Source organism: Rhinolophus hipposideros, assembly GCF_964194185.1.
Source record: "Rhinolophus hipposideros genome assembly, chromosome: 7".
NCBI classification, from domain to species: Eukaryota; Metazoa; Chordata; class Mammalia; order Chiroptera; family Rhinolophidae; genus Rhinolophus; species Rhinolophus hipposideros.
The window spans coordinates 78377573-78521751 of record NC_138053.1 but is presented as its reverse complement, the minus strand read 5'-3'; the positions used below and the strand labels follow the sequence as shown (position 1 = coordinate 78521751).

The following is a 144179-nucleotide window of genomic DNA, read 5'->3' as shown; positions in this document are numbered from 1 at the left end:
TGAAGGGGGAAGTCGATAACATCAAATGGGACTATTAGTTTGCCATTTTGTAACTGAGAAATCTGTTTCTTGGAATAGCTGACTGTCCTCCCAGCCGATTTCACTGCAGAAACACAAAGGGATGTGTAAGTGGGTATGTGCGGTCTTAGAGAAACTGGGTCTGATAGGAAGCACTAGTGCACGAAAGTCACTGTTTTTAAATAAATGTCTGAAATATCTCAAGGAGGGAAATAAGCAAATCCAACAACATACACCTTTGGGAAATCTCAGAAGGTCATGGTTTTCTGAGCTGTTTAGAGGAACACTTTCCATGTTTGACTATTTGAAAAGCCTTAAAAGCAAATAACCAGGTATAGTCAGTGAAGAAGGCGATCAAGACAACTGTAGGTTGGACAAATGGTTTATGGAGAAATGGAAAGAGAAACATATGCATACCTTCTCTAAATCCCCAGTGCCTTTAATCAAGGACACAGAACTCAGTGGAAGAAAGGTGGCGCCAGCCCAGGAGCAGGGGCCACGTCTCCTGTCCCTGTGGCCATGGGCTGCACTGCCGTAACCTCTCTGCATGGACGCTCTGCATGGACTGTCTCCAAGAGCAGAGAAGGCAGCCTTATTCTTGCTTTGCCATTGCCCTTTTATACCTCAACTTTCATTAACATCCTGGAAAATGTCACACTTGCAGTGTCTTAAGGGAATATTTATAAACAAGGTCTCTGCATTCTTAACTCAAACTTAGCTTCACCCCCTTGGAGGTGGGAATGGAAGTCTAAACAGTGTCAGTTATTATCTGTCACAGCCTTCCGGAGGCCCAGAAAGTCTCTCTCTTCTCAACAGTTTAGATGAAGACACTGAAACAGCTTAGCACACTCACCAGAGAGATGAGAATGAAAGAACCTGAGAACAACAGGAGGTTTTCCTGACAAAATCAGTGCATGCCAAGGACATGATTTGAAACTTAACAAAACACTGCAGAGGACAGGAGAGCAGCCAAGGATGACAATGTGTACACCTGGCCACTATAACCCCTTTTATCTGCTCACAAGGTCCATGGATCTTTTCAGCCTTTTTCTGAATGACATTATCTAAGATTCCTCTTCCACCCTTTCACCCATCAACACTGATTAGAGCAGCAGCATTCCCCACTCCATCACCAGCACCGCCACTGTTTCTAAGTAACATTAGGCATTCAGGTGTTTGCCAAAAGGAGGCAATACTTAAAAGGATGAACTCAAATAGAGTTGCTGTCTCTGGATGTGATGGGCCAAAGCTTGTCAAATTTTAATGCATGTACAAATCACCTGGGGATCTTGTTAAAATGTAGGTTCTGATTCAGCGAACCAGGGGAGGATCTGAGAATCTGCATTTCTAACAAGCTCCCAGGTAATTTCAGGCTGCTGGTCCAAGGGCCACATATTTGGTAGCAAGGGCCCAGTCCATTCACATCACAGACCAAGGAGGCAAAGGACCTCATCTCAGACAAAACTAAATCAGTCACATCACACTGAAAGATCATGTCCAACAACTAAGTAAAACATTTTTTCAGTCACCAAACCTAAAATCCAGGTCTCTTGTTTTCTCATTCCTCAAAGTCATTATTAGTATCTGTCAGTCAATGGAGACATTTTTAAAAGGAACTAGATCTTTCTGAAAGCTAACATTTAGGTTCCCTGGACCTACGATTCATTCTACATCCAAAATAAAAGAGAAATATTAATATACAGACATCTAATGGGAAGTGCTGGACACCGAACCTTCAGTGTCTAAAATGAAAACAGAAATGAGATTAAAGGTAAAGTTTCCAGGGAAGAGAAATTCAGAAGGAAGTAACATCTCTATGCTGCATTGGTGTGAACCTGTGCGGGGAAGAGCCAGGAGTGCAGTTTCCAGGCTCTCAGCCTCACGTGGAAAGGTGCTCACTCAGGTAGTAAAACTGTGATTGGATGGCCATCAGCTGTGGCTAGTTGGCTGTCAGCTGTAACCAGTGAGCCACTGACCACTAATATAACTGCCATGGCTCCGCTAGCAGCAAATGGGGGCTAGAAAGAAGATGGTGGCTGGCAAGTGCGGATTGCAGTTCACAAGCGAGGTTGGTTGGCAGAGAGGCCAACGGTGAGTTGCGGATTGTGTGGCTCCTGCCTCCTGTGTCTCCAACCCAGTCGCCAGAGAGACTATAGTGGTATGGCTCCCCTATCTATGGCTCCGTGGCTGTTTCTTTTTGGCCGCACCATATCCTGCACTCTTGTGTGGAGAGCGGGACCATGGACCATTAGGGACCATGACAACCTGTAAGCCAAGTAATTACCCCAATAGTAAACAGGGCGTCTGGCTTCTTGTCTCCCCATAACTGCTGAGGGTCATTGCTTCTCCTTCACCATCCCAGGACCATAGGGATGGTCCCTAATTCAAGATCCAGCAAAAGGAAGAAAACAAGACTGCTTCTTGAAGTACAGATTCTTCAGCTCTCTCTCCCACTTCCAATCCATCACACTGGGAACTCACAAAACGAACCCAATGAATTGAAAAGTAAGCAGAAAGATGAAAAGAGAAGGAGGGTGAAAAAAAAACCACTCTCATGTTTATGAGTTTGTAACACAAAGCACTAATACTGAGGAGAGGAATCTCCCCCCAGCCAGGGGCCCTGTTCCAGGCTAATGTCTGAGTAAGCATGGGTTTTACCAGGCAACCCCCAAAGGTCAGGGGTCAGGAAGAATTCTTCGGCTTGGGAACAGAGTTAGGGGATACACAGAACATTTTTCCCCCACCCCCTGTTGAGGAACAACAAACCCTGACTCATAGGCCTCCCACAACTCAAATGAGTGTTTCCTGCCAACGAGCCACGAAGTTCCAAATCAGGAAGCAAGGCGAGAAGCCATGCTGGGAAAGTTTTCCCACACAGCTCTGCCAGCGGATTTCATTCCTCAGCCACTTCACCCCAGGCTGCAGCTGGAGTTTAAGAACAAGAGAGCAGAAATGGTTACATTCTTTGACTGTATGGAATAGGCCCCAGCAGGACTTTCCACCTGAGCCAAGAACTGCACTGCACTGAAGGGAATCATGTGGTATACAGCACATGCTCTCAATAGAGGTGCCATCTTAAAACATCACTCATTTCATTTGTAGCATTTACACAGCAAAATACAGAGAAAACTTAATTCTTGCATTTTTGAAAACTAGAACCTAACATGGTTTGAAGAATTAAATTCATATGTATGAAAGTATATCCTAGCAAAAACTCATACCTTGCAGGTTAGAACCTGGAAAGCTATTCCAAAGCTTCATATTCTCTTGCACCTAAGAGAGGGGAGATTAAAGTTCTTTGTGGAGCATACCTTCCATTTGTCCTGGTGACAAAAATTAAAATTTTCACCTCAATGTAAAGACAGCTATACAAGAAAACAAAGGATTGCCTTCAAATATGGCTATCGGGTATATGTTTCAGCAGAACATTTCACTATGATTTTGGTTGTTTGTATGGGAGAAACGTTTTTCCTCTATACATGTTTCCTCTATACATACTGATAGGATCTCAGCCTTTATGTAATTGTGTCTTCTGGAGCAGGCCTTCTCCTTTGTTTTCCAGTTCAAACAGTTGTTCACTGGAGATCTGCAGCAAAGACCCCAGTGGTTTCAGGAAATAGACACAGACTTGTTCTTGAACTTGAATCAAAGGAGACATTGGGAGAGGGAACTCATCACGTCTTGCTGCAACTCAGTGGGAAAGGACCTGTTATTAATGCACACATATCCCAACTCTCCACACTGTTACTTGAAACTGAATACTTCAGGCTTTGGGAAACATGCTGCCAATGGACTTTTGTGTTCTTATGTAACCGTCATCTAGAGGCCACGGAGCCAGGCCAAATCCTGTGAGTAGGGGCCTCCGTGGCTATTATAGTAGCACCCATTTATGCAAATTGCAAGAAAGCATGCAGGGGAAACAGTGGCCCCCTCCAAACAGATGAATTTTAAAAGGCACCCCATCTAGGCAGACAAATTGCAAAAAGGATGCCCACTTTTTGTGACAGTGTTCTGGGCTAAGGGATTATAAAAAGGCCCCTTTTCCTCCTGGAGCCAGGACTTGGTTCGCCTGGCTGAGCCTGAGCGGGATTCAATCTTCCACTGGTCCCCTGGATGGGGTACCTCTGCAGGGTCTGCAATGCACACACTGCCCATTGGGACCCAACAGCTTTTAGGTGGGGTTGCCCTGAAGCAAGTAGCTACTCCTTGAAAGAAATGCCTGGAAAGAAAAACCGGAAATAAAGATGGGCCTAAGAGTGGGGTAAGGAAAACTTCCTTCTTTCTCAGAGGCTTCATGATTGGGCCCAAGATTCAGGAGAGAAATGTTTCAGTACATCCCTTAGAGGGGCGATTTCTGGTAAGAGTCATCCTTGCTCTTTACCAGAAGGCCAGGTGATTACTTAGAGACTCTCTTGAAGCTCAGCCTAGACTCTGAGCATAGCCAAGGTGAGCAGAAGTTTTAGGCTATTATTTTGTTGTATGTCTCTTCCTTTTCTCTGCATATCCTTTAAAAAAAGGTCTCACTGAAAAGTATAGTTTGGATTCTATGTGCCTTGCAGAACGAAGGAAAGGCCTGAACCATGTTTAGAAGAGGATAGCAGAGTCGATAGCCCTGTGCTCTTCCCCAAGTCAACAGGGTCGTGGCGGTGACCGTGTCCTGTGAGAGCCGTGCAGCAGAAGCAGCCATCATGGGGAGCCAGCATGCAGGGAAACCATCAAAAGTCATTCGGGGACATTTAAGCAGCAGTCAGTAAGGTGGCATGCAAGCCATTGTTGGGGTAGTTAAGGAAATATAATCTCACTGAGAAGCCAGAGGCTGGGGGCATCTGCAGGAACATGGAACAGTCTGAAGACTAAATACAGAAATAAACACATTCATCCATTCAACTGGTATTGACTGAGTGCTTATTATGGAACATCCACATACGTGAACAAGACAGGATAAAGGGGAGAACAGTTAAGCGAGAAAAAAAAACTATCAGGTACTGTGGGTTCGTTTTTAAAAATAAACTAGGTGGTGTGATAGCATGCTGGAGGAGGCTACTTTAGATGGAGTGCTCAGCAAGGACCACAAGCTGGGATCTGGGAGATGAGAAGGAAGAGCATGAAAAGGTGACAAGGCCAGAGTGCTTGGTACGTATGAAAACCAGAGAGGTCAGTGTGGCTGGAGTACTGAGCAGGAGGGCAGTGCGGTGGGATAGGAGGGAAGGTGGCTAGTGATCAGATCGGATGGAGCCCTGGAAGCAGGGCAAGGCATTCGGATTTTACTCGACTGTGATGGGAAACCAGCAGAAGACTGCAAGCAGAAGAATGGGCTGCTCTACAAAGGTGTTTAGAAGTCTAGTCTGGGCACTATGTGAGAAGCAGCTTACAGGGAATGCGAGAAGCAGCACAGGACCACTTGGGAGGCCCATGCCAATGGTAGGCATTGCCTTGGTACAGGAGACCACGAGGAGGGCAGGGTTTCTCCACCTCGAAACCACGGACATTTCGGACCAGATGTCGTGGAGGGCTGGTGTGCGCACTGCAGTTTCACAGCATCCTTGGCTTCTACTTATACTAGATGCCAGAAGCAATCTGGGGAAGCCAAAACTGTCTTCAGACATTGCCCAGTGTCCCCAGAGGGCAAAACTACCCCTGCTGCGAATGACTAGACTGGGCTGTTAGCTCGGAGGGGACAAGACTGGTAGATTCTGAACTATTTTCAATGAAGAGATGACAGGATTTGCTGATATGAATAGATACAGAGTGCGAGAGAAGACATGCATCACTGCTAACCTAATTCCATGGGTTTGAACCCGGGTAACTGGAAGAATGGGGATGATGTGTACAGCAGGGGGGAAGGCTACAGGAGGAGGGAATCAATAGCGCTTCTTTTGGACATCTTAAATTTGAGACTTTTGCTAGGCACACATGTGGAAAGGGCACAGACAGCTGAAGTTCCAAGGAAATACTGGAGTTAGATATATAAATGTAGTAGTTATTCACATACATATACAGATATAGGTGATATAGATAATAGGTGCTGGAAAAATGAGTGCATATTTATATAATCAGATAGCAGACTGGCAGATAGGCAGACAGCATTTGCGACTGGTTAAGATCACCTTAAAAGAGCATGAAGTTAGAGGAGAGGGGTCCACAGACCAAGTCCAAGGACATTTTGGCAGTTAAAGATATGGAAAGGAACAAAGGATATTCATTGAGTCAGACTTGCCACCGTGGTAGGTAGGAGTAAAATCATAACAATCGAGTGTGATTTAAGCCAAGAGGGAAAATGACTTAAAAATAAGAATCATTGCCCGTAGCAAATGGTGCTAAGACATCAAGTACAACGACAACAGAGAGGTCGCCACCGTCAACAAAAAGTTCACTGTTGACTTGACAAAAGCAGATTTAATGAAGTGTCCCCACAATGTGGGTGAGGGGATGCAGCTACTGTTACTAAGCCAACAAGAGAACTGGAGTACTTTCTAAACTGTTTTGAAGCTTTTATCTGCAACAACAATGTGAGGGAAGCAGGGCTGACATATTTTCCATGTAGGCATAGTTTGCAAGGGGCACATCAGGGTTAAGAATCACTAAATAGAAGGTTCTTGCTAAAATTTTTCCAGACAGGTTGCCCATAAAAGCCTTTAAGAAGGGATTCTAATGAAAGGGTCACTGAAGTTCTTCAGACTGAAAAGGAAATCATAGCTCATACTAATGAGGCATAGAAACTTAGGTTACACTGGAGCAGACTCTTCTCCAAACATGCCCTGGATTGATGACCCAAATCTCCCCTGTAAATAAAACGTACTCATCCCACCAGGCCCCATCTTTCAGCAACGGGGGAGACAGTGAGATTCAGCACAGAAGAAATTGCTATCATTCTACCAGACTAATTTAGAATCAGAACACTCTCCCTAGGTGTTGGGGACAGTGGTGAGGATTAGCATAGCCTAAACCTGCCATCCTGGGAATCTAAGTGTGGGGTCATCCCTGGGTGGAAAGCAAAATAATATCCTGGAGATCAGACCCCAGACAACTGATCAGGAAAAATCAGACACAAGTCCAACCACTCTCCTTTGGACTAGGGCCACTCTAGGTGAGCTTTGACAAATCATGACACATGAACAAGTGAACTTGAAGCCAGCCAGCTTGTGAGCTCACAGAAAGAAATTCATTTGGCTTTTGGTGCCTTTTTTATAACCATCCATTAGTTGTCCAATTATATGTGAAAGGCTCCAAAATAATCCCTGTGGATTGGTTCTTCTGGCAAAATCATTCAACGATTTGGATCTAAAACTGTTTCATCATCTTGGCCACTACCGCAGAATTCCATTAGCTAATAGTTGCTTCTTTGTGCTCTGATACTTAGTATGAATCTGAAAATGTCCACACGGTGGTTCTCACTGCTTGCTGGGGCCATTTGAAATTGAAAAGACCCCATTAATTCTATTCCCAAGTCTGGCATGATGCTAAACAGTGCACCATTTCCCTTAGAAAACACAACATAAAAGTAGAGAGCAATTGAGAGCAGCAGCGCTTCTCAATCCTGGCTGCAGGCTAGAATCACCTGGGCAGAGAGGCTACTTTAGAGTCCTTACTCCTGGTACCTCCCAGATTGACCTACTTTTAATTTTATACGCTTTCTTCCCAACCAGTTTGCAGGCCAGGACCATGTACATCTTAAGTGATCAACAGGCACGCGTTGAATGCATCTGTGAACCCACTGGCAGTGGGTGTGCAGGTCAAGATGCTAGGAAGCTGGGGGCAGAGGAGAGAGGTGATGGACCCAGGCACTCACCAGTCCGTGGCAGGAACTGAGGGCTGCAGTGCCGATTCTGGCGCCCTGCTGCAGAACCGTGCCCCTGAGATGGCAGGGGGGGCCCGAGGAAGCCACCATCTTAACATGGGAGAGGTTCCCGTATCTCCTCTCCACGAAGTAGCTTTTGGAAAGAAATCCCCGATTGACCGTCAAGTTAAAAAACAGGTCCTCCTCCTCGTGTGAAATTCTGTAGTACACTCGGTCCTCTGAGCCATCCAAGTCTCTCTTCCTCCTGCTGCTGGTGAAGGGGTGGTGCAAGCCATAGGACAGAAAGTGACCGCTGGCATCTACTTGAACAGGGGCCACCACGTGGTATTCGGGCAGGGCCTTGAGGACATGCTCTGAAAGAAAAGGAGACACAGAATGAAACTGAGCGAGATCCCTGCTGAGTCTGGAGCAAGGCAAGGCATTCCTGTTTGGAACTTAGATGTTAGCTTCCAAAATTTTGACTGCGAAACCCCACTGTTGACGTGACGTTTCAATGTCCCTTCCACCACACCAATGCTGTCAACGTGAAACTGCCTGAACTGACACTGGCAGCCCTCCTCCATGACTTGTGATCTTTTGAGCTGACACCAACGCATAGCTCTGCATGTCAGATGTTTTCCCAAAGACAAATGAAGGCATGAATTAATTCATAAGGAATGCTGTTCGGAAGAAGGCAGAAAATTTCAAATTAAGAGTTCATTAATACAAATCACAGCACTTCAGTGTTTATTATAAGGAGTGTAAATGCCTCAGGAATGTTCTGTTAAGTCAGGCTGAAGGAAAAATGCAAAAAAACCAGTAAACCTATCACCAATTACAGCCTAAATGTTTCGTAATGTAGCAAAGAGTACTTAAAAAAACTTGAGTATTTCTTTTCTATTTTTACAAAATATATGCAAAGAGGTAAACAATTATATTAGAATCCAAAACATGGGTTCAAAATTGCCACTTTCACAATGCAAAACAGGAACACCTATTCCTTCCACACACAAGAACACATACATCTTTTGATTTAAATTTAGATCCCCACCACTGCCTCATTTTGGTGTCTGAGAATAACGAGAAATCTCAGTATCAGGGAATCATTACCACTCTGGATTACAGACTACTTAAAGCAAACCATTAACCAACTTACTAAAATAAACTTATCTTTTGCTTGAGGTGAAAAAAAATTAGAGAGAGAGAAAAAACAAAACCAGGAAAGGAGAGAGAGGGAGGGAAGAAAAGAGGAAGGGGGGAAAAGAGGAAAAGAGAAAGAGAGGAAGGGAGGAAGGAGAACGGGAAAAAAATTCTACTTGCCACCTCACAGCTATATTTGCACTTGCTAACTTGTATTACTCTCCTTGTGTTACTTTACCAACTCCGACCCTGTTCACACGAAAATAAGACCTAGCCGGACCATCAGCTCTAATGCATCTTTTGAAGCTAAACATTAATATAAGACCCAGTATATATTATATTTATTATATTATATTATATTAACATTATATTATACCCGGTCTTATAGTAAAATAAGACCAGGTCTTATATTAATTTTTGCGCCAAAAGACACATTAGAGCTGATGGTCCAGCTAGGTCTTATTTTCAGGGAAAAATGGTATGTTGTTTGCACTCTCTATCAATAGAGAGAGTTTATTCCTGTTTATGCTTTAAAGTCCAATTCCAATGTTCCCTCTTCTCTCTCCTACTGTCCCTGGTTGAAGTTCTCACTCCCTCCTCTGAACCTCCATGTCCTTTCTTTCTGTAGCTCCCAGAATAGCCTTTTTTTACAATACCTTTCATAATACTATTTATCCCCCAACCTTTTGGAGGCCAGAATCCTGTCCATCACAGGTGCCCGATTCATCTGTGGGATACAGCAGTGAACACATTTGTGGCTGGTTAATTAAAAGAACTGAACCTGATGGGGTACAATTATAAAAGACCTTTTTTTTCCCAAGACAATCACCTTCAAACACACTTTGTGGAGTTTTTCATCTCTGCCTTGGATGAAATATGGGACAGAGCACAGTTTTCACTCTTACATACCAATAAACTGTCTCAATTTTTAGGTGTAAAACATCCAGACCCACTGCTTGTAACTGCAGCCGTTAGGAGCAAGAGACCACAGAGCAACATGGACAGACCTTACAAACAATGCTCAGTGAAAATGAGAAACAAAACAAATTAATACAGAGCCATTTACATTCGTGGAAAATACAAGCACATAAAAACAATACTACAAAGTTTGCCAGGACATATGCAAACAAAAACTACACATGGAACCCATTAAAATGGTTTTCTGTGAGGAAGCATGGAAGTGGGGAATGGGGACAAAAAAATGCATAAAGCAATAAAACAAGAAAGGGGGTTTGCACAAATTGACGATGCTCCTATGTCATGAGTCAAAATGACTCAGTCCTCTGTGTCGCCCGCTCCCCAAGGACTATCTGGACCTCTTTAGTATCAGAGCTTCACTGCCCTTCCAAGGTCAGACCTCAGGAGAGGAATGGCTGGGTTAGGTGAGGCAGATGTCGTCGGCTTCTGTTAGTATTTCTCCCATGTTTCTCTTCTCTTCTACTTGCAATGCTGCATGGCTCCTCCAGAATTAGAGGAGTAGAGGAATGTCAGGGGCAGGAAAAGTCTTATTCAACTGAGTGTAGCCGTCATCTTGCACTTGTCCCCCTTGCGTGGGGTCAGTGTCCGGATGCTGACTCCCTCTCTCAAGGGAAGCTCCTATGTTCCTTACAGCGCCGGTCTCTGAAGACAGCTCTCAAAGAGTTAAACATGATTTTTAAAAATGAAAGCACCTCCAATATATGGTGATGGAAAGAGAACTGACTCTGGGTGGTGAACACACAATGTGATTTATAGATGATATGTTACAGAATTGTACACCTGAAATCTATGTAACTTTACTAACAATTGTCACCCCAATAAACTTTAATTAAAAAAAATGAAAGCACCTATTGCCCAAAGAATAAAAGAGCAAACAAATTTACAGTTTTTTACCAAGTTGCTTTTCATCTAATGGATTTTTAAGAGAGCCAGCATAAAGTGGATGTACCATAGATACGATAACAATAATTATAACCACTTAATGAGCATTCGCTATGATCCAGGTACCATAAATCTCTCCTCATTCAATATTCACAATAACCCTGTGATATAGATTATTATCCCCATTTCATAGATAAAGAAACTGAGTCTAAGTGGGGGACACAGAGCCAATCTGCAGCATTACGTGGATTAGAATCTTGTGCTTCCTGTTTCAATATCATATTCTTACCACCGTACTTCCTGTACGTAAGCAGGTGCACTTGCCAGAGAGTATAACAGACTAGAGGTAACAGTCATTGCTCCGGCAATGAAGATCTGACAAAAAAAATAACTGCTTGGTTTCATTAAGAGGCCTCAATGTGCTCAGCAATAAATGGAGATAATAACTGCCTCTTTATCAGCAGAGTAATGGGAGATAAGGCCGGTTCTGCCTCTCGAATTTATTGCAAAGGAGGCAGCTAAGCCCTGTCAACCCATAGGTGTGGATGGAAATAGGAGGCCAAGTACGGAGTATGGTTTATGTTGGTGGCTCAACTATAGTCGCCTCGTCTACACCTTGGGCATAACAATAACAGTATCCACCTCCCAGGGTGGTGTGAAGACCCAATGTATTCATCTGTGTAATAGATTCAGAACTGCGCTTGACAAATAGCACTCGCTAGCTATTCCTGGTTGTAAAGACAGAAACCTGGCCGCCAGGGATCAGTGTGGCCATACATACATGGGACCTCCAAGCAGAGTAGGGAAGAAACCTGAACTCACCTTGGCTTCCTCTCAGTTGGCATTTAGTTTGGAAGATTAGGTAGCTATACCCTTGGCCAACAGGAAGCAGAGTTCACAGGGGCTATGACAGGCATGGAGAAATACGATGTCAGGAAACAGTAACAGCTCCTAATTTTTACCATTTCTAGGTCAAGCACAGCAGTAAGACTACACCATCTCGGTCTCATCTAATGCTGACAGTTCTCAGGGGTAGGTATTAATGAAGCGTAGCCCTCATCTTAGCCTCCACTCCCACCTCTGTAAAAGAACAAAAAACAATAAAGAGGGGTGAGGATTCATGCTGGGGCAACTGGTCCCCAGACTCCACATTTCTAAGCTCCATCCTCACGGCTTCTCAAGGGTCCACCCCTGAGCACCAGATACAAGGCTGAGGAGAGGCGGAGACACACGGGAATGACATCAGAGTCTGCCCTGGGGTTTATGGAAATAAATTACAAGCCCTGAATACTTTGATTTGCCTCGTTTAAAATTCGATTTGAAACCCTTGACCACAAATTCTGATATTTCATAAGAAACTTGAAGCCTGTTAGCGCGAGCACTTTTAAAAATACAAAAGACCAAGTGATCTTTTGCCGTCTGCTTAGAAAGAAAGGAGAGAGGTGAGAGAATATGTACCTGCCAGTTTTTATAAATTGTAGGATAAATCTATATTTATTCTTCACATTTATTTCTGTCTTAGAGAGCAACTGAATTTCTAAGACTCCTTGCTGAAAAAGGGCAAATGAAACTCCTACAATGAAAGTTTATTTTCATAACTGTCTTCTATGGCTGTTGTAACCTTTCAAACTGTATTTTTATTACAGAAAACTGCAAATGTGGAAAGGTTGTGGAGAATTGTTGGTCCCCTCAAAGTGGTAAAAAAAAAAATACCACAGGAGGTTGGATTTGCTCCCTTACCCCACGAAAACGTATCTACAGACCATAATTGCTCATCATTTCTGACACAAATAAAATATCAAAACTGTGAAGCCTCTTCTCACATTAAGAAAATACCTGAAATCATTTTCTACTGGCAGAATTTATTGGTTTTGAAAATGGCAGAAATACATGATCATAACATTTGTGTTGAAACACACTGCAACACTCCCAGCACTCTTGCACCAGTCTAAAAGATGGCAGCCCAAAGCCATCTCTCAGAGGGGATCAGTGCCTGTCTTGTTCATTGCATGGAGTGGTCGGGAGCGAAAGAGATCACAGAAGTGACCCATGACTTGTACACAGTACAAGGAATAACAAGCCTACGGGGATATCATTGGCTGTAGAAAAGAGGCGCATGTTGTATGCAAGAGTAATATTTCCCATTGTTCTGCTAATTGGTTGGGAACCTGTCATTCCACAAGTGAACAATACGGAAAGAACACTGAGCAGAGTTTGTCAAATCTGCCTGTTTCTAGTCCCAGAAAGGGCTGGGTTTATCTCCTTATCCTTCCTTGGTCTAAAATCCAGACTGGGCCCAACCAAACCTTTGAATTAGAAGGAACCTTAATGGTTGTCTGGGTTCTGAACATGTTTCCAACTGTGGGGCCCTGTGCAATTCCCTTCACCCCTCTGGTGAAGTAGCAAGTGGTAGGTGCTCCATGAATATATGTTGATTAACAGACTGACCACCTAGGACTTCCATGCCTCATCTGTAAAAATAAGATGGATGGGAGAAGTGATATCTAAAGTAATTTACAAGTTTAAGAGCTCTGCATTTGGGTGCAATTCAAAAATGCTGTCAGAGTACAAATGGCAGTCTAGGGAGATTGACTAATCTTGAAGCAGCAAGCAGGTCATTTGGAAGCAAAACCCAGGTCATCCTATTCCCAGGAAACCTTACAATTTCCTTCTCTCAACTTAGTCCTAAATGGAACTCTGCTCAGAAATTTCTCCTTTGCATAAAATGTGGATTACTCGCAAATCCACTGGTGAGTTGATTAAAAACAAATATTTGGGGTAAACAGGCTTTTAAAATCTGAAATTGTTTTTAAATCCAAAAATGTCTACATATCACTAAAAAGCTCGGAGCGCTTTACAGCTATTTTTCAATATTAAATACTTTCAGTTCATACCCCTAAACGTGACCAGGGAAAACAACCATCTCCCACTTTCCAGAGAAGAGAAAGCAAGACTCAGTGATGTCAGCTCCATACTAAGCTGAACTCGCTTACAAATAAGATGCGGAGCAGGCAGGACTGGAAACCAACACAGAAGAATATGTGTCTGCACCAGACCATCTCCAAACGCCCTGGGAAGTGCTCACAGGCTTTGTTTGTGCTGCCGCAGAAGAGAGACTTTTCACAAAGGGGCTGTTTTTCAAAGAACAACAAACGCTGCTATTTTAAACTTGGGGATGGAAGACTGTATCTGGATGGTTTACACAAGCAAGTGCTGGCTGATTGACATCGAATCCCAGTGTTTGTGGGCTCCAGTTTCCAAGGAAAGCAAAGGGACTTGCTTCTGATGGCTCTTGAAGTCTCAGCAGATGAGTTCTCTAGCGGTTTTAAACTTTGCAACACAAGCAGAAATCCCTGGGTGGAAATCCTAAACAAGGACAGGCTGGTGACGGTTGCCACCTAAGTGGTCTTGGGGAGTATAAGGGGGTCAGAAAGCTATGGCAGCTACCCAAGACTTGAGCACAGTCAGCAGACACAGGACTTACGGGATGTTAATGCAGGAGTCTGTGTGTGTGCATGTGTGGGGGTGTGGGGGTGTGCACTGTCCCCCCCATTGCTCTATTATTGCTATAGAGTAATGCTGCTTGACTTTAAGAGGCCAGCCTCTGAAGTCAGGCTACCTGGGTTCAAAACCTCACTCCACCACTAGCTTGGACCCTAAACTCTCCATACTTCAGCGGCCTCATCTGTCAAAGAGGAATAGTAACAAAGATACCTGCACGGCAAAGCTGTAGTGGGTGGTCAGTGGACTGACACACACAGAGAGCCTTAGCAGTCTTGGCATATGGAACATTCTCCAGCCAGGCAGGCCATCACCACTGCCTTCACCACTGTTTTCTCCCGGAGGTACAATGAACTCCCCCAAAACAGGGCAGCGTCTCTGACCCTTCCAAGTGCAATAAAATACCAGAGGCAACACCACCACCCTGCCAGGATGTAAGCTTAAAAATAATAAATAATAATAACAAATTGTCTATCACAATTCCTCCAGTGCTTTCTATGCCATTATGAGTTTCCCATAACTCAGAAAGCGTCGCAGCTGGCTGTAATCAGGAAGGCAGAACAGGGAAAGGTGAGCCCCTAAGGTAGTAAATTTTCCCCCAAAGGACGGTATTTTTAAAACACAGCCCTAAATCTTTCCAGGAAACCAAAACACAGCCAAGATCACTCAGCAGGAGGGCAGAATCACATTTCCTCTTCCTTGACCAGAAGTTTAAAAGTAACTAGAAACACTGCAATGCCTGCCAGGAGCCAGTTGGAACATTTTTCAAAAAAATCATTTTCCATATTCAGAATCTGAAAAATAGGGGGACTGACACAGTGCAGCCTTCAGAGGAGACAAAAGAGAAAGGTGGGGGTGGTTACCCGCTACCTCTGGAGTCTTGACTGCAGCAGCTTCAGTGTAAAAGAGATCACCATCCTCACCTTTCAGTAAGAATTAAGGAATCATCACTGAAACACCGAATTCTGAGAAACCCTCTGTCACTGAGCTCCCAGCTCCGATTTCCTTACAACTCAGCTCAAAGGCTCTGCAAAGTTCAGCTGAGTGGGGGAAGGGAAAAGGGAGCCACCAATTTCCCACACATTTTTACCACTAAGATTTCCGAAGGAAATGAAGCGAAGTCACCAACCTTGCCTGCTGTCCCGGAAGCGGAAGCGCACCTGGTCTGGCTGAGAGTATCTCCCATTGCATAGGCCCCCCAAGTTCAGAAGCTGAGCCACCACCGAGAAGGTTGCAAGCCAGCTCCTCTGGGCACATGGCATGATTCAGTTGTCGGGGAGAAGAAAAGTCACCAAGTTTTAGCTCTCAGCTCAAGAAATTGAGTCCTTGCCTGTGGCCGAGCAGGGAGACGCTGGGGTGCATGGTCCAGGAGTGGGACTGGAGCGGCTGCAAAGCTGCCCAGATCTCCTTTCCCTTTTTTAAGCAGCAAGGGGCTAGTTACCTTGATTTCCCCTCCCTCCTCCTGAAAGGGGAGTGATTTGAGCTGACAGCGTCTGCTTTGCGCGGGGTGTGGAATGGGTTGGAGAGTGAGGGCGCAGCCCACCCCAGGTCCCCACCCCTCTGCCTCCTGTGCCGGCCTCGCAGCCAGCTAGCTCCACGCATCTTCCTCGGGGACTCCCACCCCCGCGCTCCTCCGGCCCCGCCCAGAGCCTGGGCGAGCCGGCCAAATAGGGGAGCCCCGCGAGAGCCACCCTGGGCGGGACTCCCAGTGAGAGGCCCCCTGGCCAGCCCCCCACCAGGCCGAAACAGCGGAAAATGTTGCGCACAGAAACGGGGCAGGGGGAACCCTCTCCCCCACCCTCCCCAGCTCCGCGCTGCCCCCTTTCCTGCCTTCCTCCTCCCAGTTCCCGAACTTTTCCTAACATTGCTCTCTCTCTACGGAGACTCCTCAGCTAGTCAGACTTCTCTGGGATTCTCTTCCAGGGCAAGCTAGGACTCCCATTTGAAAAAGTAATGGACAGTTTCTTCCTATTTGCCAAGTCATACAGAGGGAAACGGTCCGAGCCAATCTGCTGGATTGACCCTGGACAAGTCCCTTCCTCTGTACAAAAGGTGCTGGGACCAAATGATTACAAACCACTCTGAGTCTGCAGCTCTCTCTGGGGCGTTCCTGCTTTTACAACCCCACCCTTCCTAGCCCACCTCCGCTCACCCAAAAGGAAACCAGGAGAGTGCAGGAAGTCAGTCAGTCCAAGAAGGTGTGGAGGTCTTTCTCCAGTTCATCGGAACTGACTGCCCCCCCAGCCCAGCGAGCGGGTGTCCATTCAGAGGCCCAAGCTTTACATCACTGAGGGAATGCCACAAAACAGGGAGCTTGCCAGGCTTCCTCAGAATTTACTGAGATAATCCAGCCAAGATTTTTCACCTCTGGACTGAAACGGGCCTCCTTCCTCCTTTCAGGAAGAATTTGACCCTGTATTGGTTCTCCATGGCTTCCAGCCAACCATGTGTTCAGCAAGAGGTTCCAGATACCAGCCCATCCAACCTTGCCCAGAGCTGGGGCAGCTCCGTGAAAGCAGTGACTCAAGTGCAAGCTGGTCCTCATAGGCCTGGGTGGAGAGTCTGCAGAACTTCAGCCTGGGTATATACATACACACCACGACATTTCAGGGGATATGTATTAGTTTCCTTTATTGCCATTACAAATTCCCACATACTTGGCAACTTAAAACAACACAAATTTATAATCTTACAGAGCTCACTGGGCTAAAACCAAGGAGGTGTTAGCACAGCTGCATTCCTTTCTGGAGACTCTCGGGGGAAATCCATTTTGTTGCTTTTTCCAGCTTTTAGAGGCTGCCCACATTCCTTGGCTCATGGCCCTCTTCCCCCATTTTCAAAGCCAGCAATGGCCAATTGAGTCTTTCATGTCATACCACCACACCACTATTTCTTTTTCCTCCCATTCCACTTTTAAGGACCCTTGTGATTACATTGGGCCCACCAGGATCACCCAGGGTAATCTCCTCATCTAAAAATCAGCTCATTAGCAACCTTAATTCCATCTGCAACATTTATGCCCCTGGCCATGTAGCATAACGTTACGTTATGTCATCTTGGGCCAGTCATAGAACCGCTAGAAAAGGCAAGAAAAATCAGCAATGTAAAAAATCAGAACTGTGTACTACCCAGTAGGCTTACTGACAAGAACAACATCAGGTCTGTGAAATATCTGCCAACGATACACAGCCTGATTCTAGTAATAAGGAAATCAGACACACCGAAATTGAGGGCAGATATTACAAAATAACTGGCTTTTTCTCTTCAAAAGGCTGTGAAAGTCAAAGGAAAACTGCAAAACTCCTCAAGCTTGAAAGAGACCAAAGAGATGGGACAACTAAATGCAACACCCGATTCTGAATACGATCCTTTTGTTACAAAGGACATTGTTGGAACAATTAGTGAAACTTGAAAGCGGAGAGCGGATTGCATGGTAGTATGATATGAGTCTTAATTCCCTGGTACTGATGGTTGTGGTTATGTAGAAGAATATCCTTCTCTGTTAGAGATACCCATTATAGTATTTGGAGGGCATGGGGCATCCACTTGACCACTTACTCTCAAATGATTCAGAACACAAACTTTTTTTTTTAACTTTACTTCCAATCTTTCTGTAAATTAGATTATTTCTAAACAAAAATAAACCCATCCAATGTAACAATCTGGTCTCATTCTTTAAAATAACTTACACGTAGTGGAGACGGCATAGAATTGGAAACTAGAGAAGCCTAACAATGAGAAGTTAGTGATCAATTAAGTGCTCTTGTGTGGTGGTCTCTGAACACCCAGGCTGGCAGCTGTGGATTTTACCATTATCAGACTGGTCCTATGTTGGTCCTCAACCACATGGACACCAGCCCCTTTATTTCATTCTGCCTTCAAGATTAAGTCTGAATTAAAGAAGAGTGGATCTAGTGTTCCCAAGCCGAGGAAGAAATGAGGGATGGTGTGACTCAGGGAACCTTTGAGTGCTACTCCTTTAGCAAAAAGAAAATACTTCATTTATTCATTCAACAATACTTATTGACTGCCTACTATGTCCAGGCATTGGGAATATAGCAATGAATAAAATAGTGAGAGACTCTTTCCTCAGGCTTGCATATGCTCTAGTTTGGGTTGTGAGAGGCAGAGGGATAGAGAGAAATAAGCAAGTAAATATGTAATACGTAAGATAATGATAAGAACAATGGAGAACAGTAAGCAGGCTAAGGGAGTAATTGAGAGGATGGGTTCCTGTTTGACATAGGGGGTTATTTTTTAAGGAGTGATTCACTAGTTTAAACTGGAGATAAGGACAGGAAAGGAGTCCTGGCTCTACATACTTGCTTGCACAGAAGTAAAAAATGGAAGAGAGACCAAACATTGAGTAACAATAACTCCGAGTCCACTCACTAGTCAATGCAGCTCAATTCATGCCCTTGAAATCTGACCAGATTAGAAATTCTCTCATGGAAAACGGTGTCAGGAAGGGATGGAAGTACCAAGGAATGTCCACAACCCTAGTTTATCCCACTCTTTATATTCTCTTAACCCACTGAGCTCAACCACAGCCTGTGAGAAGCTCGGGCTCAGGTTCTCCTCCTTAAAAGAGGAGAGCAGCTGAGCGTCAGGGATCCTACTCTGGTCCCAAAGGGCCACTCCCCTATATTTGTCACCGCTTTTGGTATCCTCCTGGAATCACTGAGAGCTGAACATCAGCTGTGCCCCCAAGAAACTTTGGAGTTAAGGAGTTCAGTTCAGGTAGCAACAAGGACTATACCACAATAGTGTGCACTCTTTTTCCCCAGCTTTATTGAGGTATAATTGACATACAATAAACTGCATATGTTTAAAATTTAAGTGTTGACATACAATTACACCTGTGAAACCATCACAAGTTTTGACGTGTGTGTGTGTGTGTGTGTGTAACCAGAAGTTTTCTCTCAGCCCTTTGTAATCCCTTCCTCCTGTTCTTAACTTGCATCCCCCCCAACCACAGTAGCTGCTATCCTTTCTGTCTCTGGAGATTGGTTAGCATTTCTAGAATTTTATATAAATTGAGTCATGTAGTATGTACTCACTTTTATCTGCCTTCTTTCAGTCAGCATAATTATTTGAGATTCATTGATGTTTTGTTTGTCAACACTTTGCTCCATTTTATTATTTCTGCATAGTATTCCATTGTATGGATCTACCACAATTAGTCTGTTCATTCACCTTGTCACTGACTTATTTGCTGACCATTGGAAAACTGATGGAGAGAAAACTTGGTCACGGACATTTAGCCTACAATCAGGCAGATGTATGCATACCACTAATTCACGTTAAAGATCTTTCTTTGCAGCCGAGGAAGCAAGTGCTCCAACAATTGCATTTCAATGGGCAGTGTGTGTTTCTCTTCAGGATAAAGTAAGTAACTTTAAGACATACACATCAAAATAATAAGAAATCGGCTTTGAAGTTAACACTGGATTAAGATAAAAGTTGTCTTTATGGTTTTGTAGAGTCTCCACAGAGCTTGCCCACACAGCCAGACAGAGGTTAGCTTATCTCCACAGCCACCAGATGAATATGTGCGGCACTTGAATTCTTCAGAGCACAGAAAGCCAGACTGTCCTCTCAAAGACCCTTTCCTGAGGCCCAGGGGACAGCCAACTGAGGGCTACACCTAACACCTTTACCGACCTCAGCCCTGCTCTCCCAAGGGTGTCACCAGGATTTCCTCCGTGGCCAGGAGGCCTCCTTTGATGCTTTATAGTGCCTCTGAATGTTGCAGATAACACCACCTCACACTATTATTAACAGTTACTTGTTTTGCTGTCTTGTTAAATCTGCACCAAGTCTCCTGAGAGGCCTTGGGGAGCAGAGGGTTGTACTGATTCAGTCACTGCTTCCTGCAGTAAAGGGGTGGCTGTGATCAGATTAAGGTGTGGTGCTGCATCTTTTGAAGGTAAGAGGGGTGATGTGTGTGTGGATAGACTGATGAAGTCTTTGAAAGCTGGTGTGAGAAAATTAGGGGCACAGGATAAGTTTATTGAATACCTGGAATAGTGTTAGGCAGAGAGGGGTGTGTGAAGGACTCGCAGAAAGAAGTGATGTTACCAAGTGGTGAATAGAAAGTGGGCAACTGACATGCATGTCAGACAGTAAGTAAGATTCAAGTTAATGAACCTCATAATTCACTATGATTGATTTTCTACTTGATTATAACCTGTAGGTACAGGGACTATGCTTTATTCATTTGTGCATTTCTCTCAAAGATAAAAATGGTAAATGAATATTTGATCAGAGGATAGGTGTGCTTGGGCAAATTAGTGGGGAATGATCTGGGGGAATAATCTGTTTTGAGGTCCAAGGAGATGTCCCTCTATTAAAGAGTTGACTTCCTCTCCTAACTCCCACCTGACCTTGGGAAATAGATTCTGGTTTTACTGTTAGACTTTTCCTTCCTCTCATTGACCTCAAGGACAAACATTCTCCTTTGTGGATTTGCTTAAAGCAAACATAACTATTTAAATCACCAGTCGCTGCAGCAAAAAGAGGTTTGCTCATATTGACCTAAGGAACACTTGTTACAACAGAAATGCTGTATGTACCTCAGTAGAAGGTGGGGTGTTGGCCGGTGCTCATGGCAGTGTTGAGTACCCTCTCTTTGCACATGGTTTTGGCTCCAGAATCTAACCTTGGAATATAGACTATAGACAAGAAAGAGGAACAAATGGCAGCCCTCTGCTGGTGAGCATTTTGGTAAGTGGGACCCAGATCTATACGCAGTTTTATTCAGGGGGAGGGGATGCGATATTTATGATTTACTTCAAAATATTTTATTGTCAATAATATTAGTATAGAAATGGAGATCCAAGATGGTGGAATAGATAAACACTGTGCCTGCTTCCTTCCATAAACACATTAAAATTACAACTAAATAATAAAACAATTGTCAGGCAGAGTGTCATGTGGGGTCTCTGGTCCCACTCCCCACATAAGAACGCAGGACATGGTGAGGCCAAAAAGGAACACCCACGGAGCCATAGGTAGGGGAGTCATACCACTATATTCTCGCTGGCAGCTGGGTTGGAGACACAGGGAGCAAATATCTACCAGTACCCCAATAAGGTGTCTTCCTGTACCCCAGTCTCGCTGGCGGCCGGGCAAGACACAGGAAATAGTAGCCACACGATGTGTAATCCACCATCCACTTTTCTGCCTGCCAACCAACCAACCCACCAACGCAGTCATGGCAGTTATATCAGTGGCTAATTGGCTAACTGGTTACAGCTGTGGCCATCTATTACCCACGCCAGCACCTTTCCACGTGAGGCGGAGAGCCTGGAAACTGCTCTCTGGGACTCTGTCCCCACACTATCAACCTGGAGAACTATCTGAAATCTGGCTGAACAGAAGTTTTATAACTAAGCATGTAAAGAAGAAGCCATGTCAAGATTGGTAGCAGGAACAGAGACGCTAACCAGGCTGGTCCCAAACCTCCATGTGGCAGTTGAAAATAAGGGGGGGGGGGATACCTTGGCTGTGGAGGTTCCCCCTGGAGGAGAGAAGGACCCCAGTCCCACTCCAGTCTCCCCAGGCCAGAGTACTAATGCTGGGAAGAGGAGCCCCCACAACACCTACCTGTGAAAAACAGTGGGGTTCCAACCATCCCAGTGGGATGGAAAGCAATGGGAAATCCAGATGTCCTCTTAAACTGCCCATGCACAGACTCACTCACCCAAAGGCACTCACCTTGGGAGGGATGGTGACTCAGAGAGCGTCAGAAGTATACGGGGAGCCGACTGAGGTGTGTGGCTTCAACTCCAGTGCTGGAGGACAGCCCCATTTTTTCTGTGAGGGATCCTTCTCCTGTGCAGCCAGGCAGGCAGCCGCCATCTTTAGGGTGTTGAGCCTGCCCCCTCTGCTTACGGCCAAATCTGAATCTGATTGGTCTGGTGAGCTCCAGGGCTCCATCCTGCTGACTCACTGGGACCCCACTCCACCTAACTCCCCCAACCTTGAGAATGGTTAGATAATTTTTCACCAAAAGTTCACACTACCAGTCAGCAACTAAAAATACTTCAACTATCTTTATCTCTGATAAACACCAGATGTTTCTTAACTACAGTATTGAAGCTATGTGGCTTGATGAAGATATTTTAGAGACACTCCCCAACCTTGTACAAACAGGATATAAATATCCAGCAAAAGAGATTTTCATTCTCAACCTTGATGGAATAACGGGAATGCAATCGGCCCTTTCAACTTAAACAACTGGAAAAATAATGGGTAACATATGTGAAATAATGGTTTTCATACATTGGACAACAAGCAGCACAGGACAACAATCCTGAGAGAAAGCAAACAAGTGATGTGAGCCCTATAGTTATTTAGCTTACGGTAGAGAGGGTTTCCAGGCTGTAGTGCAGGGAGAGGGACCCCACACAGCTCAGTGGTCTCTCTGAACTCAGGAGATGGTTAAGAAATTAAAGGAAGCCAAAGTAGCTAGGAGTTTGCAGGACAAACTATGAAAAAGGGGAGACCTAGGCTCTCAGACAGGAGAGAGCTGCATAGAGAGAGTTTCAGAAATGTGGAAGGGATCGCCTCCCGTCTTTAACTGAGTACTGTTAAGCGCAGGCATGTGAATAAACTTTCTGCAGCAGGAGAAAAAGAGAAAACATTGGAAGGCTTCAGGTGGAACAGTTCCAGTAATTATATAGGGACAGAAATAGTTTGTTGGGAAAAGCCTGGTAGTACACAGGGCGTCAGAAGGATGTTGCCTTGTTAGTGGGGCAAAATTAGACCTGGAATAGAGGTTGGCCTGGCCTCACCTAACACAACTTAAATGCAAGCCTCCAAAGGACCAAACTGTGTACAGTAACTTAAAGATGACCCCAAACAAAATGCAAGACTATTTAGAGAATAAATATCATAAACCTAACAAGGTAAAATTCACCATGTGTGTCATCCAATTAAAAATTAAAAAAAAAAAAGGACAGGCATACAAAGAAGAGGGAAATGCAGTCCAAAATGAGGAGAAAAAGCAGTTAAGTCAATAGGAACAGACCCAGAAATGACACTGATGATAGAATTAGTAGATAAGGCTATTTTTTAAGTTATAATAATTACATTTTATAGGTTTAAGAAGGTAGAAGGAAGCATGAGCATATTAAGGAAAGATGCAAAAAAAACCCCAAATCAAACTTCTAGGAATTAAAAAAAAAACAACAATGTGTCAGACGTAAACTACACGACGTGATATTACTAGCTGATTAGGCAGTGCAGAAAATTTGAAAATTTGAAAATTTGAAAAATCTGATTTTTCAAATCAGAAATTTTTCAAATTTGATGAAGACCATAAACTGTTATATCCAAGAAGTTTAATAAATCCCAGACACAAAAACGCTTCATGCAAGATGCTACCTCGATTCACTGAGCCTACAGAACGCTTTGCATGATTCTTTTGTTTAATGCTCACAAAGAGATGTGTGTGGCAGAATTTGGTATGGGATATGCTTCTTTGACACCTGGTAAAGAGGTGGAGAGGGGGCACCAAGATCATCTCTTAACCCACCTCCAACTAGGGCGACTATTGATTTTTAAGAAACAGACCTAAAAGCTGTACAAGAAAAGTCAATCTAAGTTAGGTTGCAATGATGGAAGTGGGAGGAGTCTAGGGGCTGATACTCAAACATTCCTCATTGACTTTGTAATTGTTTGACCTATGTGTAAATGCTACCATGGCTTCTCTGATCGTGAGTAAGTGAGCAAGGAAAAGAATGAAAACGTCAGCTTCATGCTGAATATGAAGCAACTAGGAGAATTTATGAAAGGATGCCCCCATTTTGTTCCTGATTGTCACAAGCAAGCCTAGAAGTTAATAGCGAGTCAATGTAATCTGTGCCATTCTTAAAAGCAAACAAACAAACAAACAAAAAACAAACAAAAAAACCCCCCAGGTTTTTAGCCTTGGCCACACATGAGAATAACCTGGGGAAATAACATTTGAATCTCACTCCAGACCTATTCAATCAGAATTCCTAGGGAAAGGCACCCAGGGATTGGAATGTTTTTAAGCTCCTCAAGAGATTCTAAGACAACGAAAGAAGGTTATTCTGCCACAGAAATTTTGCTCTGTTTCATTTTTTTCTCAGACAGGCATTCATAACCTTAGAAGGGAAAAGGAGTCAATCCCCATACCTTCATTCCCTCCCTCCTGTCCCGTCGTCCGTGTTATCGGTACTTCCTTCCGTTAAGGAGAAGCACAGCTAACAGATTTTGCTTTAATGCATTTCAGAGTAAAAATTGGAGGAAAGCTACTTCTTTGTTTTAGAATAGTCATTCTCAAACTTTAGTTCATCAAAATCACCTGGAGGGCTTGCTCCCCGCTGGATTGCTAGGCCTGCCCCCAGAGTGCCTGACTGAGTAGGTATTGGGCCTGAGAACTTGCACATCTAACAATTCCCATGTGACGCTGCAGCTGGCTGGGACCAATTTTGAGAACCACTATTTTAGAGGGCATGAGGTGATTAGGTTGAGTTTTTTTTTTCCTCAACAGTGAAAGAAACAGAGTTTCAATAATTAATAAAGTGCTCAACCCCAGAAGATTGTGAACTTTAGGAAATGGGATAGGAGGAAGGTTGGAGATTTCAGAAAGGGTTCAGAGCCTGCCTGAATGCAGCCTCCCAGAGCCAAGATGACTATATGGGTGTCTTGTGACGTCAGGACCATAACATTAGGACACTCAACAGAAGACTCCAGAATGTAGCATGAAAAATGAAGCTGGCAGTGGAACGGTCCAATTTGTTAAGCCACTCAGCCCTGGACAAGCAGCGCGAGCAGCAGTGTGGCACCACGACGAAAGGGTCAGGGCCCTCCCTCTCTGCTGCAGACGGATGGCACGGGCCTAGGGTGCAGCCCCAGTGAAGGGCAGAAAGTCACCAACCTTGACTGATTTCTCTCCAACTTAGTCAAGGGAGCCTTAAGCCAGGTTTAATTTGATTTAGAAAAATAATTCAACGGGACATTTTTTTTTGCTCTCAGAATGTTGTAAAATAATCCAGACTTTGTTTTAATATCTTCTGATGAATCAAGTTTCCATTAACTCTTTAATTGCCAAGCTGTGTGGAACATAGGGAGGAAGACTGGAGAAGCATTTGAGATGGATTACTGCAGGGCATCCAACTGGGACTTGCTTCTTATTGTTGAATGCATGTTAGTGGTCAGTAAAGAAATGGAACTAATGACTCATGCATGGATTCAAGCTGCATATAATTTTCCAGGCACGGTGTCAGGAACTGAGGATACAAAGATGGATTAAATATGGAATCTAGTTCTCAGAGGTATTCAGTTTAGAGAAGGGCTAGTTGTTTATTATTTTCTGTCTGAGACAGTAATAAGCACGATAATAAATGTTCATACAAAGTCCTACAGGAGCACAGAAAGAGTGACTAATTCTGTCTAGAAAATATTAGGAAAAAGAAAATCTTTCAAAAAGGAAATAATGTGTGGGTTGAACCTTGAAGAATAAGTAGTAGTTCAGCAGTCAGGCAATAGGGATAGAAAAGAAATGTCCGTTTAGGTAAATAGGACACAGTGGACAAAGAGGTGAGGAAGACTGTTTATCAAAATGTGGGGGGGTGACTAGTAGGGCAGTGTCAGTGCAGTTCAGTGTTAGGGTGTTGTAGTTGGTGGAAAGAAGTTGACCAGTGATGCAGTAGAAGGTGGGACCATATTGAGAAGACCCCATATTCATATTTGACTGGTATGAGCAAGTATAACAGTAGAGAATTTTTTAAAAAAGTTTATATATCTCCATACCTACTGGTTAACTCTACCCCAAGCGCCCTGAGTAGCCTTGGGGGTAGCCTTTAACATTCTGGTCCTCTCTTGAGACTCTTTCCATTATTTCTCTATGATCCAGCAACTAAAAGATTAATCCCTGACAAAGCAGGGGCCCTGCACGTATTTCTGTTCTTATGTTTAATATTCTCAATAATTTAGAATTAACTTATTTGTCTTTCTCTAGTATATTGAGTTCACAGCTTAGATCATTGATGTTTAACCTTTTTTCTTTTAAAAAATACGCACTTATGGCTATAAATTTCCCTCTAAGCACTGTATTAATTGTATCCCACAAAATCTGATCTGTCATATTTTTATTATGGTTTACTTTAAACTATTTTACAACTTTTTAAAATAATAAGTTATTTTATAATTTATTTTATAACGTTTTATAAATGTTAGTTCTTCTTTAATCATGGGTTGTTTAAAATGTGTTGCTGAATTTTGAAACATTTATGAACTTCTAGTTATCAATTTTTTATTGATTTCTAGTTGAATCCCACTCTGCTCAAAATACATGTTCTATATTATTTCAATCCTTTGAAATTTGTTGAAACTTGATTTTGGGCCAGCGTGTGGACTCTTTTTGTGAATGTTCTATGTATACTCAAAGAAAGCGTGCATTTTCTGATTGTTGAGAATAGAGTGTAGAACTTACCCTTAGCATGTGCCTCTTCTCAGGTTTTGACTGAAAGCCTGGACTATTTCCTGTTCCCCTCCACTTTACTAGGCTTGAACTTCAATCTCTGTTTCCCTAGCACTATGTAGCTTTGGAAATATCTGCTTAGCTGAGCAGCCCTTCAACTCCTGTTTTCTGCTGGATATCATGACAACCTGCCATCTTGCTCTGGTAGTCAGCCTTTAATATGGTGCCAACGATCCCTGTCTCCTAGTAGACATACTCTTGTATAACTCCCCTCTCCTTTAGTGTAGACTTTACTTACTGACTCACCTCTAAAGAATAAAACATGGCAGAAGTGGTGAGAGTGTCATTTTTTATATTACATTATGAAAACTATAGCTCTCATGCTTAGTTTTCTCTCCCTCCCTCCTCCCTTCCTCTCTCCCTCCCTCTTTCCCTCTTTCTGTCTCCCTCTTCTTCTCTTCTCTTTTCTCCTCTCCTCTCCTCTCTTTTCCTCTCCTCTCCTCTCCCCCTCCTGCCATATTGTGAAACAGCCCTGTGGAGAATTCCACATGGTGAAAGATCAAGGTCTGCCAACAACCATGTGAGGGAACCTCAGGGCAGCTTCCTCACACTACCACTAAAGCCTTCACATAAGACCTCAGCCTCAGCTGATAGGTTGACTGCAACCTCATGAGAGACCTGGAGCCAATGACATCACACCACACTTGGATCTTGACCTACAGAAACTGTGAGACAATAAATGCTTGTGGCTTCAAGCCATAAGTTTTAGCATAAATTGTTATTTGGCCAGAGATAACTAACACAGAGAGAAATGGAGAAATAGATGAATTCAGGGATTTTTTGGTTTCGGTTTAGCTTGAACACTGAGTGAACAGCAATGCCATTTACTAAGCTTGAGAAATTTGAAGGAAAATCAGCAGCCATGTACAACTGTCAAATAGCAGTTAGATATTCCACTCTGGAGTTCTGAGGATAAAGGGCTGGAAATGAGATTTGGGATAATAATAGTATATCAGCCTCACTGGTATGAGTATTAGGTGAAGTAACGCAGATAAAACTCTTTGCACAGTGCACACAATGGTTACCTGTAATAGGTAGAATTGTGTCCTCCAAAAAGATACGTTCAAGTTCTGGACTCTGGTACCTGTGAGAGTGACCTTGTTTGGAAAGAGGGTCTTTTTAGGTGTTATTAGTTAAGAGGAAGTCACACTGGATTAAAGTAGACCCTAATTCAATGACTGGTGCACTTGTCAGGAGATAAAACAGACACAGGGATAATATCCAGAAAGGAGAATGTCATCTGAAGACAAAGACAGAGATGGGAGTGACGCAGCTACAAACTAAGGATTTAACTTAGAATCATCAGAAGCTATGAGAGACCTTTGGATGCTTCTTCCTCAGAGCCTTCAGAAGGAACCAACTCTGTCAACACCTTGATTTCTGACTTGAAGCCTCTGGAATGTTTGAAAGAATAAATTTCTATTGTTTTAAATTATCCAGTTTGTGGTAACTTGTCACAGCAACCCTGGGAAAATAATACCATGTCCAAATAAGTGTGTAATATGAATGGTTATCATTGTTTCTATTATTCATATTTTGTCATTGTTGTTGTTTTTATGTCTCCTAACACCTAGCATTTTGCTTTGCGCATAGTAGGAACTCCGTTTATAATCATGGTAGAGTAAAAGACCTGTGATGTCTGCATTCTGCAGCACTCTCTAGGAGCCATGCTTGGGAACAGCATCTCCTGAGGGCTCAGTCTGAGTGGTGCTGGCTAGTACTGAAGACCTGGCATACCTCAGGAGCAAATGCTCCTAGTCCAACAATGAAGAAAATATCACCTGTTGGGCTTAAGTGTGATTTTAGGGAAACTCAGCAAGACCCCTTCTCTTCCCTTGCTTCCAATCCCAGCATGTGATAAATCATCACTGGATATTAATTCTTCTTTGGCACTTAAATATTTTTACACAGAGAGTTAGAAAAGGAATAAAAATTCAGATGTTCCCAAACTTGGGATAAAATTAGTGTCACCTGGAAGAATATGTTTAAAACCCGCATTCTCTGCCCCCTTTCTAACTCCACTGAGAATCAGAATCTCTGGGGCTGATGTGGGGCGGGAGGAGGCTGCAAGCGCCCCAGCTCACTCTGATGTCAGCTGCTCAGCACCTATTCTCAGAATATTTGAAAACCACAATTCCTTCCATGTACAGATGAGAAAACTGAGGTGAAAGGCTTTCAGGGTATGCCCTAGACTTCCTTGTTTTTCAACAGAACTTGAAATAATTTTTAAAAAGAGAGAGACATTTGATGGAGGAAGAACTAGTAAAAAAAAATGAAGTGAGAAGAGAGCTTAAAGGTGAGGCTACTACAGCAGGGATAAGCGGTGTCCACAGAAGCAGCCAAAAGCAGACCTCAGCTTCTTTTCTCTAGGTTACAGCTGTTGAAAGGTGGTTTGGTTTGGTTTGGTTTTTACCAAAGCTCTGGCACCCCCTAGCGGGTAAGATGAGCAGTCCAGAATCTATAGAAAAGCGTGTTCTCTATGCAACTGTGTTCTCTTGCTTTAAAATCAAAGATTGCTTTGGTTTCCCTTCATGTTTTGGGTAACATTGCTTCTTTTTTACTAAGCTTTTTTTCTATCCTCTCTGCTTTAAAGTTATACCCTTTTTATCTCTGTCAGTAAAGTCACAAGCCCTGCAGGACTAAAGACAATTATGCTTAAGATACTTTTGTTTCAGTTTAGTTCCACACAGTGAAGAAAGCATTTCAAATTTCGGAAGTCGATCCAAAAAAGTGTAAATTACACTAGAGCCGTTGACCTGGCGCTTAAGTAAATCTCTATTTTAGAATTAAAATGGTTTACGCTAGTTCCCTTCGCCCAAAGAAACTTAGAATGATTCCTTAGGATTTACTTCTAAGTAAATTCTAACACCTGGTAAAGAGATTTGATCATGATAGTAGTGGGAATAGGGAGCTGGTGGTCCAAAACAGCCCTGTGGAATCTTCTATTCCAATTGCATCGAGGTAAAGAGAGTGAGGGTGCATGTGAGTGAACCATTTATTGAAGAGTGTTGGGCTGAGACGGGTGGAATCTAATGTCTGTGAAATCAGCTCACCGATCATATGCTCTGCTTAGCTCCAGTTCTCAGAATATACCAAAGCAGAGCGCAACACTTGAACCCAGAGTTCTACTATGTGAAAATCTTTTGAAAATCTTGACAATCACAGACACCAATTGAAGTAGTGAGCTAATTAAAGAAGGGGAAGCTTGCATTTGTATATTCAATAAGAGCCCATCATTTGATTTAGTGTCTGGGCATGAAAAAAAGGCCACTATCATTGCTTTTAAAACAAAAAATGGACAGGAGATCATGCATTTTTAGAACCACACTTAATCAAATGGGATAATTTCAAAGATAAAGTGGAAATGAGGGAGAAAAACATCCAATAGTCCACGTTTATGAACCTAAAAAAGGGACCACAAATCAAAGCAGACTTTCTCCAGCAACATGGGAAAATGAAGGGTGACGACCATTTCCTTCTGGAACTGGAAGGACGCAGAGGGGAGTTGGCCAGTGGGCGCTGCGTGCTGCCCACCTTTCCCTCCTCCCGGCCCCGGGCGCGGCGAAGTTCAGCACCTCGGAAAGCGCCCCCTCTCGCTCCCAAGGGTCACGCATGCTCCTCGGGAGCCCGCACGCAGGCTGGGCTTGGCGGGTGGGGACAGGACTCCGGTGAGTGCCGCCGACAACTCCCTGGGAGTTGACAACAGCGGAGAAACAGAGACGCGAGGCAACGAGGCGACCTCGACAAACCTCTAGAGAGTCACAGCCAGGTAGACGGAACTCTCTTCTCTCTCCTTTTCTCTTCAAGGACAGAAACCTCGTCCCAGCTGCAGCAGGAGAAACCAACAAAGGTATTTGAAAGAGAAGGAGCGGGCCCTCAGGCAGTCCCGAGCGCGCGGGTGGCTTGTGTGGTAGTGCCCCGGTGACCGCAGGCAGTGCAGGGAGGAACGTCTGCCTCGCACAGTAGGGACGCGGAGACTCCCACCTCGGCCCGCAAACCCTCGGTCGCCGACCGCTTGCCTTAGGAGCTGCGTTCCTCTGCTCTCTAACTCCCCTCCCGAGCGGACTGCGAGCGCAGCTCCTGCGCCCAGGCCCGCCCTCCCCGCGCCCGGGATGCGCACGGCACCCGGTTCCTAGGCGCTGTCTTCGGCTGCTGCTTTGAAAGCTCCCATCCACGCCCTGCGCCCTCGCCTGGGAAGCACCCCCGGCGAGCGGGGCTCTCTCAGGTCTTGTCCCCTGGAACATGCCCTAGAGGCACCTGCACATGCAGGTGGACGCTACCAGCGTCACCATGAGCGGGGCGGCTGGTGAGGACGAGCCCGCAGAAGTCTTCAGTCTGCTCCCGGACCTCCTGCAGGCGGCCAACAGGAGCGACAACGCTTCGCTGCCGCTCCCGGACTGGTGGCGGGCGCTGGGGCTGGAGCTGCCGGACGGCGCGGCGCCTGGGCATGGCCCGGGCAGCGGCAGGGCAGGGGGTGCGGACAGCGAGGCCCGGGTGCGCATCCTCATCAGCGTGGTGTACTGGGTGGTTTGCGCCCTGGGGCTGGCGGGCAACCTGCTGGTGCTCTATCTGATGAAGAGCAAGCAGGGCTGGCGCAAGTCCTCCATCAACCTCTTTGTCACCAACTTGGCGCTGACGGACTTTCAGTTCGTGCTCACCTTACCCTTCTGGGCGGTGGAGAACGCTCTCGACTTCAAATGGCCCTTCGGCAAGGCCATGTGTAAGATCGTATCCGTCGTGACGTCCATGAACATGTACGCCAGCGTCTTCTTCCTCACCTCCATGAGCGTGGCGCGCTACCACTCGGTGGCCTCAGCGCTTAAGAGCCGCTGGACCCGCGGTCACGACCGGAGCGCCTGCTGCGGCCAGAGGCTGGGGCACCGCTGCTCCTTCTCCGCCAAGGCGCTGTGCGTGCTGATCTGGGCCTTGGCGGCGCTGGCCTCGCTGCCCAACGCCGTCTTCTCCACCACTGTCAAGGTGATGGGCGAGGAGCTGTGCCTGGTGCGCTTCCCCGACCAGCTGCTGGGCGGCGACAGGCAGTTCTGGCTGGGCCTCTACAACCTGCAGAAGGTGCTGCTAGGCTTCGTGCTGCCGCTGGGCATCATCAGCCTGTGCTATCTGCTCTTAGTGCGCTTCATCTCCGACCGCCGCGTGGCGGGGACCCAAGGAGGGGCCTCGGCAACCGGGGGAGGCCTGGCTGGAGCCAGCGCCCGGAGACGGTCCAAAGTCACCAAGTCGGTGACCATCGTGGTCCTGTCCTTCTTCCTGTGCTGGCTGCCCAACCAGGCACTCACCACCTGGAGCGTCCTCATCAAGTTCAACGCGGTCCCGTTCAGCCAGGAGTATTTCCTGTGCCAGGTGTACGTGTTCCCGCTGAGCGTGTGCCTGGCTCACTCCAATAGCTGCCTCAACCCCATCCTCTACTGCCTCGTGCGCCGCGAGTTCCGCAAGGCGCTCAAGAGCTTGCTGTGGCGCATCGCGTCGCCGTCGCTCACCAGCATGCGCCCCTTCACCGCCACCACCAAGCCGGAGCCGGAGGACCAGGGGCTGCGGGCCCTGGCGCCTCTCCACCCCGTCGCCGAGCCGGCCCTGATCTACTACCCGCCTGGGGTGGTGGTGTACAGTGGGGGCCGCTACGACCCGCTGCCCAGCAGCTCCACCTGCTGAGGCGGTCACCACAGAGCGCCCCCCGCCCCCTCCAGCGCGGAAAGAGAAGAGCCCATTAGGGGATGCTGGGGCCACTAAACCCAAAGGTAGGTGGGATGGAGACGAGGAGAAGCGCAGAGGGGAGGCTGTGAAAAGGCCGGGGGACCTTCTTCGAGAGGGGAGGCTTGGAAGCCAGGAGAGAGGAAGCTGGCGAAGGAGCCAGAGTTCAGCCTCATAGCGCCAGGCCGCCTCCGTCCCTCTTCCCTCCAACACACCTTTTCCTCTCTTTATGGTGTCAGCTCTGGGCAGTATGGGGGTGTCCAGAAGAGAAGGCATGAGAAATTTGGGCGCAAGGAACTGGGGGCTCAGACAAATGGAGCTGAGACAATTGAGCGCATTTCTTCCTGCGACTTTGTGGAGCCCTTGAAAGGAGGTGCAGGCAGCCAGGGGAGCCGCCCACAAAACCTTTCATTCGCGCCCTGGTTTGCGAGGCTGCGCTGACCGCCTAGAATCTGGGAGCAAGGAACTTTTTCCGAGATGGGAGAAAGGAGTGACAATCTCAGCTTCCAGGAGAATGCACGAGAGAGAGGCACCTCCTATAGAGCCATTGTGACGTTTATCGTCCAGGACAAGGCAGTGGGCACACGGGGCACCGACCCTGCCTCTGCACGACCCCCACGATTAAATGTCATCGGGCAAAACACTTGTCTACCACGAGCAAGAGCGATTCGCTGGGGGGTGGTTCTGCGCGGGCGGGAGCAGACGCAGTGTGATTAGAGGGGCTGCACAGAGAGACTGCCTCAGGCTACTGACCCTAAAGGAAAACGGGGTCTCACCGCTCACTTGGTAACCGAGCAGGAAGTGAGCGCACGGCGAGCTGGAAGCTTGGGCGCCCCCTGCTCCTGAGACCAGTGTGGGTGCGGGAGAGGGTGCGGGCTCAGGTCTGGTCACTGCAGACGTGACTATGCCCAGGAGCAACGTGCAAAGGTGGGAGTGGGGACTATGAATATTTGAATGTGTGTGTATGAAAGAGAATGTTCCAGCTCCCTGGCTTACCTTCCTCATCCCAGTTGCTCATCCAATGTTCCATTTGAAAAGAGCTTCACTTGTAATAAAGACCATGCCCTGGGTTTGCCAGAGATGACTACTTTTGACTTTGGGGGGTGGGGGGGTCCAGGTAAGATGGCCCTCGGCTACAGGTCACCCTCCCAGCTCGCCCAATCGTTCATCTCAAAATCTTCAAACACCAGAACAGTCCTTGGAGAAATGATCAGGAGATAAACATTGAACTCAGGAAATGGTTTCATTTCTAACCCTTCCAGAAGCCAAGGACAGGTAGGCAAAGCAAGAACGGCGGCTTGGTGCCGCTTCTTTGGAATGCTGAGTGCTCAGTCACATGGGGTCCTCTGAGCATTTGTCCTTCACCATCCCTTGCTATGGGGTGCGGAGCAGCCGTGCTCCCAGACTGCTCCTCTGCGTCAGTCATGACCTTGCTTCTCTCAGGTGGGTGGATGTGAGGGCAGGAGGGAGGGAGGAAGACCAGGAAGGAGGAGTTCTTTGGTATGTGTCCCTCCCAAAAGCATGGGGTGACTTCATCTGGGACTGAATATACCAGAATGCAGCGGGATCTGACTGGGGGGCAGAAAATGAGAAGGCCCGTGTGAAAAGAAGAGCAAGGCTTGGAGCTTGGTAAGTGAAACAGAAGCCCACTGAGGTTTGAGGAGACAGCCCAGCTCAGTCTTTAAAGAATCAGGGATCTAGAGAAAAATGGGGTAGCCTGCAGGAGCCTGGCGTGCCTGGTGCGGGACAGGGAAGCTGCATGCTCTGCAGGGGGCAGTGTGAACAGTGGCAGGAAGGAGTGCTCATTTGGGGGTGAGTCCCTGCCTCACCCCCATGTACACACACGTACCAGAAGTGGCCAGATCACAGGGGCGCTCCAGACGTCCTTACCCCACTCTGCTCCAGTCACAGGTAGGATAGCCCAACTGCAGCAGAGAGCGGGCTCTTAACAAAAGGGGGTCAATCAAGAGAACTGCAGCAGCAACCTGGTGGCCCACGCAGGAGAATGCGAGTGAGATAACAGAGATATAGGTTGAGGCCCCTGGAGAAACTGAGGAGGGAGAGGGTACAGCAGCGAGTAGAGGAGCTCTCTGGTTAAGGCTGGCACTTGTCAGGACTGCCCTTAGACCCAGGCAGCCAGGTCCCCTGCGCTGGGTTGGATTATTTAAAGGACTGCTCTAATCTCCCTCCCAACAGCAGCCCTGCACACATGGCAAGGAATCCCACCCCCATTCTAGATTATGCTCCAGTACCTGGGACCTCAGAATTCCCCATCAAAATGGCCTTGCATCTACCTACACGACCTTCCCGGGTCCTTTCCCAGTCCATCCTCCAGAGGGTGGACCACACTGCGGAGTCTCTATGTGCGTAAGGGTGAGCGGTGGCTGAGGGTGGCTGTTTGCAGGTGTGGGAGAGAGCAGATGGGTTGGGGAAGTGATGGATGTGCCGATGCCCACGTGCACACAAGCTCTCGTAGACAAGGTGCTGTGGAGCGAGGGCCGTCATTAGTGTCCCTGCTCTGGGTCCTGCAAATGCTAGAGTGGGCCTGCATCCCTTATACACCAGCAGGGGTGTGACAGACCTTCCAAAGACCAAGCAGAGCACGCACATCCTCTTCTCAGCACCACCACCCGGAAAGGGAAGGAGGCGGTAAAGTGGGCCCCTGGCCACACTACTGAACCCATCCGTTCTGCCACCGGAGGTAAACACAAGCAACAGCGCAAATCCCCATGTCTCTGTTCTCAAAAGCAGCTCATTTCCTTTTTCCAAATTCCCTGCAGCACCAAAAGTGTTGGTAAATAACAAATTCATCTGAGGCAATGACTACACTACCAGACCCTAAGATGAGGCAGGAAGAGGAACCACGTACATTTTGTAACCTGTGAAAACATGAGGGCCAATCATCACTGTGCACCGCTCGGGCACGTGTGTAGACAGATTCTTAGGAAGCCCTGGGGCAGACCTAGGCGTGGGGGAAGAGGACGAGAGCCTTTACAAAACAGTGACAAACCATAAATCAAATCGCTACATGATGTGGTATGTCGGCTCAACAAATACTTGTTGAATGAAAAACAAAACAGTGACAATCAAGTGCAGAGCGATTGCCAGCCTCCAGGCTAAGTGCTGTTCTTACAGGAAACAGCGGAAACCGAGTGCCTGACTTCAAAGCCCAGTTCTGCCACTTACGAGCTGTGTAGGTTCAGATGAGTTATGTAATGCTTCTCTGCCTCAGTTTCCTCATCTATGAACTGGAGATCAGTAACAGCATCCACTCCCAAGACTGCTGTGCTAACACAGGTAAAACATTTAGAAGCATGGTAAGGACTCCGCTAGGGTTTTATATTATTAACGGTCAGTCACAACTCTCCTAGGTAGGAATTATCTCCCCTTAGATGAGCAAGTGTGCCTTGGGAACATTCAGCAGTTTGCAGCAAAGCCCGGATTCAAAACCAGGCTCGGCTCTGGAGCCCATGGTCTGTCTCTTCAACCACGCAGCCTCTCACGGCTGCTGGTGACCTCAGCACGTGAGAAGTGTGGGAGGTGTATGGCTGGAGAAAACCTTCTTCGCTTGGAGAAGAGGTCATACATGAGAGATGGGAGGCTGTTTTTGAAAGGCTCTCATATGGCTTCCAGAGGATGGAACAAAGGTGCAGATTAGAGAGAAATATTTTCACTGTGTCAATGAAATGAGCTGTTTTGAAGTGGTACGTCCTCCAGCATGAGATGTTCAAGCAGACTTGTCAGGGACATCATAAATTAACATGAATTAATTACAAGCAAGTTAAATATGAATTAAGTATGAGTAAATTGATATCATAAAATAAATCAGCAATATTTTGAGTACTGGTCAATTTGATGAAAAACATGACCTCCTCCACCCCGACTATATATGGACCCCTGGTTAAGAAAACAAAAAGAAATCATAGAATGAATCCAAGAGTCATGTGCAGAACTAGTCAGCTTCTCAGGTTTCATCAAGACCTGAAATGCCCTGCGGAAAACACACCGTCTCTCCACTCCCCTGCACTGAGACACAGCAACGAAGGCGCATGCAGGTGCTGTCACCCACCAGTGAATGGAGCCATAGCCCAGTCTTGCCCAGGACACGTGATGCCTGGAAAATGGGGACGGGTGTGCAGAGGGCTGGGTGAAAGCGAGGGGCGGGCCGATGACTGCGAATGAAGTTACCACGCCGGGCATGCAATGAGCTGACCCCCGGACTGCAGAGCTAAAGACAGGATTGATTTCCTGCCACGTGCTCCTCTGTGACTGAGATTAGGGGCAAGGTCTCTTTATTGACCTAATCCACATATCTAACAAAGAGGGCCACAAAGCAGCAGCCAATCAGCGCTACCGCAGAGGCCGTGATCACCACCACGACGACGCTCCCCGCCATGTTGACCAGAAAGCCCAGGCCGCCTCCGACCAGGATCTGAGCCAGCTGCACCATGCAGGTGAGGGTGGCGCAGTCCAGGCCCTGCCCCCTTCCGCTGCCGTCCGGGTCCCCGCCTCGGGCCTGCTGCCTCTGCAAAGGAAACACAGGAACAGCATTTGGTCTACACGGAACTGTCCTCTAGGGCAGAAGTGGGCAACCGTTCTGTGTAAAGAGCCAGATAATAAATACCTCTGGCTTCGTGGGTCACAGGCTCTGGGTTGCAACTACTCAACCCTGCCTTATAGCGTGCAAGCAAGTGGCTACATTCCATACCCGAGTTGGCATTCCAATACAACTTTATGGACATTGGTACTTGAATTTCATGTAATTTTCACTTGTTACTAAAGATGATCCTTTTGCTGATTAAAAAATTAAAAATTTAAAAGCATTTTAGCTCACAGGCTGTGCAAAATAGGTGGCCTGGGAGACATAGTTTGACAACCCCTGATTCCAAGAAGGACACCAAGGGCACCAAGAAGCTCTACCCTCTTCTCAGAAGATGTCGTCCCGACCTGTCACAAAGTCTTACATTCCGGTTAATTTAATTCTGTGGGAATTAAATGGTTAATATGTACAAAATTATCTCTTCTGAAGAAGACAACAAATACAGTGTAGTAGAAACTCAGTAAATATCCCATTCCTTTCTTTCTTTAGTGTTAAAAATTCACACATTTCTAGAAGGATGTTGAATCACAGATAAATATAACAGCAACATAAAAAATATGGTTAATGTCTGGTTAGTATATTATTTGATACTTGGTCTGAATTGGTTGATAATGTTGTCATTTATTGGGTGTCTTTTGTGTGGTAGGCATTGTGCAAGGTTCTTTCATATATGTTACTTCATTTCATCCTCACCACCTCCCTAGATGCACATATTATTATTATCCCTGTGACAATAATAATAATAATACAATTTTTTGAGTCTTTGCCAGATGCTAGTTAGGCACTATGCAGGCAGATTACCTATACTATTGTTTAATTTTCCAACAACTCTATAAGGTGGGTATATTATTCCCATTTGATTGATTAGAAAACTGAGGCTCTGAGAGTTTGAATAACAGTTCCTATACTATTAAGTAAAAAAAAGTGCCTAAAAATGCTTATTATCCTTTGAATAAGAAAAGGAAAATAAGAAAATAAGTTCATATTCGCTTGATTTTCATGAAAAATATGGAAAAGATAAAGAAAACCCTAATCAGAATGGGTACATGTAAGAACCAGGAGGAGACAGGAGCGAGGGGTGGATGGGAACCACTTCTTAACGCACACTTCTCTACATCATTGTAATCGTTGAGCCATGTGGCTATATTACCTCGGTGAACTGACTTTAATATTTAATAAATCAATAAATAATATCCGAGTGTCACACAGCTGCCAAACAGGAGGCAGGGTTTGAATCCAGGTTTCTCTGAGTTCTAAGCTTATTTTTGGCCCTAGTACCATCTAACTCTCTCCTTGGAGGGATAGTTCTTTATGATGCTGTCTCTTTACCAGAAAAACCCCTGCACACACTACACATTCGTGACATTGTGACACATTAGTGGCAAACATTTTTGCCAGGGGATGGGGACAGCCACAACTCTTGTTTGGAAGGTTTAAATCCTGGGACAACTCTGCCCTTCTGTGGCTTTTGCCAGATCAAATAACGGAAAAGAAGGTCGGCACTGCGGTCACAGGTCAGCAGTGCTTTTGCAGTTTCATGCTGTGATGGATTAAACTCGAAGGTCTCTCTCTAGCTTTTACATCACTGCTCCAGTTAAGAAATGTAAGCCTATTTTCATGCGGCGAAAGGTGCACATTTTAATAAGATGTGATAATCTTAGAGCAGAAATCCCTAACCTAGTGTTCTATTAGTGCCGTTAGGGCCTTGCCCTCTAGCCTGACCTCCAAGATGCAAAACGGACAGACCTCCCTCCAGGCAGCTGGTGGGGGTGACCACCTACAACCAACTTTCTTCCTTGCACACAGGGTCTGACTTACTAACATCAGGACTTACAAGGAAAATGTCACCTAGGAAAGCCCTACCCTCAATCAATAACTCCCGGAAATCCCACCGTGCACTTCTGCAGTGGTTGGGGTGAGGGGACCCAGAAATACCACAGGTGCACCTGGACATGTGGGGCAGTTATCAGAAGCCCGGGGTTCCCCTTTGCGTGGCTCTGCGTGATTGTGGGCTGATTTCTCAGCATGATCAAGCCCCCTTTTCCTAATCTGACAATAGGGAGTAAGGGGCCCTGCCCTACTGCTCCCAGGTGCACAGGGCTTCAGAGTAAGGCTTCAGGTGGCTGAGGAGGGGTCGGTGGTCATGCCTGGACCAGCCCATGGTTACATCTGGCTCCGCCCCTTCAGTGCTCCACCCCCTTCAGTGCTCCGCCCACCTTCACTGCCCCGCCCACCTTCAGGTGAGTGCAGCTGTCACTCATCGTGCACAGGTACGCCCACACACCTGCTGCTCCTGCTCCTCGCGGTGGTACCCGGCCATGAGGTTAAAGGGCACGGTATACAGGGTGCTGGACATCACGCCAAACGAGGCACACAGCACCAGGGTGGAGTACACATTCGGGAAGAGCCCGATAAATCCCGTCCCCAGGCCAAACAGCAGATACCCCAGGAAGTAAAGCCCCTTTAATCCCACGTAGGACACCAACGCTTTCTGAAAGTCTGTGGAGAGAAGAAAGGGCGAAATTACAGCTGGCAGTGCCACACACCACTAATAATTTCAGACAATCCTTTCTTCTGAAGATTCACTTTTTGAAGGAGCCTATTTTTTGATACTGAGTCAGGAACAAAAGAACCTCCTTATCTGCGCTTGAAAACAGCTGGCTTTTGAAATCAGCTTTACATCCCTTGGCATAAAAAAGAGCTGGAAATTGCCTGGCTAGGTTGATTTTCGTTCCCACAGGGAAGGACCAGGCACTGTTGAGCAGGCAGCTGAATAGAAACAGGGTGCAAAAGAGGTTGAAGCAAAGCCCGCCTTGACTCTGGGACCCTGGGGCTGCAGACGGGAAAGAAAAACGGGGGTGGGGGCGTCATTCTGATTTTCAGGGGTCTAGCCTAACATTACCAAAATAACAACCCAGCCCTCTCTGGCCCAAGGCCCAAAGCCAGGTTGAAGGAAACTAAAACCACCAGATTTTATAGAATAATCCAAGTCATTCAGTTTCCTGGTCCCCACCTGAATGCTGTCGTGCACACTTGAGGAGGAAAAGATGGACATGAACTGCAGACACTTTCCCTGACTTGCCAACCCCTCCCAGGGGGAGGGGCTCCCACTTCCCCCATACCCCCCTCAACTCCCATCACCGGCTCCCTCATTCTCTGTGGACAACTTCCATAACTTCTCAAAATCTCAGCTTCCTCAAGTGGGACCAATTAAAGCCCTTTTGGGGGGTTACTGTCAGCACCGAATGAGATAAAAGGTCTGTGAAATCACCAGCCCAGTGCAGACATAACAGACAGCTCGTCAGTCGGGGCTATCGTCATTTCCAAAGTACAGGCTGGGCTGAAGGTGGCGGTCTCAGCTTGGGCCCACTCCCAGCAGCTACACTTGGCTTACTCACAAAGGTATTGTGGTACAGCTCAATTTTAAAACTTTTCAGTTTTTAAAAATTGAAAATTCTGTTTTACAGTATTTTCCACCACAGTGGAAAAAATCCCTAAAAAATTTGATCTTCCTTTTTCCATCAGTTGCTTTTAATCCAAACACTCCTTATCTTTCCCCTGCCCCATTCTAATGGAACTCATGAACCCAGATGATAAATGATAGATACTTAAAATGTGCCTATTCAAGGGTGAGATTTTCCATATCTACCAAATAATTAGTGGACTTACGCTGCACAGACAAGAAACCTAATCTGTTATTACATTTGAATGAGTTAGGAAACTAAACACTATTGCAGGTTATCCGATGGAAGACAGCTCTGAAAATGACAAGTGTGAGGCATTGTTTCCTCTTTAAATTCATACCATGCCTGGAGGGCTGGTGTCAAGGTTGAGAATGATAGCAGCAGAATGCTAGGTCTGCTTCCGTTTGCTTAATGATTATATTTATGCAGAAAAAGTAACCTAAGGTGTCTCAGTACCTAAAAGATACCATCAATATTCATTAGGAAAATGCTCTGGTCCAAATGTATAGCCCAGTGAAGGAGAAAGTGAAGAAGGATAAAGAGATATTTGGAAACGTAAGTAATTTCAGCACAAAGAGTGAAAGTCTGGTAAAGAACGCTTTACTCATGAAGGGAAATCAATCAATGCAAAGGCCATGTTTGCTTGCTCTGTGCTGGGTCGGATGCCCACTAGTGGTCGTACCCTTGCACTGTGCCTCTAGTTGGGATTGGAGGGAAATGAGGGATTCAAGCACCCGCTATGAATTGTAGTGTATGATGTGAACAATCGGCTATATTTCAGTACTTTATTGCTATTCTCATTGATCGAAGAATGCTTGCTGTGCAAAGGACCTTGAAAACAAATCCCTTATCACCATACCATACTCCCCATCCCAGCAGCCAGACTGCCCTGCCGAACTCCGGCTGGATGGAAATTCTGGATTTGCACCTGATGTTATGTGATGAGCCCCAAATAGAGAGTTGTTCATGTGCTCTGGAATTAAAGAAAATGATTGATTCTGCCCAGGACGGGTGGGGGTATAGGGGAGAAAGATGTGAAAAATTTCACCGAAGAGGTCATTTTTGAGCTGGGTCTTAAAACATCATTAGGAGTAGTCGAGGTGGGGAGGTAGAAAGAGCAGTTCAATTAGAAGAAGAAACCAAAAGCAGGAGCAAATACACAGAGATGAGAAGGTCTTCATAGTGAGTCCTCGTGGGTAGTTAATCTGTGTGGGAGCGGCAGAGGTCAAAATGTGAACAAGGCCAAACCCTGGAACACCAGGTTCTGGGCTCTGACTTTCTGCTATGGGTACGGGGACCCCTGGAGATCCCCGAGCAGGGCTAGCTGGGATTTCATACATAAAATTTTAGTTCTAATTCACAATGATAGGGGTCCCATAGATTTATATATGAATATAACTTCGGGAAACTATTCAAATAATAGTTTCTTTTGTACACAGCGCTTTTAAATAGAAAGGGCCTAAAAATAACATGCTTTTTAATCTTCAAATGACATGAAATTCATACAGGAACTCAAACTAGACTAATAGAATGGCATCTAGTAGAAATTCTTTGAGGGGAAAAAAAAGTTAAAATTGACGTAAAATTTAAATGTTAATTACTTGAGGAAAACTGAGTTCCTCTTAGAGTAGTAGCAAATAGTGCCCCATCTCTTGAAAGCACAAGAGGTGTATATTTATAATTTATTAGACACTTTTAGTCTAACGCTTCCTGATTCTATTTTCTGTACTTGAAATCTTCCTGGAATTTTCCTGAAATGAAATTTTTTTCATTTCACACACTCTGAGGGGAAAAAAGAATGTGCTAAGGAGAATAGTAAGCCACCACTATTTGGTTATAACATATTTTAAAAGGATGAATTTTATGGTTTTATGATTATTGGGCTCATGAATTCCTTACATGTTTATGTTAGGTCCCCCTTTCCCAGTTGTGCCGTATACGGAAGAGAGTTTCTTGATCTCAGAGCAGGTTTCTTGCTGTGCTAGGACTGGGTAAAGGGCTGAATGCCAGACAGGGGTCATAATATATGTGTGCCTCCCTACCTCACAGGAAGCACTCTTCAATGACTATATGTTGCCCCTGAGAATGACAACAGGGACTGTCCCCCATCTCTCCCTCTGGACCTGGGTCACACCTCTGCTGTCCCCAGGGCCTGCTCAAAGTCTAGAGCTCTGCATGGAGGGCCAGCTAGTCTTCCCACAATGCTGGAGGACCTCCCAAATTTCCACTTCAAATGGGGGACCCACATATATTTTATAGACCAGAGTTTTAATTCAATGTATACAGAATTTCGAGATTTCCACACACATTAGCAAGCACAAAAGGAGCCTGTGTGATGCCCTTGAGTTGGAGTACATCTGTTTGGATTTATTTAAAACCAATTGCAGAAATTCATTTGTTGACAGTGTCCTCATAGCTGAAAGTTGGCTATGTTGGGGGTTAATAGGCTTCAGACCCCATGGAAAGCAGGGACCTGAGAAGGAAAGCCATTGTCCTAACATGGAGTGCTTCTGTAACATAACACCTTGTCTGAGCTAAGGTCATTTTACATGTTAATTTGGTCACCTAGCATATTACCCATCCCTCCTATTTTGTGTCACCTACAAATCTGATATCTATGAAACTTCACCAGTGACCTCCCTCCAGTGGAACACAGACCTAATGTTAATTAGTACTATGTGCTGGGACTCCGTCCCTCATCCATCCAACACGTCACCTCCTTGTTTGGAAGATCTCCTTTTCTTTTCCAGAGAACCTTGATCAGGAACCCATTGGTTGCAAGGACAAAGTAATCACCGAACAATCAAGTACTATTCCCACGACACCTGGAATTCACTATGAAAAGGATTTTTTTTCCTTTCCATGTGGTCCTTTCTAAAAGGATAATTTTTCCTGACCTCCATATATTTATGAAGAATCTGGTATTTTAAAGACCAAAAAAATAAATACAGAAATATAAAATCCCAGATTCTGCTAGACCAGCGCCCTTTAGAAGACAACCTTAGGAAGAGGAGACTTACAAGAATAAAGGGAGGAAAATACGGAGTTGATGCACAAGCCCCAACAGCCAACCTCGACCCCTCTTTCGTAGATGAGAAACTCTGTGGAGTTGTGTGCACTGTAGGGATTCCCACGGTACACAATCTGAAAGAGAGATTTGGGTGGTTGAGCTGCAAATGCAGGGTGGTAGGGACCCCTTCTCACACACTCTGTGTCTCCATCCCTGGGGAGCAACACGTCCCCGGCCGAGGCCCCTTCCTAGGGCACAGAGCTCGTTCTCTCATGACCATACCACCTGTCTCACCTTCTCACACCTGTACTCAAGGACCCTCAGGAAGTCCTAATACCTACGGCCAACGGGCTTCGGACTCTTCTCCACTCTCCTCTCTCTCTCTCTAGCTCCTACTCACCCTTCCAGGCCCCTCCTTTATGAAGCCTGCCATGACCACTACAGCTCACACTGATTTTTCCCTATCTGTTGTATTCAATCAAGTACTGGTCCCATAGTGTCCTCTAGTCGTCCAGGGTGTAGGAACTTGCCTCTAGAGCCTGTGCGTAAGTCAGTGCCTTAAGTGTCTTTCTGACACTCTTACTGTGTCAGCCCCATCCTCCAGGCTAGCCCAGAAGCTCCACAGGTGCTGACTGAAAACGGATGCGCTAGGCAGTGAGTGTGCACAGACGTGTCAGTTACCTGGCCCATGAAGTCTGTGAAGAAGAGCATGTTGGACAGGAAGGCGGTCCATCCAATGAGGTGGCTGAGGCAAAGGCTGCGGTAGTGGGCAGGCATACTCACCAGCGCCCTCAGCAGCGACTTCACGGTCATTGTCCTCCCAGTCTGGAATAAACATGAGACAGGCGTGACCTTCAGTGCAGATACAGCCAGCTGTGGGAGCCAGAGCACATGGCCATGTTACGTATCTGTCAGTCCACCATTGCACAGGGTCACGCTTTCTGGGCGTGGCACTAACGGTCCCATGGAGTGACCAATAGGAGGTGTTAAGTATGTATGGATACTTAGCAGTTTCGGGCCCACAGTGGGGCTTTGGGGAACTGGAAGGGTCTGGAAACAGTTTGCTTTGAACCAAGACATAAGAGATATCTAGCATTCTCCCTTTCAATGACAAAGCCACTGCATGAGGACAAAAGTCAAAGATCTAACCTAGCCTTAAATGATTATAATTCATAGATTTCTTGACTCTGACAGGGTGGTAGACTGAATTCTAACACAGAATGATCTCCACCCCCTGGTATTGCCCCATGATTATGTTATGTCACATGGCAAAGAAATTTTGCAGACATAATTAAGGTTACTAATCAGTGACTTTGACTTAATCAAAAGAGAGATTACCTGGGTGACCCTAACCAAATCACATGAGCTCTATAAAAAGCAGAGTTTTCTCCAACTGGAAACAGAAGGGGAAGTCACAGAGTTTCAAAGCACAAAACTTGCTAGTTTTGAAGGTAAAAGGGGGCTATGTGAAAAGAACCAGAGAGTGTCCTCTAGGAGATCTCAGTGACTCCTAGCCAACAGCCCGCAAGAAAACAAGCACTTCAGTCCTACAACCACAAGGACCTGGATTCTACCTGACTGAGCTCAGAAGCCAATTCTTCCCCAGTTGAGCCTCCAGGATGAGACTCCAGTTCTACTGACACCTTGATTTCAGCCTTGTAAGACCCTGAGCAGAGAACCCAGTTGAGCCCATCCAGATTTTAGACCTACAAAACTGTGAGATAATAAATGGGTGATAATTTGTTACGTAGCAATAGAAAATGAATACTGCTCCCTGCTCTTGGCCAGGTACGTCCTCCCAGTTTATTTACCTAGATTCTGCCATCAGCCAACACATGTAAATGAGCCCTATGTTGAGTCAGAAGTGAAAAGATTGTAGAATACACACACACACACACACACACACACACACAATGAATACATATCCCCCAAATTCTTTAATTTAGACTTAAATTATGTTAAAACCAGAGGCTACAGTTTTTAGGTATCAGAAGCCTTGAGAGAATAAAAATTTTTGAACTATTGACATAGCTATTTTGAAATACAAAGAATGAAGCCGGCTTTAACATCTTGTCACATAAGAGAAGAAAGACACCTCAGGAATACTAAGTAGTCACCTGTCCTGAGGACACTGAGACTATAAACATCAACCATAGTGGGATGATAGGTCTCTCTTGTCAGATTTTTATTTATTCTGAATCTTGACATAATGAAATTGGATTTTGGCTAGTTTATAAGTTTAATTTATAAGACGGTCTCCTGAGATTTTCTGTTTTAACTATAATAGCAGAATGTTTGTATTAACACTTAACCTAATTTGATAATGCTTTTTACTTCCTTGTTGCAGAAAATTGTATATACTCATGGTAGGTTTGCGGTGTAAATTGATTTTTTTTAATTCATCAATTTATAGTAGTTAAACTACTGACCATGACTGAACTAACTTTGTTATACTTAATCAGTATTTAAAAGTATAGGCATTCCCTTAGAGTTAGAAAAAATAACTGTTTTCTTAATGTAAAATATGGTACCTGTCAAAATAAATGATGACCATACAGAAAGCCATGGCAGAATTATTTATTTTTCCTTGACCACAGGAAGAAGTGGCTAAAGGTCTAGACCAAGAAACAACAGCCTGATTGTCTTGCCTCACACTAAATGATTTATCTTCACTTTCCTTCCCTTCTTTCCCAAATGCAAAATTTCTGAAAGTGAATTTGGCCAGCACATATTCAGCTTCATTCCAAATATTAATTTCTGCTCCTGCCTTATATACAACTTCCAGCCTGCTTTCATTGTTAACCTAATTTTTTCCTTTCTTCCAAAAGTAAATATGAGCTTTAAAATTATGCCTAGTATTTCTGCAAAAGATGGGAATGTAAATATTCAAAGGTCCTTTGGGTGTTTTAATTCAGAATAAAAATTCAGCCGGCATCTCATTATTCTCTGACTCATTAGTTCCCTTGGTAAAGCCCTTTCGATAATTCTGAGCCCATGGGAGATGTGCTATTGCATGTATTGTGTGCCTTTGCCCACTGAAGACTGGGTGGTGATGTATTTGTAAGTGAAAAGGAGAGATTCACAAGAGTCCACCCCAAAGGAGACTGCTGAGATGCTGAAGGGAGCAACGATGGCATGGGAGGACTGCAGGTGGATTTTCTGGGATCTGTTTTGAATTCTGCAATAATTCAGGCCTTTTTCCATTAAAACACACACACACACACACACAAAACCAGTTCTCAAACTGCACAGCCACCCTGACTCTGGGAAGCAATGACTTTGATGAACGATGAGAGCCAGGGCCTGGCCGACACAGTGCGGAATCCCACTGCTCAGCTGGACGCCCAGACGCACATTTGGAATAGAAGAGTCGGAAGTTTGGCATTGAACCTAAGAGTTGTTACCCTGTGGTTTTAATTTTGTTTTTTTAAACCAATTAACAAAACCACTGAGAGCGTTGTGGCACCTACGAAAAAGTTAATTGTATTTGATGCATTTATTTTCTTCCTAGTGTGGAGCGCTTTATGCCTTTCAAAAGGCTTCTGCTCACTTGTTTCATTGGATCCTTCCAACAGCCTCCGCTGAGTCACAATCAATCAACAGGGCAGAGGCGGTGAGAATCTATCAGGGTGGTATCTCCTGATCTTTAGTAAAGCCCTGACTTGTTTTGTTCCTTAAACTGTGACATTACTTTCAAAGTAATATTTGTCCATTATAAAAATGTTGAATCTACTGAAGGGTTTAGAAAAGAAAATTAAAACCACCTGTTAGCCTATCATCCATAGAAAATAACTTCAATTAACATTAAGGGAATATAGCCTTCCTGTTTTTCCTCTGTATGTGTGCAGATTTTCCCAAAACGGAGATCATCTTGGGTGTGTGTGTGTGTGTGTGTGTGTGTGTGCATGTGTTTTACGTGATATGTCTTAAATACATCTTCAAAAACATATCTTGTAATGATCGCATGGGTTCCATTGCACGGCTAGCTCAGGAGCCCCATGCTGTCTGGCAGAACTGCACAATAAGGGGGACCAGTAATCTGGGAATTCTGGTCTCTTAGCAAAGGATGGAGGCAGTGGGAGTGCTTCCTGAGGCAGCCTGGGCTAAGGAAAGGTGGTCTAGCCTGGTCTCCAGAGATCTAGACTCCATATTTTCTCTATTTGCTGTTCTCTAGAATTAGATAATTCTCTAATTATCTTTATCAAGATAAGATAAAAGCTTCTTCCCAATAACCTGGCATTTCCTCCATGTGCTCTTCCTATCACGGTAAACACTACACTCATGCTAAAATCGGAGCTAGCGGTAGAATCGGATGAACAGATTACCCTTCCACTGTATTCCCTTGTCAGGGCGGCATAGAGAAAGGCAGGTTGGTACCCTGTGGAAACATAACTCCAACGCAGTTGATTGGATAGTGAGTCCTCCTTCTGTCAGACCCTACTTAGTAAGCAGTTCGCCAATTCAAACCCAAGTAATGTTGAAGTTTACGTTTGCATTGATTTGGGGAAAATACTAAGCAAACTAATAGAACAAAGCATTTAACCTTGAGAAACGTATTTACAGACTTTTATAATTAGTTGCTAAGACTGATTGCCTTTATTCATACACATGATTGTATAAATAAAAATGAGGTTTTTTTACTGACTATAAGTAGCAAATATATCTCCTTTAAATACCGTTGAAAGAAAACACAGTTTTCAAACATTATAAATCACTTAGCTAAATGCAATGTGATATCCTAGATTGGACACTGGAACAGAAAAAGGACAGTAGTGGAAAAACCGACAAAACAGAAATGCCCACTGTTTATTTAATAACACTGTCCCAATGCTAACTTCTTAGTTTTGAAAAATGTACCACGGTTATGTACAAAGTTAACAGTAAGGAGAAGCTGGTGAAGAGTAGACAGGAACTCTCTCTACTCTCTGTAACTTTTTTGTAAATTTAAAAATATTCAAAATTATACATTTATTAAGAAAGTAAGACAACACATAGCTGCACTTTGCTAGATGACAACTCTGGGACAGGGACAGGGTCTGTCTTGCTCATTAGAGTTCTGATGCTCAGCTGGAGTAGGCTTTCAATTAATGGTTGTTGAATGAAGGAATGAATGAATGAATGAATGAATGAACAAACGAACGAACAAATGAGCTATGTACACAATGCGACCAGTTCTTATGATTCTTATTATTCACCCAAACAAATTCCAGCAAGATCCATATTTCAGATGACCATTTCTGCTGCATTCATTCAACAAACGACTAAAGGAACATTTGTTGCCTGCTTCCTGCATGCCAGGCACTGAGGTAAAGGTCAAGAATGGGAAAATGGACCAGAAGTTACCTCCGCCCCCAGGGAGTTCCCTCACCATCCGGTGGGGAAACACAGACAAGTTAACAAACAAGACAGAAGGTGAAAGGACTCCAATTGAAGACTCAGTTCCATAATACATGGAAACAAAGGAGCCACTGGACTGGAGGACTGGGAAAGGCAACGCAGAGTCTTCAGAAATGAGTAGGGATTCTTGAAGAGAGCAAGAGTATGAAGTTAATAAAACTGCATTCACGTGAAAATATTTGGCAATTCACTTTTTCGTCCTTTGTAATTATTAAAAAATATGCCTCCTAAATCTTGTCTGCTCCAATGCACGAAACTTGCCTAGATTTTAATTCTGAATTTGGGATGCTTTAAAAAGGGAAACAAACTCCTATAACATTTACTATTTGTAAATCACTGGGCTAGGTGTTTTCACCTGCAATGTTTCATTTAACCCTTAGAAATTCTCTGTAAGGGAGAAAGTATTATCTTCACAGATGAGAAACCTGAGCTCAGCTAGGTTAATTTACTGAAGGTTACACAGCAACTAGGAGGAGGAGGTAGTGAGTTGTCAGAGACTAACAACTGGCTACCAATACCTGTTCTTCCTTTCTTAGGTGTAATGATGTTTCAGTTGGGGGGATGGCTTCCAACCCAAGGCTATATTACCCGTTCTGCTTGCATCTCAGTGTGCCATGTGACTAAGCCCTGGCCAACAGTAGGTAAGCAGACGCGATGTTTGGGACTTTTGAGTTGCATCCTGACAGGGAAGGATCATGTCCTTCCCTTTCTTCCTTCCTGCCGGCAGAAATATAGACATCACAATGAGAAGCTATCTTGGATCTCAAGATGAAAGCTCCACGTTCAAAATGCAAGCAACAAACCAGAAGGGTCCTACTGATTGTGGAATCAGTAGGTTAGCCCCAATCCACCCATCTCTGGTCCTTTAGTGGAGAGAGAAACGAACTTACGTCTTGTATAACTTACTAGGGTGTCCGATACTCTAACTCATGATTGTTCCAAAGCTTTTGCCCCATTCACTAGCAAACACTTTTGGTAGCCCCTGGCAACTTTTCTTTCTACTATACTCACTGCCTCCCCCAAATTTTTGTCAGAGTTTTCCTTCAAACCCCTTTGCAACTTGTTTCCCAAATTACAAATCTCCTGTCCTCATACCTTCAAGTTTGCCTTTTCAGATCCACGGAATTTCCCCAGTCTTCATCCTCTCTAGCTATCTACCTGAGCTTTGTGGCCACCCAATCAGTTCTCCCTGTACTTCCTTTCACTCAGGCACTAGCACTTCTCCCTCCTCCCATCCTTGATCTCGCTCTTTCTCTCTCTCTACTTTTCATAGGCAATTTCAATCACTTCCCATGGCTTGTGTGTTATGTTGGAATCTTCCATAGCTACTCTTGCTCTCTCCCTTGAGCTCAAAACCTACATTTTCTCCTACCTGCCAGGCATATTCACTGTACTAGTCCACTGGCATCTGAAATAAACTCACCAGTTCCTCCATTCCTGTCTCCCCACATATATCCTGTCCCTTGCCCTGTCCTTTGCTTTACTCCCTCATGCCTCTCCCCCTTTACCTCTCTTTTATTCTTATTGTCACTTCACTGATCCAGGCCTATCATTACCTCTTATCTGGGGCCACGAAGATAATCTGCTGGTTTCTTCTTTACCCCCTATAGTCAGCAGCCAGACAAATATTTTTAAAAAATAACATTAAGGAGTCCTCTGCCCTACTAGCTTCAGTGGACCTCCATCATCTACATAACGAAATTTTAACTCCTATGCTGACATTCAAAAGCATCTGTCTTCAATCTGGTTTCCTAAGTTTCTTTCACAAACTCTGTGATCTACTGACCCTTCCCAAAAATATGCCTCATGCTTTTTGTTTGTTTGTTTGTTTGTTTAATACCTGTGACTTTGCCAGGAGTATTCTCTCTGCCAGGAGTATTCTTCCCCCACATCTCTACCTATTGAAATCCTAACAGTCACTCAAGGCACAACTCAAAGGTGGCCTCTTCCGGGAAGCCTTCCTCTGTTTGCTTAGGCACAATCTCTCCCTCTTGTGAAACTAATAGCAATTGTTACCCCATCGCATGTGGCCATCATGGAAATACACCACTTGGATCCCCTGTTGAAGAAAATATAGTTGACTGATGGTCCCCAACTGCTGCTTCTCTGGATCCAGCACCTATTACTGTCAAAGCTACCTTTTCCCTGGCTAATCCCAGCCAGTGACTAAGCAAGACTTGCAGCCCATTCCTGCAAGACTTGGGATGCGTCCAATGGGCAGGTGTGACTGGAGGACTCCCTGTTGGCTTGGCGGGAACTTTCTTCGAACTATATTGCATCTGAGATGCTTCCTGCCCTATTATCCTTCCATTCCCTTCTCCTTTCACAGGTGTTTGACTTGCATCACGATATGAAGACTTTCCTTGTTTCCTTTCGCTCTCCCTCTCCCTCTTGATCCTTCATGGTGTTTTCCCCAATAAACCTCACACATCTAATATTGTCTTTGTGTCTTCTTTTTAGAAGATCTGAACTGACGCATTGCTTTTAATAGCATTTACCACATTCTACCTTGGAATATAAGTGTTGGTATGAATGGGTCATGCCCCTATTAGGCTGTAAATTCTTGGGCATAGTGAACGGACATTAATCAATTTTATAATCCCTAAATATCTAGTAGAGTGCTTTGGATATACTCAGCACCCAAAGCAGTTTGTTGAATAGTGATTATAATCTGTTTATAGTCTTATAAAAAAGCACCTTTACGTGCTTTATCATACTTGAGCATTCGAACAACCCTAGAAAAAGAGACAGACCAAACCAACACAAGAAGTCAAGCTCATAGAGGAGATGAGATTCACTGAGCTTGTCTGAAAATTCTATTAGAGTACACGTTAAGTCTGTTCCCTGTTTGTGCGTAGAGCACTCAGCTTTCTGCCAGGCTCACAATCACAGCACCTGTATCTAACACCTTCCTATGTGGTAGGACCACTCTGAGGAACTTTGCATGGATAATCTCATGTAATCTGCACAAAACCCTCATAGGAAGATAGATTCTGTAATTCTGTAAGATTTCATTTTACAGAAATGGAAATGCCTAAGGTCATTCATTCCAGAGGTGGAAGAGGTAGGATTTGGAAACATGCTCTGAGTTATTAGCGATCTACAGCAAGGGCCTGATAGCTATTTTCTGAATGAATAACACAGGTCAGCCAGCTGGAGGAGCCAAGATTTAAAATCATGTCTTCCACAACCTCTTTGCCAGTAAGAGAAGCCTTTGTTCTCTATCCCTGAGGTGTTGGTATTCAAACTCAGCTTAAAGAAGGATACAGCTGTACATCAGCATTGTCTGAAAGAACTTTCTACAATCATGGAACTGTTGTATCTTTGGTGTCCTGTACAGTAGTTTCTAACCCCATGAGGCTGTTGAGCATTTGAAATGTGGCAAATGCAACTAAGAAACTGAAGTTTTAGTTTTATTTCATCTTAATTAATTTTCATTGAAATAGCCCCATGGGACTAGTAGCTACTGTATTGGTCAGTATAGTTCTACTCTCTTCTCTTTGACCACTTCATCTTAACCTGGTCCCATTTCCCCGGCATTTAATAGAGTTTTCTTTAAATGGTAAGCTAATTAATTCACTGAGTAGTTCAGTAGAAATGGACTAAAAGGAATATCTAATCAACTCACAACATACAAATTCAACACACCCAACACAGTTACCAACCCAGGGATACTGTCATTTGGAGGAACAAATTTATAATCCTAATATAAGAAGTGAAGGTATTTGTTGTGGCCCGAGGATGGTTTCATGCTTTGCTTATGGTCTAACTTTCTGTACCTGGTTTCATGTTCCCTGGTTTGATGTTCTGAAAAGGGTAAGAGACAGGAGGACAAGAGGAAAATGCAAAGTTTTAATTCTAAGGAATAGCTACTGGGGATTTGAGCATTCAACTAACTTCACAAAACTCTTTATATCAAATAAGCAAACAAAACAAAGACAAATAGTAATTTATAAAGAGAGAGAGAGAAAAGAAGAAGAAATGGCAAGAACAAGAACATTTTTTCCAAGTAAAGAAAAAAGAATTTGCATTTTCACCTGTTCAGCAGGATTTTTGTTTTTCACTCCCTGCATCTCCAGCTCTGGATTTACATAACCGTTTTTAACTTTCTCGATAGACCCATACTCGTACAGTCTGTCTGATGATAATGGAGGGTCCCGGAGCATTTGCTGTGGGGGAATGTCCTTTGCAACATCTCGAAGTGGGGCTTCAGGGATGCTGCACAGATGGATAGTAAAACACGAAGTGAGGACCAAGGTGGAGAAGAAGAACATGACCTGGAATTCTGTGCCCAGCACTCTTCCCAGTTTCAAATGGGTCCAGTCGATGGCACCCAAAAGGTAACCCAGGGCACCTCCAAAACCTGGAAAGCAAGAAAGAGCTGTATTAACATATTTTGCAAACCATCCTCCCTTTCTATTGTGCCTGGGCCCTTCCCTCCAGTGGGAAAGCTCCCTGAGCACAGCACCGGGGCCTGGTGATGACTGCAGAGGTAACACAGCAAGAGGCTAAGACACCTGCAACCGAGAAGCGTGGGTGCAAGGCTCAGCTCTAGCATGTACTTGTTGTGACCTTGAAATTCCTCCCTCATAATATGGGATGGCAATAAAAGATTCACCTACTAGTAGAGTCATAACTGGAAAATGCAATGGTGCCAGACATAGTAGCTGCTTAGTAAAATTGCCATTACCAGAATTCTTGTGGGCTATCCAAACTATACTCTCTACACTGCTTAAAAACTAGCATCTTAAAGAGTCCTGATCTTAAAGAGCCCCAAAGAAAACCAATTTCTGACTGCAATAAAATGTAATTATTTGTAGTGTCACTTATCTATTAATAAGCTTTCTAGGGTGATGCAAGCTTGCAAAGATCAACCAGCCTTGGAATGTGTCTTCTTTCCTCCATTAGAAGCGAAAGGTACTTGTTCCCAGCTGATAACCACGGAACAAACAAGAACAAAAATTTAAACACAAATTTTTAAAAACCCTATTATCATCTCACAAAATTCTGACCTGAAGTTTTCCTGGGCCTTCTTTTATCTACTTATGCTTAAAGGTAGTGCGACGTGAGGAAAGTACTCCTCAAAACCGATCCTGCCTAATGGTCTAATATTTGAAATCCTACTATCAGTGAGTCATTCTTTTGGGTGCCTGTTTGAAAATGCAAGTGCTCCTGGTACGGATGAGACATTACACTACTCAGGTCCGAAGCCGTAAGTGCTCCTTAGGTGTTCCTCCGGATGGCAGGCAGGCTCGGTAGAGGCTGAGAACGCCAGGGGCAAGGAGGTGCAGGTCCAGGGAAGTAAGGAGATGGAGGCAAAACACACTACCTATGTCACAAGCTTACTTAGGGCTCATCCTCCTGTCAGATACCTTTAAATGACAACCTCCCATCATGTCTTACCAAACACAAATATCTACCTGGACAGATCAGCTTATTTTTATCTTTGCCTTTCTTGTGTGAATGAAGTCGCCATTTGATTTCCCAGATAAAGACAACATTCTCACAAACCAGAGAATCAAGGAAGGAAACAAAACTTAAGGAATTCTTTATCTCTAACCCTAAATACCTAAACTTATATAAATCATGTCCCCAGGGACACTAATCTAAATGACAAGTACCATGAATCCTAATTTATCCAGAATGGCGGGAGAATGGACAATGCTGGTCACTTCACGTTCTGGTTAATTGCAATTTACCAAAAAGGATATTTACAGATGACCAACTTTTTAACCATTGAATTCCAAAGGTAAAGCAGCATTACCATGCCCCGAGTGCCAAAGTGTATTAAGGTGGAATTATGGGAAATGGTGGCCAGTGGTGTGCAATGAAGTAAAACATACATTCTCTGCCAACAGGAATATATGGTGTAGTTATGTGTGACTAACATATACATAAATAGATAAATGACACACGTGGCGACCTCTCCTGGGTGGTATGTGCCCAGGATCTGACAGGAACGGCAGGCCCTTGAGGCAGACACATTCCGCTGCTGATGCAGAGGGCAGTTCTGCAACTGGTGGTGCCTCTGGGTCACCAGTAGACAATGAGCCTCTTTATGCAATTGTGGGGATGCCAAGGGTATCAGAAGTCATGTGCTGAGCCAAGCAGCCAACCAAATAAGAATGCATTAAATGCCCAGTGCTATTCAAGGGTCTGTCTAACTCAAGGTTTCTCCATCTCGGCCCCACTGACATTTTGGGCTGGATAACTGCCATGCGCGGCTGCTCTGTGCATTGTTGGATGGTTAGCAGCATCTCTGGCCTCTCCTCACTAGTTTCCAGTAACAACCTCTCCAGCCCCTCCCCACCAGTTACAAAAACCAAAATGTCCCCAGACATTGCCTAATGTCCCCTAGGGGGCAAAACAGCCCCAGGTTGAGAACCCCCTGACCTTAATTAACCCTATGAAAAACTTACACGTTCCTTTTTTGAAACTATTTCTCATTTGCAACCAGCTCAATCAATGGTTGTCATATTGCCATCGAATTCTACTATCATTTATTCCTTTTCCTTCAAACTTATTGTTCTACTGAGCAGAGGGAAGTAGAAGACCCCTGCCCATTTGAAAGAACTGATTTGTAAAATCAATCATCCACTGTATTACAGAATTGTATACCAATGGAATGGTGATTTTACTTTATGAATATAAATATATGGATATAAATACAATGATGGATTTATATTAGATCAATTCTACAATTGGAGAGTTTCCTAGTTCAGTTTTATGTCTATTGGTTCAGTTTACTTCAATAAAATTTATTGAACACTAAATATATGTAAAGGACTCTACTAATTTCGGGGGCTATAAACATAAATGAGACACAGAACCCCATCCCTTCCTCCCCAGAAGGCAATTCCACGTGGGAGAAGCAGATAAGTCAACTAGTTTCAAAAATCTGTAATAAATGATAAGTCAGCACTGTGAGTTGGGTACTTAAAGAATCTAGAAAAATTCTAAAGAGTTTACTTTTGGTGTTAGTAAGTGGTATCAAGATGATGTTGATTATTAATAATGATCGTAAGATTCCTCTTACTTAGCAATGAAGTTCACAAGAGCTCAACATATCAATGAATCTAAAAAGTTTTTAAAGGTAGAAGGATGTTTGGAGGTTGTCCATCTGAATTAGATCAGAAAGCCACAGGCTACAGGGTTGGAATGACAGGAGACAGCATGGAAAGAAGTGGTTTGGAATTATCCCAGATTCCCATTCCCAACTGTGTGCTTTCTAATCATGTGATGATGGGCACTTCTCTGAAAAATGGAGGTGATGATGCCTTCTTGTATGAGTTTCATGAGGGTTAACATGTAAACTATTAGCACATACGAGGTATAATCAAACAATATGGTGAATGTTTAAATTTTTTTAAAAATGTATTACAGTAAAATTGCCATTAATCCCCCTCAAAATACTCCCCTTCACTTCGAACACACTTATCCCCATATTTGTGCCACTTTCTGAAGCAGTTCAGAAAGTCCTCTTTCACGAATGTGTTTAGTTGCACCGTCGTGGCTGCCTCGATGTCCTGAATCATTTTGAATTTGGGGAAAAGCCAGAAGTTGCACAGTGCCAGATCTGGTGAATAAGGTGGATGAGGACACACCATAATGTTTTTATTTGACAAAAATTGCCATACCAGAAGCGATGTGTGACATGGAGCTTTGTCACGATGGAGGATTTAAGGTACACTTTAAAACACACCTTCCCTCAACTGTAGCTCACAGCCAACTGACTGCACTGAACAAGTTGAAACTTGTCACATACTGTTACTAATTTTCAAAGTGCCACTTCCACTTCCCAAATTGAAGATCCCTGCCTTTCCGTTGCATGGCACTCGGCAGCAGCATTCACCATATTTTGTGATCACAATAGAAAGGCTCCATGTCACACATCGCTTCTGGTATGGCAATTTCTGTCAAATAAAAACATTATGGTGTGTCCTCAACCATCTTATTCACCAGATCTGGCACCGTGCACCTTCTGGCTCTTCACCAAAATCAAAATGACCATGAAAGGTAAACGTTTTGAATCGATTCAGGACATCAGGGCAGCCATGACAGTGCAACTGAAGACACTCATGAAAGAGGACTTCCAGAACTGCTTCAGAAAGTGTCAAAAATGATGGGATGAGTGTGTTTGAAGAGAGGGGGAGTATTTTGAGGGGGATTAATGGCAATGTGTCTTTTACTGTAATAAATTTTATTTTTTAATTTAAATGTTCACTGTAGTTTATGATCACACCTTGTAGTGGCAGAACTGGGGCTAAAACCGAGTGCCCTGCTGACTTCCAACAGAAACCTAACTCCAAAGCCTCACCCAGAAGCAGGAGAGAATGACAGATGCTCCTTGACTTACAATGATGGGTTATGTCCCAATAAGCTATCGTAAATTGAAATTATCGTAAGTTGAAAATGCATTTAATATACATAACTACCATACATCTTAGCTTAGCCTAGCCCACCTTATATGTGCTCAGAACACATACATTAGCCTACAGTTGGACAAAATCATCTAACACATGAAACACTGTAGAGGATCCGTTGTTTCCCCACGTGATCGGGTGGCTGACTGGGACTCACTGCTGCTGCCCAGAATCACAAGAGAGTATCTAACGCCTAACACTATCCCAGGAAAAGATCAAAATCAAAATCTGAAGTACAGTTTCTACTGAATGGTATTGTTTTCACACCATCATAAAGTCAAAAAATTGTAAGTCACACCATTTTAAGTCGGGGACTGTTTATACTGCACTGAGGGTGACAATTTACCTAGAGGTGGCTGAAAGGACTTGATCATTCTCGGCCAATGATTAGAATCGGGGGATCGTTCTGAGGGCAGAGACTTGGCTTACTGCTGACCTAGTGTGGCAAGTACTGTGTGGCAAGTGTGACAAGTACTGTGGAAGAAATACGTGTCTCAAACCTGGGAGAGTAAAAGTTATTAAGTGCCTGATCGTTAAAGACCATCCTAGGGCAGTGCTTTGTAAACTTCAATGTGACCTGAACCATATGGATGCCTTGTGAACATGCAGGTTGTCTTGCTCCAATCAGGCCACTATAACAAAAATGCCCCTAACTTGGTAGCTTATAAACGATAAATATTTCTCTCTCACCGTTCTGGAGGCTGGGAAGTCCAAGATCACAGCACTGGCAGATTCGGTTCCTGGTGAGAACCGGCCTCCTCACAGACAGCAGACTTTTCACTGTTACCTCACTTGGCAGAAGGGCAAGGGAGCTCTCTCTCATATGGACATTAATTCTAGTCATGACTCCTTAGGATCTCATCACCTCAAGGCCCCACCTCCTAATACCATCACATTGGGTTTTCATCATATGGATGGTGTTTTGGGGGCAGGGAAACAAACATTCAATCTATCGCACAGGTTCTGATGCTGAAATTCTGCATTCCTTTCAAGTCTCCCAGTGACACCAGTGCTGCTACACTCTTGAACAGCCCAGTGATACAGCAGTTTCCAAACAACTGGCTCTACCCACATCTGGAATTCTTGGGAAACAGGACTTTGTTGTAATAGGATATTTGACCAATAATCTACAACTGATGAAGCATGATGTGCAGTCCTCTAAATTCAAGGTTAATTTGTAGACATTAGTGGGGTTCTATGATTTGTATTATGTTTTTATAGCCTCATAGAAAAATTGCCCCAACATAATTACAGAGGAGTTATTGCTTTCCTGCCTTGTAGGTTAATTGAATCTAATCTAATCTAGATTCGATTTTTTTCTTTTGTTAAACACACACACACACACACACACACATCCTGCAAGAACTTGGGGAAACTGTTCTTCATGTCTTCCCAGTCATTTCTCTCATTAATCAGTTAAGCAAAACTTTGACATATGCTACAAGTAACTTAGAGAATTTCTAATCCTTTCTTCTCTTGGTGGGGGCTTCTTGGTGAAGTAGGGAGACAAAATAGGTAAAACTGTTTTGTTTGTCCCAAAGCTACTATGGGATGTAACTAAAAGTTACAACAGAACATACACTGAAGGAAGAGTGGGCCATTGGAGAAATTATTCCAATAGATACCAGATTAAAGCTCTGGATTAAACTGTATCTATTCAGACCTCCAGATATGATAAGGGCCAGTAGGGGACTGTAGAGATTAATTGAATGCTTTCCTTTTTGCTTCCTCTGCTTAAATAAGGATTTACCTTCAAAGATAGTCTCCCAAACAAAGCCCAGTCATCTCAGCTACAACAAAGGCTAACACCAACTCACACATCTATATCCAAACTTCACTTACCTCTACTGCCAACCTCAGTCTCCCTGGAATTAATCACCAGGCCACTGGGCAAACCATAAGCTGGAACATCCAAAGGACATCTGCTGCCACATTAGAACACAAGCCTTTACAAAAAAGGACCCACATGTGGTCCAGCTGCCTCCTCCCCGGAGTCAGGCCGTGGTGGCAAACTCAGCCAGAGCTCGCATACTCTGAAGCATACAAAAACAGTCAAAAGAGGCTGAGCCTCACAAGTTACGCATTCTTCCAAAGATGCACATGGGGCAGGTTTCTCACTGAATCATTACAAATAAAACTGTTGGGAGTGGCCAGCTGGCTCAGATGGTTAGAGTGCAGTGCTCATAACACCAAGGTCGCCGATTCGATTCCCAAATGGGTCAGTGAGCTGTGCCCTCCACAACGACTAGATTGCAAACAACGACTTGACATGGAGCTGATGGGTCCTGGAAAAACACACTGTTCCCCAATACTCCCCAATAGAAATAAAAATAAAAACAAAAAAACTTTTGAAAGCCCTGTGGGGATGGAGGAAATAAAGTAAATATGAACATTTGGTACTGAAACCTTTTAAATGGTTCTTTACCCCAGGCCTGGTACCGTTTGCCAAGAATATTAACAATTAACATTGTGGAAAGACTCACAACCTGTGGGAAAACAAAGGTTCCGAAATACTGAGGACACTCAGCAGTTAAGAGGAGCCAGGATTTGAACTTGGATAGCCTTTCCCATCATGCCTCGTTCTGGCCTCCGGTGTGGGGTGGAGCCCACTGCTAAGGATGGTAAGGCGTTGGGCTCAATTTTGCAGAAATATGCTCCATTAGAAGCACAACAGAGGATTCTCCTTCTGCTGGGTGTGGGTTCCACAGCCCCAGATGCATCCAGAGGTGAAGCCTGGGTGAGAGGATGAGGGTGGAGCCCCCAAACCCCCCATGGCTACCACATATTCCAGGATGGAAGGTAGGTAGAGTTACCTTTAAATATAAGAGACAAAAGAAGAAGGAGGATGAAAATGTCCCCCTGAGAGTCGTGGGTCAACGGAAGTCAGAAATATGCTAGGAAATATTCTGGAAATGAACTCTTTGACACTTATATAAAGCATTTAAAATTGTTAGGCCTAGACTACAGTTCTGAAATAAATAAAAAGAATTTCAGTTTACTTGGATGATTGGAGTTCTTGGGTGAAATATATCTTAGTGTTGGGGAAAATGAAAATGGGCCTTGACACTGAACATGTCTTTATCATAAAATGCTTGTTTGAAGCAGAATGCTATAGCCATCTCTTCTCCAAGTTCACGTAAATTCGGGAGGTCTAACATGTATGTAAAGACAGAGCAGAGTGATAATGCACTGCTTGTTATTTTCCCCTCCATCTTTTAATGTGGTCTGCCATTCACAGCAAGAACACTATGGTAGGGTCACACATCCATGCTTAACTCAACAAAATTCAACTATTAACACTTTTGAAAAGAGGGAGATAAATAACATGGGGGATCCAATTTGCTATTCCATTCATTGAGCCCATGTCCAGGAGTAAACATTAAAGAGATGAATCTGCAGAGACATTTATATGTATCCATCACTATGCAGGTCAGTACACACAAGACAAGGCCTACAGCATTTCACGGGTGATAATGAGAGATGTTTACGAATAATGAAGACTCTCTGGGATAATCACTTAGGCAGGGACTTGAAGCCTTGAACAAGGTGAGAGACTTCACTGTACTGTTCCATAAGAGGAAGGTGTTTTAAGTTGTTTCTTTTTTCTTTTTCTAGTAGGGAAAAGAACTTGCTTTGAGCTATACACATACCCTCAGGGGGCCCCTATACCCCGAGACAGTTGGCCGAGGTTCAGAGTTCGGTGTTGGTCATGAGACAAAGCAAGTGAATAAATGAGCATATTCATCTGGTTGGTGCAACGTGCCATGCAGTTTAACTTGATATAAAATTGCATGAGACACAAGCAGGGATTTGAAACCCTGCTTTTACACAGCTAACATTTCTAAGTGCCAGCTATCAGCAAAGCAATAGGCAGAAGCCATGGGGAATTTGTAGATGAGGGAGTTTACAAACCTTGTAGAAGAGGTAGATAAATACAGAGGGAATTATAATACAGGGGAGAATGTGAATGGTACTATAATAAATGTGCAGATCAGAGAAAACTGTGAACAGGAGTATAATTATTAATTAATTATTTACTAATAAATAGATGTGGCTTTAGAAGCTCTGGCTGTCACTTTCTTACAATAGTCTTGGTCTAGTTGTTCTCATTCGGCTAATACTCAGTTGACTTTTATTCTACGTGACAACTACTGACTTTGGCCTATTCAGTAATTACCCATTCCTTCTGGCTAACAGAATACCAATTTAATGCAGGGATATGACCCTCCCCCTCCAAAAACCCCTCACTTTTCCAACCTCCTAGGCCCTTGGGTATTCATGTGGCCCAATGAGAAACAAGCAGAAGTCTGTGGGGGTTCTAGGAAAGCTTTTGCTTTCTTCATTAAAAGAGACATATATTGAAGCCCTAACCCACAATGCAACTATATTTGGAGGTAGGGCCTTTAAGGCAGTAATTAAAGTTAAATGAGGTCATAGAGTGGAGCCCAAATCTAACAAGACTAGTGTCCATATAAGAAAAAGAAGAGACACCATGAGTGCATGCACAGAGGACACAGCAAGCAGGTCACCAGGTGCAAGCCAAGAAGAGAAGTCTCACCAGAAACCAACCCTGCAAGCACCTAGATCTTGAACTTCCAGCTTCCAGAACTATGAGAACATGATTCCTGTTGTGTTTGAGCCCGCTAGTCTGTGGTATCCCGTGATGGCAGCCCGAATGGACCACATAGGCCCCGGAGAGGTGAAATTCAGGCCTGTCTGTGCTGAACTGTAACCTCCACCATCTCTTCCTGCTGGAGTTAACCACCTCGTGATACATTTATTTTATCCACTTGATAAACTTTTATGCTTTGATTACTTTGTGGGTAGAGTCCCTGACCAAGTTAGAAACTAAGCTTGCCTACAACTTAGGAGCGAGTGAGGGGCCTTCTTCCAAGGAAGTGGGTGAACATTTCCAAGCAGCTTTGATTTCTACAGGCAGAAAAGGGGGAAGGGAATTTCACTGAGAGTAAAGACCCAGAAGCTAGAAAAGGAAAGCACAAGTTTCTTCATTTATTCTGTTAAAATTTATTTTGAGCACCTATGACATGTCAGACAGTGGTGGAGTACGAGGGACACAATTAGTAAAACAGACCTGGCCTCTGCCCCAGGAACATGTCGGTAAATTGTCCGGAGCACAGAGAATGTGGAGGGAGAAGTGGCAAGTAAAGCTCGAACAGTACGATGGGAATGGCCTGTGGGGAGAACCCTGGCTAGTAATTTGTTGATTATGCAGCAGGCAAAGGGAAGCCACGTCGCATCATGGAGCAGGAGAGTGTCCTGGTCTTAGTTGTCTTTTAGGAGTATGAATCTGGAAGCTGTGTGTTGGTTCATTTGGAACAGGAAGAAGTTAGAGACTGGAAAAACAGTTAAGGGATAAATACTCAAGTTCAGGTAAGATATGAGGTCCTGAACCAAGGTAATATCAAAATTATACATATTTGCGGAAACCACACCTTATGCTAATATCAACAGAAAGCCCCCAAATATTTCCTCAAACTGATAGAAATACTATGGATCACATGTTAGATCACATGTCTTGGAAAAGTATCCAAAATACAGAGGTTCAGTCTTCTAATATCAGAGGCAGTAAAGCAGAGTTCGTTTGGCCAAGACTAACACTGCCATAAGCTGGGAAGTGGCAGCCGCCTTGCCCAAAGTACTTTAGAGCAACAACTCAATGCATCAAGTTCAAAAGCCAGAAAGTCTCCCATGACTTTGTTGTAATTAATTTCAGCATATTATGATAGAGCAGAAGGAATTATGGGACTTAAATTAGGAGAATGCAGTCTGAATCTCTATTCTGGGACCTTCTAGCTGTAGACAGGGTGGCCAGTCAGACGGGGATGGGCTCCTGCTCCTCCACCTTCCCTAAGCTAAGAGGAACTACACGCTCTCCTGGGGAGCCCATTCCTCCAGTTCACCATGCAAACATTTGCTTAGACAACAAACATTGACAAAATGGCTTCCATGTGTAGGCACTGCTCTTGGCTATGGAGACATAAACCACGAAACTCAAGCTGTTACTTCTCATGGGACCTACCTGGCCATGGGAGGGGACAGAATATATCAAACTATGACATAAACAGATTAGCTGGGTTATGAAGACAATCAAATAAGGTAGACTGATAGAGTCTCCCCCCTCCCACTAGATAAAAACCCTCATGGCAGAATCATGCTGTAGCCTAATGTGAAACCCGCAGTCCTAGGACAGTCCTAACTGGTGCTCTATAAATGCATGTTGAACGCGAGCTGCATAGCTCTACATGAATGAACCAAAAGCAACCAAAGGAGGCTGGCAACAGCCCCAGGAAATGGAGAGAGCTGCCCCACTGTCTTCCTGGCATGGCCTTTTTCAAATCAGGAGGTTGAGGAAATGCCAACTCTTTATATAACTAAGAAATCTCTAAAGCATGGGGATTTTTAAATTTACTTGATTTGTTCTACTTCTGTTTTTAAATGTGGTTCTTGGCATACTTGCCACAGAATCATCTGGGGTACTTATCAAAAATGCAAATTTCTGGGCCCTCACCCCAAACCCACGGAATCAAAAGAACTAGAGGCAGGGCCCAGGAAACTGCATTTTTAACAGTCTCCTAAGTAATGCTGATGCTATTTTACTGACTTAAAAAAAAACACCACCAAAAGTAAAGTGCACAAGGCCTCTTTTCATCTCAGTTGTACATGTTTCCACAAATGGTTCTTCAGAAAGCTCTTAGGTAAACTTCCTTTGTAAAACTCTGCAGTCTGGTCACAAGCTGATTTTGTTTAGAGAAATACACTGAGAGACAGAGCCCGCGTGATGGGAGCATTTCGTCAACTGATGCACTCATTCAAAGAAATTCAATGTGCAGAGACACTGGATGGCTTCAGCGGAAGCACCTCCCTGTCTGGGAGCCAGACACTTTCTGGAATATTCCCTACCTGTGAAGAGGGCATGGTAATGGAGGCCCCTCTCCTTGTCCTGATGAGAGCAGACATCAAATAAGTAGGCTTTGATGGGCCCATCAATGAAGTCAGCAGCAAAATCAAAGAGAACCACACCCATCATGGTGATGGTTATGGCCCAAATCAGCTTTCTGCTTGGGTCAGCAATCAAAGCTAAAAAAGAAATCAACATTGGTTACCTAAATCCTGGTTTGAAATGACTCACATTTTTATTCCCACCAAAATTTTTTGTCATCAAATTATCTCACTGCTTTCATTTTGTTTTGTTTTTCCAAATAAAAACATTATTTTTCCAGGTTTTGAAAATTCTGCAAATGAAAGTCCAGAAAAGGCAAATCTTTAGAGACAGAGAGCTGGCATTAAGTCAAAATATTAATAGGTTGATACCTTTTTATAAACTTTTTCTGGATACTATTTTGTCTCCTTTCCTGAACATAAGTTTTCTACACACACACCTCAAGAGTCCACCACTGAGTGGTTGCCTAGGACTGGTAGGGAGGAAGAAATGGGGAGTACCTGCTAAGGACCACTGGGGTTTTTTGGGGTATGATGAAAATGTTGTGGATGAGATAATGGTGATCGTTGCACAACCTTGCAAATATATTTTAAAAAGCCCTGAACTGTACACTTTTAAATGGCAACTTTTATGATATGTGAATCATATTTCTTTAAAGCTGTTTAAAAAAATTATGCATGCTTACTGTAAACCATTCCAAGGGTCTAGAGAAGCTGGGGGAAATGCTTCAGATCCCAACCCCCAATGATGGCCATGCTTCAGACATCCCTTTATACACTTACACACATACAGAGAAAGGTGTACATCTGTGTCCTAAGGCAGTGCTTCTCAAACTTTTTGCTTAGCCTTCACTCGGATGATTTGTAAAACAGATTGTTGGGCTCCTATGATTCTCCCATGATTCCTCAGTAGGTTCGAGGTGGCACCTGGGAATTTGCATCTCAAAAGCCCCAGTAGTGGTTCAGGTTGGAGGAGCACGCTTTAAGAAGCACTGACCAATGGAATCATGTATACATGTGCATTTATAAGGAACTCTCTTCCTATCTTTGCATGTCGGTTAACAAAAAGCAATTAAACGATTTTTAACAGCTAAATAATAGTCATTCTATGGATACGCCACAATTCATTGACCCAATCTTAAAAATGTTTCCTTGCTTTTAGTTTTTTTAAGAATAATATCTAATACGTTTTTAAAAATATATAGTCTAAAAATAGGTGAAAAATAAACCTATCCTCCACTTCTCACCTCCTGTCCTTTAGTACTCCTCCCTAGAGGCAACTATTCTTATCAGGATTTTTGTGATTCTTCCAGAACTATCCTACATTTATGTATTTATGCCCTCTTTTAAATATATGTAAATGTAACTAATTATCTTGCCTCATTATCATCCATTCTGCTAGCCTGAGAAAGGCTTAAAAATGTGTGCTCTTTTCAAGTTTAAGATCCTTTTTTATGCACTACTACCAATTACTGATTACCTGGTGGCTGATTAATGGCTAGAAAAAGTGCTCACCTTCAGGTTTGTTTTTGCGCAGAATTTGCAGTGCAAAAATGTCCCCTGGAGCTGAGAGGCTGATACCCTGCACCCACTGAAAGGCTCAAGTAAAGCTATGAACAGAATTAACCCTTACTTGGACACACAGGTAATTTATTGTAAATATTTAAGGAGCCATTTGGCAGCGGGTTAATTTGACAAAGTACTAAATAAGGTGTAATGGGCTCCAAAAATACTGCAGTTGATAAATATGTGAAGATACTTAATATGATAAGATAAAAATTTAATCCTATTTTTAAATCCTCACAATTAAAAACAAAAAACAATTCATCCTGATCTTTCTAAAAGTGAAGGCTCCCCAACCACAGAATTTGGGGCAGTCAAAGGTGGAAGGTCACAGCAACTTTGGAGACATAATCGGTTCTAACCAATTTTTAAGTGTGACAAAGAAATTTGAAAACTCCTTGAGCTGTGTAACGGAGCCCTTCTCCCTGCCTGCCCACCTTGTGCCGTCCACTGACCTGACGTAACAGCGTCCGCGTTGAGATAGAGCGCCATGCCCAAGAGCATCATGACGCCCAGGGTGAGGATGTAGGGTCTGCGCCGGCCCCACCCGGCCCGGCTGTGGTCGCTGGCCGATCCCACCACGGGCTGCAGCAGGAATCCCAGGACGGGGCTGAGGAGCCACACCATGCTGTACAGGCTTTTGGGCAGACCCACGCTGAGCAGGACTGGGGTCACGTAGGCCGCTTCCACCGCATAGCAGAACTCCCGGCCGAACATGGCCATGCTGTGCATGATGAGCCGGCCTGTGGGTCTTTTGGGTGGCTCCACGGAGCCCAAGTGGCCATCCTCAGCTAGCGATGTGTACGTGTGACTGCGAGGCTGTCCACTGTTGCCGCCCATGGCCACTGGGTGAGGAACCCCCTCGCAAGCCCACCACCTCCTGCGTGGCCCCTCGGGTTTGGGAGCTCGATTTGACTTGGCGCCTGGCTGAGAAGCCAACAGAGATGGTTAGGCGGGGGGGAGGGGCTCAAATTCTTTCATGCCTCTAAGATCACAAGTTATGATGAGAGGGAAAGGGGGTGGGGCCTGGAAAGCCTGCCAGAGATTAGCAGCTGTGAGCCCTCTGGCTCCTTAAAATGTTTTTCTAAAGCAGTCTTCTTTTGCAGTTCCCTCTCTCTCCCTCTCTGTCTCTCTCGTTCTCTCTCTCTCTCTCTCACACACACACACATTCTATTACACACACTCTCACAGCTTTGAGATAATAAAGCCCTATATGCAGATGTTAAGTCAAAATATTACTAGGTTGATATATTTTTATAAACTTTTTCTAGATATATTAATAAATATTGTGTCCTTTCCTGAACAGTTTTCCACACACACCTCAAGAATCAATTAGCTAGACTAAAACGGTGAAAGGTCGCATCCTTCCTCTAAATCACTAGCTGTCTCAGAGCACTGTGATGTTGTCCTTCATTGCACTTAACACACTTTATAATGACATGGTTCTGTGTTTGTTCTATTTCTCTTGTGTTAATTAGTGTCTGATCCCCATTAAGAGTAGTGATCAGGTCTGTTTTGTTCATTATGGTATTTCCAGCAGCTAGCAGGACACCTGGCACCTAGTAGGTCCTCAATAAATATTCACTAAAGGAATTATTGAATGAAGTGTATACACTACATTTTGCAGTGCCAGTCAACTGCCTATTTGCTCAGATCCATTTCCTGCCCCTCCCATGTTCTGTATCTTAAGAGACTACATTTCCCAGGTTTCATTGCTCTCTGGCTATTAGGTAGATTTGCCAATGGAGGCATTGGTGAAAAGATGGGGAGGAGTCTGGAGAAGGGAAGAAGGGGGTCCCCTTGACCCCACCCCCTTTCTCCTTCCTGGCAGGTCTCTGGTAGTGGCTGCATCTCCACTGTGGGTCCAGTTTCCACCAGGAAACGTTAGCTTCTGGGTCCTGGTAACACTCCCTTTCCCTCCGTCCCTGCAGACATGGGAGTGGTCGTGGCTTCCCAGTGTAGCTCAGATCTGGGTTCCCTCACTGTCCCCTCATCTTCTCAGCTCTTTTACCATCAGTGTTATTCTCTGTATTAAGTTTCCTCTGTTTTAAAGCCTTGGAGTGGTCTCATTTTCCTTGCTAGACCCTGAGTTCAAATGATAAGTCCGAGTGGCAGAGGAAGATATGATCTTATAGGAAGGGCCCTAAACGTGGTTTAAGAGCAAAAGTTGGAGTCAGGAGTCAGAATATTCAAGTTTAAATTCTGGTTCTGCCTCTTCCTAGCTGTGTTTCCCTGGGCAAATCACTTAAAATGGTGCTTTTCAAACTGTGTGCCAAGGCGCCCTAGGGCACTGCAGTGAACTCACAAGAGTGTCTGAGTATATTTAAAAATGTGGACACAGTAAACTGAATGAACCTCAGCATTTGTTAGACACCACATGCACTACTTGTGAGTTCACACTTCAACATAAGATTGTACTACAGAACATGAGAGTAGGACTGTCCAATCTGATTCCAAGGCATGAGATGCTGCGTGGTGTCAAACAGGTGCTTATGACACATTAGTAAGTAATGGTGATTCAGAATGAAATAAAAGTTGGGACTTAATTATTTATAAATGGAATGGTTAGATATTTCTTCTGGCCTACAGTCACAATGAAAAACTTACTGAGGCACTAAGGTAGATGTGAACTACGGTTCAGGACCATCTGAGCCGTGTGTTCTCATCTGTAAAATGGAGAAACCTGCCTTATCTCCCCCTGTGATTGTTCAAGAGCAATTGAGATATTGTACATAATGGATGTTATTTGCTATTGGCTGCCTACCCAACATCCAATCACCACTCCACACCCCCATCCTGATGGAACCTAGGTTAGATTCCGGAGCCCGGCCCTCCCTCACACACCCATGTGCTTCTAGGAAGCTGAGTTCAGGGGAGCTCCACGACCAGGCTGGCTTTATCTAAGGGCAATCTTACCTTCTCTGCCAAAGCGTGGTGGAGGACTGGCTTGTAACTTAACTGTCTCTGAGAAAATGCAAGACAAAATATGCTGAGAACTCTCCTGAGACCTTCTCTTCTTCTGGATGCTGCTGTGTGGATGTGAGATCCAGAACTTGGCACCAAGCTGAGGATAAAGCAAACACGTGGAGGGGTGGCAAGTTGGCAGCACCAGGAGAATGCAGAGAAACAAGGCCCAAGTGACTGGATTCATGTCACCCCAAAACTCCCTGTCCTTTTGGACTCTAGGTATGTGAGCCAAAACATTTCTTTCTTGTTTTGGATTTAGTTATTTGCAGTTCAAGCCATCCTTATTTGATATAAGTATTTTCCAAATTATAAAAGTGCTACAATGTAATTGTGACTTAAGCCTGGAATGTGCTTAGAGGGAAAGACATGAACCCAGAGATAAGAGACCCTGATGCAACCAGTCATCTTCTTCCATGTGACTTATTTTATTTATCACCAGTTTGTAGCATTTCATCACTTCCTACATTGTAGGATCAAAAGAAAATGTAAATAAATGTGTATCGGACTATACATTCAAGAATATAATTCCTATGTATTCAAGAATGTAGTTCCTCTTGTGGGAATCTATATTTATGTATCCACTCTGGAAAACAGCATGGATATTTCTCAAAACATTAAGAACAGAACTAGCATATGACCCAGCAATTCCTTTTCTAGTATATACCCAAAATATATAAAAACACTTATTCGTAAAGGCATATGCACCCTATGTTCACTGCAGCATTATTTACAATAGCCAAGACATGGAAACAACTTAAGTGTCCACTGATGGATGACTAGACAAAGAAGATGTGATACACACACAAACACACACACACACAAACACACACACACACAATGGAATACTACTTCATCATAAAAAAGATGAAATATTGAAATTTGTGACACGAATGAATCTTGAGAGTATCATGCTAAGTGAAATAAGTCAGACAGAAAAGGACAAAAACCATATGATTTAACTCATATTTGGAATATAAAACAAAAAGTAACAAACTAATAAAACAAATGCATAGATTCAGACAACAGAATGGTGGTTACCAGAGAAGAAAGAGGGTAGGGGGAGGGAGAAGTGGGTAAAAGGGGTAAAATATACTTGTATGGTCATGGGAGGAGACTAGACTTTGGGTCTGGAAATGTAGTACACAAATGTCAAATTATAATCCTGTACACCTGAAATTTATGTTGTTAACCAATATTACCCTAATAAACTTAATTTTTTAAAAAAGTAAAAAAATAATATAATCCCTCTTTCACTAGAATTTGCCATCTCCTTACCTACTCCCTTGCCTATTTCTAAATCTAGTTTGCCAAAAGATAAAAAAAGAGGAAGTATAGCATTTTTTGCACAAGGTCTTAGAATCCTCAGAAGTATGGGTCATTAACAAAAGCTATTAACCCTATTTATATAAATTTATTAATAGTTCACACCATAGAAAAACCAATTTTTCATTTAAATATTTTTTGTAGTCATTTAATCACAGAAATCAATATTGTAAGCTAGCTCATCTGTTTATTTGCAGGTTTTTGCCAACTTGTTTTTATCCTTTCCCTCACCAATCCATTCAACAGATTTTTCTTGTAGCATCTCTTAGGACAATAAAAAGAGAAAATGACTTCTCCTTCATACCCATCAAGACAGTGCTCCTCAAAATGTGGCCTTTGAACTGGAAGTGTTATAATTACCTGGAAGCTAGGTAAAAATGCAAATTCTTGGGTCCCACCCTAGACCCACTGCATTAGAATCTCTAAGGATGGGATCCAGGAATCTGTGTTTTAACAGCATCTCCTGATGATTCTTTTGTGGGCTAAAGGAAATACTCTAGGTGCTCACGGCCTAGTGAAGAGTTATGTAAACTATACTAAAACCAATTACTATCCTTGGAGATGTGAACAAAGTGCAATGGAAACATACTACGTGCCTCTACCACGAGGAGCTAACACCTAGCGCCCAGGACGCTCCAGACGCGTCACAGGCATTGTCTTAGCACAACGATAGAGCGAGATTTAAACCGAAGGCCTTTCTGCTCCAAAGTTCATAATCACTATACAAAACCACCCTACGTTTGAGACATGGAGGAATTTCACAAAGAAGGCTGTGTTTGAGTCAAGTCTGAGATTGCTAGATTAATATGCTGGAGCAAAAGGAGTTAGTTAGTAGTATTGTTAGTACTGGAAAAAGTTGCAGTATGTGGGAAAGAATGGAAACGAGAGACCTTGACATATTTAGAAACTTCGGGCAGATGCTGGGGAGCAGACAGGTAGGGATGGGATGGGACAGCTAGGTACAAATCTTATTATAGAGGGTTGATGTGCTACACAAATGAGTTAATATTTTATTCCATAGGGGAAAAGAGGATCACTGAAGAATTTTCCAGGACTGAAAAGACCAGTTTGGTGTCAAAAACATGACAGAAGAAAAACAAAGGCAATGACACTAGAAGTCAAAGTCAGGGAGGGAAGCTGAGCAGCAGTCCCGGGAGGAGGTAATAGGGGCCTGAATGAATGAGATGGGCAGAGGGATGGAGGCAGGAGCTTATGAAGGTGAAAGTGACAGCACGTCACTGTTGAGATTCATCCCTTTAATAAATATTCACAAAGTGTCCACTGTGGGCCAGGCACTATTATAGGAACTGCGGATTTAGCAGTGAATAAAACTTACAATGCCCTTTATAAAGCTTCCACTCTGGCATGTGTTGGTTAAGAGGGCGTGAAGACTGGGGTTAGTATAATGTCAGTGATGATATGTGGTATGAAGAAAAACTAAAACTGGCGTGGGGACAGTGAGGGATGAGGTGGCTGCTATTTTAGACAGGGGTCAGGAAAGGACTGTCGGTAAGGTGACATTTGGGCAGTGGCCTAAATGAATGGTAAGCTGTGAGTCTACTGGGGGCAGCGACGTGATGGGAATGGAAACCTGAGACTGGTAAGAGGAGAAAAAGAGTCCACTAGGACTATCAAATGGATGACAGTACAATTTACTGAGAAAGAGACATATTTGTGTGATGCTAACAGCTCCCCAAGAAGGCAAGTTCTGAGTAGAGCGATCTAGATGGAGGAAGGGAGGGAAGGAGGGAGGGCACCTCGAGAACATTTTGTGATATTTCAATTCAGAGACATTGGCTGATGATTTCCCCATCAAGTTAAAAGGATCAGATTTTTCTATCTAAGAACATTCATTTTGGTAAACAGTAGAACCAAAAACATGTCAATGAGTCACAAAATGCTACTTAAAGAACTTTCTTGAAAACTTTTCAGACCTCAAAGCACAGGTAAACTTTAGCAGGGGGTGGGGAGGGAGCTTTATTTAATAAAAAGCATTCTATTAATTCTTTTAAAGTACATTATAAATATTTCAGTGTCTTAATATCAACAAATATAATCTATCGAGTAAATTGGAAGGCAGAAAAACTGTCACATTTTAATATAAACTAAAAACATTACTAAATCAAAGCCATGTTAACCATTTTCAGAATTCCATCATTGTGTAATCAGGGTTATTTCTTGATTAGAACAGTTGGACCACGAGCACTGTGATACTGTTCTTTCACGTTTCCATGCATACATTTGTATGTATTAATCTATACTATAAACGCAATATTCGAATTCACTTGAGCTTGTTGCCAGAAAACGGGTTCTTGGTGTTGCCGCAGGAAAGAATTCAAGGACACACCGAATGAGCCAAGCAAGCAGTGAATTTATTAAACTAGGACAGGACACTCTCAAGAATGGAGAGTGGGCAGGCCTGGAGAAGGGCAACTGCACGGAAGAACAAAGAGGCTTCGGAATTTATTACTTCTAAAATGTGGACGCGAAATATTCAAGTTTTAGGGGTGGCATGACAAGTGTTCTAAGTGGTGCCTCACAGATCACTCCTTCCCATCCGGAGGAGGGATTTTTGTTCTTATTTGGCTTCAGTCAGAACTGTCATGGCGGTACAGGGGGTGGAGATTTTGCTAAACCACAACGCTAATAATACTAAGATCTATTATATTATAATGAGCTAAAGTTCACCTTGTGGGGCAAGATGGCATCCTGGATCTGTTCTTGGGCCACCAAAATCTAGTTCTGGCTGGTCCGGTAGCTACTTGCACTTTTTCTTAAGGATGATCTCATGTCCTTTTGTCTCCGTGCACTTCTCCTTCCCTTCTTCCTCCCTCTTCCCACAGCCCTCTTCTGCCTACACTAACAAACTGAGGTGCCTGAACTTAGAGATTAGCTTTCAACTTATTACTTTCAATAATTTTATCTGAAATAAGCTGATCAATCTCTTCCTGGCTGACCCCAAATTCTTTAAGTACCTCTTCAGTGTGTTCTCCTACAAGTGGATCCCTTCTGGAAGGAATAGCTGGGGTTTTCGAGAGCAGAGGAGCAGGGCGCGGACTCACACCCTGCTCCCCATCAGTAATAAATGAGCCCCGTTCTTTGTTATGACCATGATGGGCAACCTCTTCAAAAGTCAGAACCGGAGTCACACATGCATCTGTGCCATCAAAGATCTGACACCACTCTGCCTTTGTCTTCTTCGCAAATATATCTGCAAATTTCTTCTTCATTTGTGGCCAATCACTCATGCTCATCTGATTGGGAAGTTCATCAGACTTTAGCCCAAGTCCTGAGAGAAAAACACAATTTCTTAAATTATTCTGCTTTTGCTGGAATGATTATAATCAATGAAAATGAGTTTTAAGCTTACTGTTCCAAATAGGATGTTCTATAAAGGCTTCTCAAATGAAGCTAGAGAAGAAATTCAAACTCAGCTTGCAGTTGGAGCCAAAGGCTGGACACGGCAGAGGTAGCGGGGGTAGCAGGACTCAAAACAGACTTTCCATGCCAAGATTTTAATATTTACACTTCACCGAAAGTAGTCTGCTTTTAATGGTCTAGTTTCCAGAAATCGATTTTTTCCCTCTGAGTACGTTTTCAAAACGAAATTCCCTCATGATGTTATTATCTGTCATACTGAATTAAAACAACCCCCTATTGTATATAATACTCCCAAACCATACAAAAGATAAAATTACACCTGTCTATCTCAGTTTTTTAGGAATAAGCCTAAACATACATGATTAAATTTAAGATTGCAATTTTATAAATAATAGTCATTTCTCTGTATTTTGATGAAATGAAAGAACTCTAGGAGGGCAGTGATATTGCCCTCCTAAAACACTGCTGTGAATTAGGAACAAAAGATTTGTAAAATAATCAAAGACTCATTGCAAATTGTTCCTATAGCAAACAGGGCAGCAAGTTATCAGCCAGTCACTAGTGGGGCACAGACTTTTCTCTCAAGTGTGAAGGGCCTCGGAGGGCCCATCAACACACAGTGCAGAAAGGATGAAAGCATCAAGCTGTGGAGTTAACAGGAAGAATGGCTTCTCTGGCCCATGACCTGACCTGTGTTGCCTTATTGACTAACAGGCACCTACTCCTGCAGAACACCCAACTCCAGTGCTGATTAGGTCATATCCAAAGGGCCACTTTACTAGGGTTTGGTGTAAATGTCACTTAATCCCTCATGGAAGAGGGTTTTAAATTGTGGATGGTTAAGAGTGGAATAATAATAAAAGACCCTTCTTATGTGTAATATTTTGTGTAAATTTAGTCAAGTTAATCAAATTTTCGTTTTTACCATCCTTTCTTTCTCTACCATGTTGAAGAACAATGACTAACTGTAAGCTGCTCTAAAGATGCAAAAGTCCCTACAGAGGTAAGAAGACATGAATACTGTAGGCTCTTTTTTGCGTATGGAAGGATATAAGGAAAGAAAAAGAACACACATAGTTCTGGATAGTTGTGAAAAGATACCTAAGAAATATATTAGTAAATTTTTCTCTGTAGCCACTTGTCCCATTCAAATACCAGGAAAACTATGGAGACATAATATTGGGTTTATCACTGTAACCTACAAAGAAATGTTTCTAAGGATGTCTCACTTTGGTTTCTCTTTCCTGATTGCCCTAGAAGTAGTTGACTACTGAAAACATCTTTGCATGTTTTTAAACAGTTTTTTTTATCAGAATGTTTTTTATCAGAATGTGATCACAAGCATAACATTAAGTAAAATTTGAACCAATGTGTTCTGTAACAAACATTATACTTGAGATTACACAGGTCATAGTTTATCTACTGGAAAAATAAGAGGAAAAAAAAACACCCAGGTTCTGCCCCTGCTCTGGCACCCCAGCTCTTCCTCTGTGCTATTATCTTTTCTCAGCGCACAATGTCCCATGTGCCCAAGATTCTGATCGAGCCTATAGGATTAACTACCAGTGATTTGGGGGGTCTGTTTCCTATGCTCTTGACATTCTTACATGGAACTCTGAACCCATTCCTCCATAGAAATACAAATACAGATTGTGGCTAGTTTTCATAGCACAACCAATATTAAATTTCTGGTATTGTAAGGCAAACAGACTCTTTGGGCCTGGACTGGGGACTCAGACACCATTAGAAACTTGAAAAAGTATGCTTGGATTTCAAAAAACTACCTTCCACATACATGTACACAGTCACAATTACCCAAAATACTTATTGTTTTAAGTACACATCATAACATAATCATAACTACTCTATAACAGAGTATTAGGCACATATTAAGCAGTAAAAAATTCATGTTGTTAAGTATGCAATGACATATGTGCAAAGATTAATGTCTATTAATAAGTAATAAACATTATATGTTTAATGAAAAACTGTAAAAATGTAAATGAACTTTAATAAAGATGGTTAATCAATTTTAGAACCAGTATACTACAGAATATCATATGGCTGCTATAAAAAAGGGTGAGGGTAAAGATTTTTATACTGAGAAGAAAGGATGACTTTGTGATATTGCTGAATAAAAAGAAATAGCTATTAATTATAAATTTATATAATTGTATTATTATATGTAAATTATAAATTGTAAAAAAAAGAAGACATTTGTGTTTGTATGTGCACAGAAAAAGTTCTGAAAGGCCATATCCCAAACTTTCCCCTAGTGGAAGTACAAGAAAAAATTTTTACTTCTTACTTTACAAATTCCATATTGCTTAATTTTTTTCCCTAAAAATATATATATATTTTTTAAATATTTTTTAAAAGTTTTTAAATTATGGCAATATATACATACATAAAATTTACCATTTTAGCTATTTTTAAGTGTTCAGCACTGTAGCATTAAGAACATTTATATTGTTCTAGAACAACATAAATCACCACCACCCACCTCCAGAGCATTTCATCTTCCCAAACAGAAACTCTGCATCCTTTAAAGACTAACTCCCCATTCCCCCTCTCCCGTCCCTGGCAACCACCATTCTACTTTCTGTTTCTATTAATCTGACTACTCTAGGTATCTCATATAAGTGGAATCATACAATATTTGTCCTTTTGTGACTGGTTTGTTTTACTTAGCATAATGTCTCCAAGGTTCATCCATATGTCAGAATCCTTTTCCTTTTTAAGGCTAAATACTATTTCATTGTACGTATGTACCACATTTTGTTTATCCATTCACCTCTTGATAGACACCTGGGTTGCTTACACCTTTTAGTCACTGTAAACAGTACTAACGAACATGGGTGTGTAAATATCTGATCGAGACCTTGCTTTCAGTTCTTTCGCATATATACCCAGAAGTGAAATTCCTGTATCATGGTAATTCTACGTTTCACTTTTTTCAGGAACCACCATGCCATTTTCCACAGGGGCTGCATAATTTCACATTCCCACCAGTAACATACCAGTTTCCATTTTTCCACATCCTTGTCAACATTGGTTACTTTCTGGTTTTCTTTTAATATATTTTGAAATTTTAAAATAACTTTAAAAAATTCTCTACTGCTTATCTGATTATACTACAAGAGTCTTTCTACTTCAAAATGTCATAAAATGCTCAGTGTTTTCAGGTTTCTTTACCCCAGAAAGCAGCAGGGATGAAGCATGGTGGTTTATGTGTTTATATTTGTGTGTTTATGTTCATATACTGAAGAGATAAATTAAGGTATGGTCTCAGAGATCTCAAAATATAAGATGAAATAAATTATATATATAATTAATACTACCTCAAAAAATTATTATAGATGTGGGGGTTTGTCCAGTTGGGCCTATGAAGGAAGTATATATACGTGATTTGCAAATAAATATTGTGAAAGAACGAAAACGCTGAGGCATTTTGGTATGGACTATGTAGATTAAACAAAAGCTGACTGAACATGCTAAATTTGATTAAGCACAATCCATCTGTCAACTAAGGATCCTTAGGGAACTTAGAAGGGAGAGAAGAGGTTAAGGACAGCACACAAAAGGCTGTAAAAATAGCAAGGGATTATAGAGTTTAGGCTCAGAAAGAGAACATGCAGGGGAAGGTGATCAGAAGTTGAGGGGCTAGAGCAATGACTCTACTAGAAAAATGTTCCAGTAAAGTCTCATTCATTGAAGTAGAGAGTGCATCTTAGACACGATCATTCCAAACATGCTTTAAAATGGCAACAAGATACACCAAGGAGGGGAATTTAACTTCTGAAATGGTAGAACAAGAAACTTTGAAAATCTGCTCCTACATAAAAGCAACAAGAACATGACAAAAATCAACATGACAAAGGATCAACTTCTTCATAACTCCGGAAATTAAATAAAAGCTTGCCATAGTCCAAAGAGCGTTTATTAAAAAAAAAAAAAAAAAGAAAAAGAAAAGACTGAATCTCAGTAAGAACGATGAGCTTTTTGGTGTAATAACTCGTGCTAATTTCACTCCTCTCACTCCGGCTCTGTGGTATCCCTGAAAACCAACAGACTTTCAACTATCCGGCTGTGAAAATCAGCATGGTAACAGCCACTAGAGGGGAAAGATGAGGTTAGAGCTACCAAAAATCCCATCCTCAGAGAACTGTCACTATTTGGCCTGTCTGGGAGTTCCCTGAAAAGCTCCATTCTCAGGGCTTCATCTGATCTGACTCAGAGCTCACACTGCCGTATATTCCCAGGACATTGTTTAAAAAAAAACAAAGTCAGTGTCAACTGTTCAATATCACAATTATCTGAGGTGGGACTAACATGAAGTTAGTCCAAAAAACTTAAAAAAAACCCAAAAAACTTAAAAAAAAAAAAAAAAGAAGTAGAAAATAGGATGTCCACAGGGGACTTTGAAAAGCTCCAACATGTTCCCAAGAATTTAGAATCCATGCACATGCCCAGGGCAGCAAGCATGCTCAGGAGAGATATGAGAAGGTTCTACTCTTTCACCTCTGGCTGACCTTGAGGCTCTGCACAAGCAAGAGGTGAAAGCACAGAGGACCTCAGAGAAAGATGGGTGATTTATTGACTCAAGGCATTTAAGGACATCTCTGTCCAATCATTAGCTGACTACCTAGCTAACTGAGCAGATTTCAGTAGCTGCACATGCCAAAAAAATACAGATTTAGTCCAAGGAAGTCATTAAATAAACAGCAGCAACAACAAATACAGGACAGGGAAAAGGGAAAGGGAAGGGGAGTCCTGATACCCACAGTTGCCAAATTACATTATTTAAAATATTCAGTTTCAACAAAAAAATTGCACAGCATGCAAAAAAGAAGGAAAGTATGGTCCGTACACAGGGGGATAAAATCAATAGAAACTGTCCTTGAGGAAACCAGATGTTGGATTTACTAGAAAAAGGGTTTAAAATCAACTATTTAAATATGTCCAAAGCACTGAAGGAAACCATATCTAAAGAATTAAAGGACAGAACAGTGTATCATCAAATACATAATATCAATAAAGAGATAGAAATTACTGAAAAAAGGAACCAAATAGAAATTCTGAAGTTGAAAAGTACACTAACAAATAAAAAATTTCATTACGGGCTCAACAGCAGACATGAACTGATAGGAGAAAGAATTAGTAAACTTGAAGAGAGGAAAGCTGAGTTTATCCAGTGTGAGGAATAGAAAGAAAAAGAAATAAAGGAAAATGAACAGAGCCTCAGAGACTGTGGGACACTGTGAGAAATACCAAGAAGAGAGAAAAAGGGAAGAAAAACCCTTGAAGAAATAAGTTTTAAAAATTCCCAAATTTGACGGAGAAACATTAATTATACATCCAAAAAGCTCAAGGAACTAAAGCAAGATAAACTCAAAGAGAGCCACACCTAGAACTAATAAACGAGCCCAATAAGGTCGGAGGAAACAAGACCGATACACAAAAGTCACTATACATCATGTATCTCTATGTGAACAATCCCAAACGGTTACCATTTGCAATAGTATCAAAAAGAGTAAAATAGTTCAGAATAAATTTAACCAAAGTAGTACAGGACTTGTGTCTTGAAAACTATGAAGCATCACTGAAAGAAAGTAAAGAAGACCTAAATAAGTGAAAAGCATACCATATTTATGGATCATAAGGCTTAAAAGACGGCACTATTCCCCAGATTCACGTATAGATTCAACACAACCCCTATCAAAATCCCAGCTGTCTTTTTTGAGGAAATTGGCAAGCTGATCCTAAAATTCATGTGAAAATGGAAGGGACCCCAAATAGCCGAAACAATCATGAAAAAGAACAAAATTGAAACACTAACACTTCCTGATTTCAAACTTCCTACAAAGCTACAGTAATCAAGACAGTGTGGTACTGGCATAAGAATAGACACACAGATCAATGAAACATAATTGAGAGTCCAAAAATAAACCTTTACATTTATGGTCAATTGATTTTGTGTGTGTGTGTGAAGCTTATAAGAGTTTATTTGAGCCAAACTGATGGCAATTGCTGGGAAACAAAATCTCAACAGATTGAGAAATTATTCCATAAAATGGCTGGTCAATTGATTTTTAACAAAGATGCCAAGACCATTTAACAGGGAAAGAACAGTCTTTTCAACAAATGGTGCTGGGAAAACTGGAGAGCCATATGCAAAAGAATGAACTTGGATCCATACTTCATCTCATACATAAAAATTAAAACTCAAAACGGATCAACTGAAATGTGAGCACTGAAACTATAAAACTCTTAAAAGAAAACATTTGGATGAGACTGTACAATTGGAAGTTCTCTAACTTCTATGCAATGTTTACTAAAAGGATAAATTAAAAAGATGTGCTAATAAAGCTCCATATGGTATTAAAACTCCACAGTAGCTGCAATTGTTTAGAACTCAAACCAACACATGTTTTTTCAGTGTGTATGTTTTATTACTGTCATTTAGAAGTGACTGTGCATGGTGATAATAAAGAGCTGGCTGAAGTTTGGTCATTTTTATTATTATATTTAAGTTCTCTATAGACAATGCAAAAACATACAAGGTTTCTATAAGGTGTAAACTCCACTGTGCTATATGTCCCTGCTGCTTTCCAGAGCCTTGCAACCACCATGATAGGAATGTTGTTCCCACCATTCAGCCCTTTGTATAGCATTGCTCTGCCCAGAATTTTGAATTAACACCTTACATTTTCAGTTTTAATTTCTGGACAGAAAGGCATGCTATGTGATTTAGGTAAACCATTCTGTTCTACAGTGTTTCCAACTATATTTAAGTTGGTGACGTTAACATTGTTGATCATAAAATGTTTTCTGATGCTTTCAAAAACAATTATTTCAGCTGTATGCAAATAACTTTGAGTAGTACATTGCATCTGAAAAGTTACCAAACATAACAGTGAAACTCTAAACTTAAAAGATAAATGTACCGTGACCAGCTTGTCACATACCTTGCATATATTCTAAAACTTCTTAGATACTAAATTATCTGTAAAGTGAACTTTAAGTTCAAACATTTCACAGGAAAATAACTTCAGTTCAGTTATTTAATTATGGAAGAAGGGACTGCAAATTTTCTTGCTACCTTGTGGTAGCATGCCAATAAGACAAGATCTACAAGAAAGTTAAGCTGCAGAAGCATCTAGTGATAGTAACATATTCCAACTAAATCTCATTCACCAACGTCCCTCTGTGTTCTGGTGACCCCTGACATTGATGTGCCATGAGGGACATCTACCAAGAAACAGGAACTGGTAGAACTACCATATGTTATTCTCCTAGGGAAGGGTAAGATAAGAGCACACAAGGGCAAGATAAATAGCCAACCCTACTGAGTATGACATGTAGCAAAAATATTAAACTCCCACAAAAGACATTATTATTTTTTAAAACCCTGAGCTATTTTATAGAATTGTAAAATTACCTGTCAATTTAAAAGATGGGGGAAATCCCCACAATATTATGATGGCTATAATTAGGTTAATTATAAAGTGGATATGTAATAAAAGATATCATGAATTTCAAAAGGCCCCCAAATAGAGGCTAAAGAACATCCACAGAAAAGGAGGGTGGAAGGAGGCATATGAAAGTTACTTACCTTTGATCAGCATCTCATAGAACTGGGGTTCTAGTGCTCCAACAGCCATAAACTCCCCATCTGCCGTCCTGTAAGTTGTGTAGAAAGGTGCTCCACCATCTAGTAAGTTCTCTCCTCGAGGCTGTTCCCACAGTCCTGTTTTTTGCGTTTTCCACAGAAAAGAACTTAGGTATGCTGTTCCTTCTACCTTTAAAGAAACAGAATATAGTACAAATCCAGATAATTAAACTGTAAAAGAATGATTACTTTCTACTTAGGTTTGTTTTAATATTTGTGCAAAATGTGATCTTAGAGTATAGGAATATTATATCTAATTTTATAACAAGTATTTTGAGAAAATGAGTTAGAGCAGGTTTATAGTTGAGGTGGGTTTCTATACTATTCAGAAAATACTGTTCAAAAAAGACAGAAGGTATTACTTTTGTTCTTCCTTTCAAATAAGACTGGCAAAATGTTGATAATTTTTTGAAGTTAGGTGACGGTACATGGAAGTTCATTTACAGTAAATTTGTCCTACTTTTGTATATGTTAAAAAGTGGCAGGATAAAAAGTTTAAAAATAAGGCAAAAAGATTTTTAAAAATCCATCTCCTGATCTTAATATCTATAAACACATACACACAGTTATGTGACACATATCACATTCTAAAGGTAAATCATACTACAGTTAAATTTAGCTTATTCTAGTTTGAATCCAAGTCCAAGAAAACTATATTTAAATGTTTAATATAACTTAACTTTAATAATCACTAGAAAGTTTGAAAATACGGGCATACCTCACTTTGCAGATATTGTGTTTCCTACAAATTAAAGGTTTGTGGCAACCCTGAGTCGAGCAGGTCTATTAGTACCATTTTTCCAATAAGCTCAGATGCTGGTTAGTATTTTTTAGCAATAAAGTTTCTTTATAAAAAACTAAAAGTGTGTACATTATTTTTTAGACATGATGCTACTGCATACTTAATAGACTGAAGTATGTATAAAATAACCTTTATATGTATTGGAAAACTGAGAAATTCCTGCGACTCACTTTATTGCAATATTCACTTTATTGCAGTGGTCAGGAACCAAACCCACAATGCCTCCAAGGTCTGCCTATAACATAACAATACGGGCAGCACATATATGGGTTTTCTGAGTCCAGACAAACTAGTTTAGGAATACCAACTTCTCACCGAGTCCTAAAGTAACAGAATGGATTCACATTCTCAGTTATGAATTTATCACAAGGCTGCATGCACTGGGCAATCTAGAGAAGACTACTTCCCTTTCCTTATGGTTTGATGGTCCTAATGATGCCAGTTCCCTAAGCAGAAAGCCATCAAAGCATCCTTGCCTCTGAGGTTACCAAGAGGGGCCCCATTTTAACTGTGAGTATGGGATTTCTCAGTTATTGGCTGTGAAAGAAACGCAAAATATCATTTTGCATATATCCCAATTTTCCCTTTTAACTGAAATCTCATGTACACCTGAATTTATGGCTCTGATATTTGACATCACCAAATAGAGGAGTTTGTATGAACAGCCTATGGCAGTGCTTTTTGAAACTGAGTTACATAGATCTTAGCGAGTCCCCACATTTATACATACATATACACATGTACATATACATACACATACATATACATATATACATATACACACATATACAGCGATATACACAATTAATATATATACATATATAATCTCTTACACACTCAATGTATTGAAGAATCTGTTGGAAAAAATGTGCTAACAGAATCACAGGTCAAGTTTGGCCCACTCAGGACGCAACAAATCTAATCTAATCCCACCTCTAGTTAGTGCCATAGGAGGATACAGGGTAAGAGACAGAGCAGTTACAATCCTCATCTGATCAGCAGGCGCCCCAGGCACAGGGCTCCGTTGCCCCCTCACACCCATGCAGGATATGCAGCCACAGAAGAGAGCCCCATGACACAGTGAAGCTGAAGCCTCAATTTCTCAACCTTTTACGTTCTCATCATGTAAGCCAAAGGCCTGCGTGTCAATGCACAGCCCCCCAGGTCAGGGGTAAACACAGCAAGGGGACCCTACCTTCCACAGTTACCTTAAGTCTACAGTTTCCAGGAAAACAGTACTATGAAGACAACTCCAGGTGATCACAAGCAGGCCCGAGTCAAGGATTCTGCTGCTAAAGACATTTAAAAACTATTGGCTTAAAAGAATACGTTCTCTGCTCCTGGTAACCACCTATTTGTATCATGAGGGTTCCCAGAGAAGGGGAGGTAATGAATATGATAGTTTACTGATCCATCTGGACTTGAGTAATCAGCCAGCACTCACTATACCCTAATGCACCCTGAATAAAGCTTACACGTTCACATACACTAGAACCTTACCATCTTCCTAATCAGCATGAACTTCTGAGGAGACACAGTCTGATGGAAGCAGCAATTATCTTTTATTGATATTGACTATAAATAAGCAATTACATGTCATTAGTAAATTATTCAAATTATTACTAAGTAAGTACATAGCCTTAAATTCTCTTTAAAACAAGGCGTATGTTTGTTCTTAGTTCAGTCCTTTTGGATCGCAGAGGCCGTGCCCGTAGAGGGCAGTAGAGAGCAGGCACTGAAAGCATGGGCTTCAGCGTCAAACTGCCTGAGTGGAGTGCTTCTGACCCTTCAGAAGAAGGCAGTTATCCTCTCCAAATCTGAAAGTCTTCAAATGCCGACTGAGAGTGAGCAAACCTTCTTCAGGGAGTTGTGTGGCTCAGGAGGGTAGATATAGGTAAAGCACCTAGCCTTGTGCTTGCTTGGCTTTGTAGTAAGTGAAGCTGGCACTGCTGCTGCTACTAGTGATGTAGAATATTTTCTTTGTGAGTGCCGGCATCATGTCTTGTGAGACCAAGAATGGAAATGCAGACCAAGGAGAGGCGATAAGTATTTTTTTTTAAGAGGATAGTTCATTGAAAGCAAAAGGTCAGAGCTCCTGAGTGGGAGGGGGTCCTGAATGGGGGTGCCCAGTGACTGAGGCAAAAGTTCTTACTTTTATACCTTCCCTTGCCTGTTTGGGGAAGGGGGCTGACACCTTTTAATGGAATTCATCTATCAGCTTTGTCCTGTTTGCTTACCTTACAGGGATTAAGGAACCCATTCCTATCAAATCTGCTCCTCTGTCTGGCCAAAAGGGATTTATGAGATAATTTATTAACTTACTTACGGTGCATTCTCATATTTTTGTCCTGGAATGAAGAAGACATTCTAGAACCTGGAGTTTCAGGATATGGCTGCCTTTTGCTTATTTCACCAGGGATCTTTCCTGTCTGCATAACAACATGTTAACTAACCTGTCTCACTAGTGCATGCTGGGACTGGGCTAAGAACTGGAGACAAGAGGTCAATGACACATGGCTCCAACTGAAACCATTTCAGAGATGGAAACCAAGGACAATGTGAGACATACCCTGAGGGCAATACCACAAGGCACAGAAGTAATACAGGGCTGGGAATGATTAGCCTGTGAGGAGAAGGAAGCGCAGGCCAAGGCTCTGAAGATGAGGGAGTCTGGTAGAAGAAGGCTTTCACAAACATCACCAAAGACAAATCCAGTTGACGCATTCAGTTTTAATCTCTTGAGGTCACCAACATATGACCCCTAACCATTCGTTTTTCTTGACACTTTTCCTTTCCTTTGTTTCCATGACAACACTCCCTCTGGTCCTCCATTGAACTAGCTCTCCATGGCACTTGCTTCTCTTCTTCTGCCCACTCACTCCTCAAATGCTGGTGTTCTGTCCCATTCCACAGCGAATCACAGTCTCACATGTCTCCCAAATACCTGAAAACTGTTTCTAGTCCCTAACTTCAAGTTTTCCATCTGGATATCTGAAAGGCACTTCATACCTGAAATGACCAAAACCGAATTCTTTTTCTTCTTCCATCAGAAGCAGCAGCAGCAGCAACAACCGCTTGCAAAGTGCCTTCTCTATGCCAGGCACTGTTTACACACTGAACACTGAACTCATTTAATTGTCTAGCAATGCTATGTGGTAGATACCATTATTAGCTCCGTTTTACAAAGAACCGAGGCACAGAGAGGTTATGTCACTTACCCAAAATCACAGAGCAAGAAAATGGCAGAGCTGGGATGAAGGAAGTCGGCCACCAGAGTCCGTGCTCTTGACCACTGTGTCACACTGCCCCCTCCTTCAGGAGTCCTCCCCCTGGGTGCCATGACAGTATCCACCAGGTCATCCAAGCCAGAAATAAGGGCGCCATCCATGATTCCTCCCTCTCCCCTAACTGTCAATGCATCACCAAATCCCAGCAATTTTACATCTCAAATAGTCCTTAAAACCAGACCCATTCTACTTTAACTCCTTCAGTACTTGCCCTTATCTCAGCAAATAGCCAGTAACCATCTCTCTGTCTCCAGTCTTATCACCCTCAAGTCCCTCCCCCTCGAAAGATCTGTCCGGATGCAAGCGAGTAGTGGTGCTGGGGGCTCTTACCAACTAGCTGGGGGAAAATTATTAAAACACAAGAATCAGGTGAGTCACAAAAATTTTAGAAAATTGACTCCACAAACAGATGATCAAAATATAATATACTGACACACATAAAGGCTATGAGGCTTTAAAGAAAAGAATGTTCTTGGTAACTTGGATTCAAACTTCAAATCTCATTGATCTCTTGTCTTAGAAAAAGATGTGACAGCCATATATCATACTTAGGAACAACTGGCAGGATTTTAATTTCCCCTAATCAACACTTACTTACCATGCTTGCATCAATGACCTGACCTTTGCCAGAGCGTGTGCGTTCAAAAAGAGCCATCATGATGCCCAGTGCACACATGAGGCCACCACCACCAAAGTCAGCCAGGAGATTCAGTGGAGCATACGGATTCTCACCACTTCTGCCAAGTTTTGACAGGACACCTACAAAAAAATTGGGGAACACTACCTGTAAATTTAATGTCTCTTTTAAATAAATACGTGAACATCTTAGAGGAATAACCACTCTCTAGTTGCTGACATAAGTGAAAACTACGAGGTGTGATCAGAAAATATGGTTGAGTGTTTAAACATGTATTACAGTAAAAGACACATTGTCATTAATCCCCCTCAAAACATTTCCCACTCCTTGCTTCGAAGACACTTATCCCATCATTCTTGCCACTTTCTGAAGCAGTTCTGGAAGTCCTCTTTCGTGAGTGTCTTTAGTTGCACTGCCATGGCTGCCCCGATGTCCTGAATCAATTCACAATGTTTACCTTTCACAGTCATTTTGACTTTGGGGAAGAGCCAGAAGTCGCACAGTGCCAGATCCAGTGAATAAAGTGGATGTTTTTATTTGACAGAAATTGCCATATATCACCAGAAGCAATGTTATAAGGAACATTGTCATGATGGAGGGTGATTTACAGCACCTTTCAAAACACACCTTCTCTCAACCGTACTTCACACCTAATTGACTGCACCGAACAAGATGAAACTCAACACACATTGTTACTAAGGTTTGATGCACCGCTTTCTGTATTGAAGATCCCTGCCTTTTCATTGGATGGCACGCAGCAGCAGCATTTATCGTATATTGTGATCACAACAGAAAGGCTCCGTGTCACACATCACTTCTGGTATGGCGATTTCTGCCAAATAAAAACATCACGGTGTGTCCTCATCTACCTTATTCACTGGATCTGGCATCATGCAACTTCTGGCTCTTCCCCAAGGTCAAAATGACTGTGAAAGGTAAACATTTTGAATCCATTCAGAACATCGAGGCAGCCATGACAGGGCAACTAAAGACACTCACGAAAGAGGACTTCCAGAACTGCTTCAGAAAGTGGCAAGAATGATGGGATAAGTGTGTTAGAAGTGAGGGGGAGTATTTTGAGAGGGACTAATGGCAATGTGTCTTTTACTATAATACATTTCTTTTTATTTCAACATTCACCGTATTGTTTGAACACACCTCGTATATTACTATGAGAGTATATTATCCTTTAAATGTGTTACGATGGGGGAAATGGTTTGAGAATGACTGTCCCAAGACAAACCAACCTTTTTAAACAGCAACACTCTCCTTATTCATTCTGATAAGTATTCAAATCTTCACCTTTAAAGATTCTTTTTAATTAGTGTAACTAGATCTTGACTGGAAACAAAATAAAGTATACAGAAATTATGTTTTCAACATACCTGACAAAGCCAAATAGTTGATGTCATGGCCTGCTACTGTAGAGAATCTTCCTGAATGGCCAAATCCACTCAACCTGGCATAGATGAGCTTTGGATTCTCTTTCAGCAGAATCTGTGGGCCGAGCTGAAGTTTTTCCATGACACCTTGAGAAAAAAAAAAACCCAAAACTATATATATATATATATATATATATGTATATATATATATATACATATATATATATATATACACATATATATATTTTAAGAGTGCATGAGTTGAGGATGAGTATACTCCCTTTTCTGTGGCAAACATAAAATAGCACTCTTGAAAGTAACCCTAACATTTATTGTGGGTTTATAGTATGTTTCCAGTAATGAAAAACCCAAAGATGAGGTCACCATTTCTGTGGTCACCATTTCAAAATATGTGGCTTCTGCCCGAGAATGCTATTCCCTTCCAGCACTCCCCATTCTTTTCAGATATATCCAAGCCTCTTCAATCCCTATAGTGACCATTTCATCCCTTTAGTCAGTCCCTTTATAGTTTCCCAAATCCTCTCCTTAGTAACTGATTAGAAATGGTTTGTTCTCTTGGAACAGTTACCCTGGGTCTTTCTTTGGTCAAAACTTAACTTTTGAAAGCTGCTATTCCTTTTAGGGCCTTTTTTCGATGCCCTAAAAGGAATCAGTGCCTCCCACCTTCTACCCGATGCTGTATATATTCCATCTTCCCTATCAGCTCAGAAGCTCTCTGGCAGGCTTCATGCCTGATTCCTGCTGGCCTCTAAAGCGCCTACCATCAGACATTCACAAAACGGCGCAGTAAATATCCGTGGAAAGAAAAATTAGATCCAATAACATCTAAGATCTTAAGTAATTACAAAGTACAGTATTTATTGCACAAAATTCAGGTAACTTGGCACCTGAAGTCTCCTGGGATTAAAAATAATAAAGATTGCATAATAGGTCCACTGTCATATTCTTAAGGCTACGACTATGGCTATCTTAAGGCTAATCACAAAAGAGCTCCTCCTAAGATCAGCCACAATCTCCTCACCTGGCAGCTGTACCTGTATTCACAGCTCTATTGGCCTCCTCACTGCAAGATCCTGGACAAATTATCTAACCACGTTGAGCCTCCTTCCTCTTCAATTGGGGCATTAGTAAATTATGATATGATCTTAATTATATTATCCTCAAACCTGGCTGTGAGGCTAAATGAGTCCACACATCTAAACATGCCTGGTGCCCCAACAGACATTCAATCCGTTCACCATTTACTGACTTTGTGCTGTGTCCCAGGCAAAGCTTTGGATTTGCACTGGGGCGCGATTGCTCTGGCAGCGGTGTGCGAGTGGAGCCGAGTGGTGCGAGGCCCACCATCGTCCCAAAGGCTGTCACAACAGTGTGAACAAAGTCGCAGCAGAGATGGGGAAGAAGAACCTTAGGTCACCGAAAAGAGGAAGAAGGACTGGGTTGGTGATAACCGACAGCGGGTGGAATGAAAGGGCAATTTGGGGTCACGAGGAGGCACAGGTTTCTAACGCAACAGAAATGCGTGAGAAACCTGTTTCTAATTTCAACCGGGTGGCCTGGTTCCATTGACTGAGATGAGCAACACTGGAGGAGCTGCCGTGTGAGGAGGGAAAAGGACGGGCTGGGGTTGGGCGTCGTGACGGTGGCAGCGTCTGGGGGGACAGCACCCGTGTCGTCCTGCAGTCCGTGGCTCTCAAGGAGGGGGACGCAGTGCCACACCTGGGCATTATCTGTTTGCAAAACGTGAAAACCGATGGCCACGGGTAAGGTGGCTCCAGGACGCGGTGCAAATGAAACCGAGCTGAAGCTAGAACCTGGAAGCACCAGCGTCGCGGGCAGGAGCGTTGTTGGCCTTGGGTCTGGGGCTGGCTTCGGAGGGGACAGCCCTGCACACCCCGAAGTGCGGCCAAACGGCTGTGGACCCACGCGCCTTCTTCCGGGGAGACAACCTCTGCCTTTCATGGCAGTCACGTCGGGTGCGTGACTCAACTACTTAAGAGGCACCTGTACGTGGGAGATTAAAGAGAAACGTGGGAAGCAGTCGCAACAGAAAGGCCTAGAAAGACAGGGGCGGGAAGGGTCCTCCGTGTGGCGACGGGGCAGAGACGCGCCCGCAGCCTCACACCGCTGGGCTCCCTCCCCGCTGCCGGGCCCGCCGGAGCCCGCCCGTCGGAGCGCCGCTGCTCACCGCGGCGGAAGGGCTCCAGCACCACGTCCGCGCGGGCGCACAGGCGCCGCACCACGGCCACTCCGCGCGGCCGCTTCAGGTCCACGACCAGCGAGCGCTTGCCGCGGGACAGGTGGCTCACGTCGCCGCCCGCGCCGGGCCGGTCCACACGCACCACCTGGGCCCCGAAGTCCGCCAGGATCATCCCACAGAACGGACCCGGGGCCAGGCCCGCCAGCTCTACGACGCAGACGCCCCGCAGCGCCATGGCGCCCGCGTTGCCACGTGAGGTGGACTGAGCAGCGCCCGCCTAGCGCCTCCGGGCCTGGGCGCAACGGCTCGAGCGCGGCCGCCCTCGCTTGTGCGCCTGCGCGGGGCTGCGGAGTCTGCGCAGTGGCGCGTTTCTCCGCCTCCCCCATCCCTGGCTCGTCGGCGCGGGATCCGCTGAGCAGCTGTGACTTTGGTCCCGGAGCCAAGTCCCAAGTTGCCTCCGAGCTGGACTTTGAGAGCTCTCTGGCCTAGCACCGCCCTCTCAGGACGCTTTGACTCTCATCATTGCGATCCCAACCGTTGTGCCATTTGAGCCCCTCCCTCTGCCGGTCCCTGCAGAAATAAAATTCCCATACCCGTAAATATTTGTGAAGGATGCTTAAGTGTTTTCTTCTGTACGCCGCAGGTCGTCTCCTTCACCGCCCCTACTTCTCAGCCACCCGAGGATGGCATCCACAAGCCGCTTGAGATCCCTTCTAGATTGCGCTCGAGTATGAGTTACAAACTTTGTGGATTACATAACTTTCAAACAAAAAGTTCAAGCTACACCGAGGAATGTGTGTAACTAACTGTGTAAGATCAGAAGAACATCGGGGCGGGTGGTGGTCCTGAGAACCAAATGAGAGAACTCGGAAAATGTTTCTGATTGGTCACCGGCCATTTCTACGGATAACCACAGTTTTGAGTTTTTCATGTTTATGCATAACCTTTTTTTTTTTGTTGTTTAAAGTACAATAAATCATCACAAATAGCCCTACTACTTTTTTCATTGATTTTGAAAAATTAGCTTCAGGTAGACAGAACAGCATAATGATTAGACAGTTACACTCCTCACAAAGTGGTACCCCCACCCCCAAGCCTACTAACCCTCCGACCTACTGCAGCTATTACACCCGAAGCTGATACATTAGGTTGGTGCAAAAGTAATTGCGGTGTAAACGGTTAAAAATCATTGCAAAAACCGCAATGATTTTTAACCTTTTAAACGAAAGCCCTACTACTGTTACACATCAGTTTCTTTCTAATCCAAATGGCCTGTGTGTAGGTGGCCTGACAATTTTTGACTGTTCTGGAATTGTAACAGAGCCAGAAATGTATGCCAAAGAATTCTCTGCCCTAATCCTTTGATAAATACGGGCTTATATATGCTGAGGCAGGTGATAACAGTGTAGGCAAAATTTGGCACAACGGTAATCAAGATCTTTTAGGCAAGCTTGAGATAGTCTCCATCAGTTTTTCGAATTATTTCAGGGTTCTTGTGGCTTTCCCTAACGGGCTGCCTTCCACCTTTTCTTTGCCTTCCTCCTTCCTCTCTGAATATCCACTGTTAAAAAACGTACTGTGCCATAGTAAAGACTTTAAGAGTTTATTTGAGCAAAAACCTATTCCAATCCGGCAGCCCCAAACAGGAAGTAGTTAGGAGTTCTCTACCACCAGAAGCTGGGAAGAGATTTTTACGAGAAAAGGTGGAAGCAAAGCAAGGAAGTTATTGATTAGCTTTAGCTTAAAGTATAGTTAGCTGTTTGTGATTGGTTATTCTTAGGTTTCAAGTTTGTAGGAATTTACAGGCTTATGTTTTGGTTTGCTTACACAGGCTGCCACGGCATGAGAGCCACCTCAGTCTAACCACTTCCTTGTTTAATTAACGGCTCCTTGTTCCTCTCTATCCCTTGTTCCTACTTTTGTTCAGGCATAAGATTCCTTACCCCTTTCTCTTTTATTTTGACAAGCTTAAAAAGAAAGAGAAAATTACAAATGATGTAGCAGACATCCAGATTGACACCATTTTGTCCCCACATTTGCTTCCAGTCTATTTTTCTAAAAATTAAACAGTACAGATATAGCTTGAGCTAACACCCTGGATCAGATTCATATGAATCAGAGCTCTTACCCCGCATCAAGTTTTACTAATAAGTTCATAGGTACCAGTCATGGAAAGTCTCAGACAAAGCAGAGGTCTGGAAAATCCCGCATGACTCTTCAGATTATACCCTCTGTTACAGGCCGAATTGTATCCCTTCAAAATTCATATATTGAAGTCCTAACCCTTGGTACTTCTGAACGTGACTGTATTGGGAGATAGGGCTTATGAAGAGGTAATTAAGGTCAAATGAGGTCATGGTGGTGGTTCCTAATCCAATACGACTGATGTCCTTATAAGAAAAGATTAGGGTACAGAAAGCACAGACTGAGGGATGACCACGTGCGGATACAGCAAAAGGCAGCCACCAAGCCACAGAGAGAGGCCTCAGAATACCAAACCTGCCCACACCTTGACTTTGGACTTTTACCTTCTAAAACTGTGAGCAAATAAATTTCTGTTGTTTAAACTACCCAGTCTGTGGTATTTTGTTACGGCAGCCCTAGCAAACTAATACACCCTCTGTCGCACAATATTAGATGAGGTTTCTAATGAGGTTCTCAGGTCACCTAACAGACTTCATTTTATGTCCTAGGGAGTTACTTAGCTAGGAACAATGCTTCCTAGATTCTGGGTTTATTTAGCATAAGTAATCCTATGGCCAGGCATATCCTGTTAAGTGCATTCAATAGATCAATTCTCTTCCTCCTAGAAAATATCATTCATCTATTTACCCAAGGCCCAGTTGAAAAGGAGAGTCACCCACATTTCTCTTTAGACTCCAAGGACATCCCTGTAATGAGTAAAAAGGTCATAAACCAGCTGCTTTTAACTCCTTCCATAGCTAAAGTCTCCTTCAACTCCCATCCGAAGTTACATTTCTTTGCTCCCTCTCACCCCCCAACTCAAGACACAGCACTCCCACGATTTTGATATATTGGTCCACAGTGCATTACATCTGTCAATGCTATAGCTATACTATTTATACCCTATTTTTTCACTAAACAAAATATAGTATTATTTTGTGGATTTTATTTCTATAACTGATGCTATATTGCATTTACTTTTCTGAACTTGCTTTTGCATATCCATTTTATGTTAATTGGTCTCCCCATTTCTACTCCTTCCATTGAGATCTTGACTTAAATACAAAAGAATTTATTGGAAGGATATCAGGTAGCTCACATAATTGCCTGATAAAGCTGAATTCGGCAGTTGGGAGGACTTGCGCAGCTGGAGTCATATTCAAGGTCACAGCATGAAAGTCTGGTTAAGATACAGTTCTGCACAGTTTCCACTCAACTCTGCTCTGCAGTGAGATATTTACACCAGGCTGAGTCTGAGTCCAAAGGATAGAGGTATTAACTCTAAGGGATTCCCACTGACAAGTAAGATGGGACTATTAAATTAGAATTACTACGGTGGATTGAAACATATCAAATAAATGAAAAATCATGAGTTAATAATAACCCTTTTTAAAATACCTTATTAATCACCTCTGGAGGTTGCTAGGGCACCAACTCATTATTCTAAAAATTGGTAAATAAAAGTGAAAAGAATCAAGCATTTATCTTAGCTCTCATGTAAACAGTATTTCGGGATAACAAAATAGCTAATGAAAGAATGTCTTTCTTTCAAAATATCACAAATTTGCAATTGCCAGTAAAATGATGGATTGAAGTTATAATCATCAACAGCTAGTAAAAACATTAGGCAAAAAGCCAATGGAGGAATTTTATCATATGTGGATCTGGCTGAGATACCCTGAATCCACTGATAAATTTTAGTATCATAAAGAGATGGTAAGATATTATAGACCTTCTGGTGTGATGCAATAGATAATACTACCCATGAAGTTTTCCAGCAAAAAGATTAAGCCTAAATCTAATCAAGAAATTGTCTGTTTATGGTAAATGCAAGGAACAGAGGAAAATGATATAAGGGATACAGGAAGATGCCATATAACACCAACAGATAAAATCAGCAACATTCACAATGTTGGAAAGCAAATGATAATGAATTAATTACATGAGAAATCACTGCAGATTTCAAGGCTTAGATGTATCAATCAAATGTGATGTATAAATCTTGTTTTGAATCATAATTTAAACATGATTCTCATTATGTTTGTTGAAATATACAAGTACTTAGGAGACTGGGATATTTTAGAACACTGACTAGATATTAGCTGATAGTAAGGAATTATTATTTTCTTTTTGTGAAATGTTATGGTGGTTATAATTTTTTTAAATATCATTTCTCTGAGATACATAATGAAGTATGTACAGGCCTTTAAAGCTAGTCAAGGAACTTGTAATATCAACTTGATTTTAGAATTGCCATGGAGCAGTGCTCCCATTTCCTTCTTTTTGAATAGGAATGTCTATACTCGTTATCCTTTCCCTGTCCTACCACTGAATTAGGTGGGTGGGCGGTAAGGTAATACCTTGTCTTTTTCATTTCACAGGTGAACACATCAAGAGGAACTGTGCCCAAGATGCTCAACTAAAGAACTGCATTCAGAACTCCTGACCCTCCTCTGGATCTGATACAGATGATGAGATTCTGGACTTTGAGAAAATACTATAATGGGAGGAGACCTCTGGGGACTTTCAAGGGGTGAATGTATTTTGCATGTGGGAGGGTGAGTAAGAAAACCTCACTTTCTTCTATGTTTTTCTTTTATTTTCACACTATGACCACGCTCACATCACTTCTGCCTTCAGGTGTATAGGTTCTTTATTCCCCCACACGAAGCAATCCTCTGTGAGGCCAGTTGGGTTTCCTACAATACGATTCAGTTCTGACACTACCTGGAGGTAGCATAGGCCCCACCGATTAAGGACTCAGTCTCACAAGACTGCCCCTCACTTCAGGTGCCATTAGCAAGTAATGGATCCCCAGGTTACCCACAACTTCCGTGTGATTTGGCAATGAATTATACGTTTCCATGACCTGCTACTTGGAGTCAATTATTTGCTAGACCAGCTCAGGGGAACAATTACATATGTTTACCAGTTTATTACATAATAAAAGATACGATAAAGGAGTAAGATGAACAACCAGACAAAGAAATACATAGGGTGAAGTCCAGGTGAGTTCCAAGCACAAGAGCTTTTGTCCTGGTAGAGTTGAGGTGTGACATCCTCCCAGCACAGATGTGTTCACCAACCCAGAAGCTCTCTAAACCCCATACTTGTGGGATTTTTATTAAGCCTTCATGATGTAGCCATGGTCAAACATTAATTCCATTTCCAGACCCTCTCCCCTCTGGAGATTGGAGAGGTGGGACTGAAAATTCCAAGCTTATTATAGTTTGATCTTTCTGGTAATCAGCATGTATCTGAGGGCCAACCAAGAGTCACCTCATTAAAACAAAAGGTACTATCACCCAGGAAATCCCAAGGATTTAGAAACTCAGTGTCAGAAACCGGGGTTGAAGACCCTATGTTAGAACAAAAGGTGCTCCTACTGTTCTTACTGCTTAGGGAAATCACAAGGGTTTTAGGAACTGAAGTTAAAGACTAATGTTGGAAGACTCTTCTAGCACTCCTATTTAAAAGCATTTTAGGAGATTTGTGCCAAGGGTAGAGACCAAATTATTTATAATAGAAAAAAAATAAAAACAGCAAAAAGACCTCCCCAAATGGAAAAGGTTAAATATGCAGCCATTAAAATTATATTTTCAAATAATTCTGCTTAGCATTTGAGAATGCTCTTAATATGTTAAGGCAAACCATAGCAAGATACAAAAATATATAAAGTGTAATATCAAGTGATTTGTTTTGTTACCATGTTTTTAAAAATAAAAGTCATAAAGATATGCAGGAAAAGATGAAATAAATACTTCAAAATACTATTATTATGTGTGGAATAATGACTTTTTATACTAAATGCTTTTATGTATTTCATAAATTTTCTACAGTATTTTTTATAATCAGAAAAGAACAAAAAGATATTTTTAAAAATAACACTCCCAACATAATAAAGCATGAACTTGTCTCTCGCCATCAAATACTACCTTTTTCCACAGCTGCCTCATGCTGTGAGCTGGGTGTTGTTTCTCTCTCCTGTGGATCCCTAGCCCTTTGCCTTCTGTGGCTCTTAAAACATTCTACTTTACATCATCCACACACTTAACCCATTTTCCCTCTCTTTCTCCATTATGTTTGTTAAACAAAAACGTTCAAGATTGAAAGTTTTCCTGAAAGACGGGGCGTATTGAGCCATATGCTAGCCAGGAAAAGGTCCTGGGGCATAAATTATAAACTACCAGCAGCAGGGCAGGATGGAGAAGACAAACATGTCCACCGTCCTGGGGTTGCCAGGGAAGAAAGATGTAAGTTGCTTGGAAAGGATTTACATTAGCTATAGATAAAGGGGGAGGGAAAAGGTGCATCAGAGAAAGTTCTGGGAGAGGTGAATAGCCCATAAAGGAGAAGTATTTGATGCTTCTGTTTTGGTTGTGGGCAACAGTCCAGAAAGTTCATGTGTAAGTAGGATGATGTGGCATCTGGTGGACAGCTATTCTTTCTAGTTGGCTGCTTGAAAGTTGATTCAAAGTTTCAGCATACAGTCAGAAATGTGAGCAGTCTTTTGTTGGTTTCAGCCTCTGACTATTATTAACTGATCAACTTCCCTTGTCTCTTGCTCCCACCCTCCAGCCTGCTGTAATTTAATTTAGGGCATCTCAGAAGTTTTCTTTTGTCAGGTTAAAAATTCATGAAAGGTTAAGGGGGGTGGGGAGAGGGAGGTGAGGGTAAGGGGGATCAAATATACGGTGATGGAAGGGGAACTGACTCTGGGTGGTGAACACACAATGGGATTTATAGATGATGTAATACAGAATTGTACACCTGAAATCTATGTAATTTCACTAACAATTGTCACCCCAATAAATTAAAAAAAAAATTCATGAAAGGTAAGAAATGCACTTTAAATGTTGAGCAGGTCCTGGAATAGCATAGTACTTTTGCACAAAGTAGATGTTTATCAATTCCAGCTAGGCCGTTTGGAGTTTACATTTAATTATTCTACCCTCTGCTTGAATATTTTTGACTTCTGCTTTTATTTACAATATGCTCAATGTAATGCCTTCAATATAATTTCCTTGTCCAGAATTCAAATGCAACCTGTCTACACTGGAAAATCACCCAACCTGACCATTCTATGAAGTAGTTCTGCACTGTATGTATTACATTTCTGCAGCAAGCAGAAACCCACATGCTTCATATGTGGAGTTTGTCTTCATTTGGGCTTTAGAATTTTAAACTTGGATGCTTATACCTTTACATTTACCATGACACATACTATGTGTCTCCTTTTTAGAGTCTCAGTTTTAGGAAGGCTTGTAAAACTAGTCTTCCATATCTAATTCTTGTCATGGGTGAAAATTGGAAAACATCGATGATTATCTTAGCCTCCTCCCATTTTCCTTAATAATCACTCGTCCTCACACCCTGTACTTATTTGCAAGCCCGAAGTGCTTTCCACCTGCCCACAATCAAACCTTGGATGTGTCTACTAAAGTGAAAACTGGAATTTAGACATCACCATAGAAATACTTCCGGTTGTGATGAAGATTCTTTACCCTCCAAGATACTCAGATTTCATTAAAGGATCCTGTAAGCATCAATGTCTTCAAAACTCAGAGGGTTGAAGTTATAACAATGGAATAACTGAAAGGTGGAGTTTTTGTTAGACAAGTGACCCTGCTTTGTCTCTGTCAAAACAGTGTATGGCTGTTCACCTCATCTGCATGAAAATCTTTTAACTTTATATTAACAAATCATAGGGACTTAAATTGTATGACTATTTAACTTTATTAAGAACATTATAAAATAGTACATTAAACAAAGGTGTGTTTATTTTCATATAATGCTTATTACGTTTTTCTTGCCTCGATTTTATCTAAAGCCAGGACAATATCTTCCTCCTCTAGGTACTGTACTTTTAGAGTATGTTTTTAGATGTGGAATTCCTTTGGACAGCATGCAACATCCAAATATCTATTGGCAATGCACTGTTACGAAATATATTATGACATTTGGTCACTGTAAACTTCAACCCCATAACCCCACAGCTCCAGAGGAAGGGATGGGGGATGGGGATGTATCCAACACCACAAACGCATTACCAGTCAAGCACTTTATAGCTAATATCCATTCACTTTTAAATAGTACTGCATATGGAAGAGTTTAAAAATATTTGCAGATCAAAAGAAGTGTCAAAGGCTGAACTGAGCATGAAACACACTAAGTTGGCTAATAGGGCAGCCCTAATTGATTCTCTCCACTTCCGGCTACAGGGGTAATCAATATGAGTAAATTCATAGTTAAAAAGCCTCTGTGGAAATTCAAATGGTAACAGAAAATAAATTCAGAGCTCATTACTTCTAAGGGAATTCATTATACAATATTTGTCAAATACGCGTCTCTCTAGTGCATTTTAAATATGATTCAACATCAGGGTAAACATGTATTCCAATAATGCTTTCTTTGCTTAATTTGGGGTACTATTTTTGGGTACTATCTTCAGAGAGTATCTATAGTGCATTCTCCTGAATATCCTTTTGGTGACTGATTTAATCCTCTGAGAATAGATTTTGGGTGGAGGAATAGGCAAAAGCCAAGTGGTACAGCTGTTGTGTGAATATTGATTAAATATGGTAATCCAGGAAGTCATGTCATTTTTTATTTATAAAGGTTGGGATTTTATTGCATGTCTCCTTTTTTTCTTTTTAAAGCTATACTTCAATTGCACAGATTTTGATATATCATTACGTCGATCTGGGCCATAAAATGGTATATGTGTTGGGAATGACTGGGAAGCTTGAATTATCTCAAAATATAGGTTGCTATTAGACTATTTCTTGAGTTCCCATTAAATTACGCATTGCATGCATTCCTGGTTTCATTTAGGTCCTGAAAATATAACATGATTTTAACTTTTTACTAATGTTAATGTATTTCATGAAAGCAAATCATCAATGACACCAGGAATCTGAGTCACAAGTTATTGTTTGACAGTTTCACACTGAGTTTGTTCCCTTGGCCAACCCTCTGACCAAAGGCATGTTACAGGTATGAGGGTGCGCAGGAAATGGGAATGTCCTCAGCAAGCTAAGCCTTTGGTGGCAGCAGCATGTGAGGATGGCTGGCAGGCTTCTAAGACACATGGCCGATGATCCCACATCCTGGCAGTCACATGGCTGTGTCATGTCCTGTTCCTCACTGTGGGCTGGGCCTGGTGACTTCCTTCATGTGACTGGAGGATTGGAACTTTGAGTCCCATCCCCTGACCTCCAGAAAGAGAAGTGCTGGAGGTTGAATCAATCGATGGCCAGTGTTCAATCGATCATGCATCCATAATGAAGCCTCCAAAATAACCAACAGGAGGGGGGTTCAAAGCGCGTCCAGGCTGATGAACATATGGAGACGCATGTCTCCTATTTTGTCACCATTATTTTGACTGTTTATAACTGAGTCTGTATCTCCTTTAACTCGACGTGTCAGTGTGTGTAAAGTTTATTAGGATAATTTCTAAATTGAGAGAAAAGAGGTGATTCTGTCCGTACGATGTGGACTTAAACTCACCTCAGCTGGTTCTGCAGGTCAGTGTGAACAAAGATCTATTATAATCTAAGAAACACCAGGGAAAAGAGTCAATCTGATAAACCAGATCTGGTAAACTCAATTCTGGATCATGAGAAAATTTTATTTCCCAAAATACAAGCTGTTAGAAGTTAAGATTTAATTACAGCAGTATCCTTATTTAAAAAAAGAATGGGGGGGGCACTTATTTGTGGGTATTGTGAATACTTTTGCTATCTAAAAGCTATCTGGAGTTACGAAAAAATTTCTATACTTTATTCATGAATATTGACCCACTGGATCAAAGTGTTACTTCCCAGTGTAGGCTTCACAAATGTTTCTGGTACCTCAGTCCTGGCAAGTGACCCTGTTCTTGCCCTGTTGCCATCATAATCACTGCATCCTATTCTCTGAAAAGTTATAATGATGAACCCAAAACCTCAGGGGTTCCTGAAATCTGCTATTAAATTAAAAACAGAGCAGCCCAAACCCTTTATGAATGACTTCTCCGATGGGAACAATTATTTCCAACCTGTATCAAGAGGGGATTTTTCTTTTAGGTGCCAAGGGAAGAGTGATAAAGGTGCTAAGTATACTAGTCAAGGGCACTTGGGAAAGCTGTTTTGTGGTTTATTCTTCTGAGCCCCTGAGTCATCCCACATTAAAGCTGTACTGTAGCATGATTAGCAATGTAACCAATACAAACATTTTTAAAACACAACATGTAGAACCCTCAACTCTAATGTCCCTCAGATCATATGAATAACAATACCAGCTCGCTACAAGTCTCCCCCAAAGTGGATCTGGTCTATTCAAATATTTACTTAGTTTCAAAGAGCAGGAAGCCTGCAAAAGTAGAGAAGCGTTGGTGGTCCCCGTGAAGAGCGCCATTGCCCATCCTCAGCCAGACCTCGTCTCCTTTGGCCAGCTTCAAGACTGCATGGTTGCTGGATGTATCTGATTTCCCCTTTGTTTCATAGCTGGAAAGGAAAAAAAGGCATCAACTACTCAGTCTTTGCAGTGGACAGCCAGCTCTTTACCAAAATCTGCCCTCCCTTCACTCCCAGACTCGTGCATTTAGGTATAGTCCTGGGATTAAGTTCTTCAAATGGCAGGTGAAGAAGTAATATGTGCCACTAATAGGACTGGCCAACACAACTCTCACAAACATCCCTCCTTGATCCCTCCTCATTATGACTGTAGGGGTTGCTAATGAAAATGACGAGAATTACTTTGGAAGTTATATGTTGAGGCCTAAGTGCATGGAAACTATGTAGAGGAGAGCTTTTTCTCATGTGCCTCAACCTAGAACAACCATTCTGGACTGTTCCATGAGAAGAAAAGGAATTTCTGCTATGTTCAAGCCATTACATTGGGCCAAGGTGACAGCAGTTTAGTCTACCCTAATTAATTTAGAATTTGATACCAAAGGAGGGTGCTGCCATAACCCAAACTAAAATACAGATGCTCCTTGATTTATGATATCATTATGTTCAAATAAACTTATCATAAGTTGAAAATGTATTTACTACACCTAACCTACTGAACACCACAGCTTAGCCTAGCCTACCTTAAATGTGCTCAGAACACTTACGAGCTAACACACTAGCCTACAGTTGGGCAATAAATGTACTGTAGACTATCAGTTATTTACCCTCATGATTGTGTGGGTGACGGAGAGTGGAGGCTCATTGCTGCTGTCCAGCAACATAGAGAGTATGGTATCACACACCACTAACCCAGGAAAAGATCAAAATTCAAAATTTAAAGTACAGTTTCTACTGAATGAGTATCGCTTTCACATATTCGTAAAGTCAAAAAATTGTAAGTTGAATCCTTGTAAGTCAGGGACCATCTATATGTTGCATTGGGTCATGGTCAGGCAGAAAGCTATGAGGAAACAAATATAGAGGGTTTAAAAGCTGGAGATCCATGTTATACTTTAGAAAAATATTTGAGAAAACATGCGATAACTTGGAAGGTAAACCTAATGCCTATCAAGCCTATACATTAAGAAAGGAAGTGATTAGAAAAAGCCAAAATACTCTTGGCTGTTTTTAGAAAGATGTTTCTAGTATAGATAAGCTCAGACAAGAACTGACATGTTTGAAGCAGAGAGAGTGTAGACTGTTGGGGCTTAACAGGATTAGAAAAGACAAGTGCTTTTATACCAGAAAGAACAGAGATAAAAGTTGATGTCAGCCCATTAAGACTTCTCATTCAATCAAATAGACATAGCCTGCAACACAATCTGATGAATTAAAAATATTGTCTTTCTAGGACAGTCTCTTTAATAAATGGTGTTGGGAAAACTGGACAGCCTCATGCAAAAGAATGAAACTGGACCACTATCTTATCCCATATACAAAAATTAACCCAAAATTAAAGACTTGAATGTAAGATGTGAAACCATAAAACTCCTAGAAGAAAATATAGGTGGTAAGATCTTTGACATTAGTCTTGATGATAATTATTTTAATTTGACACCAAAAGCAAAGGCAACAAAAGCAAAAATAAATAAGTGGAACTATATCAAACTAAAAAGCTTCTGCAAAGCAAAGCAAACAATCAACAAAATGAAAAGGCAACCTACTGAATGGGAGAAAATATTTGCTAATCATATAAATCTGATAAGGGGTTAATATCTAAAATATATTTTGAAAAACTCATACAACTTAATAGCAAAAAAACCAACAAACAAAACAAAATCCAAAGAATCCGATTAAAAATTGGGAAGAGGATCTGAATAGACATTTTTCTAAAGAAGGCATACAGATGGCCAACAGGTACATAAAAAGATGCTCAACATCATTAATCATCAGGGAAATGAAAATCAAAACCACAGTGAGATATCACCTCACACCTGTTAGGATGGCTATCATCAAAAAGACAAGAAAGAACAAGTGTTTTCAAGGATGGGAAGAAAAGAGAATCCTTGTGTACTGTTGGTAAGAATGTAAACTGGTGCAGCCAATATGAAAAACAATAAGGAGGTTCCTCAAAAAATTAAAAATAGAACCACCATATGATCCAGCAATTCTATGTCTGGGTACTTATCTGAAGAAAATGAAAACAAACACTAACTCAAAAAGATATGTGTACCCCCATGTTCATTGCAGCATTATTTACAATAGCCAAGATATGGAAACAACCTAAGTGTCCATCAATGGATGAACAAATTTTTAAAAAATGTGGCATATATATATACAATATATAATATAATATACATATTATATTATATATTATATACATAATGAAATATTATTCAGCCATAAAAAATGAAGTCTTGCTATTTGTGACAATATGGATTGATTTTGAGTGCATTATGTTAAGTAAGTTAGACAGAAAAAAACAAATACTGTATGAGCTTACTTACATGTGGAATCAAAAAAAAAAAAAGAAAACAAAACCCACCACACTCATGGATACAGAGAACAGATTTGGTGGTGGGGGGGTGGCAAAATAGGTGACGTGAATCAAGGGGTACAAACTTCCAGTTATAAAATAAATAAGTCATGGGGATGTATTGTAGGACATAGTGACTATAGTTAATAAAATTATATTACATATTTGAAAGTTGCTAAGAGAGTAATTTAAAAGTTTTCACCACAAGAAAAAAAATCTGCAATAGATATAAATATAGAACCCTTATGGTATTCACCTGAAACCAATATATGTCAATAAATGTTGTATGTCAATTATACCTCAATAAAAATAAGTTTAAAAAAATTGCCATTCTACCTAAATCTATTGTTTTGGAAGGCCTTGTGGTAACCAAGTTGGAAGAGAAAGGCATGACAACAAGGAATCAAGGAAATAACAGGACGGAAAAGTATCTGTCAAAAAAATAACACTGGGTGGCTGGATGGCTCAGTTGGTTAGAGCACGAGCTCTGAACACCAGGGTTGCCGGTTCGATTCCCACCTGGGCCAGTGAGCTGCGCCCTCCACAACTAGATAGAAGACAATGAGCTGCCGCTGAGCTCCCAGAGGGGCGGCCAGATGGCTCAGTTGGTTAGACCACGAGCTCTCAACAACAAGGTTGCCAGTTCAATTCCCACATGGGATGGTGGGCTGCACCCCCTGCAACTAAGATTGAAAACAATGACTGGACTTGGAGCCGAGCTGCCGCTGAGGGCAGCTGGATGGCTCAGTTGGTTAGAGGCCAGCTCTTAACAACAAAGTTACCAGTTCGATTCCTCCATGGGATGGTGGGCTGCGTCCCCTGCAACTAGATTGAAAAAAGCGACTGGACTTGGAGCTGAGCTGCGCCCTCCACAATTAGATTAAAGGACAACTACTTGAGCTGATGGGCCCTGGAGAAATACACTGTTCCTCAATACTCCCCAATAAAATTTAAAAAAAGCCCCACATAACTCTGGCCGTGGTTTACTAACACACATAACTGACTGGTAGCCAGTAGAGCAAAAGCCTGCTAAATTACTCCCAAAAATCCAAACCTGGCCTAAAAAGGGCTTGGGATGTTCGACTGAATACGCTGATTCCTCAGATTTGCACCAGCAGAAAGTGGGCTGTGAAAGAGCCAAGGAGGACCTATTTATCTTTTTGAGGAGGCCACGGAAGACCCTCCCCGAGGAAGCATCAGAAGCCAAAGGGAGAAAGAGCCCAGAGACTGACTTGATGGAAAGGACTGCTCATCCCCTAAGATTCTGGGCTTTGAGCTGGATGCATTAACTGAAGTTTAGTCTCTCTCCCATGGGGGCAGAGATGGCGAGACATGCATTCTAAGTGTGGGAAGAAGGGTTCAAGAGATACTTGGTAGTCAGAGGGGCACAGAAGGGTAGCTGTTCACTAGACTCCATTTCCCCTCTTCCATAGGAACTGCTCTCCGTTTCCTTGCTGTCCTTGCATTCGTTAGGTGCAGTTAGGGGTGGGGAACAATGTGACAATGTTCTTTGAATAAAATGCCTGATGGATAAACATTTCCACAAGCTTGATGCTCTTTCCTCCTTCTGACTGTGGCATACGATGACGGGCGAGAATTGGGAAGTCAGTTTTACAGATAGCAGAATGGCTTTCACCAGACTGTGATTTCCAAACCCAGGCCGAGCCCCACGCCCTCCTCCCAACATCCACACAATCCCCTCCTTCACCCTTTCTGCCTCGTATCTTTCCCAGCCTGGAACTGAATGAGAAAACTCGAGTTCTAGGGTGTCTGAGCCTCTGCATTCTGGATCTCTTTGTGGCAGCAGCTTCACCTGCCTAACTCATCTTTTTCTCGTTTGGTATTTCGAATGCATCCTCCCACTGGAGGCCAGACTCCAAAAGAAAATATGGTAATTCTCACAAGTCATCAAAAATAACAAGGAAAAGAAAACAGCCTCAAAGTTTTTCAGAGATCACCCACCACTGATTTAATTATAGGAAAGATGAGGGCTCTGCTTCTCTCCCACATCCTAAGTTTACATCAGGGCACGTTGAAATATTTCTCTTTAAAATAATTTTCCCTCCCCAAGGATTCCCGGTACCAGGTTGCTAGGATAAATATCAGAGCAGCAGCACAGCTAAAAGAGAGGGACCCACTCCCAGCTCTCAATCCGCCAGCTGGATGGCGAAGGCTAAAATCTAGGCAAAGCGGGGCAAGACAGTAAGAAAGCAGAAGAAAAGGTTGAGAGAGAAGAGAAGAAATAGTGAGTTAAGAAAAGAATACAAATGATTAGTTACGGGGAGTGCTGCAAGAAATTAGCTCAAGTCTTCTTAACCTGTTTATGCTTAAGTGCATCGGGTTTACTTCTTCCCAAATAGTAATTATAATCTGGCCATACATTGGTGTACAGGAGTCATCTCAGTGCTGACAGTGTCCATGTCAGCCTGTGTCGATTCTTATAGAATCAGTTCCCTGGCATGTGCCATCCTTTGAGCAAACTATGGCAGTGTGGATGCTACCTGTGATAGAAAAGACCACCCACCTGTACATGCTGAAGACTGTGTTGCCGTTGTGCATGAGGTACACATACACTTCCTCAACATCTTCGTGCTTCATCATGCTGAATGTGAAGAAATACACACCTGAAAAAGGCAGGTATTTATTTACAGTTACATTAATATGTCATACGTTGAGTGCTGTGAGATCGCAGGGAGAGGTGCCACATGACTTCACACTTCTTTTGTTAATAGTCTATGTGGTGTGTAGGTTCTTCTTGGCCCTCATTTGCATGAGTGCCCCTTTACCTGCTCTTACCTTCAAACTGCTTTAAATTTTTTGGAGACTTTCTCAATGGATATACGAGGCCTGACAATTAAGTTTGCGAACTTGTTGCAGCAATGTTGCTAACTTCTTTTGGTATCAGAGGGATTATTCATTATGAATCTGGACAAACTGTTAACCAAGTTTACTATTTGGAAGTGCTGAAAAGTTGCGTGAAAAAGTTAGATGAAAACGACCTGAACTTTTCACCAACAATTCACTGCTCTTGCATCACAACGCACATGCTCATATAACACCGTCTGTGAGGGAGTTTTTAGCCAGTAAACAAATAACTGTATTGGAACACCCTCCCTACTCACCTGATCTGGCCCCCAATGACTTCTTTCTTTACCTGAAGATAAAGGAAATATTGAAAGGAAGACATTTTCATGACATTCAGGACATCAAGGGTAATACGATGACAGCTGTGCTGGCCATTCCAGAAAAAGAGTTCTAAAATTGCTTTGAAGGGTGGACTAGGTGCTGGTGTCAGTGCATAGCTTCCCAAGGGGAGTACTTCAAAGGTGACCATAGTGATATTCAGTGATGAGGTATGGAGCACTTTTTCTAGGATGAGTTCGCGAACTTAATTGTCTGACCTTGACCTTGTACTGTGTGTCCCTAATCAGATTACAAACTCTAAAGGAAAGAGTCAACCTCATTTTGGGTGTATCTCACTTGTCGCCAACGAAGTGCTTAGGGCACAGAACATGCTGTTCCTAGGTACAGATTAACTGTCATCAGCACCCACCACAGGACATGTATGGACAAGGTTAGAGCTATGCACGGATTAACACATGGCCCTTTGGGGCCCAACAAAATAAACAAAGTACATTACAGGGAATAAATACACTTGCCACAGATATTAGCCAAAGATAAGAAAGTACTGTCGCAAAGCTAAATGTTCATCAGTTCTAAAGAAATATTACAATTCCAGTAATTTTCAATTCCAGTAATTTCTCGTGTTATCCATTGTGACTAGGTGAAATCATGTACAATAAACAGAAAGACGCAACTTTGACTCAGCACATGACCTTGCTACTAAAACTAGGAATCCTTCTCATTTGAAGAAGTCGAACATATTTTAAGACATAAGAGTTTTCTTGTAAGATTCTAGGGCTCCTAATCGAAAACAATTTAATATGACCTGTTACATTCTAAATGCCAGTGTGGCAAATACCTTCACTGGATGATTAAGAAGAATCCAATAGTAGGAAGATGACAGCAAAGGAAAATCTTCTCAACTCCAACGGGTCTTAGACTTGAGAGTACATTTTGGAACGATGAATGAATATAAATCATTAAGCTCTTATTGTTTTCCATGCTACATTTTTAAGCTAATGGCCTTGTCTTAGTCTGTTCAAGCTGCTGTAACAAAATACCATACACTGAGGCGCTTCTACTCGTAAACAACAGAAATTTATTTCTCATAGTTCTACAGGTCGGAAGTCTGAAACCATGGTGCCAGCATGGTCAGGTGAGAGCCCTCTTCGAAGTCACAGACTTCTGGTTGGGCCCTCACATGGCAGAAGAGTTAGGGAGATCTGTGGTGCTCCTTCGTTGAAGGTAGTAACCCCATTCATGAGAGTTCCACCATCATGATCTAGTTACCTCCTAATACCATCACTTTGGGCATTGGGTTTTCGATGTATGAATTTGGGGTGTGTGTGGGGGGGTGGGACACAAACATTCTGACCATAACAGGCTTTGTGAGAGAAAAACCTGGAACCATCTTTTGAAAAAGTACTGCACAGTATTATGCTCTTTTCCAAAGGTGTAATCAAGCAAGAAGCTGCAAGGGTATCATGTTGAATCAAATAAAGAAGAATGATTATGCTTCATTTAGTGCCAGGCTTGCGTATTCAATGTGCTGGGAATAAAGGAAATGGAATAGAAATCAGTCACGTACATTCATAGGCCTAGAGATTGGTCCACAGATGAAAAGTAAAGGCAGATAAAAATTAGAGGACTCAAAGAAAGTAGTGCATATGTGTTCAGTTTTTCACATTTTATAAAACTTCTTATTAGTTTCTCTCTCTCTCTCTCTCTCTCTCTCTCTCTCTCTCTCTCTCTCCCCCTCTCCCTCTCTCTCTCTCTCTCTCACAAACACACCAATTTTCAATGCCTCAAGAAGATGTAGCTGGAATCAAAAGGACAAGAAAGGATATTAATTTTCATGAAAAAAAATGATGACTACTATAAAAAACAGATTGCAGAAGCATTTTAGAAAAAGCAGACTAAGAAACCAGATGGTGAATAAATGAAATTCCTAGAGTTGGAAATATAAAAGTGAATATATATTTCATCCACACATGGCTTTCCTCTGCAAGGGAAGGTACTGAAACCAGAGGCAACACACCTGCACTTGGGTTTTCAGATCTTTGTGTCATTGTAATTGCAAAAAGCAGCCTTTTTTGTTTCATCACTCCCAAAGTGGAAAAGCATAAAATGGTCATTTTGCAATCTATTGGATGAGGTTTAAACAGTAAAGTGGGAGTCAAATGATAGTTGTTATTGTCAGAATTATGTCCAGCCCAAAAGAGTTCTAAAAATCTACCAAATCCTTGAACTCCAATTATGAAGTACTTCAAAGGTGACCGTAGTGATAGCAATGGAACAATTGATTGGGCTTATCTAGGCAGTTTTGTAATCTGTGGCACAGACGGTGTTTAAAAAAAAAAAACAGTTACAGGAAAATGATAACGTAGACTTTCGAAGCAGAAAAATCACAAAAGAAAGTTTAAAGCTGATTGAAGTGTGATGAAAGACTGCTTCTATCACTATATATGTCAGTTCCTTTCTGATTTTGGCAGATAAAAAAATAAATCAAGGCACACATTCAAAGCATCTATGACAAATCTTACATGGCCACTGCATCCATCAGAATTTTCTTCTTTTGCTTCTGTGTACCATATAGAGAAAGAAGCAAAGTTGAAAACAAACACGGAAAGTATCCATTTTCTGCACAACTAAGAGACTGAAAAAAAACCACCAGTAAATTTAAAATACCTGTAAGTGTGGTCAAATGTCACTGACAGCAGGCAGAGTCACATGGAGGCAACGTGGCTGGGGGGTAGGGAGTTTTCAGGAGGCCAAGTAACAACAGATCTCAAACAGTGCCAAGAAAAATACACTCCCTGAGAGGGAAGGGACAATCTGAAGAAGAAATGCTGAAAAAAAGCTCCAATGAGCAGGGCTGAGATGAAGCAAAAGTTAAGTGTTCGGGGAAAGTTGTTAAATAAAGTACAGAAAGTGTGGAAAGCAGTCCTGCAGTGGCTGATCTCAGAATCTGCCAGCTAATAGAAGGCTCCTAAAGACAAAAGAAGTGGCAAGTTCAAGGCCGGTTTCAGAAGTCTCCCTGGAAGCAGCACAGTCTGGGGAATCAGAGGAGGTGTGGCCATACAGGGAAAACACACAGAGAGGGGCTCAACTTCAAAGGGCCAGTGAGTCCAGTGAGAGCAGGGAGCCATTGATTTACCAAGCCTGAAAGCTGCTGGGGTCCCCACAAGAAACTACTGCATACAGTGGGTCTAGAAAAATCCAATTTATTCAACCACCAGTTAATTTTTAAAAAGTAGAAAAGAACAGCAAAAGTTACAATAAATGAAGAAGACTCACCAAGAGGAAATGTTGTCATGTAGTAGATGAAAATTGTAACCAAATATTGCATTATGAGTTTAAAACATATTACTGAAGTAAATATCTCTATGAAAGAACATTATGAAACAAAATGCAAGAAATCATGATAGAAATGCCCCCACAAAAGAATTGAAAACTGGTGTAAGACATAGAAAAAGCAAAACAAAACAAAACAAAACAAAAACAAAAACAAAAAAAAGGTATCACAGAATCACGAACAAGAGAGAAGAAATTGAGAAAAGCAAAAAGGAAAATAAACCCTCAGAAGACACAGTTAAGAACATGCAGTACAGAAATAGAAAAAGCAAACAAGATGGAATGGAAATGAAGACGAAGAACACCGAAAGATTAAATAATAGACACGGAAGACAAAAAAAAAGTTGAAAACAAAACAAACAAGGCATAATTGGAATCCTTAAAGAAGTTAACCAGTGGTATACTAAGGAACATGGGGAGGGGGTCAGGGCTTGGGGGGAATGATTGTGAGTGGTCCACCCCACAGGAAGTATTTTATCAGTGACATTGTTTAGAATTGCTGGTCTATGATGATAAGAAAAATCTAACTTTTAGTTGATTTCATTACAGTTTTAAAATATTCTATAGACAATGTACCACTTATAGCCTGAATTCTTAGCAGATGTCAGACTGCTCCCATTGCCACCCCACCTTAGTACAGCAATGAGAAGAAAAAACAGTATGGATATTTATAATTAAAAACATAATCCAAAGAAACTTTCCTGGACAAAAAGGATTACCCTTACACAACAAAAGGACACACTGCAAAGCAGAAAAAGTTGACCCAGAATGACCAACTCTTATCCTAGAAAAATCATTGGAGTTTGAAGTAAAAAAAAAATAAAGAGTTTTTGGACGTTAAACAAAATGATTAAGTCACTTATAAGAGGAAGAACTCAGACTTACTTCAGAGTTCTTCAGGCCAAATGCCAAAAGACAGGGAAAGAAAAACTGTAAGCCAAGATTTTTATATGCAGCCAAGGTTATGACAAAAAGTTATGACACATAAAGTCTCAGGGAACACTGATGTCATAAGCCTTCTTGAGAAAATAATTAAAGGATAAAATTTAGCTAATAAAGAGATGTCTGGGAAATTCAGTAAAATGATTAATGGTGAACACTGAATATATTAAATTGCAGGATAAGTCTAAACTAATCACCTCTGATTGAGAAACACTATTCTAAAAGATAACTGACTATCTAAAGCAAAAATGGTAGCAATTTATTGTGTGTTTACAGCATGTAAAAAAATTAAAGTGTGTAATAACTGTAATGCAAAGGATCAGAGGGAAGAATTAGGAAAAAATTGTTGCAAGGTCATTACACAGTACATTAAGCAATCGTATATTATTTGAATGTAGATTCTGATTAATTGGTGGTTAATATTGTAAATGCCAATGTAACAACTGAAACAATAACTTAGGAAACAGTTTTAAATAATAAATCAATAGAACTAATATGGAATGAAAATGTGCTCAAGAAATGGGGAAAAAGAAAACAGAAACAACAGGTAGGGCAAATAGGAAATAGCAAGAGGATAAATCTTAATCCAAATATATCAATAATTGCATTAAGTGTGAATGAGCTAAACACTCTGGTTAAATCACAGAGATTATCCAATTAGATTAAGAAAATTAAGACTAACAATATGTTGTCTATAAGAAGACCACTTTAAATATAAAGATATAAGTTGCTTTAAAGTAAAGGATGGAAAAATATGCCATGCAAATACTATCCAAAAGAAAGCTAGAGTAGCTATAATATATTAAACAAAGTCGACTCCAGAAATATTATCAAGGATAAAGAGAAACATTACAAAAAGTCCATTCACCAAACCACTAAATGTGGTTTGTTTGCTTGTTTGTTTTGTCTTTTAAATCTATGAGTGGATAAACAAGCTGTAATATATTCATTTAATGGAATGCTGCATAGAAAGGAAAAGAAACAAACTACTGGTCCATACTGTGGCAGTGGGGACCCACTTCTATGCACTTGTTAAAACCCACAGACCTGTATACCACAAAGAATTAATTTTGCTGCATACAGAATTTTTAAGACTGGGCCAGAATGTCAAGGAAACTCAAGATGAGACAGACAAATGAATCTAACTGTATTATAAATGAATGAAGTAACCAACTGAAGGGCATGGGGAAGAAAGGATGTGACTGTTTTAAGCGGATACTATGAAGATAAAAAGAATTGTACACCAACATTATACACCAACAATATACCTATTTGGTATATTTGTTTCTCATGGACATGGGTTAGCAATTTTGTAACTACTTTATTTGAATACTAAGGTTCATAAAATACGTAAATATATTGTAGATTTCTAAAGCCAGATTTTTCACTATCAAAGAAGGAAGTGACAAATAAATTATAAAAGGAATTCTAGAAAGAATCCAGTGGTGCTATATTTGAGTCAGATGTATGAGAATAAACACGTATGTGTGTATTTGTGTGTGTGTGTGTGTGTTTGTTTATTAACACACAATGTTGATAGACAGGGAAATAAATATTGATATGTGTATATGCATGGGTTAGTGTCCAAACATATATTTTTAGCTCTTCTGTTGATAGGACCCGGAAGCAGTGACATCACAGTAGCAACGAGCACGTCTAGTACCTTGATCTTGGTTTTTAAATACTATTCTCCAATTTAAAACAACAACAACAAAAGTCTCCTTCAGAAGTGGTATTTCCAGAGCTGGGACAGGAATAAAATGGAAGATGAGCCTGAAGCAACTTGTGGTGCTAGAAAGTAAGGAAGTTGGTGGGGGACTGAATAATGGCTCCAAATACACCCAGGTCCTAAAGTCCCCAGCATCTGTGAATGTTAGTTACCATAGGAGCCAAAAGGGAATTTTCAGGTGTTAAATTCAGGATCTTGAGATGGGGAGATTATCCTAGATTATACAGGTGGACCTAAGGAAATCACACTGTCCTCATGAGAGAGCCCAGGAGGTCAGAATCTGAGGAGGTGAAGTGACAGTAGAAGCACAGATTGAAGTGATGTGGCCAAGAGACAAGCGATGACCACAGCCTCTAAAACTTGGAACAGGCCAGCCCCTGGAGCTTCCGGAGAAACCAGCACTGCATATCCCTTGAGTTTAGCCAGATGAGCTGATTTTGAACTTCTGACCTCTAGAATTGTAAGAGAATAATTTTGTGTTGTTTTGAGCTCTTTAGTTTGTGATAATTTGTTACAGTAGTAGCAATAGGAAATGAATATAGAAGTGCTCAACATTTTTCAAAAATTAAAAATAGGATCAGGACTTCCTTGGGGTGGTGGCTAGGAGAGGACAGTGTTATGACACATCTAAACTATAAGAATTATGATTTAAGGACTTTTCAAGTCAAAGGTAACTAAGGCAACCAACTATGCCCTCCATAGGAATTATTTAAGTCAGTTCAAATCAGAGATAACAATTTTAGTAACCACGGCCGTCATTTTAAAAAGTGTTTTTATCTTTTGAGGTTCTAATTCAATTACTTTGAAATCCAACAGAAATCTATGTATGAGCAGCTTGTTTTAACCGGAATCAGAAAGAATAACTCCCTAAGTGTCTTCCTTTCTTTGTTCCCTCCCACTTCATCCTTCCCTTCCCTCCCTCCCTTCCTTCTTTCTTTCCTTCCAGATTGTTAGATTGATTGATTCAGCTATTCATTTATTTTTACATCTCACCTGATACTGGAGCCCCAAATCTACCAGTCATGACATCAAAGAAGTTTCCAATGTTCGTCTCAACACTGCTGAAGATAATCCCACTGTTCTGATTGCTGAAGTGAGTTGCCAGAGAAGCCATGAATGCAATCTGAGGAAAGAGTTGGTGGTTAATTCATAGGCAATTTAGTTTAAAGAAATAAGGTTTTCATACAAGTAAGTTTATTTCAAAAGTATGTGTAATAGCAAGATCAGAGGTAACTTAAACATGAATCTATGGAGAATGAATTAAATAAATTGTGGTAATATCTAGCATTTTCATGCTGGGCAGCCATTAAAATGATCATATATATCATGGGTTTCAAGGAACATTTGACTTTAAAATGGTTTTTGAAATATTAAATTCTGTTGTCAAATAATATTGGGAAAACTTGGATGAAATCTTCTACTTATAATTATAAAATGCATATTAGCATATTAACGATCTGAGAAGCCCTGAAGCCAAACAACTTTTTAATTTTTTTTTTTACCCTGTGTTATTTTTTTCCCCAAAAAGGATTTATAATAAATACCAAGGGTGCCAAAAAAAAGTATGCACATGACTCGTATTCATTTTTTTTACCAGTATATATTGAATATTACCATTTTCATACAGTTTTTTTCCTTTCTTAAAATGTGTATACATTTTTTGGGACCCTCTGTATATATTTAGTCTTCATCCCAGGTGGGTCTGGCACACAGCTACTAAAACCCTTGGAAGTTCATAAAGGTTGAGAATGATCAAGGTGTCCTTTATTATATCAATGAGGTGACTTTTGGAAAGTGGCACAGGTAACCTAAAGTCGGGGCTGGTTGCCTGTGGAGCCAACGTCGTGATTAGAGGGTTGGAAGTTGCAGTCCCACCTAGACCTCTGGCTTCTGGAGGGAAGAGGGACTGGGGATGGAGTTCAATCACCAAAGGCCAATGATTTAATCAATCGTGACTGTGTAATAAAGCCTTCACACACACACACAAAAGTAAGGGGGTCAGAGAGTTTCTGAATTAGTGAACATATGCAGATTTGGGGAGAGTGGTACATGTTCTAGGAGAGAACATGGAAGCTCTGTGAATTTTCCCCATACTTTGCCCTCTGCATTGTTTTCATCTGGATGTTCCTGACTTATAACCTTTTATAATAAACCAGTGATATAGTAAGAAAATGTTTCTCTGAATCTGTGAGCCACTCCAGCAAATTAATCAAAATCAAGGAGGGGGTCGTTGAAACCATCCATCTATAACTGGACGATCAGAAGCACAGGTGACAACCTGGACTTCTATTGGCATCTGAAGGGGGAGGGGCCATCTTGTCGGATGAAGCTCTCAGCCTGTGGGAACTGATGCTATCTTCAGGTAGTGTCAGAATAAAGGTGAATTGCAGGACACTCAACTGGTGTTGGAGAATTGCTTGGTGGTATGAGAAATACCCACACATGGGAATTGCACCGCCAGTGGAGTCACATTAGAAAATCAATGCCAATCCCCTGTCCAAACAGGTCATTGAAACTGAGTGTGAATTAGATCTATATATTCTTTAACTTCCTGGGATTATCTGTCTTCCGTGAATGAAAGTTTTAGGGAAAGAGGTGAGAGATCAAATAATTTGAAGTTCTGGAAGACGTGGGGTGGGGAGTGAGGAAAAGGCAGGCCTGAGAGAATCAACAGAGAAAGGACTTGGACAGTCAGAAAGACAGTAATGAGAGCAGTGGATGCAGAAGGATGGGGAAAGGGTGACACCAGAGGAGGGACTTAAAAAAAGGAATAAAGCAGCCTGGAAATCACCCTCTTTTACAATCTGCCTAAGTCCAGTCCTCCCTCCTGTGTAAAACCTCGTTTAAAACATGGGAAAGTAGTTCTTCTAAATTATTATACAATTGTGGTTTTAGGGTCAAATAGTTGCTGGAGCAAATTTAGTAACTGTTTTCTATGAAACCAGATACTCCAGGGCCCCTTGGCCAGGTATAACCATTTACAGGTTTGGGGTTAGACTTCCTAGTTTTGAAAATGTTCATCATTCATCTTATTAGGTATCTTTAACTTGTCCAAGTGGCATTCGTCTCCTTGTCTTTGTAAATTTATACTGGCACGTGGCTCACAGGTTGCTAAAAGTATTAAACAGCATTCATTAAAAAGTTACAAAACCACAAAAGCAGATAGAGTAACACACAGGGCTTCTTACTGCACAAAGCCCAGAAAAATGACGGAATTTATATGTGGTCAAACAGCCACTACAGACAAGAGTTGCTTTATAGTCCAGTTCTTTGAAAATCTCTCATATTACACTACGTTCCCTCAGTTACTTTATTTTAATCACAAGTTACTGTTTCAAGAAGACATACCAGTCAGAAACAACTTTAATAAAAAATACTAACTTTCAATGTTCATAGGAAGCCCTTGGAAAAATCAATTTTAAAAATATTAGCCACAGTAATAAAAAAAGAATCCAGACTTAGTAATTTTCTTGGTGACCTAATTTCACATTTTCAAGTTTTAGATGTCACTGGTAAAAAAAAATTTTGAAGATCACTTATACAAGAAAAAAACATAGATAAATAGATACGTGAATTTGGGTTAAAATGTCCAATCATAGCCTGATGAATGGATTTTTAAAACTTTAAGCTGAAACAAGTATGATCTTGTCTGGAAATTTGTAGGTGGATAATTCAAAATAAAGTGTCTCTAGTGATAAAGAAGATACTGATGAAAAAGGTTTAGATAAAAATTTTGCCACAAAAATCTGAGTTGATAGAAAGCAATATATGTTCATTAATATCCATATATATGTGATTTAAATATGTAAATGTAACAAAATTAATAAACAAATGGAATGGTCAAATGTCTACTTACAATATTCTATGTATCCAGAAGTTTATATATTCGTGTTGCGAAAACACATTTTTACTTAACATATCTTTTCATTTGGAAAATGGGAGATGAGCTGATATTCAGGGTTGCCTTGTATTGGGTCTATTGAGGATGTTGAATTTCACCCTTCATCAATTTCTCTTCTCCCTAAGAATGATTGCAAATCACCCTGAACAGCATAGATCTTACGCAAACATCCTACAGATGAACGAATTGAGACTCAGATTTACTCAACATTGGTGAGCTCTTGAAGAAGCACTCAAGCCTTCTGACTTCTGGACCCTAACAGCCAAGACAATGTAGAAGCCACCTGGAGATATACCGAGCACAATTTACCTGCAGTTCTGGTGGAATCCCCGGGTGGCCCTTCTCTCCTTTGGGGCCATGCTGCCCTCGTTCTCCTCTTGGCCCCAGGTCACCTTTGTCTCCTTTCTCACCTTTGGACCCTTCGTGGCCAGTGGCTCCGTTATTGCCATTGTTCCCATGATTTCCTTAAACAACCAGACATCATTATATGAGAAAGCCTAGTCACTCATATTCACCATCTATTTCTACACAGCCCCTTTCTTCAAAAATGTACCAGCTCAATTATAAAAGAGGATCATTTGAAACAATCCCAAGCACAGCCATGGAGACATTATCAAATGGAATCTCTTTTAAATGGGACACTGAAAACACTCTTGGAGACTCTTTTTTTTTTCTTTTTTTTTTTTCACTCTTAAGGCTCCAAAGCCTGTTTTTCCTGTAAAGTAAGACTTGGATGAAAAATTGTGTAGAAGATTTATTATCAAAGCATAATTTATAATAGCAAAGATTAGAAACCACCTAAATGTCCACCAGTACTGGAAGGACTAAATAAAAAAAAATAGGACATCCCAGAAAATGATGTTATACAATCACACAAAAAAAGAATGCTAAAGAAAAATATTTATAACATTTCATAATGGTCATAATATTTTTAGATAAAAAGGTTTTGAATCAACAGGGACAGCAAGATACTATGGGGTGCCAAAAAAATGTGTACACATTTTAGAGACGTTATCTATGTATGAATTTTCGAAGTTGAATTGAATTATGGTAGCAGAGTGTAATTGCAGGAATCAAACATGACTCGTATTCATTTTTGTTATCAGTGTATGTTGAGTATTCCAATTTTAATAAGTTTTTCCTTTCTTAAAATGTGTATACATTTTTTGGGCACTCTCTGTATTATATATATATATGGCATGAACTGTGGTATGTGTATATATATGTACATGTTATATCAAAAGGGGAAAAAGACTAGAACAAATTACATAAAAATATGTACAGAATATTTTGTGTGTGTGTGAATGGATGGAACATGAGTGATTTTTGTGACACTCTACATACTTTTCTGTCCTTTTGAAGTTTTCTACAAGACATGTACCACTTTTATAAATGGTGAAAAAGTGAAATCACGGATAAAAAAATTCACAGTAATTCTGAAAGCACAGCTTGGATAATGATTTCAACTCTTCACTTTGCCACTAAGAGACAATGTCTCCACCTCTTCTTTTATTTTTAGATTTGTTGCCTTTCAGGCCCTTTTGATGTTTATTTTTTCTGCTACCTTTGGTCAAGTATCATACCAGGCTTGCAATCTTTCCAGATGGATGAACTTTGACTGTGTTGACCAGTTAATGTGCTAATGATAAAACTGTTCCTGCTAGGACAGCCGATCCTGTCACCTCAGAAGAGTTTAGACCTTAGGAGAGTGCAGAAGGGTCTGACGAGGCCCTACCCCTACCCACTGCACCTGCTATCTGCTGTCCCTGGTGTTCGGTAACATAGATTTCAAGCCAGTCATCACCATTTAAAGTCAAACAGAGTGTTTCTTCTTTCTAAATTTGGTTACATTTGAGAAATCACTCAAAAATATTTTTAAAAATTAAACTTCATTTGATAAATATTAATATTGATGAGGGTAAGTCAGAGAAAAGCAAGTGGACCTTTGCCAAACCCTGATAAAATGTCCTACCTCCAGGAATTGACCTGGGAGGAAAGGAAATAATTAAAACCCCCTATAGATTCGGAAAGAAAATAGGTAAAACCCCAGATAGATTAGGAGAGAGGGGAGCTGGGTTGCCTTTACCGTGGCTGACTCAGGATACTAACAAATTACCCAAACCCCACATGCCTGGGACACCACCCAGTAGAGCAGGGATGGTTGAATGGTGGGTCTAGAGGAGCACAATGGAGCTCTACAGCATTGCCCATGCCGCCACATGGTGTAGGAGAGGGAAAATATTCCCATGAGCCCAAAAGAGGCATACAAATCAACTGGGAGATAGCTGAACATGAAAGACCCTGAGGCCACGGGAAGAAAAATTTCGCTGGATGAAGAATCTGACAGAAAGATGGGTAGCTCAGGGAATGACAGCATGGAGATAACCTATAAGCCAGACCAGTAGACTCCTCTCCTTCACACCCTCACTTCATAAATTTCCTGAAAATTAGGTATAATGTAATGCATGAACCATGCTGTGGTAGAAACACTGAAACAAGGGTAAGTCCCAAGATGAGGTAGTTCCAAACTCCATGATTGTGAGAAGACTCCCAGCCTGTGAATCTGGTGTCTCAGGGTGACTGATGCCTGCGGGTTGTATAGATAATCAATATTACAGAGTTTAAACTGTTCCACCTAAACTGTCTCTATAAACCCAGTCTACCCAACTCTCTTGAATTTTCCATGTCTACACTTTGGATCACACACAAGTGATCTCTATTTAGGTTCACTCCTGGCTTCCATTTTTGGCACAGTCTGTAATCAGGATGGCACCAGTTCACCTCTCTCATACTTACCTGGAATGCCAGGGGGGCCAGGAGGTCCAGGTGGCCCTTGGTAGCCTCGGAAGCCGTAATCTCCATGGCAACACTTGCTGCAGTCCGGGGGCAGTCCTCCTGATGGTGGAGACTTCAAAAAGATACAAAGAGACGCTTCAGAGAAAGGTACTTGTGAGTAATTAGGACATTTGAATTTTCTCTGTCCTTGTTCCCTAGGAAAGTTTAGCTCTAAACAACCCCCAGCAACATCAGAAAAGATGGTGTAGGGTGGAGATGTCAGTGGCAAAGGAGTCAGGGGTAGCTAAGGTGAACCAAAGATCAAAAAGGAAAAGGAAACAGGAGCATCAATAGAACAATGTGCTCTTTGGAAAAGAGTGTGGGTGGGAATGAGGGATTGGGGCAGTATTCCTGAGAAGTACTTTTCTGCTGCTCCTGATGACAAAAAGAAGAAATCCCAGAAGGAGTCTTGAAACAGTCTTTCTTTCCCAATGGCCAGTTGCCTCAGATGTAGCTAGACTAAATAGAAAGAACCTCAAATAATAAATTATCAACTTCAAACACAGGTAGTAAGACTATCAATATTCATGATATTGGGTTAAGAATTCTTAGAAATTCTGAATTGTAACACTGGCTTTTCAAACAGCCACAACACGCTTAAATTACCTGAGGAAATTAAAGACATGAAGTAAGTATTCGTTAGTCCAATACATTTTTATTAATTGCCTCATTTCAAGTTTGGTTCATCTGAGAAGCCACTCAAAAGTATTTGAGTGGCTTAAATTTAAACTTCAGTTGATAAATAGTAACATCAATGGTGGTAAGTCTTGAAACAACTTAAACTTCCTGTACTGGTGTACTAATTAATTATCCCTGGTCATCTGCAAAAGTGAAAAAACCACGAGACTCTACAAAGTGAGAGAGCGAGAAAAGGTTTATTGAAAGTCAGGCAGAGAGAGAGAGAATACAGGCACAAGGAGCTTTGCCAGGGCAGAGTCCCATAGGTACCACTGCGGTGAGTTTCCGTTTATATTTTATATTTTTCTATGCAGGATGTAGGGGGGCTGCTATTACAATTGTCATCTCCTGGGAACTGTTCTGTTCCCACCTATGATGGATGTAAGGTGCTTGTCAGCTTGCAGGTGCAGTGCTAACCAGGGTTTCAGAGCCACGTGGTAAATTTTTTTTTTTTTAATTTTTTTTTTAAGGTAATTCCTGGGAGCTCACAAGCTCGTTCCTGTTAACTTCTTGCCTGTGCTATCCTGTTAGCTCACAAGCCTGCTTCTGTTAACTCTTTACTGTCTCATCACTTCCTCTTCATAAGTATTTAACATGATCTGTTTTGTATTCCACTTCAAAATTTAAAGTGATTACCGCATTGTTTGAACCATATTTAATGAGTACTTAAAAGGTACTAAATGTATTCAAATATGACACTGACTTAAAAATGTTTATTGATTCAAAGATAAACTTCGGAAATTTGTGCTTTCACTTCAAGGAGCTACACATCTGGTGGAAATTGATTGACAGAAGGGTTACAGTTGCATATGAAATTTGGAATCTCATCTAAAGGGGCAACTTGCCTCTTAATTACATCACACAAATAACTTGTAAAATCTTTCCTAGACACCAACTGTAATTCAACAGTTTCTTGAAAACAGCATATTGTTGCTAAGGGATTCATTTAAAAAAGGAAAGGAGGGAGGGAGGAGGAAAGAAGAGAGAGAGGAAGGGAGAGAGAAAAGGAGGGAGAGAAGAAGAAAGGATGTAAAATTTGCATTTTCTCTATCACTAGAAATCTGAACAGAAAAGTAGATCAAGGCTTCGCATTGCTATACATTTAGACTTTACTTATTTTTCTTTGTTTGTTTTTGTTTTGTTTTTTAAATAAAAAATGAGCTTGGACTTTTCCCTCACTCTCTCATTCCTGTTTCCTAAAGGTTTCCACCAAGCTATCTGGGGAAAATGCAGAACAGTATCCATGGTTCAGGCCATCTCCTGAAACAGTTCAGAACCTAAGTCTTGAGTGATCAGGAGCTACAATTTGGAGATAAGTCTTTATCTAGTCTTTAGCCCCCTAGACCCAAGCATGTAAAGGTATGAAAACCTTTTGTGAAACTGGTGGAGGAAAAGAAAATCAGTGAAAGTAATTGGTCTGAGACAAGGGCTTTCAGACACTTAGAAAGTCAGACACCACAGCACCGCCCCGTCTTCTAATCCAAAGATGCAATTTGAGAAGTAAGTATTCCATAATTTCCTGGTATGACTTTGCTAATGTGAAATACAGCCCTCTAAGTTCCAAGAAATCCAGGACTCTGCCAATAATGGATTTTAGAGAAGAAGGGAGGGGAAGGAGGAAAAATCCTGAAATGGAACCATTTGTTTTAAGAATAGAACTGAAATACCGAGACATTAAGAATGTTGGAAAGATGACTGAACTGGAACTTGAACTCCCATCTCAGTTCTCTGTGACTTTACTGAAGTCACTTTCCCCCGGACATCATTTTTCTTGGCTACTAAGTTAGAAGATTGGGTAAAGATGGACATGAATTTTCTTTCCTGCTCTAAGATGCAAACAAAGATACTAAAGTCTTTCCCAAAGTCTCAGTCAATAACTTAGAAATGTTTTGTTTTTAACGTCGGGTATCTAGGCATGAGATACTAGATAACTCCAGGAGAAGGGGTTGCTGTACCAGAGCTAACTAGGGCTGGCGTGCATGCCCAAGCTTCCTGTGGCTCTTTGAGCACTAGACCCACCACCAAAACAGGGAGAGACTTCTCGTTACTACTAGTTGGGCACCTCCAAAGGACATTTCACATGTTCCTCCCTTTGGCCTTGTCTTTCAAAGTTCAGTCAAATAGAACAAATTTAGTAAGCCTTTTGTTGAAGTCTTAGAACAAGTTAGACAACAGGATGTGTTAATTGAGAAGTTTTCTTCTCGGTAAGGGAGGATTACATATTAGGTAGTTACTGTATATCACCCTCTTAAGTTTATCAACCCCTTTGCCAAAATCAAATCAAATTTGAACATCAAGGACATGCAAATGGGTGGGAGGTGGAGTCTCTAAGAGAAGTTCCATCCATTTGGTAGACGGAGGCCCAGGAGCAGTTGCTCAGAATTGAGCTCTGCTATTAGTAAGTAACTTCTACGAAAGAGAGTCCATAGCTCCTTCTTTAACCTAAGGAAGAGGGAAGAGAAAGAAGGAGAAGGGAAATGGGAGGAGGGAGAGAAGGGTATCCAGAAGGAGGCGGGGAGATTGATAAAGGTGATTGATGAAGAGCTGTGGAGAAGAAAACGCCAGGAAAAGAGAGTCCAGGTCTGCTTACCCCCATCTCTGCACACTCGAATCCACCACGAACCCTATAACCAGAGGCATCTTTCTAGAACACAAACTGATCACCTCACTGCTATGCTATGAACAAACAAACAAACAAAACTTTTGCTGGCAAAGTAACATCTAAGCTCCTTATTTGGCCACCAGAATCCTCCAGCCTGGCCTGATAATCACCCCATGTCTTTCTCCTACACCTCAGGAGCTCCAGCCACACCCACTCCTCATGGGCTTTCTCAAGTTTCTTTGCTGTGGTACATTATTTTTTATTATTTTATTATTTTATTTTATTTTATTTTATTATTACTTCTTCCATGGACAGCTACCTTTTTTGTCTCATCTTTGAGATCCAGCTCGGTGGTCACCGTCACTCTGACAGTTTCCTCATCTGCCTTTTGTGCATTGACTTCGTCATTCATATGGTATTTACCTATCTGCTAATTTATCCCCACTAGAATCCTTCAGAACTGTTCAGAGAAAGGAGCTTGGGCATATTTATGCCCATTCTAAAACTGGGCACATAGTAGAAGATCAGGAAACGATTGGTGAAAGAATGAATGAGGAGAAAGGAGAATTGAAAGAAGAAGGGTGGAGGAAGTGAGGAAAGAAGGAAGAACACAGTATAACCCAAAATTCAATGTGGGTTTCCATACCCATTAGCAGAGGAGTTGTTTCTTTTATTTTAAACTTTTATTTATTTACATGTGTTTTTCCAGGACCCATCAGCTCCAAGTCAAGTAGTTGTTTCAATCTAGTTATGGAGGGTGCAGCTCACAATGGTCCATGTGGGGATTGAACCGGCAACCTTGTTGCTAAGAGCACCCATGCTCTATCCAACTGAGCTAACTGGCCACACCCAGAGGAGTGTTTTGAAAACCACTAAAATACCAATGACTAAATTTCCTCAGTATCTCCTGTTGGACGTTTGTTTGGAAATACTTCAGGAACCCAGGGGAGTTTGAAAGCCCCCTGGCTTCAAAAACAGCCAGAAAGTGGCTTTTTGCTCGCCACCCCTCATCTGTTTTCACATGCTAGATGCCTATGGGGGCCAGAATGTGGGTGGAGTAGAAATTAATTTGGATTTCAGTGGCCTGCTGGGTGTTGGTTGCCAAGAAATAATGATTGATGACAATCTACATCTGCCTTCTGCTGCCTCTGGGGACTCACGCTGCCCTGGCCAGGAAACATGCTGCAAAGAGCCCATCTATTGAAATGGAAAGTCCAGACCAAGGCTTGGATAAAGGTGGAAATATCTTCACCACTATGGAAAACAGAAATGAGCGTAAATACCCTTTAGCCAGAAGATTGTCAGACAGAAGGACAATCTCTCAAAGTGGTTTTCAAAAACTGAGCTTGCATTTAAAGGTTATCATTTATTCTGTAGCTCCTTAAAGAAGCTTTTTTTTTTTTCTTGACACAGCCCCACAGACTTGTGTGATCAAGTTCAAAGTCCCAGATCTACAGCTGATTCTGTGTGTGATCTTGGTATGTTCAGAGAACCCGTCTCAAACCAAATTTCTCCATCTGTGGTAGGAGGGGTTAGATTTCAACTGCAAGCACTTTTTCAGGGCCCATTTAATGCATTGAAGCAGTCAATTCTTGTGGTAAAACCTATATGTTCAAATACTATATAATTCAGAGTGACTCCACGTGCCCCTTCATCTGATTTCAGCATGCTTGATACCTAGAAGGTAAATCAAGATCTGTTTCTTCCTTATGTTGTACACCTGAAACTAATATAATGTTCTGTGTCAATGTTACCTCAATTTAAAAAATGTTTTAATAATTTGAAAAATAAAGACATTAAAAGATCTGTTTCTTCCTTTTCTTAATGTTTTAACTTAAATTGAGTTTTTCACCAATTTGCCATTCACTACACTGAAACCTTGACACTCTCCCACTACCTTATGAAATGTAAAGATGTTTCCTGATTGCTAAGCTTATCCCCTGAGAAATACATCAAGTCCACTGTAATTATCAGGCATTAGAGCACGCATAAAAGGTTTGCAGTTTAAATACGCACAGTCTTTTTTATTTTCAACTCTTTGATCCTTTTCGAAACATTTGTCCAGGTTGAACACAGAAATTTAGCAACCTTGCATGCTATAAATCAAATCAACAAGCCTGGCATAAAATGTCACAGTAAACTGGCAAATCAAAGGGAAAACTCACTGGGTAGCTTCTCCCTGCTGGGAAGGATTAAGAAAATACATCTGTCTTATGATCTGCAAATGAGTAGCTACAGTCATCCGTCTGTCTGCACTCTTTCTTTCCGCACTAATACTAACAGAAGAAAAAAACCAAGTCACAGCCTAGCAGGGAGCTGGTGGCCCCTGTTCTGCTTTTGGATGGGGTGACCACGACGCTGCAGGCTCTCCTTGTCCCAGCACATCAGCACTACCTCTGTTGATTTTCTCACACAGACCCGCAGTCCCCCTCGTATCCCAGAGCCACCCAGAAAGAGACCCACAAGCAGCACAGCAAACTTCTAGACAGCATTCATCCTCAGAATCAGAGCTGAAAGGAGCAAGAACAGCCAATCTCATGAAGCTTTCCCAGTAATCCTTAGAAGAGAATTCTGAGTACCTGGCCCCAGAATGGGGTGATCTGGGCTAGGTCATCTATCTCAGGGTGCGGTAGCTCATCAGGTCTCAGGGATTTTAGGTCTGTAGAAGTGTTATTATCCACAGTCCCAGTTTTAGGATGGCTCCGCTCTCTCACTTTCTCCCTCCTGGAGCCGCTATGGCCAGTCTGCTGGTGGCTTTGCACTATTCTCGCCACCACTTTATTAGCTCTTCCGCTCACCTCCATGTATTCATCTTGACACAGGCAAAATGGGAGGAAAAAGAAAGCCAGCAGGTGCCAACAGACGAGCTGCCCGAGCATGATTCTCAACAGAGCCACAGAGCCTCCTGGAGAAGACGGCCGGGGCTCCAGGCGCTGTGGTCTCCTCGGGCAAATGCCAGAGCTGAAGACGAGAGCTGAAGTCGGCTGAGTGGTTTTATACATTGGTGTGCAATAAATAAGGCTGCAGGCATGCCAGAGGGAAAGCAGTCCTCCTCTCCAGGCAGAACAGCCCATTCATCACTTTCCCACATCACAGGCAAAACAGATTTGTATGCACAGCTCCCAGTTGCTGGGGTTCATAAATGTCACACCTTGGCATGTCTTTTGTTAAAGTGTGAAGAAAACATATGCAACCATCTGGAAACAGGCAGTATGTGTCCAGGGGTTTGCTTTCGTGATTAGACATGGAAAGGCTGTGCCTCCGCCGTCAAAGATGCCTTTTGGAAAAACCTACCCTTGGGCGTGCCAGGAAATCCGGGCTTAACTGCATCAATTCTGTCTGAAATGGCAGCGGGAACCCATTCAGGGCAAACAGGGGAGCTCCTGCACTCTCACTGTGCGTTAATATTTCCCCTGTGACCAGCTTAAAGTAATTCATTTCCCCTTCCCGACACCAGCAACAGAAGGCAGTTGGGTGACTCCAGAACACTGAGCTGGATTCAGGCACAGACTTTCTGGGTTTAGCAAACGCATTTCCCAGTCCTAGATTTAATTGCCTTTTCTACTGAGTTTCCAAAAGCCAAAGTTAAAACAAAGTTAATCAAATCGTTTATCGCCAGATGAAGACACAACATCCTGCTTTGTGTTAAAAGTATATTGCTTGTCTCCGGCTACTCTTCCTTCTGACATATTCTTGATTGAAATTGAAGAAATGGAAAGATATGAGAGGGCTTTTCTCAGCTGCCCCCACCCCCACACTCAGCAAAGAAGAGAAGCAAAGCCATCTCCTGGCACAAGTTGCATTGCTCCTGCAATTGCCAGAACAGCTGCCTCTAGAGCCCACATTTATATATATTAAAAGGACTTGGTGCTGGGGATGGAGTGAGAGAGTGAGTTATTCTGTAAAACAGAAGCTCCCCAGTACACAAATGTAGGGCCTTGGGAGTCGTGCTCATTCAAAGCAGACAGTACCCACCTAGCGTAAGAAGCTCTGCTATCCATTCCACAAGTCTACCCTCAGGTATCCAAAATGTCCTCACTGGAGAATTCTTTGTATTGTGTGCTGAGGACTCTTAGGAAAATACCCCTGTGGAAGGTAGCACATGGAGCTGTTACCTGGCATTAATTCTCACTTAGGACTTTTTAACAGACCTGGAGCTAGAGACCGGAAAAGGATAATGCCCAGGTCCTGTGAACAAGCAAATGGATGAACTATTGCTATGGGAGAAGAGTCCCAGAGCAATATCTCACTGGGCATGCTCCCTCATCAGGGAGGCCTGGAAACAATTTTACAGGGAGACCACAACGCAAGAAGTGGCTCTGAACTCTAGGCCACCTAATTCACAAGTTTTCTAAGAACTGTGTCTGGCAGCTCTCACAATCTGGACCATCTGGCTAAGAGGCTACAAGGCAACCTCTTCTGACTTTCAACTGCATTGAGATTTTCCATTGGTGTTTTCAATCCTTCCATCTATTCTAGTGGTTCTCAAACCTGGCTGCACAATGAAATAAAAAAGGGAGCTTCTGATTAGATCAGTGTCTGGATCCCATCCCAGACCAATTGAGTCAGAATCTCTAGTAGGGCCTGGACACCAGCGGCTTTTAAAAAGTTGATCGAGAAGATGTGCACCCAAGATTAGAAATCACTGACCCATCCTCTCCTTGACTCAACAAGAACAAATAATAATATCTATAATTTCTTGATCACTTACCATGTGCCAGCCAAGTACTTCTTTGCTTTAGCTCACTGACATTCCTCAGTAAACCTATTATGCCCATTTATTGATGAGGAAATAGAGGCTCAAAGAGGTTAAGTGACTTGCCTGGAATTCTGTAGTTGAAAGGAATTATCAGGATTTGCTTTCATCCGTCCTCCTCCTGCCTCCTACAGAGAAGCAGGGGAAGACCAATGACAAGGTAACTGCAGAAAGAAGGTCAGCTCCATAGCTGCCAGGCCTACCCACAACAATCTGAGGTCAGAGAGTTATGAGTTGAATTATATTACCCGAAAAGATGTTGAAGTCCTAACCCCCAGTACCCATGAGCATGGCTTTATTTGGAAGTAAATTCTTCATAGATGACCATGTTAAGAGGAGGTCCTTAGGGTGGGCCTTAACCAGATAGGACTGCGTTTTTCTAAAGAGGGAAAAAAAATGGACACAGAGGCAGACACGCACACAGGGAGAAGGCCATTTGAAGATGAAAGCAGAGGCGGCGTGATGCACTTACAAGCCAAGGGACACCAAAAGGTGCCAGCAAACCCCCAGAAGCTCGGAGAAGGGCCTGATACAGCCCTCCCACAGCCCTCAGAAGAATCCAACTCTGCTGACACCTTGATCTCAGACTTCCAGCCTCCAGAAATGTGAGACAATCAATTCCTTTATTTAAGCCACCCAATTTGTGCACTTTGTTATAGCAGCCCCCGCAAACCAATACAGAGAGCATGGAGGGAAGCTTGAGAAAACTCCATACCCCATCATCTTGCAGATGAAGGGATGGCAGTCTGAAAAGGCTTAGTCAGTTGTTCAAGTTCATGGATGGAGAGCAGCAAACCTGACCCAGAGAAGAATCCCCAGCCTCTCAGTACATGTCCTTTGACTTTCCTCCAGTACCTTCCCATGAATGCATTTTAAACCTTGGCTTATTATTAAATCTCACTGGGGGTTGTCCTTTCATGCATGCTCTGGCAATGTCCCTTGGTCAAAGAAGTGAATTAGTGTTGGGGCTAATTTCTTGCCTGTGGGCTGAGTACTAAAAACATCTAGAATCTGCCCCAGGCAAATGCTGGGAGGAGTTGGAGTCCCATTCCTGCACCCCTGTCTCTGTCTGTGAAAGTTCACGAGAGAGCCTGGGGACATCGGCTGCTAAGATGCACTGGGACTGCCACTGACCCTTGCTTGCTCAGCGGGCCCCAAGAGTCCAGCCAGGATGTTGGCATAGCCATCACCATGAGCAGCAGAGGTACATATGAATAGTATGCAAGCTCCGCTCCATGAATCAGCTCTGCCAGCTGGAGGCAAATATTTATTTAGCTTTACAAAGAAGGCTGTTATGAAATGTGTAGGTACCCTGTGGCCTCCCCCGGGGCACTCCACTGTGGCCTTGGCCAACAGGAGAACAGCTATGGTCTGGCAAGGGACAGTCAAGGACTGTGTGGGACTGAACATGTCTTTATATCAGCGCCAACTTCAAGGGTAGCTAAAGAAGGGGTCTGTTCGCACGATTTGTAGGAGCAGTGGAATGTGACCCACCTCTCTCTATTTCTTCCCACTGAAACATTCCCCCTGTACTCAGCTCCGTGAGTTCTGAGATTCTAAAACCAACGCTGGATCCCTTTGATTTAAACAAATGAGGACGTATTTTAAAATGCAAATAACATTAAAAGTTGGCAATGAGGTAGTTTAGCTATATTGGTCATTTATAGCTTGATGTTGAAGACTTTTCAGATCCTTTCCAGAGAAGTCTTATTTGGAGAAGACTTAAAAGAAGGGAACTTAGTGTATTCAGAAAGGGGACACTGTATCTCAATAACAGCTATTGCCATTTGAAGAAAAACAGGTTCGTGCCCAGTGTAAGGGTGAAATTCAGGGAATCAATAATGCAGTCAGACTTAGCTAGTTTGCAGTTTAACTCACCACATAGCTCGCTATCTAGCCAGCTATAATTAGACTTAGTTTGTTTGATCCATCCTGATATTCATGTTTTCTCTTTGTTTCTCCCCTCACTGATTAACTGAAGAACTGTTTGTTCCCTTTCTCAAAGCTACCCATACCTCGTAAATATCCTAACCTGGAAAGAGCAATTTCTTAATCCTCAGGTACCCGGACACTGAATACTGGAATCCAATTTACAACTTCGTGCAGTTATTCTTGGTGATGCATTAAAGTCCCAGGCCTCAATAGCTGAGTCTAAGCCCCGAGTCCAGAGATAAAATCATCCAGGAAGGATGTCAGCCCTCAAACCTGCCTGACTGACTCCCCCTTTCCTATATAAGAAAAAACTAACCTAAAGTTAGGTGCAGCTGTCCACTCTGAGACTCTGGACTCTGCTCCGGGGACCACTGTCTGCGGGTGTTTCTCTCCTTACAACCCGTGGTAAAACAGGTTAGCTAGCTTGTTATCAGGTAAACAGGAAGTACCTGGTGGAATAAACAAAGGCAGCCATATCCTGAAACTCCAGGTTCTGAAATGACTCATTTACTCCAGGACTGAGAGAAAAGGAAATTGCACTCTGAGGTTAGTAAGTTATCTTGTAAATCTCTCAGGCTGGATAAGCAGAGCAAATCTGATAAACAGAAATGGGTTATTTAGTAAATCCCTTTAGGCTGAACAACAGAGCAATCTGATAGACAAATTCCATTAGAAAGCACCAGCTCCCTTCCCCAAGCATACGAGAAAAAGTATCAAAATAAGAGCTTTTTGCCTTAGCCAGTAGGCATCCCAATTTTGGGTACCATTTCTCTCCAGAAAGCTGCTCTTTTGCTTTAATAAAAATCTTTGCTTCTCTACCTCTCCTTCTGAGTCCACATTCTCATTCTTCGGGTGTGTGAGACCAAGATCTCTGGGCCCAGACACCAGAACCCTATATCATTTGGGATACCAGATCAGTATATCAGTGGCAGCCTTCTGCTTTAGACACTGCCATGGGCATTCTCTCTTCCTAACTTTAATAAAAACTTCCTTTTTATTTAGAGTTTGTGAATGCTTTCATCTTTGGTGAATGACCAGGGGTTAATTCCACACCACTACACTTGGCAATAATAGGCAAAAATCAGAGGAGGAACACAAGAGGAGTTGGCTAGTCAGGGTGTCATCACCTTGGTGGAATTACACGGTTTAGGGCCTGATCCTCATTAGGTGAGTGCAGGAAACACATTGCTAGGAACGATTGGTCTCCATAGCCAAAACAAGGCTATCAGACTGTCAGAGACTGATGTATAAAAACAGCATTCTAATGAAAAAAATATACTCGTAACTCTCAAGTGGACTATACATGTATTTCTACGTTTACCGAACAACAAATTCTCACTGTAGGAATTCTACATGAGAAGCCAATTCCAATCAGAGAGATGTGTGATAAATAGGAAATGTGTGTGTGTGTGTGTGTGTGTGTGTGTGTGTGTGTGTGAGAGAGAGAGAGAGAGAGAGAGAGAGAGAGAGAGAGAGAGAGAGAGAGAGAGAGAGATGGAATTTTGGAATTTATTGTATAATAGAGTATTAATGATAAGACAGGGGAATTGTAATGGTGGCACTAAATCTTCTATTTTGAGATTTGGATCTCTGGTATAATTTAATTTAACAAGTGTAGTTTAGCTTGGGACTTTTAGAAAGGTTTTTTTTTTTTTTCTCTTTTCTTTGCCACTCTTCCCTACTGCCAAACCTTAATGACTCTCTTTACTATACATTTACCATGCAGACCAGTTTCAATGGTTCTGTTTATTTCAGCCATGCACGCCTTGTAATTTGGGAGAGGTTTTGCACCTGTATGGAATCCACTCCTGGCTCCAACTTAAATTACATAACATGCAAAGGTTTCAATAACCAGTTTAACCAATAACCAGTTTAACCGAGCCTTCCCCCATCCCAACGGACAAAGCCGAACTCAACAGAAAATTTCCCAGCAGGCCAAAGCAATTTACGTCCTGGTTAGAAAACATATAACTTCAGATGAAACAAAGACTTGGGGAAGTGGTCTCCAGCAGACTCTGCCCAGCTGAGCCCCTCCTCTTACTTTAATAAATCTTTCTGTATTTCTACCTGCCTTGTGAATTCTTTCACAACATGCAAGCGTGTGACCACAACAATTAATGGCTGGAATTATCAAGCATTTGTGTCAGTCAGGATCCAAACAAAAAAACAGAAACCACCCCAAGTATTTCAATGAAAGAATTTAATATAAGGAATGGGTTGAATACAGAGACAGTATCTGCAGGAAGCAACCATCCCCTAAGACTGGGAGTAGAAAGGGAAGAGGTTGGTGTTATCAGACGTTAGAAGCTGGAAGAATGGACCCTGCAGAGCTGGGATTCAGATGACTAAGGACAGGTCACTGCCCAACTGAAGTTGGCACCTTTGTCAGGGTGCAATGAGGCTAAATCTGGGAATATATAATGATGCTGGCCTGGAACCAGCTACGGCTTTAGAGTGAAGGGTCATCACTCAAATGATACAAAAACAGCAAGGAAAAGGAAAGAGCAAGTGTCTCTGGGATCCTCCTAACCTTCCATCATCTTCTTCCAGCACCCCCTACTGGTTGACAAAGGAGGAAAGTAATTTGCAGAATCCTAGTCCCAGCATGGGGAGGCAGAGCTTTGAAGGCTGGGGTGGAGCTGAGAGACAACTGCATATAGCTTTAGTAACTGGAAGCAGCAGTTTCCTCTCTAAGAATATTCCTGCCACAGGGAACAGACATATCACCCAGGTGGGTCTGTCTGAATTCTTTTATATATTTTATTGAGTTCATCTCCATTTTTCCTAATAATGTCTTTCTTTAGACATAGGCCAATACAATTTCTTATACAAAAGCTTTCTAATTTCCTCTGGAGATTGCACCCAGGACACCTAGATTAGATTTAGGGTACTGATAGACGACTCTTTGAGCCTTTCCCTTTCAGGTGACTTGCTAACTACATATTGGACACTAACATAATAACCTTCCCCAGGACTAGTCTGCCCAACCCCTTTTTCCTCATTCAGAAACCGAAGTTCACATCTGCCAATGGAGGGCAAACATGCTTGATCCAGACCTTGAAGAAATGTGAGGGAGATGCAGCTCTGACACTCAGGAACCCTGTTTCCCAGTAGGGGCGATGCCATGCTGGCCTTCTGGTTATTTGACAAGACAAACTACATTAACCTAATGATGAGATAAGTGTTGTTTTCTCAAAGGTCCTGCTGCACTAAGATCCTAAAAGCAAGATCCTAAAATCCAAGCTAATCCTCCAAATGGGAGATGCTGTCATCAGAGGTGCATTATTAGTCAGGGTTCTCCAGAGAAACAGAACCAATAGGATGAACATATATAGGTGAGGTTTGCTGTAAGGAACTGCCTTGTGCAATTGTGGAAGCTGACAAGTCTGAAACCAACAAGGCAAGCCGGTGCGCTGGACATTCCATCAAGAGTTAATGCTACAGTCATGAGTATGAAGGCAGTGTGGAGGCAGAATTCTTTCCCCTTCAGAGATTTCAGTCTTTTCTCTTCAGACCTTCAACTGATTAGATGAGGCCCACCAACTTGTGGGGGGTTATCTGCTTTAATGGTAATCACATCTTTAAAAATGCCTTGACAGTAACATCTAGACTGGTGTTTGACCAAACAAATGAGCACCAGATCTGTGTAGCCAAGTTGACACACAGAATTAATCATCACAGGTGTCATTGTGAAAAGTGAACAGATATCCCAGGAGAGCTAGGTACACTTGGTAACCACAGAGAAGCATTCAGTAATACTGGAGACTCTGGAAGATAATTTTCTCATCCTGAAATGTTCCAGGGAGGATGGCATAAGCACTTTCAGATGGGCCTCTAGAGATCACCTCACTACCCCTACCCCCAGTTTCTCTAAGATCAGCCGTCCTTACACTCCCATAGACCACTGCTCCAGTCAGTCACTTCCTTCCATTGTCCATCAACCCTTTTATGTTCCTCTGTTCTGGTCATTGTCTTCTTCCTGAAAAGCCCTCTCTGAACCTACAGTCTTTCTTCATGAAGTGTTGCCAGGCTTATTCAGATAACACTATAATGGGTTCTCTTGCTGTTATGACACATGGCTGAGCTATTCATTCAGCACATGGCAGACACTGTTTATTTGGGGTCCAACAACTATGATTCCCTTTCTTCCTTGTAACAAAATTTGATTTTGTTCTTCTTTCTGAGGAAGCAAGTCCCAGTTGCAGGGATTAAATCTTGACTGGGGTGATCACTGTGCCAGTGATTATTTTGGCAGCACAGTGTCAGAGGAATCTGCTGGGGTACTTGGGGAAGAGACTTCTCACTCTTGGAAAAGGATATACAAAATGGAAATGTACCTTTCCTGTCTCTTCTTCCAAGTAATACTGTCCTGTTTACATACAAAGTAGGACAATACAGACAAGCCTGCAGAGAGCAGAACAGAAAGATATAAAGTACCTGGTGTGTGATGGCATCCCTGAGCCCCTGGGTACCCAATGTCAAACCACTCGATTGTCTTGCTATGTGAGATAATACGTTTTGTGTTGTTGATGCCTTTGATAAACAATATTGTCTTTATTGTGTGATTACTTAATTCTACATATTTGTCTTATCTTTTCGACTAGATTGAAGATCCTTGAGGGTAAACAACAATGCTATGTTTATTATTGGACAGAGCTTTATTCTGCAATTTTCTTCCAGTAGTAAAATAAGTACATGGAAAATACAAACCAAATTAATCAATTGTACAGACTAAATAGTTAAAGCCTGCCTAAGCTCAAATAAGCCAATTATAAAGGAGCTGAGGGATTCAGAGGGCTGGAAATTCTTCCCCGTTTGGGTGTCCCCCCCATACTTCCCAAGGAAGCAGTACACCTCCTCCTTCTTCAGTCACTGTTTCCCCAGGGAAGTCTTCCACAACTTCTCACAGCAGAAACAGTGCCCTGTATTTTCATTTCATTGTTCAATTCCTAGACATTTTCCAGCCTCCTGTGCAGCTCAGTTGGGGCCAGGTGACTGGATTCTGGTTATTGGGCATGGGGGAGGTGAGCCACTTCTGAGCTTGGCCTTGAAAACATCCGGTGAGATCATCCTACTTTTCTTCTCCTCCCACAATGGGTTTGGAGGTCACATACTCCAGATGGGAGCTATGACGGCAGAGTCTCTGTTGGCCTGGGTCCAGGATTGACTGAGTGAAGAACTCTGGTGATCCTTTTAAAAGGATTACAGTCAGTTTATTACTAACTCTAAGTTACAAACTTTCTTATATTAAATCACTGTGCTTTCAGGATTAATTTGTTCCTATAGGTAGTCTATATCCTACCTCACCTAATATTCATCTTTAACTAGATCAGTTCCTTCTCTCATAGGTTCTTGGAGCACTAAAATCTCTCTTGGTAGTACTTCCTGAGTTAAAATTTATATTTATCTGTTATATTATTTTTTCAATGCTGTTCTCCTCACTAGAGCATTCCATGATGAAATCTTTTGTTTTCTCACTATTGTATTTCTAATATTAAATACAGTGCCAGGAATACAATAAATGTCAATAAATATTTATTAATGATGGACAGGAAGATGGATCGAAGAATGGGTGGGTGGATGGATGGATGTCAGATGAATGGTTGATGGATGGAAGGATGGACAGATGGACATTGATGTGGGCTCAGACGCAACCTGAGTTTGAGCCCCAACTCCTGAACTTTCTAGCTATGTTACCTTAACCATTCTGAGCCTCAGTTTCCTCATTGGTAAAATGAGGCTAATGCTAAGTCTCACATGGTTTTTTGTGAAGATTAAAAGAGATGGTTTGATAGTCAGGCACTCTCTTCCCAGTGCCTGGCACCCACTACCTATCATTCTAGTGCAGGGATAGAAAAAAGGGGTGGAGATGAAAGAAATTATTAGAAAGAAAACGTTAAGTCAGGATCAACTTTATTATACTTCCTGCTAGTCAGTTAAAAAATAGCGTTTGAATAATTAAACCTATGAAGAGGTTTCAGACCAATGAAAACAATTAGTTTCTCTTTTTAAGTGCTAGGAGACATTTTTCCTCCATTGAATTCAGCTTTAGGTACTACAGGGTGTTGGTGTTCATTAAATAGTCTGGGAAACTTGTGTAATTTTAAAAGATATTTCATTAACTTCTTTTACTTCCCAAAGATGAATTTGAGAAAACAAGGATCGATTTCTTTTCTAGGCAGAAACAGAGAGACCTCCTGAAGGAATAAAGCTCTACAGATTTATGAATAACTCAGATAAAAATTTTAATCCACCTTGAAAATTAATCATTTGTCTCAGCAAATAATAAGGCAGCTCTGTCTTGCCTGCTTTCATGGTTTGCCACAGCTTGTTCCAGGATCTTCTGGAGGTATTAAAGAGCAAAATGTTTCCACATGAGTAATGCTGATTCCAGACACTCCACCCGAACCACAGAGGGAGCAGATCTGGGGCTGGCATCCCAAATATATTTCTTTACTCCAAGCCTTAAACTAGGCCATACACGAAAAGCATTCTTGAATTCCAAACCAGGAGTCCAGCCAGCCATGTCCCACAATGAGTTCACTTATTCCATTGGTTCCTGTCAGTTGGTGTGACATGGTCCCCCATCTTTCAGAGCCATTTGCCTCAGTTGTCTGCACACCTTCCTACAAATCCAGTCAAATGCTCAAGCTTCATGACTGCATCCTTGGCTGGCCCCATCCTACGATGGATTTTGGTGCAAAATCAGCCAGCTTTTAGGCACCTGGGATCAGTGGAGAGGTCACATATTTTATGAGTAACAAGAGTATCCCAGAATTTTAAGAAAAGCAAAACCAGCTGCAGCCCATTTAATCTAATTCCTCTGGCCTGTTATGTTTGAGCAAATAATGGCCCAGAAAGGAGAATATACTTAATGTACTGCAGCTACTTAGTGGCAGTGCCAGAACTAAAACACAGGTCTGCTGACCTCTAGATGAGTAATCTTCATGCTTCATAATGAATGACACCTCAGTTCTTAGAGATCCACACATTCAATTCTCGGGGTCAGCAATTTTTTCTGTAAAGGGCCACATAGTAAATATTTTAGTCTTTGCTGGCCGTACAATCTCTGTCTCAACTACTCAACTCTGCCAGAGCAGCTCGAAAGCAGCCACAGACAATACAGGAATGAATGAACGTGATGTGTTCCAATAAAACTTTATTTACAAAAACAGATGGCAGCCCTCAGGTTGCACACCCCTAATCTATTCTAAGCCTTATCTCTCCAGGGTCTTCTTGACAAAATGAAGAAGAGATTGTCAGGGAAGTCACTGTGGTTCTGTCATTCTTAAGGAAAATTGTCAGCACATAGAAAGATACAATAAAAAAGGACAAGAGGTAATGCTTCTAAGGCAGCTGTGGGAATCTGAAATTTCGATCTACTTCATAACCTTCCTATTTGTCTTCTTTTTGTTTTTGTCCATAGCTGTCATGCAGAGTGACAGGAGGGGTCTCTGGTCCCGATCCCCACATAAGAACGCAGGACATGGTGAGGCCAAAAAGGAAAACCCACGGAGCCATAGGTAGGGGAGTAATACCAATATATTCTCGCTGGTGTCTGGGCAGGAGACACAGGAAGCAGGATCTACATAATCTGCAACCCATCATCCTAACAGCCAGTCCGCGCTTGCCAGCCACCATCTTCTTGCTAGCCCCCATTCTTTTGCTAGTGTAGCCACAGCAGTTATATTTGTGGCCAATGGCTTACGGGTTACAGCTGACATCCAACTAGCCACAGCCGATGGCCATCTGATCACAGTTGATGGCCATTTACTACCCGAGCCAGCACCTTTCTATGTGAGGCCGAGAGCCTGGAAACTGCTTTTTGGGGCTTTGTCCCCACACTCTACCCCTATAGGGTCTCACCTCACAATCTACGCGACAAGCGTCTTCTGCGAGGGGCCCTGTGCGAGGAGCCTGGAGGTGAATGCAATATCCTGGACACAGCCAGGCTCTCTGAGCACAGCCAGGGTTTCTCAGGGCACCACCAGTACTTCTGGGCACAGCCAGACTTCCTGGGCTTCTTAGAGTACCACCTGTTTCCCTGGGCACAGCCAGGGCCTCTCAGGGCACTGCCACTCTCTGGACACAGCCAGACTTCCTGGACTCAGCCAGGGCTCTCAGGGTACTGCCACTCTCTCTGGGCACAGCCAGACTTCCTGGATACAGCCAGGGCTCTCAGGGCACTGCCACTCTCTCTGGACACAGCCAGACTTCCTGGGCTCAGCCAGGGCTCTCAGAGCACTGCCACTTTCTCTAGGCTCAGCCAGACTTCCTGGGCTCAGCCAGGGCTCTCAGAGCACTGCCACTTTCTCTAGGCTCAGCCAGAATTCCTGGGCTTAGCCAGGGCTCTCAGAGCACTGCCACTCTCTCTGGGCTCAGCCAGACTTCCTGGACTCCACCAGGGCTTTCCTGGGGGTGAGGGACGACCTTGGCCTTACCCTCATCTCCCAAGGAGGTCTCAGCAAGTGTTTACTCCCGGGACAAGTACCGCATCCAGACTGCCTCAGCAAGCACTTCCCAGCCCACAGGGCCGCAACAACCTTCTCTTTCTCCAGCCTCTGCTGGTTGGGGAACCATCCACGTCTTCCCACCCCTCCACAGGGGTCCAGCTCTCTGGCAGCTGCTCCTCCTGGTCTTCCTGAGACCGAGTGTTCATACGCACAAACTGCTGCACTGCCCTTCGGAAAGCTTTGGCCAGCACCGTATCCTGCCGACTACACCATGTGTCGTGTGGGGTGTCCGGTGGGTTCTCTACTCCCGCTCCCCACATAAGAACGCAGGACATGGTGAGACCAAAAAGGAACACCCACGGAGCCATAAGTAGGGAAGTCATACCACTATGGTCTCACTGTAGGCTGGGTTTACATGACGTGCGACCTGCTATCCACTTTGCTGCCAACCTACCGACTCTCCTCGACTCTCCTTCAGTCTCCTCCTTCACTCTCCTCGGCTCCCCTCTGTAGCCACGGCAGTTATATCAGTGGCCAATGGCTCAATGGCTACAGCTGATGGCCAACCAGCCACAGCTGACGGCCATCTACTATCCGAGCCAGCACCTCTCCACATGAGGCCGAGAGCCTGGAAACTGCTTTCTGGGGCTCTGTCCCCACAATAGCTTTATAATATTTCTATCATCTTCTCTTCCTCTGCTTTTTCCTCCTCTCCCACCTCCTCCTTTTTGATTACCACCATCTCTGCTCCCCACCATACATAGATAAAAAGGCATGTGTATCAAATAAGGATTCGGATATTCAGCAACAGAAGCCATTACAATATGTCTCAGGCAGAGAAGGCTTGCAGTGGAAAGTTGTGAGGTATTCATAGAATTGACTGGCAGCTACAAGACCAGACTTGAAAAACACGCAAGAAAGGCAACCTAGAGGGTCCCACACAGGAAATTAATCAATTATCTTGCAGTAGGAACCATCAGGCTGTAATATCACTGTCCTGGCGTCAGATCCTGCATACTCTTAGGTACCCCGGAAGCCACTGTGATTAAATCTTAACAGACCCATTGTTTGTCACTTATTCCAAGTACACGTCCTGGGGGCAAGTATCTGATTGCTTGATTCTAAACCACACACCCGTACCATGGCTAGCAGAGGGGAGGGAGAAAAAGAAATTTCTATACTTCAGGTCCTAGGGTGGACACTAGGTCATTGAGTTCCACCAGTACTACACTATATGGGGAATTCTCACCATATGGACAGGATTATATACATTGGACAGCCAACACAATGACAAAAGTCAATCGGCACAGATGAAGAATTCAAGGCCAGAGTTGACTCCTGTGTGAAACACCCAATTCACATCTAAGGACAGACATATTCATATCTAAGGACTGAGGGGTGGATTCTGAATTTACCACTGCCCTGTTACATTTGCTCTGCCTATGGGCTCAAGCAAGACGGGGAGGTGTAGACTGTCACCATAATCAGACTCATGTTCTCCAGCTGTAGAAGGATTTTTCAATTCAGAACAGGGAGCATAAAGCTGCAGATCAATCACCGACATGGGTTTATACTCCTGTTGGTGCTGGGTACTTTACAATCTATTCTCTAAGTCCAGGGGCTTTACCAATAAGTTGGAGCTTCAGAGACAGACGCAATGCTCTGGCAGCTATGCCCATGAAAATCGCATATTTTCCAATATGCAGTGGAAAATCTGCATACATTTGTTTTTAACTCTGAAACACACAGCAGCTGGAGGACAGCTGCTCAGCCCAGGGATAATAGAGTTCATTGCCCCCTGACACCCATCCCTCATAATTTGGATATTCTGTTCAAAAGGTTGCAGTTCTCGGTAACCTAGTCTGAAATGTATCACTCAACCTGGTCATTGTCAGTAGAATTTCAGAGATCTCACTTCAATTTAGGATCAGCGTTCATCAGTTTTACTCTGAAATGCATGATTTTTACACTTGTTCTAGAAATTTTAATTAGTTTACCAGAAAATTTGATTGAAAATTATGCCAGGCTTTGATGAGTTCCAAGCCATTATTTATTTATTTTTTTAATTAAATTTATTGGGGTGACAATTGTTAGTAAATTTACATAGATTTCAGGTGTACAATTCTGTATTACATCGTCTATAAATCCCATTGCGTGTTCACCACCCAGAGTCAGTTCTCCTTCCATCACCATATATTTGATCCCCTTTACCCTCATCACCCACCCCCCACCCCCTTACCCTCTGGTAACCACTAAATTATTGTCTGTGTCTATGAGTTTTTGTTTCTCATTTGTTTGTCTTGTTCTTTTTGGTTTATATACCACATATCAGTGAAATCATAGGGTTCTCTGCTTTTTCTGTCTGACTTGTTTCACTTAGCATTATTCTCTCGAGATCCATCCATGTTGTCACAAATGTTCCTATATCATCTTTCCTTAACGCGGAATAGTATTCCATTGTGTATATGTACCACAACTTCTTTATCCATTCATCTATCGAAGGACATTTTGGTTGTTTCCATGTCTTGGCCACCGTAAACAAAGCTGCAATGAACATTGGCGTACACGTGTCTCTATAGAGAAATGCTTTTATATTTTTGGGGTAGATACCCAGGAGAGCGATTGCTGGGTCGCATGGTAATTCTATTCGTAATTTCTTGAGGAACCTCCACACTGCCTTCCATAGCGCCAAGCCATTATTTTATGGTTTCACAACAGACAACACATCAGGAAGGGGGAGAAAGAGGAGAGTGAGCCAATATAGCATCAATAAAGTGTGATTTTAGGTGTTTGTCATGACAAATACCTCAAATTTTCTCCTACATTTTCTCTTATAGTTGCTTGCACATATTCATCGATTCATGGTTTTACCTGTCCCAGAACACACATATTTACATATAAAACACAGGTCCAATATTTGCACTGGAGTTCACCTTTTTCTAAATTTTTGACATCATTTGGGTAGTATAATTTTACTTATTAATTTTTATCATGACTTTCATATTCTAATGAGTCAATCCAGGTAGTTAATGCATTGTTATGAATTGGGATATAATGCAGACCCAAAAACCATAACAATGAAAAATGCACATTTAACAAGCAAAAGAAATAACTTACTAATGCCATCAGCAGACTCCAAGCAATCCTTAATTGAATATGAGCAGAACTCAACCGATCAATATAGATCTTGGGTTCCCTTAAAAAGTATACTACTTAATTAAGAATGCTGTGGTATTTCTGGAATAATACTTCATCTTACATTTCAAAATGTGTGAAATTTATGTATACCAATTTTTCTTCTGAAACTGTCATACTACCTGCTATCCATTTGATTGACATGTGATCAGCAGTGGTCCAAAGACCACACTTTGAAAAGTACTTTGCCTTCATGTTGGGAGCACTAGAATCACTGACTTTTTGTATGTAAGGAACTATAGGAATCATCTATAACAACGTTGAAAGTTGTGGGCCATGTGAGTAGCTCATTTTGTGTCAACTTGTTCGGGCCTTGGTGCCAAGATATTTGGTCAAACGTTACTCTGGATATATCTTTGACTATATTTTTTGGATCAGATCTACATTTAAATCAGTGGACTTTGAGTAAAGCAAGTTGCTCTCCACAATACGGGTGGGCCTCATCTAGTCAGGTCAAGGCCTAGAGGGACAAAGTCTGACCTCCCCCAAGGAAAAAGGACTTCTGCCAGCAGATCGCCTTGGGACTTGAACTACCACACTGACCCTTCCCTGCGTCTCTAGCCTGACAAGCTACTACACAGAGGTGGGACGTGTTAGCTTCCACAATGGCATGAGCCAATTTCTTAAAATCAGTCTCTCTCTCTTTCTCTCTCCATATATTGGCTGATTCTCTGGAGAACCCTAATACAACTGTGTTTCCTCAAAATTAAGACCTAGAAGGACCATCAGCTCTAATGCATCTTTTGGAGCAAAAATTAATATAAGACCCAATCTTATAAGACCTGGTAGTATATTATATTATATTATATTATATTATATTATATTATATTATATTATATTACATTACATTACATTAATATAATTACATTATATTATATTATATAGACCAGGTCTTATATTATTTTAAAATAAGACTGGGTCTTATATTAATTTTTGCCCCAAAAGATGCATTAGAGCTGAAGGTCTGGCTAGGTCTTATTTTCGAAGAAACACGGAATCACTAAGGATGGATGTGTGAAACTGAGGCAAGCAGAAGAGAAAAATGACTATGAACATGTGTAGTGAGAGTTTTTTAATGAGAATAAAGAAGATTGCCCTGGCCTGTCCTCTAAGAGGACTCAGTCTGCTCAAGAGCTGTGAGTTTTCAGACACTCTCACAGCACGAAGAACAGTGGATATCGTGAGACTTCTTTGCATTTCAGACCTGATTCCACCCTCACCCCTTTACCTTTGCCCACCTTCCCCAAAATACTGTAAAGACTATATGCTCTTCTTGAATTCTGATTCTCACCATTAGCTGACAGTTGCTGATTTGGGATGGCAGGCGGGGGTAGAGCACAGGAGTGGGAGAGAGAGAGGAAGGAGCAAAGAGCAAGGTGAAGAAGACCTGCTTAACTGCTTTCCTGCCAAAGTCCACATACTTAACCACACCTCGCATCCGTGGCTCACTGGGCAGCTATCCGCACACTTTCGAACACCCCAGAGGTCTCAGAGAAATGTTGTTCTCATTAGAATATGACAGCCTTCAACCCAGGGAAAAGCCTAAGTAAGACAAATGATGGGCTGGCAAGAGAGGTTGGCTGGCTCTCAGTGCATAACGAGAGCAGGGAGGAGATGGAAATGTCACTGGCAAGCTGGCTCTGAGGTTTTCCCTTTGTCTAGTTGATCCTGTTCAAAGGTTTAGGCAATGTGCTAAGTTGCAGAGAGAAGACTTTCAAAGCCCACTGCTGGAGTCACAAATGTCCTGACATGCAGTCTGACACTGCATAAGACAGTCAACTGTCCTATTTCCACCAGTAAATCTGAGAGAAGGCCCTTAAAGCATACATAGGAGTCCTCTCTTGCTCTCTTTGGGATGGAAGATGAGCACAATTTGCCCTCCTTATCTGTGTGGTCGCTGCAATTTGTTCTATCCATAATAACATTATCATTTTGCATCGCAATATATATTTGCAACTCTGAATTCATAAGTTCACATAGGTTGGGAACTCGAGGCTATGTATTTTGTTTTCCTAGAATGTAGCCCATCACTATAATTTAGGTTGGAATAGTGACTGTATTATTCTTTAAATGAACAAATAATTATTAGCACAAAGCAGTCTTTTAATAAATATACTTTGAATGACTGAACAAATGAATGCATGATATATCTTCAGCAAGACGGCCACAGAGGTGCCCGATTATACCTTCCTCCAAATCTTCACAATGGAATCAAAATGCCAGGTGCTGAAAACACAAGTTGACCAAAACATAGTCCCTCCCCTGCAGGGACTCACGGCCAAGAGGAAGAGGCAAATAGAAAAACAAGAAGTGTAGCCACATGAAACATTCTGGTGAAGGTTGAACTAGGTGCAGGAAAGCAGAGGGGAAGCTGGAGATGCCAGGCGGGCCCCCTCTTAACAGTTGCATTAGTCTGCTTGGGCCACCATGACAAGACACCACACGCTGCGCATCTGAAAACACAGAAATCGATTTTCTCTCAATTCTGGAGGCTGGAAGTCTGAGATCAAGCCAGCACGTTTGGTTACTCCTGAGGTCTCACTCCTTGGCTCATGGGTGGCCGCCTTCCTGATGTGTCATTACCCCGTCATATGTGCAGGTCCAAACTGCCCCTTCCCGAGTCCACAGGATTACATGACCTCTTCCTATAAGGACACCAGTCACATTGGATTAGGGCCTCACTAGAGGCTTCACTTGAATGGAATTACCTTGTGAAAGGCCCTTTCTCCAAATATTCACATTCTGAAGTAGTGGGGGTTAGAGCTTCAACAGATGAACTTTGAGGGAGCACAATTCAGCCCATAACAAGAGCTATGGCCCATGAGGAGCCTAGTTCCCACCTCAAGCCCCAGCGGCCCAGCCTCCAACATGTGCTGGGTCCCCCACAACTACCACAGTCCCTGGGCTCTGGTCCTTCATCTCCCTCCCCTCCCTACGCCCCCCCCCCCGCCGGGCCTCTGAGAGGTGTCCTTACACAATGAGGAGTAGCTAACTTCCTCAGTGCCTGATTGGAGAGTTAGGCATGTCATTCAATAAAACCCTTCTACAGACACCATCAGCAGGTAGAGTGTGACGATTTATACCCGCTTGCCAACAGTGGCCTCTCAGGCAAATATTTTCTCATTTCAACGCCATCACTGTCTGGCTCTGTGGGGCTGGCCTCGCTTGAGCAACATGAAAGAATGGACAAAGTCCTTCTCAGCTGCTCTTTGGTGGGCACTTCTTCCCTTTTCCCCACAAAGGTCTGGTGTTTGCACGCAGCCCCTTCCTCTATGTGACAGGAGAGGACGGACCATGATGTTGACTGATAACTCAGGCACTGAGGCATGAACGTTCCTACGATGACTACATTTTTAAAGAGGAAAGGACAGGAGATTTTTAACTCAAAACAACACGATACACTGCCGTCGGATATGTTACCAGGGCTATGACTATGGTCTCTCAGTGCTGTTCCCTGCCCCCAGTCTGATCCTGCTCATGGCTACAACCCTCCACAGGGCCAGAGGGCTCCGCCGTGCTAAGATGTAAGGTTGTTGCGACTCTTCCATATTTCAATGCCTTCAGGTTCTCCCCCTCAAAGTAAAACTATTGTCAACTGTTGATCTGCCTGCTTTTCAGCCTCCGCATTCAGTACCTACACCTCATCTTACACTCTACTTAGGATGATCCCTCCACAACCTGCCCCTCCTTGTGAAGCATTCTTTCCTTCAACTAGTTCAGTGAACAGTCCTTTTGAGCAGCTCCAGTACGCCAGGCACTGTCCCAGGCACTGGGGACAACAAAGTCCACAACAGGTGTGAGCCTCTCTTCCCAAAGAGGTTATATCTAGTATGAGATCTGGCCGTATTCACGTTATGTGGAAATTTCTGTGTCCACGTGCTTCCCTCACCAGACAGACCCTGGGCCTCTGCCTGTATCCTCCACTGCTCCTAGTGCAGTTTCTGATCGGTGCCCACCGGTCCCCTCAACCACGGGA

General features: G+C 42.4%; 4 protein-coding genes across 5 annotated transcripts; 1 reads left to right on the top strand and 3 right to left on the bottom strand.

The window, feature by feature from the left end:
• Positions 1–30428: 30428 nt before the first annotated feature.
• On the top strand, positions 30429–33507 carry RXFP3 (relaxin family peptide receptor 3). The gene has a single exon (XM_081052872.1). It carries the CDS (start codon positions 31077–31079, stop codon positions 32478–32480), a length of 1404 nt encoding a protein of 467 aa, XP_080908998.1. The 5' UTR covers positions 30429–31076; the 3' UTR covers positions 32481–33507.
• A 3290-nt stretch (positions 33508–36797) lies between these two features.
• Positions 36798–68996, bottom strand: SLC45A2 (solute carrier family 45 member 2). The gene is made up of 8 exons (XM_081053826.1): positions 68853–68996; positions 66392–66863; positions 64335–64511; positions 53028–53353; positions 44275–44418; positions 43604–43727; positions 39404–39618; positions 36798–37044 (listed from the first exon to the last, which is right to left on the bottom strand). Exons 2-8 carry the CDS (start codon positions 66774–66776, stop codon positions 36820–36822), a joined length of 1596 nt encoding a protein of 531 aa, XP_080909952.1. The 5' UTR covers positions 66777–66863; positions 68853–68996; the 3' UTR covers positions 36798–36819.
• Positions 68997–72577: 3581 nt separating this feature from the next.
• On the bottom strand, positions 72578–89948 carry AMACR (alpha-methylacyl-CoA racemase). 2 transcript variants are annotated; one of them, XM_081053824.1, is made up of 5 exons: positions 89597–89948; positions 87391–87534; positions 85967–86127; positions 81223–81409; positions 72578–73515 (listed from the first exon to the last, which is right to left on the bottom strand). In XM_081053824.1, the coding sequence occupies exons 1-5, from the start codon at positions 89841–89843 to the stop codon at positions 73109–73111; spliced, it is 1146 nt and encodes a 381-aa protein (XP_080909950.1). In that variant the 5' UTR covers positions 89844–89948; the 3' UTR covers positions 72578–73108. The 2 variants fall into 2 exon arrangements, with proteins under 2 accessions (XP_080909950.1, XP_080909951.1); XM_081053825.1 differs by having other exon boundaries at positions 81223–81405; positions 85990–86127; positions 89597–89938.
• A 7569-nt stretch (positions 89949–97517) lies between these two features.
• On the bottom strand, positions 97518–124746 carry C1QTNF3 (C1q and TNF related 3; the record flags this gene model as incomplete). Its single annotated transcript, XM_081054043.1, has 6 exons — positions 97518–100278; positions 105228–105327; positions 112845–112974; positions 116062–116216; positions 118549–118660; positions 124447–124746. 6 exons carry the CDS (start codon positions 124744–124746, stop codon positions 100119–100121), a joined length of 957 nt encoding a protein of 318 aa, XP_080910169.1. The 3' UTR covers positions 97518–100118.
• Between the last annotated feature and the right edge of the window lie 19433 nt (positions 124747–144179).

Excerpts from the sequence above, each read along its gene's own strand:
- RXFP3 (XM_081052872.1), top strand. The coding sequence starts at position 31,077 with ATGCAGGTGGACGCTACCAGCGTCACCATGAGCGGGGCGGCTGGTGAG.
- SLC45A2 (XM_081053826.1), bottom strand. The coding sequence starts at position 66,776 with ATGGGCGGCAACAGTGGACAGCCTCGCAGTCACACGTACACATCGCTA. Across the intron at positions 64,512-66,391 it reads CGCGGACGCTGTTACGTCAG|CTTTGATTGCTGACCCAAGC; the intron begins GTCAGTGGACGG and ends TTTCTTTTTTAG. Across the intron at positions 53,354-64,334 it reads TTACCATGCCCTCTTCACAG|GTTTTGGAGGTGCCCTGGGT; the intron begins GTAGGGAATATT and ends CTTGCTTTCCAG.
- AMACR (XM_081053824.1), bottom strand. The coding sequence starts at position 89,843 with ATGGCGCTGCGGGGCGTCTGCGTCGTAGAGCTGGCGGGCCTGGCCCCG. Across the intron at positions 87,535-89,596 it reads GCTGGAGCCCTTCCGCCGCG|GTGTCATGGAAAAACTTCAG; the intron begins GTGAGCAGCGGC and ends TTTTTTCTCAAG. Across the intron at positions 86,128-87,390 it reads CAACTATTTGGCTTTGTCAG|GTGTCCTGTCAAAACTTGGC; the intron begins GTATGTTGAAAA and ends ATTTTTTTGTAG.